This window comes from Microtus oregoni, unplaced genomic scaffold, assembly GCF_018167655.1.
Source record: "Microtus oregoni isolate MIOR12 unplaced genomic scaffold, Mior012 000107F_000, whole genome shotgun sequence".
Taxonomy (NCBI): domain Eukaryota; kingdom Metazoa; phylum Chordata; class Mammalia; order Rodentia; family Cricetidae; genus Microtus; species Microtus oregoni.
In genome coordinates, this window is record NW_024544722.1 from 3254652 (window position 1) to 3398830 (window position 144179).

General features: G+C 39.4%; 2 protein-coding genes across 2 annotated transcripts; both read right to left on the reverse strand.

Moving 5' to 3' along the window:
• Positions 1-1659: 1659 nt before the first annotated feature.
• On the reverse strand, positions 1660-2682 carry LOC121443432 (TLR adapter interacting with SLC15A4 on the lysosome-like). The gene has a single exon (XM_041645189.1). The coding sequence runs from the start codon at positions 2680-2682 to the stop codon at positions 1765-1767; it is 918 nt and encodes a 305-aa protein (XP_041501123.1). The 3' UTR covers positions 1660-1764.
• Positions 2683-34389: 31707 nt separating this feature from the next.
• Positions 34390-117808, reverse strand: LOC121443446 (SH3 domain-binding glutamic acid-rich-like protein). Its single transcript, XM_041645201.1, has 4 exons — positions 117543-117808; positions 54834-55019; positions 43504-43584; positions 34390-36699 (listed from the first exon to the last, which is right to left on the reverse strand). The coding sequence occupies exons 1-4, from the start codon at positions 117585-117587 to the stop codon at positions 36667-36669; spliced, it is 345 nt and encodes a 114-aa protein (XP_041501135.1). The 5' UTR covers positions 117588-117808; the 3' UTR covers positions 34390-36666.
• Positions 117809-144179: the final 26371 nt, after the last annotated feature.

Sequence of the window (144179 nt, forward strand, 5' to 3'; positions counted from 1 at the left end):
AGATACACTGAACCTGATGGAAGAAAAAGTGGGGAATATCCTTGAATGCATTGGTATAGGAGAAAACTTCATGAATAAAACACTAATAGTACAGACACGTTGTCTTTATCTAAAAATTGCATTAATTTTATGCCATTTTAATTGTGTATCAGTATATAATAGGTATTTTGCTGAAATAGGAAAATAAGTGTAGTAAAGTGGAATTTTTAAATCTGAAGCTATAAATGCTAAACATTCCTGTTTTATATAGTACTATATAATCTCAACACTATGGATATATCTGCTATATAAATAAGATATTTCTACATGTTACTGTACCTAAGAAATTTATCCACAACATGAATGTTGTCTAAATACATTTTATTCAACTTTCAAAAGTACAGTCTTTAATATCAATATCTTTTCATGTGGATTATCTATATTAAAATATTGAAATCGAACAAATCAAAGGACAGTATATGCAATGTTTTCAGTCTCTACATGACAGTAAATTATATTCCCAAAATTTTTTGCTCGTTGTCTTTCAGAATCAAAGAGCTGAATGATTGAAATTGATTGAAAACTTTTGGCAGATGATGATAAAATAGGAGTGATGAAGAGAAAAGCAAGCTATCTTACATAGTTACTACCACATCATAAAACTTGAAGCTACAGAAATGAAGAAAATGTGATTAAAATAACAAGCTATGAAGACATTGAATTGGTTCATTCTATAGAATTAAGTAAAGAAGAAGTACTTATTCAGTGGGGATTATAAATACACAAAACAATATATAACATATTAAAAAGACATTTAAAACAGAAGTCCATAGAACTCTGTTTGACAAGCAATGGTATATAATGATCCTTTTATTACTCATAGGAGAAATGTGAACTGTTAGCGATGAGATCTTGTTTCCAATTTGGTAATAAAATACAACATTGAATAAGGTATATTGTGTTAGTGTAGTTTAAATTTCAAATTTTGCACATTTTTTCCCATTTTTAGTCAACATCATGAGTATAAAACATTGCCAAGAGAATCTCAGAAGCAGATGCTGGTTTGCTACACATGTCAGACACTTGCCCTGAGTGCCTTCCTTTTTCTTAGCCTTAAAAACAACCATACTAGAGCTGTGATATACCAGAGTTAATTCTTGTGCCAGTAGAGTTCACAGTATCATGTTTAATTCAGGACCAACAGATTCTCCATCTTCCTTAATCTTTCCTCTACCTGTCTTACAAATGCCAGCCAAATTTCTTCCTACAGAGTCTCTCAATCTACATATGATAATGGCATATATACATACAAAAAAGGTACCAAGGCTATTCTGGTTGTCAATGTAAACGATCTTGTATACCACAAATAAAAGGAAGGTTATTTAAACAGAGATTATATGCCTCTAATCATTTCTAATACAATTTCTATGATCTCTTCAGTAGCTTCATGGACTTCTTATAGCACTTTCATGGTAAACAAAACTTAGTGGCAATATGTACATCCAGAGCATACAAGCTTGACTGTGGCAACCACTGAAGGAGTCAAAACAGAAAGAAATCATAAACGTTCATAATTCGTGCTTGCTGTACATATCTCCTACAATCTTTAATAGCAATGTCTTTTCATGTGGATTACATGATAGAATTCAGATGTACAAAGATAGAATTTTTTCTCTGAAAAGTAACACCACCATGAAGGAAACTCAAAGAGACACAAGAAGCAAAAGAACACAATTGTTACAGTGATCTCTTATTTGATCCTGCCAGTCTTTACTTGATTTCCCATTACAGACGTCTCACAAGCTCCCGACTTGTTTGGTTTGATATTTGTAAATTAGGCGTGCTTAATTCAGTGCTATTTCTATTGGAAGAATTATGAAAATTACAGCGTGCTAAAGAGTGGAGTAGGACTTCTCGGGCTTTGGATGCCTCTATGTTCTGGTCTTGAGAGATCTGAAGGCTAATTTGATTAACATTATTCATCAGTATATTAGAAGCCAGGAGGTTGGTTATAGAGAGACACCTGGTAAGGTTTTCTTCCAAAAACTGTTTGTAGAGTTCATCCACCTTTTTTTCCATGTAACTATTAAGCATAGAATTAGAAAGGGGTTGCTTATGTAAGAGCATGCTCTTTTCTCGAATCTCATGCCCAGTTAATAATTTTGAAGCGCTAGTTTTCTCCAGAGGCCCTGTTTTAGGAGAGTGGCCCAATGGCATATCCACTGAAAGTAAAAGAGGACCATTACAGACATCATCATGGGCATGTTCCACAAAGCAGCCAGAATCATACATGTTTCTAACGTGGTCACCTCCTATCTGGAGGTCAGGATAATTCTGGCAAATACTTGTACAGGACCAAGACCGATATAAATCCAGTTGTGTTTCATCATGTCCCCTCTTTGGAATGGGCAATGCAATGGATACATTTCCTGGAAGAGGTGTACTTTTGAATTTTGCAACAGGTAACTCATCCACAGATTTCATTTGAGATGTATTATCTTCTTTAGTTAGACTTCCTTCTACAACTTTCTCTTGGCTTCCCATCTTAAGAGGGGGGGGTGAATTGTTCTGTATATCTAGAAGATTATTTTCCCAATTTTCCTTTTCATCATTTGGTGTCTTCTTACATCTTAGTGGTTTATGAAATTTTGCATGTTTATGTTCTTTGTAAAAGAATTCTGTTAGGAAGGCTTCTCCAAGCATTTTCTTAGGCAAATTCTTCTAACAATATGTGTGGATTATATTCCTACAATATAAAAGACCTAATTAAGGCAATTCACAGTAAAATTCCAATAAGAATTTTCTCCTGCACTAACCATGTTTTTGAGAAAAACTCTTGATCAAATAATAGAGAATAAGACTAGAAATATGTTGATTCCTTCTTACTAATGTTTACCAATCAGGAATTTACTTATTTCTGGCTCTCAGTTTTCTCAACAGTTAAAAGATAATATTATCCCCTACCTTTTTCATGGGTTTGTTGTGAGGATATTACATATCACCCATACAAGTGCTTAAAAAGCACAAACTCAGGGGTGTGGATAGGTCTCTATGTCAGCTGTCTTTTAGTATTTATTTAGAAATGGCTAAATTCCTGTCTAAATGTACACTTATAATACCTACACTCATGAAAATTCTTTGAACTAAACCATAAACATAGCTATCTATTTTTTTCAATAATGCAGATCTCTCGAATTTACTATTTTTTCTTTCCCTTTCTTCTTAAGATTTTTTTCCTTTGCACTCAAATCTTTATTCCTTATTCACTTATTTCATTCTTTTATACCACTCATTAATGTAATTTTAAAAATTTAAAATTTCCCTATAAACTACTATGTAAAAAGCCAAGCGTGTTAGTTCACACCTGTAATTCCAGCAAACAGCAGGCTGAGACAATAGTATCATAAACTCAAGGTCAGCCTGAGATAAGTGGCAAAACCTTTCTCTTAAATACCAAAATAAAAATAAACTATGTAAGAATGAAAAGCATCATTCACTTTTACTCAAAATGCCGCTTTCATCTCACAAGTCTATGGCATATATTACACGTTTCCAGGAAACCCATTTATGCTAAAGTTTGAAAAAAATTAAGAAGAAATTCAAACAACACAAATCAAACTAAATAAGAATTTAAACTTACGACGTTTTCCAAATATCAGGATACGTAAGAATTTGGTCTTCTGAGATGTCAACAGTCCAAACACAGAAAAGAGTCCTTTCTGTCTCGTTTGTGTCTCAGTGTCTGCTTACATCTTACAAAGGAGGAGAGCTTTAGTCACATAAATTGGTTCTGCTTTCCATTCACACCCAGGACTAAAACCCTAGTAGGAAAATGATGTGGGTTGGTCCCATGTGTGGTACGGTAATGACCATGTACCAAAAGAGGATCTGAAAGTGTTCAAGTTCCCAATGACAGAGAGTGGGAAAATGCTAACAGCGACAGAGTTATTCATGTACGTACGTCAAGACAGAGACAAAATTATTTTCACTTTTAAGTAGGACAAGAGTGGAACAGTCTCAGCATCATTTGTAAAAAAAAAATTAATTTGAAAGAAACCAAATGAGCATCAAAAAGAAAATGGATCAATAAATTGTGATACAACTATGACATGAAATACTAAATTAAGCATTTCTTTAAAAACTGAAACTATTTTATTAGTTCTTTCAAGGGTTACACCCTTGAAAAAAAACTGTCTCTCCCTCCCTCTTCCCCAGAAGCCACCAACTGTCAATAGATCTTCAGTTATGGTTGGGGGAGGGAGTCATTAGCCACTCTGCCCTTCAGTTAGAATGTTGACTAGCTTGATCTTGTACAGGTAAGTAACCACAGCTTCTGTGTGCTCATGAGTGCACTGGCCAGGTCCTGTCCAGAAGACACTATCTTCCTCGGCTCCCTCTTAATCTCTAGATGTTACAATCTTTCTATGCCTTCTTCCACGATGGTCTCTGAGGAAATGGAGCATTTCTAATGATTTTTTATACTTAATTGATTGTTTATTTTGTTGTTTGCAAGAGGTAGCACCAGTTGAGCTAGAATATGCTATGGAGACCAAACCAATCTTAGACTTGTAACAATCCTCTTGCCTTTGTCTCCTAAAAGCCAGGATTATAAAACATGTGTCCCTTTATTTTCATTAAATTCAAGGAAGACTTTAATTTCTTTCTTAATTTCTTCCTTGACCCAGGTGTGGTTCAGTAGTTGACTGTTCAGTTTCCATGAGTTTGTCAGCTTTTTGTGGGTAGCATTGTTGTTGCCTTCTAACTTTAATCCGTGGTGATCAGATAGGACACAGGTGGACACTGATATTTTTTTGTATCTGTGGAGGTTTCTGGCCTGGGTCTAAAAAAGCATGGGATAAAACCGGACTAGCTGAACATAGCAGACAATGAGGACTACTGAGAACTCAAGAACAATGGCACTGGGTTTTTGATCCTACTGCACGTACTGGCTTTGGGAGAGCCTAGGCAGTTTGGATGCTCACCTTACTAGACCTGGATGGAGGTGGGTGGTCCTTGGACTTCCCACAGGGCAGGGAACCCTGATTGCTCTTCGAGCTGATGAGGGAGGGGGACTTGATTGGGGGAGGGGGAGGGAAATGGGAAGCGGTGGCGGGGAGGAGGCAGAAATCCTTAAATAAATAAATAAATTTAAAAAAAAACATGTGTCACCACATGTGGCTACATGACAATCATTCTAAATTATCATATAGATTTTTAATTTAAGAAATATTATTTGTTTTACAGAGAAACAAAGGCAGAGAAAGGGGTTATGTATTTGTTGGCTGTCACAAGACTAGTAAGTGATAGAATCAGAATTTTCAGCAAACAGATTAAGAGCACCGCAGAATATGATGTGTATGTGTGTAAAGTAGGTGCACTGCACGGGAATATACACAGTTTGGCTCCACCGTGAATGTGTGTGCAAAGTGTCAAACACTATTCAGAATATTCCACACATACAAATTTACTCTTCATAAAATTCCAGGGAACAAATATCATTTTTCCTTATAGAAAAATGAATCACAGGAACATGTTCAATCTCAGAGACGTATAAGGAGTGGTTTGAGTTTGAATTCAAGAAGCTTCGAATCAGAACTTTCATGCTCAATTTCCTTGCTGAACTAAGTTTTGCTTTTCATTGCCTTAATATATGTCAACATGCTGGTAGAAAAAAATGATACAAATCAAATTGTTTATAGTAGTTTCCTTTGTAAAGAATGTGTCAAGAAATATGCAAAAGGATAATTTAACAACTTACTTTTCATATCTCTATATGAGTTGAATGCTTGTATAATTACTGTGTATCTATGTTTTACTGGGATGACTGAAAGACAAAATAATTCACATACATACAAAGTCAAGAAAAAGACTTCTATCATCTTTAGAATATGTCTTACCAACCTTACAAAGGTCTCATCCATTTTTGAATGCTTTTTTAATAACACATAAAAACTGCCAAAGAAGATTGACAAGCACAGTTTTAATATCCATTATATTTTGGGCTTGAATTAGTATTTCTTTTTTATTCTATTTAATGACATTAAATAAATCAAAAACAACCTATAGTTAGTTCTCATTTTGTATGTTGCTCCAATCAACTCTTTTCAGGATGTCAATTATCCTCCTGTGAGAAGTACTGCATTATGAGAGCACCCAGTGACATGAGGAGATATGGCAATATCTTACTCTAGGAGAGAATGGAAAAACTTAGAAGATATATTCTGGATAACACCACAAACGACCATTAAAAGAAAATAGAACTTTCAAATCCCTCTTAATTCAGATTTCATCATTTTGGTTATATTCCATCTAGTTCATTTGCTTCAACCCTACCTACATCTCACAGGTCCAAGTTATATCAATGTCCTGTCCTTAAGATGTCTACCTTTTAAAACTAACACTACCTTTCCATACTTCGGTTACAATAGCTGATTCTAATCTTGTCCCCCATAACATTTGCCATACTAGTTGATCTAACTTTTATATAAACCTAAACTCTTCAAAGCCTTCTGTTTACACATAGATTAATAAGAATATATGTAGTTTATAATTGTGTAAAATATTCTTAGTCTTTTTTCATTTAACCATCACAGCAAATCTTCAAGCTAAAATTATCTGAAATTTTATATAATAGTAAAAAGTCTCAAAATATTAAAAATCAAAACTCAAAATGAAACCAGACTCTGTGACCTTTGTTCAATCCAGTTTCCATTTTTTAATTTCTCTATGTGTTCTTAAATATCAAGTAACTTAATTGCAAAGACTAAAACCAGAAATTATCACATTCAACAGCCCTGCCATCTACTTGAAGCCTGACATCATGGATTTTTTTGTAAACATTTGGATCCTAACTTTTTACTGACCAGTGGTAACTGAACCAAAATGTCCAGCTTCAAAAAAGATAAGCCATTCTGCAAACATTGCTACTAAAAAGACAAAAAGCCACTTATGGATGTATTGTACCAGTGACACTTGAGACAAGACCAAGAACTTCCCTCTCAACTGCTGTGAGACTCCTACATACTTTTCAGCCTTGTGATCGCTTTGCTGTAAAATCATCGCAGCATCTTTTCAATGTATTTCAATAAATCCTTAATTTTACTGTCTGTTTTCATCTCTGGTAAATATCTTTGGTAAACACATTTACAGCCTGCACATTACTGGTTATTCCAGATGCCATCACAAGTGCAGCATTCATGAATGTTTCTTCTACCTTAAAATGCTTTATTCTCATATTTTTTCCAGCACTATACATGCTTCAAGTTTGTTAAGTTCTGTTATTCCAGGATGCTTGCCTTGACCCATGTAGTATAGTTTGATTTTATCTGCATTGTATTTATCTCATTTTATGAATTTTCACTCAGTTCCTTGAAAATAAATCCTTTATCTTATCCACTGAAGTGATCTCTAGCAGTATGCCAAGTCTAACACCCATATTAATAATACTTGTTTTCTGTACAACCTCTAATGAAACCACCTACTTTCACATAGTCAATTCATTTAATTTTCAAAATTATATAGTTAGATAGGTGTAAATGTACCACATTTTCTCCATCCATTCTTCTGTTGAGGGGCATCTAGATTGTTTCCAGGTTCTGGCTATTACAGATAATGCTGCTATGAAAATAGCTGAGCAAATGCCCTTGTGGTATGATTGAGCATCCTTTATATAGGTATCCAAGAGTGGTATTGTTGTGCCCTGAGGTAGATAGATTCCCAATTTTCTGAGAAACCACCATACTGATTTCCAAAGTGGCTGTAGAAGCTTGCACTCCCACTAGCAGCAGAGGAGTGTTTCACTTACTCCACATTCTTTCCAGGATAAGCTACCATTAGTGTTTTTGATTTTAGCCATTCTGACTGGTATCTCATAGTTGTTTTGATTTGCATTTCCCTGATGGCTAAGGATGTTGAGCAACTCCTTATGGGGAGGAGGGAGGAGAACATGAGGAAACAGGATGGTCGAGTTTGGGGAAGGACAGAGAGGGAGGACAAGAGATATCTTGATAGAGGGAGATTTTATGGGGTTAGAAAGAAACCAGGCACTAGGGAATCCCAGGAATCCAGAAGGATGACCACAGCTAAGACCCTAAAGAATAGTGGAAAGGGTGCCTGAACTGGCCTTTCCCTATAATCAGATTGATGGCTACCTTAACTGTCATCATAGAAATTCATCCAGTACCTGATGGAAGCAGATGCAGAGATCCACAATTAAGAACTGAGACAAGCTCTCAGGGTCCAGTTGAAGAGAGGGTGGAGCAATAATATGATCAACGAGGTCAAGACCATGATGAGGATACCCATAGAAACAGCTCAAGTGGGCTAGTGGGAGCTCACTGACTCCAGACTGACAGCTGGGGAACCTGCATAGGACCCAACTAGATCCTCTGAATGTGGGTCACAGTTGTGTGAGGCCACTGGCAATGAGACCAGGATTTATCTCTAGTGCATGAAGTAACTGGCTTTTTGGAGCCCATTCCCTCCTACCTTGCTGGGCCTAGATACAGAAGTGAGGGTCTTGACTTGCCTCAAGTGATATGACAGACCTTCTTGACTCCCCATGGAAGGCCTTACCCTCTCTGAGGAGTGGATGGGGAGATGGGGTGGGGAGAAAGGGGGGAAGCAGGAGGAGGGGAGTGAGGGGGAACTAAGATTGGTATGTAAAATGAGAAAAGATTCCTTTAAAATAAAAATAAATTGTTAGGTACCATCATCCTCACTGCAACAAAAATGAAAATTTAAAACTCATTTGCACCTTTCTCCTTGAAGACTAGGTTCTAACTCTCTATGCACGTAAGCATGACCTCAAACTTCTGCTCTTCCTGCTTCCATCTCCTTCTGTGTGCTGGCATTGCAGATATGTGCCACAGCACTGCTCCATGTGGTGCTAGGCACGAGTCCAGGATCTTAAAAGCACTCTACCATGTGAGCTACCTGCCCAGCCACAAAGCCATTCCGCTTCGTGGATAGAGTCATCTAATACAATATTGTCTTAAAGAAAATATAGGATACTTAAGACCTTAACTCTCATTATATATCCACTTTTGACAAACTCCTTAAGGTACAAATGTTATCAGTACCTTCCACAATTAAAATGACAAAACCAGGGGCTGGAGAGATGGCCGTTTATAAACGTGTACTGAGACCACAGTTCGATTCCCAACATCAGTGTCCCGTGGCTCCCAAGTGACTACCTGTAACTGCAGGTCTCTAGGGTCTGCACTCCCATGCACACGACTTTACACAGGCGCAGATATATAATTAAAGATAATTGTTATAAATCTAAAAATTGTTGTAGCTAGACAACAACATACACTGATAAAATGAACTATGGGTATTTCGAAGAGGAAGCAGAATTTTACATGGGGAGCAAAGGGGGCGGTGGAGAAGAGGAAGTACTGAGAAGGGCACGGACTATTGCACAAATTGAAGAGTTGGTTGGCCTCAAGAGGGAACAGGCAAGCCTGCAAAGCACATTTCAACAAGGGAGCTTAGTGGGAGAAAAGAAGAGAGAATTCTCCTGTGTTTAAGAGTGGGGGAAATGCTGTGTCAGTAATGTCTTGCCTGGATCTGTTTGTACTGTCCCTACAAATTAAAGCAACACGAGTTTATTAGTCTCTTTTCGACACATGCCACACTGTATTTTAATGGTTTTCCTGTCGCAGAGGAGGCCTTGGTGGCCAGCAAGGAAGCAACTGGCCTCCCTTCCTAAACAGAGGAGAGGAAAGACCTAGCAGCGCTGTAGGCTGAATTTGTTTGCCCTGTTCCACCCCAGCACTTGGCAGATGGGCTGAGAGGTGTTAGCCAGTGTGTGTCACTCTAGGGAGCACAGCCTCCTCTCCCCTCCCTTCAGGGCAGGTGGGCGGAGCTTTCTGCCCTCTGGTCACTAGGCACCAGCTTTCCTCAGAATGGGCACCTGCCTGCACCACAAAGGGCATTTGCTCCTTAGCTAATCCTGAGTGCAGGCCCTTAGCAACCTTCACAAAGAAAGCAAAGCTCAGCCGGGCTCCGTGTTCAGTCTCCAGGAAGCCAGTCCCCAGTAAAGTGTTAGACCTGTTACTTTTGAAGAGTGACAGCAGACTGGGAACCATGAGTAACATTAAAATTTATTATGCCAGCGTGTCAGGATCTAGGGAGGTGAGTGGGAAGGGCCTCAGCTGGAGGGAGGAAACTGGAGGGGATTAGAGCGAAACTGTGTAGTCGGACTTCCAGATTTTGCTTAGACAATCATAGCCTTTCTGCCTTTTGAAGCTTGATTTTATTTTACTGTGTTGCATGAATGTGTGCCATGTAAGGACTTACCAGAAGGGTGCTTAGTTCTCTTTTTCAGGTTATCGCTAAGAATTGACGGATGTTGCAGGTTTCTGGTATCTTGAACTCAACTACCTTAAAGAATCCAATCATTTTGTCAATACTTCAAATGTACAAGAATTAGTAAACTCCATTTAGGATGGAAAAGAAAAAAGATGGCAGTTAGTGTAGAGCCAAACTTCCCAGAGAAAACCAAGCAACCCATAAAGAGGCCGATTGTTTATTTCTAAGAAGTCAATGTATTTGTATAGGTCACAAATTAAAGTTTAGATGAATTATTTTATAGAACAGCACTTCCCAATAGAAACATAATGAAAGCCACTTATGAAACTTGAAATTCATTAGTAGTCACCTAAAAAAGAAAAGAGTGAGATGAATTTTAGTATATTTAACACAGAATATTCAAAATGTCATTGCCAAATGCAATCTTTCTGAATGTTGGCATGTTACATGTTCTTTTATCGCATTGTCTTCAAATTCAGCAGGCACTGTGCTCAAATAAAAACTGAAGAATTAGAATTTTTGCCCTTAAATTTATCACTTTTCCAACAACAAATAAATAGTTGCCAAGCATTCATTATGCCCTTGCTGCATGCCATACCCTCTATCTGAAGGGAGGAATAAGATTTTATCTCAGCCTAGGAAAAGTAGACTGCTGTTATATAAAGCCTGGTCAAGAGTGATAGCATTTTTACACAAAAATGAAAAGTTTAAAAACTTTTAAAGAAAGTTGAGATATTTCACTAGTTTTCAAAGAACAACAAACAGCATGTGTCTTATATGCTATTGGGTATCCCAGTCTGTAAAAGTCGATGATTTCAAGTAAGAAACACAAAGAATGCAATACACTAAACTGCTGATCTCCGACACTCAAACTGTTGCATAACCATCATCCGGCAGGGATGCTAGAACGGATTGTTCCTGGTACTACCCTCAGCATTGCTAATACTGTAGATTTGAGGTGGAAGTGATGCTGATGCTGCCAGACTGTGAGTCATGCACAGGATATCACTGTTCTATGCAACCATTCTCTTAATGGGTTCATCTGGGAAGTCTGAGAAAAATACTATAAGACAATGGCTTAAGTCTCATACAGCAGATTTTGCAATTATAAAGAAGTAATAAGAAAGTGAAAACACTGAATTTAGGAGTTTTAGAAATTTTTCTGCTGTATTTTGGATACAAACAAGCGTTTTTGAAGTGTGACGGAGTTACACCTTTGAACATCAAACAAAAACCTTACTGACATTCACTTTTACAGAAATCCCACTTCAATAAGTTGGGGTTGGGGCTTGTCCAATAGTTATCACATTCTAGTATCAGAAATAGTATTTGACAAAATTACTCAAGATATCACATGAAAACACAAAAATCTCAACTTTGCCTAATATTTATGTTGTGGTTATTCAGTTTTTGGTTATAGAGTAAGTTTAGGAAAACAACTAGCAGCTGCAGTTTTACTTTAGCCAGAAAGGAAACAGAAAGAAAAATCTGACAAACATTGTTAGTATAGGGTACAAATTTTGGCAATTCAATCACACAGCACAAATTAGCCATTTTTGTCCTTTCACTTTTTTTAGAGGTTAGCTTCATGAGGGAGGTAATTTTTCACTCAATTTTCTGATTTAATTCCTGATTATTGTTTTCCCTATTTGATATATAGACATGTAAACACACAGGTTGTTGGTTTTCAAAACAAGATCTCAAGAAGTGATCCAAGCTGGCCTAGAAATTGATCACTGTTATCATCTTTTTAATTTTTAGTATGTATTGATTGTACAAATATTTATATATATATGTGAGTTTTCTTATATTGCCACACATCTTTTTTAAAAAAAATCTGTGGTTCTGTTCAGTTTCACATTGTGCAATATGTGTGTGTGGTGTAACCTAATAGATATGACCAATATGTTAAATATATTTATACATTATATATATATATATATATAAACATGATCTAACAACAAAATTGACTAATTGTTTTTGTACCCAAACTTGCCACCAAGAATGGCTGTAACTCTTTCATAACATAATGGATAAGCAAGACAACAAAACATAAAAGGTATTAGAGCAAATCAATGAAGAACTTTCTATCTCTTTTTTACTGTTTAGGTAAAACAGAAGCAAAATGAAGTTATGAGGATTTTTGATTCTTACAACATTAAGTATGAGTTAATTGATATAACTGTCAGTCCCCAAGCACTGGTAGAAATGCGGACTAAGGCTGACTCTCCTAATGCTGTACCACCTCAGATATTCAATGGCCAAGAATATTGTGGAGTAAGAATGAATACTTGTTTATTTGGTTATATTTCATAACTTAAAGTCATATATGTGGGTAAATGTCAATGTATGAGGTATGAAAGTCAGGTTTACTTATCTACAGAATAACTTAATTGTGTTTCTAACAACAAGACAATATTTAATAATAAAAAGATTGTCACTTTTTGGCAAGGGATAATTAGGTATGTTTTTATCATTCTTTATGGTGTCCAGTAACTGATATTCTGGGGAAATGATCTATCTTTCTTAGCAGAAGTTTGCGAAAGTCTGGGCATAATAATTAGCAGGCAACACTTGAATTTAATTTGTAATTAAGAATGATCACAACTGATTAACTACAATTTCATTTCCAGGATTTTGATACTTTCCACTATGCCAAGGAGAACAAGGAGATTCTGAAGTTCCTGAAGATGGAAAAAACGGAGAGTAATGGCAAATGTTGATGCCACTGCTCCTCTTAACTGTAAAACAACTGCTCCATTAAAACAGCCACGGAAACTAATGGGCTCCTACTCTTTCAATGTGTCATTAATATGATTTTTAAACTGCACATTTTAAAGATTTGCTTGTATTGCCCCTACCTCTCAGTGTGTGTATGGGGTGTACCCAAACACACACACACACACACACACACACACACACACAGAGAGAGAGAGAGAGAGAGAGAGAGAGAGAGAGAGAGAGAGAGAGAGAGAGAGGTCTATAGAAACCAGAGGTGTCAGATTTCCTATTGGTTACAGGCAGCTGGGAACTGGCCTAGCAACCATTCTTAACTGCTAAGCCATCTCTTCAGCTACAGCTGAGAACACTTTACAGAGAAGGAAATGGACTAGCATCCATAAACATGAAACTTTATTTTTTAAATGTTTGTCACTATATTTAATATAGGTTTGCATACCAAATAATGGTCATGTTTCATAAAATTAAAGACAAAGGTACTGTGTCTCATCCTATATTCTCATGCAAAAGAAACACAGGAGGAAGAGTAACTGCCTTTCTCAATATTCTCAGGTAATTTTTCCTACATGAAAATCAGGACCCAATACTTGAAAATAATTTCAGATCACCTCTTACCTGCTACATAATACAAAATAGCGGACTTCCTCCAATCTGTTTCTCTACTCATTTCTTTTTGTTGACAGGCAAATTTATCCAGCTCAATTGTATTTCAGAAACCATGGAGTCAGCTCCATATGAAATGAACTACCAAGCCCGAGATGAGTTGGTCTTAACATCTCAGTTATCCTCTGCTCCTTCAGCTGCTGCCTGTCTCCAGAGCTTCGTTGTTTTAATGCGCACCCTTGGGACTATATCTCAACTTCTTTTTTTTTTTAACTTTAAGTATTTCTTTTTTTATTTTTTTATTAAAGATTTCTGTCTCTTCCCCACCACCGCTTCCCCTTTCCCTCCCCCTCCCCCAATCAATTCCCCCTCCCTCATCAGGCCAAAGAGCAATCAGGGTTCCCTGCCCTGTGGGAAGTCCAAGGACCACCCACCTCCGTCCAGGTCTAGTAAGGTGAGCATCCAAACAGCCTAGGCTCCCACAAAGCCAGTACGTGCAGTAGGATCAAAAACCCATTGCCATTGATCTTGGGTTCTCAGTAGTCCTCATTGTCTGCTATGTTCAGCAAGTCCGGTTTTATACCATGCTTTTTCAGACCCAGGCCAGCTGGCCTTGGTGAGTTCCCGATAGAACATCCCCATGTTCTCAGTTGTGTGGGTGCACCCCTCACGGTCCTGAGTTCTTTGCTCGTGCTCTCTCTCCTTCTGCTCCTGATTTGGACCTTGAGATTTCAGTCTGGTGCTCCAATATGGGTCTCTGTCTCTGTCTCCTTTCATCGCCTGATGAAGGTTAATATCCAGGAGGATGCCTATATGTTTTTCTTTGGGTTCTCCTTATTTAGTTTCTCTAGAATCACTAATTAAGGCTCAGTGTCCTTTGTTTATGGCTAGAAACCAAATATGAGTCAGTACATCCCATGTTCCTCTTTTTGGGTCTGGCTTACCTCACTCAGGATAGTGTTTTCTTTTTCCATCCATTTGCATGCAAAATTCTCAAAGTCCTTGTTTTTTACTGCTGAGTAGTACTCTAATATGTATATATTCCATACTTTCTTCATCCATTCTTCCATTGAAGGGCATCTAGGTTGTTTCCAGGTTCTGGCTATTACAAACAATGCTGCTATGAACATAGTAGAGCATATACTTTTGTTGTATGATAAGGCCTGTCTTGGGTATATTCCCAAGAGTGGTATTGCTGGGTCCAGGGGTAGGTTGATCCCGAATTTCCTGAGAAACCGAAACACTGCTTTCCAAAGTGGTTGGACAAGTTTGCATTCCCACCAGCAATGGATGAGGGTACCCCTTTCTCCACAACCTCTCCAACAAAGGCTATCATTGGTGTTTTTTTTTTATTTTAGCCAATCTGACAGGTGTAAGATGATATCTCAAAGTTGTCTTGATTTGCATTTCCCTGATCACTAAAGAAGTTGAGCATGACCTTAAGTGTCTTTTGGCCACTTGAACTTCTTCTGTTGAGAATTCTCTGTTCAACTCAGTGCCCATTTTATAATTGGGTTGATTAGCCTTTTACAGTCTAGTTTCTTGAGTTCTCTATATATTTTGGAGATCAGACCTTTGTCAGTTGCGGGGTTGGTGAAGTTCTTGACCACTTCTACCATTATAGCATTTGCCGCTCTCAATATTGCTAGGTTAGTGTTGTCAATTCTGAGTGAGTATTGAAATTTTTTAAATGATGATGTCACAGTCCAAATAGTAACATTCTAAATGCACAGCTAAGACTGACAATGAATTTAGAAATATTTTTATTAAAGGTAAGTTTCTTTGTCCAACAATCTACAACAGCGTTTGAAATCACATAATGTGGAGTTGCTGAGGAATCCCATCTGGACAGGTGAGTGTGTGCTATCCAGGGGCGGTTTGTCCCAGAAGAGAGCACAAACCCCCCTCCCCCAGCTCCTTCTGCAGGGCTGTCTTTCTTTTGCACGACCCAGCCCCCCAGCACCTCTCCCCAACCCTGCCCTGCTGTATGCTAGGACCAGTGCTCAAGAACAGTTATAAGCTCCTACACTAAGGCTACCCACCCAGAGCAGTGAGTGCCTGCCTACCGGGCAGGCCTCAGGGTCCCCTGTAAGGGAGCTCAGGCACCTTCAGCTCGTGCACCAGGCTCTCCTGTGCTCTTCTGGGTACCGTCCCCCCTTGCTCTGTTCATCCTTTTTGTCCCCGGATCACTGGGCTACCAGGCGACCCTGTTTAGGTGCTGAGGAATTGCATCTGGAGGGGTGAGTGTGTGCTATCCAGGGGCGGATTGTCCCGGAAGAGAGCACAAACCCCCTGCCCCAGCTCCTTCTGCAGGGCTGTCTTTCTTACACACGACCCCCCCCCCCCAAAGTCTTCGTTTTCTGCAAGGTCCTTTGCTCAGGAACAGTTTTCTGCTCCTACACTAAGGCTACCCACCCAGAGCGCTGAGAGCCTACCTACGGGGCAGGCCTCAAGGACCCCCGGTAAGGGAGCACATGCATCTTCAGCCTGTGCGGCAGGGTGTCCTGTGTTCTACTCATCCCCACCCTGCCCCCCAAGTTCCCCCTTTTGTCCCCGGGTCATTGGACTACCAGGCGTCCATGTTTTGGTGCTGAGGAGTTCATCTGGATGGGAATGGTTCCTGCTTCTACACTGAAGAGATAAACCCAGAGAGTCAATCACAGCAAAGACTGGACCAAGAAACCAGGCCTCTCCTGGCTCCATTTGAAGGAAGAGATGGGAAGGCACCAATGCAAGAATTCCTCCAACAACCTGAAAGGCAACATGACATCACCAGAATCCAGGGATTCCGAAATAAGAAGAATTGTACACCCTACTCCAGAAGAATTAGAAAAAATCGACTCAAAAGTGAATTATAAGAAAATAATAGAAGACCTTAAACAGGAGGTGAAAAACTGCCATAAACAATTAGAGATTACAAACAAAAAGGTAGAGGAAATGAATAAATCGCTCAAAGACAAGCAAGAAAAACAAGAAAAAGCAATCAAACAGGTTAGGGAAGCGGTTCAAGACTTGAAGAATGAAATGGAAACAATGAAGAAAACACAAACCGAGGGAAGGATGGAGATGGAAAATCTGGGTAAATGAAAAGGAACTACAGAGACAAGTACTAACAACAGATTACAAGAGATAGAAGAAAGAATGTCAGACATTGAAGATACCATAGAGAAAATAAACACACTGATCAAAGAAAACAGCAAAACCAACAAATTCTCATCACAAAACATTCAGGAAATCTGGGACACAATAAAAAGACCAAACCTAAGAATAACTGGGATAGAAGAAGGAGAAGAAGTACAGCTCAACGGTCCAGAAAATATATTTAATAAAATTATAGAAGAAAACTTTCCCAACCTAAAGAAAGATATTCCTTTGAAGGTTCAAGAAGCATACAGAACACCGAATAGACTGGACCAAAAAAAAAAAAAAAAACCATCTCCTCGCCATATAATAATCAAAACACAAAACATACAGAATAAAGAAAGAATATTAAGAGCTGCAAAGGAAAAGGGTGAAGTTACTTATAAGAGTAAACCTACCAGACTTACACCTGACTTCTCTATGGAAACCATGAAAGCCAGAAGGTCCTGGATAGATGTACTTCAGAAACAAAGAGACCATGGATGCAAGCCCAGACTACTATACCCAGCCAAGCTTTTGTTCACTATAAATGGAGAAAACAAAATTTTCCAGGATAAAAACAAATTTAAACAATACCTAGCCACAAATCTAGCCTTACAGAAAGTAATAGAAGGAAAATCACTAACCAAGGAGTCCAACAATGACCACAATAACTCAAACATCTAGAGACCCTTCACCAGCACAACTCAAAGAAGGGAAACACACAAACTCTACTACTAAAAAAGTGACCGGAGTTAACAACCACTGGTCATTAATATCACTTAATGTCAATGGACTCAACTCACCTATAAAATGGCACAGGCTAAAAGATTGGATACGAAAACAGGATCCAACATTCTGCTGTTTACAAGAAACACACCTCAACCACAAAGACAGGCACCTACTCAGAGTAAAGGGCTGGGAAAAGGCTTTTCAAGCAAATGGACCCAAGAAACAAGCAGGTGTGGCCATACTAATTTCTAACAAACTGGACTTCAAACTTAAATCAATCAGAAAACATAGAGAGGGACATTTTATACTCATAACAGGAACAGTTCATCAGGATGAAGTCTCAATCCTGAATATCTATGCCCCTAATATAAAAACACCCACGTACATAAAAGAAACATTGCTAAAACTCAAGGCAGCCATCAAACCGCACACACTAATAGTAGGAGACTTCAACACTCCTCTCTCACCAATGGACAGGTCAATCAGACAGAAACCTAACAGAGAAATGAGAGAATTAATGGAGGTAATGAATCAAATGGACTTAACAAACATCTATAGAACATTCCACCCAAATAGGAAAGAATATACCTTCTTCTCTGCAGCTCATGGAACCTTCTCGAAAATTGACCACATACTTGGTAACAAAGCAAACTTCCACAGTTACAAAAAAATATTCGTAACCACCTGTGTCTTATCAGACCACCGTGGATTAAAGTTAGAATTCAAAAACAATGCTACCCCCAGAAAGCCTACAAACTCATGGAAACTGAACAGTCAACTTCTTAACCACACCTGGATCAAAGAAGAAATAAAGAAAGAAATCAAAGTCTTCCTTGAATTCAATGAAAATAAAGAAACAACCTACTCAAACTTATGGGACACTATGAAAGCAGTCCTAAGAGGAAAGTTCATAGCACTAAGTGCCCACTTAAAGAAAACAGAGAAACCACACATTGGAGACTTAACAGCCCACCTGAAAGCTCTAGAAAAAAAGAAGCAGACTCACCTAGGAGGAGTAGAAGACTGGAAATAATCAAACTGAGGGCGGAAATCAACAAAATAGAAACACAGAAAACAATCCAAAGAATCAATGAAACAAAAAGCTGGTTCCTGGAGAAAATCAACAAGATTGACAAACCCCTATCCAAACTAATCAAATGGCAGAGAGAGAATATGCAAATTAATAAGATCAGAAATGAAAAGGGGGACATAACCACAGACATAGAGGAAATTCAAAGAATCATTAGATCTTACTACAAAAGCCTGTATGCCACAAAACTGGAAAATGTAAAAGAAATGGACACTTTTTTAGATAAATACCATATACCAAAATTAAATCAGGAACAGGTGAACAATTTAAACAGACCTGTCAGTCGCGAAGAATTAGAAGCTGTTATCAAAAACCTCCCTACCAAAAAAAGCCCAGGACCAGATGGTTTCAATGCGGAATTCTACCAGAACTTCCAAGAAGACCTAATACCTATACTCCTTAATGTATTCCACAATATAGAAACAGAAGGGTCATTACCAAATTCCTTTTATGAAGCTACAGTTACTCTGATACCAAAACCACACAAAGACTCAACCAAGAAAGAGAATTACAGGCCAATCTCGCTCATGAACGTTGATGCCAAAATCCTCAACAAAATACTGGCAAACCGAATCCAAGAACACATTAGAAAAATTATCCATTATGATCAAGTAGGCTTCATCCCAGAGATGCAGGGCTGGTTCAACATACGAAAATCTATCAATGTAATCCATCATATAAATAAACTGAAAGAAAAAAATCATATGATCATTTCATTAGATGCTGAAAAATCTTTTGACCAAATTCAACATCACTTTATGATAAAAGTCTTGGAGAGATTAGGGATACAATGGTCATACCTAAATATAATAAAAGCTATATACAGCAAGCCGACAGCTAACATCAAATTAAATGGAGAGAAACTCAAAGCCATCCCACTAAAATCAGGAACACAGCAGGGCTGTCCACTCTCTCCATACCTCTTCAATATAGTGCTTGAAGTTTTAGCAATAGCAGTAAGACAACATAAGGGGATCAAGGGGATTCGAATTGGGAAGGAAGAGGTTAAACTTTCATTATTTGCAGATGATATGATAGTGTACATAAGCGACACCAAAAACTCCACCAAAGAACTCCTAAAGCTGATAAACACCTTTAGTATTGTGGCAGGATACAAGATCAACTCCAAAAAATCAGTCGCCCTCCTATACACAAAGGATATGGAAGCAGAGAGGGAAATCAGAGAAGCATCACCTTTCACAATAGCCACAAATAGCATAAAATATCTTGGGGTAACTCTAACCAAGGAAGTGAAAGATCCATTTGACAAGAACTTTAAGGAATTGAAGAAAGAAATTGAAGAGGATACCAGAAAGTGGAAGGATCTCCCTTGCTCTTGGATTGGGAGGATCAACATAGTAAAAATGGCAATTCTACCAAAGGCAATTTATAGATTCAATGCAATCCCCATCAAGGTCCCATCAAAATTCTTCACAGATCTTGAGAGGACAATAATCAACTTTATATGGAAAAACAAAAAACCCAGGATAGCCAAAACAGTCTTATATAATAAAGGAACTTCTGGAGGCATTACCATCCCTGACTTCTAACTCTATTACAGAGCTACAGTATTGAAAACAGCTTAGTATTGGTATAAAAACAGAGAAGTCGACCAATGGATCGTATAGAAGACCCAGACTTTAACCCACAAACCTATGAACACCTCATTTTCGATAAAGGAGCTAAAAGTATACAATGGAAGAAAGAAAGCATCTTTAACAAATGGTGCTGGCACAACTTGATGTCAACCTGTAGAAGAATGAAAATAGACCCATATCTATCACCGTGCACAAAACTCAAGTCCAAATAGATCAAAGACCTCAATATCAGTCCGAACACACTGAACCTGATAGGAGAGAAATTGGGAGGTACCCTACAACAGATGGGCACAGGCGATCGCTTCCTAGGTATAACCCGAGCAGCACAGACATTAAGGACAACATTGAATAAATGGGACCTCCTGAAACTGAGAAGCTTCTGTAAAGCAAAGGACACTGTCACTAAGACAAAAAGGCAACCCACTGACTGGGAGAAGATCTTCACCAACCCCGCAACAGACAAAGGTCTGATCTCCAAAATATATAAAGATCTAAAGAAACTAGACTTTAAAATGCTAATTAACCCAATTAAAAAATGGGGCACTGATCTGAACAGAGATTCTCAACAGAAGAAGTTCAAATGGCCAAAAGACACTTAAGGTCATGCTCAACCTCCTTAGCGATCAGGGAAATGCAAATCAAAACAACTTTGAGATATCATCTTACACCTGTCAGATTGGCTAAAATAAAAAACACCAATGATAGCCTCTGCTGGAGAGGTTGTGGATGAAGGGGTACCCTCATCCATTGCTGGTGGGAATGCAAACTTGTGCAACCACTTTGGAAAGCAGTGTTTCGGTTTCTCAGGAAATTCGGGATCAACCTACCCCTGGACCCAGCAATACCACTCCTGGGAATATACCCAAGAGATGCCTGATCATATGACTAGGGCACTTGTTCAATAGCAGCATTATTTGCAATAGCCAGAACCTGGAAACAACCTAGATGTCCTTCAATGGAAGAATGGATGAAGAAAGTGTGGAATATATACACATTAGAGTACTACTCAGCGGTAAAAAACAATGACTTCTCAAATTTTGCATGCAAATGGATGGAAATAGAAAATAGTATCCTGAGTGAGGTAACCCAGACCCAAAAAGATGAACAAGGGATATACTCACTCATAATTGGGTTCTAGCCATAAATAAAGGTCAGTGATTCTATAATTTGTTATCCTAAAGAAGCTAAATAAGAAGGTGAACCCAAAGAAAAACATATAGCTATCCTCCTGGGTATGGGAAGTAGACAAGATTGCCAGGCAAAAATCGGGATCTTAAGGGTGGGGTGGGAGGGCAGTAGGGGATATGGGGAGAGAAAAGTGAGAAGGGTAGGATGGGGAGAACTTGCGGCAACGGGATGATTGGGATAAAGGAAGTTTGGATGGGGGAGCAGGGAAGCACATAACTTAAGTAAGGGAGCCATCTTAGGGTTGGCAAGAGACTTGAACCTAGAGGGGCTTCCAGGTGCCCAAGGTGAGGTCTCCAGTTAGTTCCTGGGGCAGCTGAATATAGGGAACCTGAAATGATCCTATCCTATAGCCATACTGATGAATATTTTGCATATCACCATAGAACCTTCATCTGGCGATGGATGGAGATAGAGACAGAGACCCACACTGTAGCAATGGACTGAGCTCCCAAAGTCCCAATGAGGAACAGAAGGAGGGAGAACATGAGCAAAGAAGTCAAGACCACAAGGGGTGCACCCACCCACGGAGACAGGGGGGTTGATCTATTGGAGCTCACCAAGGCCAGCTGGACTGTGATTGAAAAAGCATGGGATAAAACCGGACTCTCTGAATATGGCGGACAATGAGGGCTGCTGAGAAGCCAAGGACAATGGCACTGGGTTTTGATCCTACTTCATGTTCTTTCTTTGTGGGAGCCTAGCCAGTTTGGATGTTCTCCTTCCTAGACCAGGATGGAGGGGGGAGGACTTTGGACTTTCCACAGGGCAGGGAACCCTGACTGCTCTTCAGACTGGAGAGGGAGGGGGAGAGGAGTGGGGGGAGGGGGAGAGGAGTGGGGGGAGGGGGGAAGGAGTGGGAGGCTGGGAGAAGGCGGAAATTTTTTTTTCTCAATAAAAAAAAAGAAATCACATGATGTGGAAAAAAATCAAATTCCTCATAATTGTCTCAAGTATTACTAAATATTCATATTCCGAAATCCTTTATAACATTTTAAAAGCTGGAGTAAAGCTATAGGAATTTACTGAGACACTCTTGATGAATCTAAAATACACTAATATCTGAGAACTATAAGTCCTAATGCCAATTCCACACGCATTCTCAGAAACTGGCGCTTTGCTCTCACTCTTTAATTACAGCTACTCTTTCCCTCCAGGCCTCTACTGTGCTCTCTGTGGCTTCCTCAAGGCATCAGCTTTGCATTTCCTAGCCTTTTCCATCTGTACATTGTCCCGTCGTCTGTTGACAATGCGTCATTGATCTCTCAGTCTTGGTGATGTCTCCCTACCCGAACAGAATGTAGTTTAGTTTTCCTTTAAGATTCAGGTATAACCTAATATCTACTTCTCTCATAACACTAATAACAGGTTATAATGGTAGGCTTCCTTTAAAATAGTAGCAGCCAACACTTTTTCGTGTCTTTCTACAATGTCAAATTCTGTTGAATAATAATAACAAATTCACAAGGCACTGTGGTTTTGCTGACAGTAATTGCCAAGCAGTGTGGCTTGTCTTGATAGCTTTCCCTAGGAAAGTTCTTTTTAAAATATCATTATTTTTATTGCCTGTATCCATACATATAAATACAGCCTGCTTGAGTCCATTTAGTGTTGCTTGTGTGCATATGCTTTTAGGGTGGACTACTTCGTATTGGATAGCCATTTAGGGAGCTCATCCCTGGGAGAGACTGATTCTTCATCTCTCAGCAGTCATTACTTGCCTCAAGTTCTTCATCTTGGGGTGGGACCTTGTGAAAACCAGTAATTACTAACAATTCTAAATATTATCCTTATACCCACAGATAAATGTAGCTCTCACTCATCATCAAAGAAGATTCTTTTCTCGACAGATGGAGGTCATTATAGAAAGCCATAATAACTTGTCAAAGCACAGAAAACAGTTGACCATGGCATGCCCAGCCCCAGGTAATAAACCTCCAATATAACTTATACACCCAAGGCTCAGGGAACATTGTGGGAAAAGGAAAGAATAGAAAGATTGCAACAGTCAAAAGCCAGATTGTCTGCTATGAGGTTGTGTCTTTTATCTAGGACAAGGAAGTTAGATCTGAACAAAGACAACATCAGTTGATAGTCTACATTTCTTAAACACTATGTGCTGGGCCTTAAAGTACTATGCATGACAACTTCATTTACCCCTCTCAATTTCATGACCTATGTATGAGGAAAATGAGTTGCAAAATAGAAATTTGCGAAAGACTACACAGCTAATGAAGGATCAGGATTTGCAATTTTTCCCTAAGCAAAGAAGGTAAGAAGATGAGAAAGCAGCAAGAGGAATCAGAAGTATGGGTCCATAAAAAGAAGTTCTATGGTTTAAGACGTTTACAAAGATTTTATTTTACATGTGTATGGGCACTTTGCCTACATGTGCATCTGTGCATCATGCATGTGTCGTGCCCTGGAAGCCAGAAGAAGGCACTGGATATCCTGGAATTTGATTGAAAGGTGGTGGTGAGCTGTCATATGAGTGGTAGGATCTGAACTACGGTCATCTGGAAGAGGAGCAAGTGTTCTTAAATGCTGAACCATATCTCCATTCTAGATTCTGCCTTATTTTAGTCAAAATTCTCGGGAAGAGAGAGGAATACCAATCTTGGAAACTAGCTACTTTTGATGGTAATAGGATCAGAAATGAAGGCTTCATCTTATGTCAAGTCTTTCTAGAGAAGCCCAACACACTGTTGTTGCACCATTATTGCATAGCCACGGTGTCTAAGTGAGTCTCAGATGATGTAACTGAAAGTAGCCTCACAGAGCCAGGGCTCCAGAGAAAATAAATGGAGACCATCCATGAGAACAACTAAAGTCTGATTATTCAGAACTTGCTAGGAGCTGGGTATTCCACTTGTATTTTACAAAGACTTTCAAAGGCAGGCAAAAGAATGGGAAATTTTGTTAGCTAAAAGAAAGACCGGGTATGTGCCAATTGACATCTATTGCCTTTGAGATGCTGGATGCATAACTAGAAGTAGGCAACCCTATGTTATGACTGATTTTCTCCAAGTAAGACCAACAGTTAGGAAAGTCAGCAGTTACTGATGAAGCCTTGAATGTCTGGGACTGATTGCTACAGAGACTGTGGTTCAGACTCACAAATGATTTGCCAAAGAGACCGTGGTGTGGGTGTGCTGATCATTACAAGTTACAGGCCAGTGTTCTAGGTTTTGTTGTTGTTGTTGTTTTTAATCTAAGACCTGGCCACTCCTGGAGAGGCTCTAAACTGACTGTGACCATGAAGATATGGAAGCCTTCCTGAAGTTCAAGAAATGAATGGTGGCTGGAGGGATGGCTCAGCCATTAAAGGCTAGGCTCACAACCAAAAATATAAGAAACGAATGGTGAGAAACAACTGCTAACCTAAGTAACCAGTAAGTAGAGAGAAAGAACAGCCACAGTTGAAAAAAAAAAAAGGGTGGGAGACAGTTTCTTCCTTAGGCAAATATGCATACGTGTATACATCTATTAAAAAAAAGACCCTGGGTACCTCCCCTCCCCTCATATTTAGTCTAGATGAGGCAACCCAGTAGGAGGAAATAGTTCACAAAAGCAGGTAAGAGTCAGAGGCAGCCCCCTTTCCTGCTTTCCTGTTAGGAGTTCCACATGAAAACCAAGCTACACAAACATAACATATATGCAGAGGGCCTAGGTCAGTCCCATGCAGACACCCTGAATGTCACAATAGTCTCAGTGAGACCCTAGGAGCCCAGATTAGTTGACGCTGTGGGTTTTCTCCTGGTGCACTTTACCCTTTGGCTCCTTCCCCCACTCCTCCACAGGATTCTCCAAGCTCTGCCTAACGTTTGATTGTTGGTCTCTGAATCTGTTTCCATCAGTTACTGACTGGATGAAGCCTCTCTGATGACAATTGAGCTAGTCTCCAATCTATGAGTATCATTTGGAATCATTTCACTGACATTTGTGCCAGTCTGTTTGGGTCTCTCCTAGTAGTCTGGGCTAGCCAGCCTCTGGTGCTGGCCCTCCAGGCAGTGTCAGGGTGGGCTTCCTCTCCCAGTTAGGGTTTCAAACTGGACCACTCATTGGTTGGCCACTCCCACAATTTCTGCACCACCTTTACCCCAGCACATTTTGTAGGCAGGGCAGATTGTAGGTCAAAATAAATTGGTTTTTGGTTTTCTGAGACAGGGTTTCTCTGTATAACAGCCCTGGCTGGAATTCACATTTTAGACCAAGCTGGCCTTGAACTCACAGAGACCTGCCTGCCTCTGCCTCCTGAGCGCTGGGATTAAAGGCGTGGGCCATCACCTCGTGCAAAGTAAAATTTTAAACTTCTGATGATTCCAATACATGCAAACAGAGTAGCTGACAGAAATCAACATCCTACCATGATAAAAGCTGAAGTATGGAAGGAACATAACAAAGGCCATTTATAGCAAGTCCCCACAGTTAACATTTTGCTGGGTGGGAAAAGCTGAAATCTCTCTTTGTAAGACCTGGAATGAGGAAAAGATAGATGCCTGCCTGCTCTCACGACTTTTATTCAACACAGTGCTAGATGTCTAGCAAGAAAAATTAATGTAGTGAAAGAAATGAAGTGCATCTTAATTGGAAAATAAGTTCACTTGTCATGCCATAAATACAATTGCATATCCGGAGAACCTTGACATTTTCAGAAAAGCTATTGTGTTAGTTAGCCTTCAAGTTGCCTTGGCCATGCTACTTTATCATAGCAACAGAAAAGCAAAAAATGGGAGGGAGGGAGGAAGAGAGGAAGGGAGGGAGGGATTCAAACAAGGGAAAGGGGGGTGTAAAACAGAGGGGGACAAATATGGTCAAATGTGATGGCTTGAGTTAAATCCCCAGGACCCACATGATAGAAAGAACCCTTTAGGTTGTTCTGTGACCTCTGCACATGAAGGGCAGCATGACTGCATGTTCTCTCTCTCTCACACACACACACACGTATGTAATAACAAAAATTTTAAAAGATTTGGTCTGGAAAGATGGCTCAGTGTTTAAATGTATATACCGCTCCTGCTGAGGGCATGATTTCAATTTCCAGTACACACATCGGGTGGCTCACAGTGGCCTATAACGTCAGCATCTGGGAGATTAATGCCTCTGGCCCGCATAGACACCTTGCAGAAGCCACCACACACAGAGACACTGAAAATGAAATCTTAAAAATAATAAAATTTAGCGTATTTAGAATGTAGTTAGAGACTATTCTGGGTTAGTAAACTGGGGTTGTACATCCTCCTTCATGAACAATGATTTCACTACCCCTGCGTAATTGCCTAGATTTCCAGTACTATGAATGATTTCCCTTTTGTTGAGTGGGTCATAAATGCAATTAAAGAGCTGTTGATTACACAAACTTACGCAGTAATACTTAATGGAAAAAGAGGCAATGAATTTGAAACAGAGAAAGGAGGGGTATATGGGAAATGTTCTAGGGAGATGAGAAAGAGGGAAATAATGCTATTATATTATAATCTCACAAAATAGTTTCCAAAAGATACAATGGTTAAAAAAAAGCTAGTACACCTGGAATTAAGAGAACAGAACTAGAGACTGGGAAGAAGAATACAATGGGGAGAATTTGTATAATATAGTTTGGCAGAATTAATATGTCATGGTGTGTACTACACAGTACAATGTCTTCTGATATAGATACTGTATTTAAATTATTTTTCAAGAATTTGCTATAAAGAAATAAGGTGATGTATATGTATGTTTAAGCATTATATGTGTGTGTGTGTGCGCGCACACATGCTCTGTGGGTACTGTATTCAAAGGCACATACACACATATGTATAATTTAAAAATAAAATATAAAAATCTCTTCCTACAATGAAGAAAATCCAAAGTCAATCCACCACAGAGACATTGCATGTCTGTGTTTACTTGCAACACTGTTCACAATAGCAGTTAGTCATATGTCCATCAACAGATGAGTGCACATAGAAAATGTCAGTGGTAAATAAGGAAACAATGTCATCTTCAAGAATATGGGTACAATTGAAGACGATCACACACAGAAAACTAAGTGAGACTCATAAAGGCAAATAATACAAATTAGTTTTCTTTCATCGGATTTTGTGTAGACAAAATTATTTAGGGAATATGCATTATGAAAGTAAAAAAGTAGAAGTGAAACTGGGGGAAGGAAGGAACTATCGGGAAGGGGGAGATGGTAAAGGGGAAGGGTTGGAGAGAGCAAGTATGATCAGATGCATAATATATTGATGGAGGAAGGTCATTGGCTAATAAAGGAACTGCCTTGGCCCATTTAATTGGTTAGAAGATAGGTGGGAGGAGTGAACAGAACGCTGGGAGGAAGAGGAAGTGAGCTCAGTCTCGACAGCTCTCCTCTCGGGAGCAGACGCCTCAGAGAGACGCCATGCTCCTGGCTCCTGGGCAGACGCACGCTATGAAGCTCCGACCCAGGATGGACATAGGCTAGAATCTCCCCAGTAAGCGCACCTTGGGGTGCTACACACAGATGATTAGAAATGGGCTAAATTAATATGTGAGAATTAGCCTAGAAGAGAATGGGCCAAGCAGTGTTTAAAAGAATACAGTGTCCGTGTAATTATTTCAGGGCATAAGCTAGCCGAGCAGGCAGCTGGGGTGCTGGGGACGCAGCCCCGCCGCCCCTATTTACAACAATATATGAAACCCATTACATATGCCAATAAAAATACATTAGAAATTAAACAATTACAAACCAAATACATATAGGCAATTATTTATATAAATGCATATATATATATATCAGTTGATGGATTCACAAATTCTATTCATTTAGACATATATTTAAGGCCATGATAGATAAAATGGACTCCTTACTGGAGACTGTAACAAGTAAGTTTGGGTTTCTCAAATGGGTTATAAAAAATAATTCATATTTAAATTAGCTTCTTTATATCCTTAGAGATTGTAGGTGGGAGTAACTAGCAATATACTTGCTCTGTTTTCTTTCAATAAAGGAGATAACATTCTAAAGTTAGACTACATTGTAAAAACAGTTCTAGAAAATGACAGTACTGTAACACATCAGTATAAAGCAAATTTACTATAATAGGAGAAAATTAATAGATCTGGTGTATTCAATAATCATACCTTATTTGCACACGTCTATGTTTCAGTAACTTACACCTTAAATAATGATACAGTATTAAGGCTAACAATTAAATTGATCAGAAATAAATCAATAACAAATGTCTATGTATATTGCATCATTTAGCTAGCTAGCTCTACCTACCTACCCACCTATCTAATTTAACTATCTAACCATGCATCTCTAGTCAATCGGTTTAATTTGATGGTGTGAATCAAACATAAAACTATCAGCCTTTAAATTAGAAGAAAGCAGTGATATCTGAGAGGGGAAAATGTTTAAAATACTGAATATCAGGGTTTCAGAGATGGCTGAAAAGTTAAGAACACTTGTTGCATTTGCAAAGGATCTGAAATTGGTTCTCAGCAACACATAACTTCCTGTAACTTCAGGTCCAGGACACAGGACTTGCTCTTCCATCCTCCTCTGGCACACCCATGTTATGTGCACACACATACACAAACATAGGAAAATATGTAGCATGTCTTTCTTTGGATCACCCGAATAATGACACAGAGACTTTTTATTAACTTTGAAAGCTTGGCCTTAGCTTAGGTTTGCTTTAAAATAGCTCTTAAAACTTAAATTAACCCATTTATATTAATCTGTTTTCTGCCATGTGACTCTTTGCCTCTCCTCAGTACCATATGTCTGAACATCTCAGTGTCTGGCTGATGGATCCCCCGCCTTAGAGTCTTTCCCAGAGTTCCTGTCTCTGCCTGGAAATCTCACCTATCCTCTTCCTGCCTAGCTATTAGGCATTCAGCTCTTTATATAAATCAATCAGAAGGCCTCTTAGTCCCAACCATTCCATTTCCCCAAGTGCCCCCCCCATCCTCCCCTTCTCACTTTTCTCTCCCCATCTCCTCTTACCACCATCCCACCCCACCTCCAAGATCCCAATTTTTTGCCCGGCAATTGTGTCTACTTCCCATATGCAGGAGGAAAACTATATGTTTTTCTTGGGTTCACCTTCTTATTTAGCTTCTTTAGGATAACAAATTATAGATTCAATGTCCTTTATTTATGGCTAGAAACCAATTATGAGTGAGTACATCCCATGTTCATCTTTTTGGGTCTGGCTTACCTCACTCAGGATAGTGTTTTCTATTTCCATCGATTTGCATGCAAAATTCAAGATGTCATTGTTTTTTACCGCTGAGTAGTACTCTAATGTGTATATATTCCACACTTTCTTCATCCATTCTTCCATTGAAGGGCATCTAGGTTGTTTCCAGGTTCTTTCTATTACAAATAATGCTGCTATGAACATAGTTGAACAAATGCTTTTGTAATATGACAGGGCATCTCTTGGGTATATTCCCAAGAGTGGTATTGCTGGGTCCTGGGGTAGGTTGATCCCGAATTTCCTGAGAAACCGCCACACTGATTTCCAAAGTGGTTGGACAAGTTTGCATTCCTGATGGAGGAAGGTCATTGGTTAATTAATAAAGAAACTGCTTGTCCTCATAGGTTAGAACATAGGTGGGTGGAGTAAACAGAATAGAATGCTGGGAGGAAGAGGAAGTGAGCTCAGACTCGATAGCTCTCCTCTCTGGGGCAGATGCGATGAAGCTCCGACCCCGGATGGATGTAGGCTAGAATCTTCCCGGTAAGCGCACCTTGGGGTGCTACACACATTAATAGAAATGGGTAATCAAGATGTAAGAATTAGCCAGTAAGAAGCTAGAGCTAATGGGCCAAGCAGTGCTTAAATGAATACAATTTATGTGTCGTCATTTTGGGGCATAAGTTAGCCCAGCGGCCTGGAGCTGGGTGGCAGGAACACAGCCCGCAGCTCCTTCAACACATTCCCACCAGCAATGGATAAGGGTACCCCTTCCTACACAACCTCTCCAGCAAAGGCTATCATTGGCGATGTCCTCACTTAGTTCCTTGAGCAGCTGAGGATAGGGAACCTGAAATGGCCCTATCCTATAGCCATACTGATGAATATCTTGCATATCACCATAGAACCTTCATCTGGCGATGGATGGAGATAGAGACAGAGACCCACATTGGAGCACCGGAATGAGCTCCCAAGGTTCCAATGAGGAGCAGAAAGAGGGAGAACATGAGCAAGGAAGTCAGGACCGTGAGGGGTCACCCACCCACTGAGACAGTGGAGCTGATCTATTGGGAGCTCACCAAGGCCAGTTGGACTGGGACTGAAAAAGCATGGGATAAAACTGGACTCTCTGAACATGGCAGACAATGAGGGCTGATGAGAAGCCAAGGACAATGGCACTGGGTTTTGATCCTACTTCATGTTCTGGCTTTGTGGGAGCCTAGCCTGTTTAGATGCTCACCTTCCTAGACCTAGATGGAGGGTGGAGGACCTTGGACTTTCCACAGGGCAGGGAACCCTGACTGCTCTTCGGACTGGAGAGGGAGGGGGAGAGGAGTGGAGGAAGGGGGGTAGGAGAAGGAGGAGGGGGAGGGAAATGGGATGCTGGGAGGAGGCGGAATTTTTTTTTCAATAAAAAAAAGAAGGCGTCTTAGGCAAATGAGATAAAACAGAGATATCTTCACAGTGTACAAAAATATTTTGCCAACAAAAACAAGTATTTTTAAAACTACCTAATATGTGAAATTACCAGATTCTTGGCTAATCTTTTGTTACTCAAATACAGTATCTCAGGAGACACTTGCATGGTGTTTTGAAGCAAAACAAACTCCACTATATGTCTTCAACACTAACCTTACCCATCATATTTTTTGAAAAGTTTTTAATGGATCAGGTTTTGAAACCATGACCTACTGATTGCTTCAGAGCTAGTGGTATGGAAACAAACAAACAAAAAAAAAAAAAAACCTGAGGCATGGGAAACTCCCAGGAATCTACAAAAACGACCCCAGCTAAGCCTTCTAGCAATAGCAGATACATAGCCATCTCCTGTGACCAGGCAAGACATCCAGTGGAGGAATTAGGACACCAACCCAGCTGCATAATCATCAACCTACAGTCTTTCCTACCTATGGAATGTGCTGGGGTGAGAGTGGCTCAGAGTGGGGGTGGCCAACAAATGATTGGCCCAGCCTGAGACCAGTGCCAGGACCCAGAGACCTAGGATAGAACCAAACAGGATTGGAGAAAAATGTAAATGTAATGATGCCTAACAATATTCTGCTGTACTCATCGATTGGAACCTATCCCATCAGAGAGGCTTCATCCAGTAACTGATGGAAACAGATGCAGAAACTCACAGCCAAACATTAGGCCAAGCGTGGAGAATCCTGCTGAAGAGGGTGGAAGGATTGTAGGAGCCAGAGGTGTCAAAGACATCACACGAAAACCCACAGAATCAAATAATCTGGGATCATAGGAGCTCACTGAAACTGAACCAACAGCAGGGAGCCTTCATGGGACCAACCTAGGCCCCCTACATATATGTGAAAGCTGGGCAGTTTGTTCTGCCTTGTGGGACTCCTAACAGTGGAAGCAGAAATTGTCCCTAATACTTTGGCTGGCTTTTGGCAACCCACTCCTCATACTGGGTTGCCTTGCTCAGCCTTAATACAAAGGGAGGTACATAGTATGTAGAGGAAGGAGGCAGAGGGGAGGTGGGGGAGGAATTGAAAGGAAAGGAAGAAGGGGAAATTGTGGTTGTGATATTAAATTAAAAATGTAATTAATAATAAAATAAAAACCAGGTTGCAATTTGAAATATTTTTCCAATTACTTCACAAAAAAAATCTTTTAAAAAAATAACTGAAAAAGTTAAACTGAGAAAGAAACACCAAAAATCAAAACAGTGTGGAAGTGTCATATGTACACAAGCAGTACACAGACAGTGAAGAAAGATTAATTGTTCAGAAACATACTATAACATGTAGCATTACTCACAGTAGCCAAGTAATGGGACTGATCTATGCATCCATCTGAGAATAAACAGATTAAGAAAACGTGTTGTGTACACGCAATGAAACACTACTCAGTCTTTAAATAGGAGGAAATTCTGTCATTTTCATTAGCACGGATGAACTAAGGGAAATAGGTATGGCATGTTTTCTATTATGTGTGTGATCTAAAACAATCAAATGCATAGACATGCGGGAGAATGGCTATTACCAGAGGCTAAGAGGTGGTGCTGGAGGGCATGGGAAGAAAGATACTGGAAAAGAGTAAAGTTACATTTATGCCAGAAGAAAGAATATTTAAGGGAATAGTTATATTAATTAGCCTAATAATTCCACACTATAAAGCGTTCTATTTCCTGAACACCATAATAAATCACAATGCTACATAATTATATAATTTGTAGAAATAACTTTTAAAAACATACACTTATTTTATCTCAGTTTTAACAAAAGTCAGGAAAATTCTATAGGGATAAAACGTTTGTGGTTCTTTTAGCAAATGGTACTTGGACAAACTGAAAGTTCACACGCAAAATTAAATGACATTGAATCCTTAACCTAAATAATACACAAAAAGTAATTCAAAGCATATCACACGCATACAAAGCACAACATGAAATTATTCAATTAAAGAATAGGAGTAATGTCAACATAACTTTGGTTTAAGATTGCCTCCCCCTTTAGTTATGATAGCAAAAGTAAAAGAAATAACAGATCAACACGTGTAAGCTGACTTTGTCAAAATGAAAAACTTGAACTTCAAATACCCACCTTCTAGAAAACAAAAATTGAAAACTCATGGAATGGAAAATAACATTTTAGATCATGTCTACAATAATAGACAAGTGATCCTATTATAAAAGAAATTATAATCCAAAAACAAAGACATCAAAACTAAACAGAGAACTGGAAAAGAGTTTTTTCCAAAAATAGATTCACAAATGGTCATAACAGCATAAAAATATGCTCCACATATTTAGACACCAAAGAAATGTGAGCCACAGCTCTAATGAGGTGCCATGTAATAGCACCTACAATGCTTATAAATTTTAAAAAAAGATAAAAATAACAAAATTTCCCCAGCACTAGAGAATTTACAAAATGCATACCCTGGTAGTGGGGAAGTAAAATAGTGAAGACAATTTTAAAATATTTGGTAGTTACTCGAATTGTTAAACAGAAGTACCAATGAACCACATCTGCACAGATATGCAAGAGAATTGAAAACAGATGTTCAAACAAAACAGTACATTGGCATTCATAGTAGCACTATGCATAATAAACAAAGGTGCATACATGTAAAAGTTATACCAAATGACTAATGAAGCAAAAATGGTATTCTTTATATACAATAAATATTATTTGACAATATGAAAATGGATGCTGTATTCACCAGCGACCTACTACAAGATGTGGCACAGATGAAATTCAAAAGCATGGTAACCAAGAGTAAAATGCTTTATAATTCTATTCATGTGACACGTGCAGAACTGTTAAGTTCATAAAGGTCAAAATTAAATCACTGGTCGGATATAACTGAGGGAATAAGAACTAATAGGTAAGAATGTTAATGTTAGATCCTGAAGTGTTGATGACTGTGCAAATCCCATGGAATTTCACATGTTTAAATGGATAAATTTGAAGGTGTATAAAATACCTCAATGAATCTGTTAAAAAAACACTCATAGCAAAATAATAATTACATTAAGAGGAGGGTTACTCTTTCAAAAATAGCCTTATTTTGTGTGTATAAATGTTTGTTGGTATACTATGTGCATGTCTGGTACCAGCAGAGACCAAGAGAGTTCATCAGATCCCCTGGAACCGTAGTTACTGACAGTTATAAGCTGCCATGTGTGTTGGAAACAGAACATGATTCTTCTGGGAGAGCCCTAAGTACTCTAAAACACTGAGTCACCTCCCGAATCCCAAGAATGATTACTTTTTATGTAGAAATTCAAAACTCATTTACAATGGGATTGACTAGTAGTATTCAGAAACAGGAATTGTGGAAGGAAGCAGAAGACCAGAAGATTCAAATGAATCAAACATAAATCACTTAATTGATTTTATTGGAATTCATCACAAGAAAAGAAGTGTCTGTGTTACATAGAAAAGAATTAATGACGAACTTTGTATATTTTAAAGACCAATAAGTGGTTAACAAAATACATTTGAATTCTACCTTTTTACATAATGAATGAGATCTGATTTCACTCAAACTCCCTGTATTTACTTAGTCTTTCCCAATCAAAGCAATCTTTGCTTCAAAATTCTCTATTCACCTAGGCTCGAATTCCCAAAGAGGTGTTTACATTTAACAATACAATTAACAATTTATAGTGTTTTGTGAAAATGGAACTTTCTGAGGATCAAAAATTCTAAAAGGCAAATGAGCTCCAAAATATGAAATTACCAAATTACATGGTCTGATTTATAAATGCAAATATTCCAAACATAATGTAAAAAGCATCAAGGATGTTATTTCCCAGGCACATACTGTGGAGTTCCATTCAAAACTCATCTTAATCCTCAGAATTTCATTTGCTTTTCTTTCATCTCTCATCTATCTGGCAAGTTTCTCAGTTAACAGAAATAAAATGCTTCAACTGGAGAAAACTCAATTCAAACTTTTCCATTAAATCGACAGATTTAAGTTGATTTCAGGGTACTAACCACGGATATAAATATCACCCAAAGCATCTGTTTCTTTAAGGTCTGTCCAAAACAGTATTATTTAATACAAAAGTTCAATTGTCCACCTAGAATATTGCCAAGTATTACCTGCTGCATTTAGCAATGTTAAGGAAAAAATAATAACTAAAATTATTTTGCTCACTCCACAATCCATTAAAAAGCACTCTGTTTTCCAGAGTTCTCTGAGAAATATTTTTTTTTGCAAAATGAAGAAACATAAATAAATAAAAATGGAATACTTTTGACTCCAATACATAGTCCAAAATTTAGGTCACTAAAAAAAAATTGAGAAACTGCCTTCAAGTCGTTTTTTTGTTTGCCTGATGTTTTGTTTTTCTCCTTTCTCACCAACTATAAAAGACAATTACTCATCAAAATTACTGTATATTATTTAGAATCCAGTAACAATGTCTAAAACCACTTATTTTAAAAGCATCAAATCAAGTTTGAATTTCAGTAAACACAGCTATGGCTTCATTATATGTTGGAGTTTTGGAGAGTACCGTCTTGCAAACAGAAGATATGATACAGCAATTTTAAGTAAAAGGTGATTGTTTTAAAAAATAAAGTAATAAAAGACAAAGGTACAAAATCAGTACCTTCTGGTTGAGTAACGTGGGTCATGCTTATCTTCAAAATATTTCAAAAGTTGTTCCTTTTCTTTGATACTTGTGCTTTCTGACAAAATCAAAGCTTTGTGATTCATTCTACTTGGACGGAGGTGTTGACACAATCTGCCCAAACTGAAGCAAAGCGTTCAGCTATCAAGACACAGTGGCATTCATGATCACCAGCTATATTAAAGCAGGAGAAGGGAGCCACTAAGATTTTTTTTAGCAAACACCAAAGAAAAATAATATTTAACAATTAGGGGCAAGATATTGTGTAATGGTTAATTAAAAGCCTGAGCTTTTTGCAAGAAGGGCCAAATTAAAATTAATTGCCATCATCATTCTGTGACTTACACATCCATATTTTTTACTGAGGCAAGCCACTTAGAAGCACGATTACATTGTAACTATATATGTAAACAAGCAACAGTGGAATGCATTTGATACTTTTCTTGTGGGAAGTCAAATATCTTGATCACTGAATGTGCAATGAAATGTTACATCAAGAAGCCGGGAAAACTTGAGGTTCAGGGCACACAAGTTGCTCCTATGGGAGAATAAGAATGTCACAATAACCATCACATCGTAAACATAACCTGCAAATACATTTCAGCAACAGTAACATCACACCAAAATATTCATGTTCACTAAAGTTAATGAGGCAATTTTGGAATAAGAGTTTTGCTCTCTCTCTCTCGCTCCTCTTTTAATTCCTTGAAGTTGAAATGAAGATATCCTTAAGCAACAGTAATATCAAAAAAGAAGCATATGGTTTTTTTTGTAAAATCCTTGCAGAACATAAAGTATCTTGGCAGATAAGAATACTATTCTATGATATCTACTTAAAGTTTTAACTTCGTCTCTCATTTTTCTCACCATCATGTTCACATTTTAATTATGCTTGTTTGCATGCGAGAACATCAACTAATCTATTATTGCAACATTTAAGCCTATTTCTTTGAAGCGAAGATTTTTATAAAAGCAATGGAGATTCATTATTTTCCAAGATGTTGAAGGAAGAACGCGTAATATTCAAGCTTGCTGCTTTGCCTGGGCTTCTGCTTCCTGGAATCAAAAACAAACAAAACATACGTTTAAATATCACAAGACAGATACGTCTATGCATCTTTGTTAAAATAAGTTAGCTCAAATTCCTAAGATTATTCAATAGAACAGTAATTATTTCCAGAGGAAAAAAGGCTTTAAAATAATTAGCAGAAGCTTCCATTGTGCCAGAAAGTGCTGTACAGGCTGCTGGCAGAGAGTAGGTATCAACTTCTTCTTACTCAGATGTGCACTCTGCATACCACACAGCCAAACAGGAGGCAAGATGCTGGTAAAATGATGGTAGGACTTTTACGAGGCTTGGATTTGAAGCCTTCTCCCCAAGAGAAAATTTACGTCTGGTTCTGTGATCCTGGTAAAGAGCCCATGGGCTGGGAGGTCACAGGTATTAGAAGAAAGGAGCTTTCTATTGTTCTGCTAAATGGTTATATTGTGCTCATCATACTGCCTTCTAAATGTTTGCGTTTATGAGCAAAGATTAGAGTCGCTTGCAAACTTGGTCAGAGAAGTTTCTTTTAGCAGTGAGCAGCAAGTAATAACTGGCAAATGTACTAGGGAAAGTAACTGTTGAATGCTCAGTCATAAAGGAGACTTCTGTACCACCCTCTCCAAGAATGAAAGGACAATTCGGAAAAGAGAGTGGGAAAAAAGGGGCAAGAGGACGGGAATGTTATAGTACATCTGGTAGGCACAACATGACCTTTGCACTCAGCTCATGAACTCACAGGGTGGTTACCTAGTGGAGACGGGACCCTGACAACATTCCCTCGTGGAATTTAGGGAGAGACTTGTCAGGCCCCACTCATCCTTGAGAAGATATTGGCTATTAAAGGTGGCAGTTAACAGTTGCTGGGGGTGGGGGAAGGTAATTTCCTTAAATGGTGCATATGCTCTGGTAAGAGCCTCCCCATCTATGCTCGCACCAGCAGGCGTTTTTGAAATTCAACGGGTCATGCACAAAGGCACAGAATAGTGGAACTGTATGGAAAGAAGCAGTTCAGGGAGAGGGAGACAAGGTATAGGCTAAATATGATCAAAATACATTATATACATGTATGAAGTTACCAAAATACTTAAAAAATAAACAAAACTGTGAATAGCAACTAGCAGATGCAGTTGGGGAAGCAGTTATGTAGTAATGTGTATGTCCTGGTCATGTGTTTCTTCACATAACTGCACATCACTTGCAAGTGAGCAGTACTGGGAAAGAGCCTAGCTTCCCTTAGTCATACTCTGGATTTCATAATTAAAGAAATCACTGAGATGGGCATGTAAGCCAAAAGGGTATTCTACATTCTAGGTCACTGTCCATTAGACTGTGTCTTTTTACCAGGCTTGATAGCACGCGCCTTCAATCCTAGCATGCGGGAGAGGCAGAGGAAGGCAGAGCTCTCTGAGTTCAAGGCCAGTCTGGTCTCTAGAGCAAGTTTGTATTTAATTTTAGGAATAAAATATAATGTAGGACAGTGAGAAAGCTCGGCAGGTAGAACTGTCCATGATTCAAGCCTGATGATCTGAGTTCAAATCCTGGAACTCACTCCTCTTCCCTACACATACGCACTGTAGCACTAGTGGTCCCCCCCCCACACACACACCCTTTGCACACACATCGTTGTGCACACACACTGAAAAGTGAAAGAAAGAAAACAAGATCCATAAAATATATTCATTTGTGTAGCAATAGTTGTCCTCTGGTCTCCATAACACATGGGTGCCTGTGCACACACACACACACACAGTAAAAAAAATTTAACTTTAAGAAGGATAAAATATGAACTTCACCCTGTACCTGCACAGGTTTTGACTTAATTCAGGATTCAAATTCCATCTGTTGCACTCAATTATGCATTCTTGAGCAAAATTATTTAAGTATTAGTTTCTTCTGTAAAATTATTTACAGATACTTAACTCATAAAGATGATCTAAAGATATATACAAAGTGTGTGGCTCAGTGCATGATCCATTATGGGCACCAATTCTTTCTTTTCCTCCTCTCCTCTTTTTTGACTAGAACCAAGTACACAGTTAGATGCTATTAATCTTGGTTAGTAATCTCTTGGGTAGACTATTTTCTATGAAAATAGGATTGTTTCACATACCACAGCTTAGGCAGATTCCATGGCCACTTTCCACCACATAATGATTCACACAAAATTAATGGAAACATTTCTCTAACCATAACTCTCAACTATGTTAAAAGGCTACTGCAAGAGCCTTTTCTAGGCAAACCATTTTCTCCTTAAAGACAAGCATCACTGGATCTATTTTTCCATCACAGTACAAACTAGTTTATTATTTCCTATCTTAAAATCATCACTTTCACTACAAAGTAAGAACTGCCTGTGCTAAGAACTACTTCTGAATTGATTAAAAAAAGAAACTAACAATATTCTTTCCTTCTTAACTCCACCAGGTATGCAGAATTGTCTTCTACAAGAACATGCTTAATGGAAACATTTTCTGGTGTGAGAGGTCCTTCTGTCTACGTGTTTCTTTTATTGGTTAATGAATAAAGAAACTGGCTTGGTCTATAGAAGCTATATCTTAGGTGGGAAAAACAAAACTGAATGCTGGGAGAAGGAAGGTAGCGTTTAGGAGAAGCCATAGAGTGGCCGCCAGAGACAGATGCTGAAACTTGCCAGTAACGCACAACTACGTGACGATACACAGGTTAATGGAAATGGGTTAAATTAAGATGTAAGAGTTAGCCAGTAAGAGTCTAGAGCTAATGGGCGAAGCAGTTATTTAATTAATATAGTTTCTTTGTGGTTGTTTTGTGTCTGAGCTGCCCGGTAGCCGAAACAACCAAGTAGCCTTCCTACAACAATTTTCAGTACAGTTCTTTTAGGTAGCAAGCTCTCTATTGAATTAGTTTTCAATAATTTTTGTTTCTTTGTTTTTGAGACAGGGTTTCTCTTTAACACCCCTAGTTGTCCTGGAACTAGCTCTTGTAGACTCAAACTCACAGAAATCTGCCTGCCTCTGTTTCCTAAGTGCTGGGATTAAAGGTGTGTGGCACCACTACTTGGGTAGTTTTTAATTTTAAAGGGTATGAACTATTAGTTATTTGGAAAATAAGGAATGAGAGAAAGTCATTGCTATTGGCTAGTATTCCTTCTAGGCTCTTTTTATCCTATTCTGAAAAGAATTAGAGAATTATCCAGTAAAAAATAAATCTATAGCACAGTTTCATATATTTTTGCCACAAGCTACAATAGTTCCCTTTTTTCAATACAGGAGATATTCCAACTTGCAGTGGACACCTGAAACCATAGACATCCTAGTAGATGTGAATTTTTTTCTTATAAAAAAGTTTAGCTCATAAAATAAGCATAGTTAGAAACTACTAAAAATATCTAATAATGATACATTATAACAATAAACTCTAATAAAGGCTATGTGAATGTGTTTGCTTCTTTCTCCACTGCCATTGAGCAGGAGATGAATAGAGACTGGATGAGCTTGGCAAAAGGGCAATTCAGATCCTGTATGGAATAGAGTAGGAAAGTGAGGGATTTCATCACACTATTAAGACTGACAAAAACATACATATACACTGTTTGTTCTAGAATTTTCCATTAGTATTTCCAGACCAGAGTGGACAGACCTATAGAAAGTGAAACTGTAAAAGATGAAGTCATGATGAAATTTTTTAAATGTCAACATGAGCTCACTAAATGGACTAATATTTTTGTTGGATCTTTTGTTGGACATTTTTTCCAACATTATTGATAACAGACATATGCATAAATGAATCTTTAAATTATATTTGACTCTCATACTTTATCCAGAAAGTTTGTTGATGAATTAATTTAGTTAACACTCTTTTGAAACATTTAATTTTCTCCAAAGATTTGAGATCTTGAGTTATATTTGGATTTATGCTTTTACCCATAATGTTTCTATATCTAGGATTACTTCATCAGGCTATGTAATACTCAGTGTGAAATTTCTGGGTGAAGGTGCAGAGTAATATTCTTGAGTTTCTTAACAAATATTTGCTCTTCTCATTTTCAAAGGAAAGTAAGAGCTTCCTCTGCCTAAAGCTCTGTCTGTTTCAAAATACTTTCCCAGCACAGAGCCTTAGCATTTTGTCTTACTTTTACTAATTTCACTTATGAAAATTGCATCTCATTTTACCATATTTCATTTACTATCAGTATACTTTTCCAGTATGGATTAACTACTTGAATCTATTTTTTGGCAATATCTATTTTTATTTCTTTTAATTCTAAGTTTAGGGTGTGTGTGGGTGTGGGTGTGTATGTGCGTGCGCGCATGTGTGTGCATGTATGTGTACCCAAGTGCCACTGCTCTCAGAGGCCAAAGGTGTGGTACTAGAGTACCATCTGCTTGAGAGCCACCTGACAGTGGGTGCTGGGAACCAAACTCAGGTCCTCTGGAAGAGCAGTCAGTATTCTTAACTGTTCAGGCATCTCTCCAGCCATTATGTGTGAATTTCTTATCTGGTGGACTTTCTGTTCAGCCAAAGTCTAATGCCATAGTGACTGTCACTAAATAAAAGTGACCAGAATAGAAAAATGTTCTTCAGACATCAAATTGATCACTTTTGGTCTTGGCAAAGACGTGTCAACATTCAAAAATCTTTCTTTAATTAATTCACTCCAGATGACTTTTTGTTAACCCAATATATTAATTCCTTTTGCCCAACCCTTCATAACATCCAGTGCTACTGTATTCTACTTTCGGATTTAAATCAGGACAGAAAAAAGACATTAGAGGTTTATATAACGTATTTCTGCTAATTTGCCTTCTAAATCGATTGTTCTCTTTGTTAAAGCTATTTCACCTTGAGGTCCTCTCAATTGTTTTCATGGGCCCTTAAGACATCCTGAAGTAGAAATATGGCTAGAAAGTATCATCCCTCTAATGTTCATTGTGCAGAGCACACTCCTATTAAATTTACTTTTTTAAGACAAATTTTTGTACCAAAGTGGACAAGTAATCCCATCATTGGGAAAGCCAGGTGCTAGGATCAAGGCAGAATGAGATAAGATCCTGTCTCAAAGTAAGAATAAAAAATTATGAAGATTAAATTAAACTAAACCATGTCTTAAAATACTGAAACAATCATACCAGTATCTGGGTGTGGTGAGCACAGAAGATCAACGTGAGTTTGAGACCAGCCTGATCTACATAGTGAGTTCCAGACCAGCTAGGGGCAAAGTGAAACAGTGACAAACAAACAACGAAACAAAAATCTCACCACTGCTTCCCCAGATTTTCCATAGTAACTTTTGGGTGCCTAGTGGGTAAAGGTGAAGCTACCAGATAGAGCAATCATCACTTGGTCTTAACCTACCTAGCGGATCTTAAAGCTCCTAACACAGTCCTCTGTTTCACAGTCCCTATGCCGAAGTCATACTGTACTACATTCTCTTCCCTCAAAGGAAACTCAGCATGCGCAACGGTATGCCCATGCTTTTCATTGCTGGCCCTGTAAAAAATGACTATCACCTCAATAGTTTGACATTTCCAGCAGTTTAAATAAGACCCTTCTGTTAAAAACTTCTCTAATATCCTCAATAAAAAAATCATGATTATTTTCCTAAATCCCTATAGCACTTTATTTATAATTACACTATAGTTTCATAGAATTTACGATAGTATGTCTTCAATTATAATTACTTTAATACATACATTTATTATATAATCTTTTCCACATCTACACTCATTAGGTTTTAAAAAGAATGTAAGGATTATGTCATACTTTGTTTTTCCGCCATTAATTTCAGTGCTTGACAATTGATAAATATTTGGTGAGCAAATGAATTCTAATTTTAATTGCAGGGGCACAGTCATCAGCCACAGGAAATGGTCTGTCCTTTCTTCTGCCCTCCCTCTGATCTGCATTAATGGCTTAACTTGATCTCACCAATTATTTAAACAAAAAAGGCCACTTTACTTTTTACTTGAGTCAGGTTTTAAAAAGCCTAAAATACAATGTTTATCCAAGGGAAAGGAATGTTTGGCAAGGAAATAGAACGTCATAGTGGGACAAACGTATTTATAAATACTGTTTGGTGAAAACGTAGATGGCATTATGGGTTCTCAAGAGTGAAGAAGGAACTAGAGTTTAAATAAATTACTCAACATAAAATCTATTGTTAAGAGTGGAACACAGATTAGTGCCACGGGGGAAACATATTTTTATTAAATGAGCTGGTATGAAAAGCCCAAATGGAAAAGAAAAAGGTCTACTTAAAGTCCATAGCTTTGGGGCATTTCACTGGACAGGCAATTTCGCTTTTGCTTTCCTGCTTTATTTGGGCTCTCCAGGGAACACTGTCACTTGAAAAATTAATTTATCTTGGCAAGGAACAAAATACCAAATTTAGCTGGCAATTTAGTGACCAGTTTTGTAACTCAAATGTTCCTGTTATACTTGAATAGCTGACTCTATCATTTAATCATTTATTCTCACACAGCTAATAAATGCTATTAAGAAGATTATCATAAACTAAGATGCTTGATGTCCACGTAGAACTGTGCATGAGAGTTGGCATGATGGAGGCCTACTGCTGACAATCTCTTATTTGAGAATGAATAATTCTATGTCTACTGCCTCAGGCAGTTTGACAGAGAAGTTCCACTTAATACTCTACTTCCTGCGTACACACTTTGTGTTCTATGCACATTAGTCTAACCTACTGAGGATTAAACGTACTTAGAACAAACACGGCTCTGGATTTATTATGAATAGTTAACCGGGAGAACTTTAACTGGTTAAACAACTCAGTAGCAACAAGATAGTCAACAACAAAGTAAATAGAGGAATCATACCTTTGAACCAGGTGGTGCTGTCAAGCCTAAAAAGGCATACACTGCATTATTTTCTCGGGCTTCAAAGAAGGCATCATAGTCCTTTGTGAAAAGAAGACAAGAAGAATTAACAGTCTGCAACGGAACAAAGGAAAGAGATGTGCTCTCAATGACTGGACTGGTTGACAAGATCAGCTGTCTTCTCGGGGGCTAAACTCCATAATGCTGAAATTCTGCAAGGAATAATAAAGAGACAGGCAGGCTTCTGAGACTACAAGTGTGTAATACCAACTTCAGAAGCTGAGGCAAAAGGATCACTAGTTGAGGCCAGACTGAGCTACACAGGGAAACAATGTCTGAGAGAAAGAGAGAGAGAGAGAGAGAGAGAGAGAGAGAGAGAGAGAGAGAGAGAGAGAGAGAGAGAGAGAGAGAGAGAGAGAGAGAGAGATTAGGGGAACAAAAAGAAAGAAAAAAGAAAAAAAGCCCAGAGGAAGCATTATGAGAGAGGCAAAAAGAAAAAATTCCAAAAGTATCAATTAAGTTCTTTTGTGAGTCTGGCTTGACATCTTTAATGAGAGTTCTGAGTGTGAATGTGTATGTCTCTATAGTGATATTTTGTTGATGATCTAACAAACAAAGGTTGCCTGAAGATCAGAGAAGCAAAGCAGCCAACCACTAGAGAGCTCTTACCTCTATGAAAAGAGAACGAGTTCCTGTGTCATCCCGCATTATTTTTATGTTAGACAAAAAGGGGGAAATATAGTGAAATTTGTGTTTTAATGAATAAAGCTTGCCTGAAGATCAGGGTGCAAAGCAGCCACACTAGTTAGCCATAGAGGCCAGGTAGTGGTGGTACATGCCTTTAATCCCATTGGAGAGGACTATAAGGCTGGATGACACAGGAACCTACTCTCTTTTCAGTCCTCCTTAGTGATTGGCTGTTTTGCTTCCCTGATCTTCAGGAAAGCTTTATTTGTTAGATAAGAAACAAAATATCACCATGTCTCTGCATCTATAAGTGGGTTTTGTGCCTTTCCTTTGACTCTTTCTTGTCATTTGCTTATTTCTTTTAACTTATTCTGGTTTGTTTGCTTTTTATTTAATCATATTTTATTTTACGTTATTTTTTTAGATAACTGTTTGTTTCCTAACAATAGACAGCAAGAAAGGGTGTGGATTTGGGTGAGTAGGGGTGTGGAGATGACATGGGAGGACTCTGCAGGAGGGAAAATTGTAATCATATATTGTTTGAAAAAATACACTTCAATTCAAAACAACAAAATACAAAGGGAAGAGGATGAAGAAAGGGAGAGAGGGCTTCTAGATACCATTTAATGTGTTAGAAGGTACATAGGTCTTTGGGGCAGAAAATGAAGAATAGTTTATTGCATATCACATAGGATTTACACCTCTTTGCACCTTCCTCCTTCACCACCCAAAGCAAGCATTTCTCAGCAATAGATAGCTTTTTCCAGTGGGAGACTAATTCCAGTTCTCCATATTTCTCTTCTATTACTGAATTTAATACTGTTTTCCTCCGACTGAAATAAAAACAATATTAGGTATATACGCATAAGGCCAGAAGACCAGTGAGACTGTACTCTCTTTGCAAGGAGAATGAAGTGTTTTCAAAACATGAGCGAAAGAAACTTCAAACCTGAGACCACCAGAGAAGAATCTTGACAGGTCTCAATTTGCTTCAGCTTTACTTGCTGTCCCATAAGCCACTAAGCCTTCACCAAAAGTAGCAAGTAGACTTGGCTCCACTTGTAACTTGTAATCAACAGCAAACACAGTTAATTGTTCATTTTCTGTATGTTGCCTTGATTGGTGTGATTTCTAAACCTACACAGGAAGTCTGAGATTTTGGCTGATTTGTTAAACCTGAGATTTTCAAAATGTGCTGAATTCTCTAGAAAGTGCTGTGTTACACCTCTAAGGGGAAAGGTATCCTAACAGTAGGGAGCCAAGATCAACCACAAAGTCATACCACACAACAAACCTCACATGAGAGATTTATTGGGATGGAAAAATGCAGGAGGGTGGCTGCCTCTGCTCAGACAAGTAGCAGAGAACCAAGAAGAAAGCAGTGTTAATAAAGGATTTCTTTGGCGGCAAGGCTTTTCGGGGTGGAGATTTCTAGTGCTATGGAATAATCCTCTTGCACAATGTAAAGATTTGTCACTCAAATTGGTTTACTAAAACACTGGCTGGCCAGTAGTCAAGCAGGAAGTATAGGTGGGGTGACCAAGTTAAGGATGATGGGAAGAAGGGTGGAGTCAGGAGCTGTCAGCCAGATGCAGAGGGAGCAGGATATAAACGTGCCATGCTAATAAAGGTATGAACATGTGGTAGAGTGTTAATAAGAAATATGAGTTAACTTAAAATGTAAGGATCAACTTACCCCTGGACCCAGCAATACCACTCTTGGGAATATACCCAAGAGAGGCCTTATCATACAACAAAAGTATATGCTCTACGATGTTCATAGCAGCATTATTTGTAATAGCCAGAACCTGGAAACAACCTAGATGCCCTTCAATGGAAGAATGGATGAAGAAAGTGTGGAATATATACATATTAGAGTACTACTCAGCAGTAAAAAACAAGGACTTTGAGAATTTTGCATGCAAATGGATGGAAATAGAAAACACTATCCTGAGTGAGGTAAGCCAGACCCAAAAAGAGGAGTATGGGATGTACTCACTCATATTTGGTTTCTAGCCATAAACAAAGGACATTGAGCCTATAATTAGTGATTCTAGAGAAGCTAAATAAGGAGAACCCAAAGAAAAACATTTAGGCATCCTCCTGAATATTAACCTTCATCAGGCGATGAAAGGAGACAGAGACAGAGACCCAGATTGGAGCACCGGGCATAAATCTCAAGGTCTAAATCAAGAGCAGAAGGAGAGAGAGCACAAGCAAGGAACTCAGGACTGCAAGGGGTGCACCCACACACTGAGAACATGGGGATGTTCTATTGGGAACTCACCAAGGCCAGCTGGCCTGGGTCTGAAAAAGCCTGGGATAAAACCGGACTAGCTGAACATAGCAGACAATGAGGACTACTGAGAACTCTAGAACAATGGCAATGGGTTTTTGATCCTACTGCACGTATTGGCTTTGTGGGAGCCTAGGCAGTTTGGATGCTCACCTTACTAGACCTGGATGGAGGTGGGGGTTCCTTGGACTTCCCACAGGTCAGGGAACCCTGATTGCTCTTCGGGCTGAGGAGGGGGGGGACTTAATTGGAGGAGGGGGAGGGAAATGGGAGGCGGTGGCGGGGAAGAGACAGAAATCTTTAACAAATAAATAAATTAAAAAAAATAGTTTGAACTGGAAGGACTTATATAATGTACAGTTATATAATTTTTATTTAAGAATGTTTAGCTTTATGCAATAATTGATGTAATCATTGATGGAAATACAAACATAAAAAGCTAAAAAAATGTAAGAGCATATTAATAACAAGCCTGAGCTATGGGCCAAGCATTGATAATTAATATAAGCCTCTGTGTGGCAATTTGAGAAATGGCTGCCTGGTATTTGGGAACAGATGGTTGGGACAAGAAACTTTTTTTTACATTCTAGGGTGGAGAATTGGTGGGGTTTCAAGTCCTGAGTTTGGCTGCCTCCACTTGGAGAGGCTGGGTTCAGCTGTTATGTCAGTTGGAGTGTCTTGTGGGTGGAACCTGGCAGTTGGAGATCCTCAGGGGAGGGAGCAGGCCACTCATATACCTCCAGTGTCTTACAAATGCCTCACCAACAGATTGTCTTTACAAGGTTGCTTTCAAGCACATTACCTTTCCACACTTGGATCTGGACCTAGAAGACACTGATGACACTAACAATTGGATCTAACCTCAAGAAATACAAGACTACATAGAGCCAGGCATGGTGTCACAATCGGTAATCTACATTTGGAAGGTACAGGAGACAAGAGGATCAAAAGTTCATGGTCATCAGCTACATAGTAATGTTTTGTTTTGTTTTCCTTTGTTTCTTTTGGGGTTTCTGGGGGGGTTGTTTTTGTTTTTGCCAACCCAGACTATGTGAAATTCTGTTTTTAAAACATATACTCTTTTCTTTCCCTCATATTCCGCATAGTCTCAAAAGAAATTTTGCTTTGTGAAGGATAATGCTAAGAGAATAAAAAGATGAATTACAACATATAGCAGGCTTTCTTGGACCACCAGCCCCCAAATCATGACATGGAGAGGTATTATTGATTATGAATGTTCAGCCTTATCTTACGCTGTCCCACTAGATCTTAAAACTTATTGTAACCTGTTTCTCTTCATCTACATTTTCCCTTGGGGCTTTTTTTAAACCTTTCTTTCATTCTGAATGTCCTACTTTTGTGTTTTCTCCATGTCTGGCTGCCTGGCAGCTGCATGGCTAACTAGCAGCTGGCTGGATGGCTGGCCCTTGGAGTCTTCCTTTTTTCCCTCATTCTCTCTTCTTATTAAGCCTAAATTCCTCCTCCTACTTGTTCTCTCTGATGGTCAGCCCCACCTATCCCTTTACTGCCTAGCTATTGGCTGTTCATCTTTTTATTAGACCAATCAGGTGCCTTAGGCAGGCAAGGTGAAATAAATGTAATACGTCTTTACTAGTTAAAGTAATATTCCTTAGCAACAACATGGAAGAAAATAATAGAAAACTGTGTATGTGGCAAAATTTCCCATATAAAATATATAAAAATCATAAGGTATAATACTAATAAAACAAAATTAAATATGAGAAAATAACTAAACAAACTCTTAAAGAGGATAAAAGGATGACAAAATGTGCACAAAATGTGTGTTGGTATCATAATTTTGATCATTACATAAATACAAATTAAAATGACCAGAAGGTATCAAAACACAAAGCTACTTTGGATTGATTTAAAAGTCTGACAATAGGGCTATGAAGTAATTCAGGGCTTCAGCATTTGCCTAGCATGTGTGCAATACTGGCTGAAATATGCAGTAACATTGAAAAAGAACAGACACAAAACTTCTGACAATACCAAGAGCTAAAGAGAAAGGCTGAATATCAGGAACCTTTAAGCAAGAACATGAACAATCAATCCAGAAACACTCCAAATTCTGTATAAATAAAAAATATAATCACTGGGTTAGGCAGTAAACCCAATCCTGGCATTCATCCCTGAGAAATGAAAATTAGTATTCATACAAAAATCAAAAAATAAATGCTCTAAATACGTATAATTACAATGGCTCAGATTTGAAAATGATGAAACTGTCTACCAATGTACAGTGGTTAAATGAAGTACCTGTATAATAATATACCACTACTCAGCTATATGAAGGAGCAGATGTTGGTGTAGACAACAACCTGGATCTCAAATACATCCAAGTCACTGAAAGAAGCCAGCATTGAAAGACTACATGTGATATGAAGCCATTTACATGAACTTATCAAAAAACAAAACTATAGCGATGATGATAGTGTTTGCCAGGCATTAGGGGTAGGCATAGCATATACCTATAAAGGAGTATCTTGAGAGATTGAGAAATGGTTCTTTATTTTAATTATAGTACTAGTTACAGAAAGCAATGCATGTGTTAAAATTCAAAGGAAACCACACACCAAAAAAGTCACTACAATAGTATAAAATTTCAAACATTAAACTTATAAAAAGACAAGTAATATAAATACATTTTAAGGAAAATGACAAAAATTAAAATCCATAAATGAAACAAAAGTAAGTACTGGAGATGTATGTGTCGGGGGAGGGTAGATGCATGTATTTTCACCAAGCCGATTGTGAGAATTGAAGCTGACAAAGCTAAAAATACAAATAAATGTAAATTCAAGTTAACTCAATTAAAAATGAACTGAAATACCTGACTAAGACATGACTCAAATGAGTATCTACAAAAGGCCATTAGGCTTATGAAAAAAAAGTCCATCAAAATGAATTATTGAGGAAGTCTAAATTAAAACCACAGTGAGATGCTATCTTTAATCATGCAAGAATGAGGTTTTTCCAAAGAACAAAAATATAACAAGGGTTGAGAAAGTTGTATAGTAAGTAAAACCTTCCACACTATTGCATGTGAATGCAAATTAGTATGGCAATTATGGAAATTTATATATATATATATATATATATATATATATATATATATATATATATATCTTCCTCAGAACATTAAAAATAGAACTACCCTAGTCCAGTCTGGCCTACATAGCAAGTTCTGAGACAGCAAGGATTAAATAGAGATGCCATGTCTCAAAAAAAATAACTATCCCATGATCCACCAGTCACCATTGAGGCATACATGCTATTTTTGACATTTACATTAATTAATTTTCATATAAGGTTAGCATTTTTTATGAGCATGCAAAGTAAAAGATTTCATTATGGGATTTGTGGGTGTGTTGTATGTATGTGTTTTGTGTGTATGCATACACTTCTGTACATGTGTGTAGAGGCAAGAGGTCATTCATTGCCAGAACGGGGTCTCCCCCTGAACCTGAACATTAAAGGCACCATGCTCTGTTTAGCCCCCATTTTAACATGGAAACTGGGGAGCTGGACTCAGGTTCACATGCCTGTGCAGTAAAAACTTAACTGAGTCATTTCCCCAACCTCACATTATGGGATTTTTCAGAGGGAATTTTTGTTGCTTTGCTTCCTCTACTCCCTTCCCCAACCTGCTTGCCCCCTTCCTCCTCCTGCTATTACTCTTCTGCTTTTATGTCACGTGCATACCATTACCTTTTTTTTTTTTTTGCTTTTCTTCTTACCTCCACACATGCCCTTTAAAATGCCTCCTCCCCCTATTGTCTTTTATCTAGTTTATGACCTGTATCTACACACACACACACATTAAAAAACAGGATCCATATGAGAAACATGAGTATTCAACTTTCTTTTCTGGATTATTGGTTCAGATAAAAATGTCCATTCCTAACATAGAGACACACAACTGTACAAATGTGCAGAGAGTGAGACCTTGGAACGCTCAGTCCTAAGTGAGATGTCTCCATCAAATCCCTCCCCTCAGACCTCAAGGAGCTATAATGAAGAGGAGACAGAAGGGAAGAGAAAGAGGGGATTGAGGACACCAAGAATACAAAGCCCTCTAAATGAACATGAGAAAAGCTCATATGACTTCAGAGAGACTGGCACAAGCCGGCCTGCACAGGTCTAAGCCAGTTTGGGTCCCAGTGCTGAGAGGGGAAGTGGGCACAGCCCCCATCCCTAAGCCAGAAGCTATCTCCAGCTGACAACAGCTTGCAAAGGAAATATTAGGTCTCCCCAGCATAGTCTCACCGGGTAGATAGACCCCATTTCTGGGCAGGCTTCATGGCCAGTTGTAGAGAGCTAAAACAAATGAACTTGATGGTATTTTTGGAGAGTTTTCTGTGTGTGTCGTAATACTTTGGACATTTTTTTCTTAGTGGTCTTTTGCTTGTATATTGTGGTTCTGGTTTTGTATTTTTATGGTGTGTGTGTGTCTGTCTGTTTGTCTGTCTGTTTTTCTGCCTGACTGCCTGTGTGTTTCTAGTGCTTAGTCTCCTATTTGTCTGTTTATTTTCTAAAAGCCAGAAAAAGAAGGTGAAGTCAGATGGAAGGGAAGATGAGCATAATCTGGAAGGAGTTGCAGGAGGAGATCAGAAATATGATTGGAATATACTGCATAAAATTATTATTATTACTATAACTGTTACTATGAATTGGTTTTGAGACAGTTTCTCTGCGCAGCAGTCATGGCTGTCTTGGAACTCATTCTGGAGACCAGGGTGCCCTCAGATTCACAGAGATCCACCTGCCTTTGCCTCCCAAATGCTGGGTTAAAGGCATGCGCCACCCAACCCAGCTGAAAAAATTATTATTTTTTTTAATGGTGTTTTTTTTAAATATATATTTATTTATTAAGCCTGCAGGCCAGAAGAGGGCACCAGATCTCATTACAGATGGTTGTGAGCCACCATGTGGTTGCTGGGAATTGAACTCAGGACCTTCGGAAGAGCAGGCAATGCTCTTAACCACTGAGCCATCTCTCCAACCCCCAAAAATTATTTTCAATAGAAAATAATAGTTATTACTAATTCCATCTAGTTTTTTGCAAATGTCATGAATTTGTTTTTCATTATGGCTGGATAAAATTCCATTTTATCCCATTTTTGGTCATTTATCTGTTGATATACATCAACATATATGTTCTCACTCAGATGTGAAATTTGAGCCAATGAAGTTTACAAAAGCAGAGAATAGCACCAATGGTACCAATGTATTTTTCTTACCTCTTAGATAAAATTTTGAGTTCCTTCCTCAAAAGTAAAACTATCAGGATTCTAACACCAATTCTATGCTGAGACTGGTAAGTAACTCAAGGTTTTAAAAAACATATCCAATATCTACACTTAACCAGTTGTAAATAAGCAAAATATAATTTAAAGGAAGCCAGTGTACCAGGCATTGTGTACATCATATAATCCCAGCACTTGACTGACAGAAGCCTAATCATGAATTCTAGGCCTGCCTGGGGCATAGAGCATCTTCTAGTCACCCTGCACTTCAAAGCGAGATCGTGGAGACCCTGTCTCAAAAGAAAAAAATATAGGAGCCACACAGGAAAGTATTCTTATTATCAAAAATTAATAAAAACAACTCATATAAGCCTTTAGATTCATGTGAAATTAAGAAGTTCTTTAATTTGTATAAATAAAATCTGGTAATATGATGCTATGTAGAGGATCTAATTGCCTATTTCAAGTATTTCAGGGTCAAGTTATATTATCATTTGTTGGTTCCAGACACACACAAAAAAAAATGCTTGTGAATCTAAAAAGAAAAAGGATATTTTCTTTCCTAATGAAACCAGAGCCATTCAATTGTTCCACAAATATTTATTAAGTATAGAATTATATAAACTAACAGGGGTCTTTTTGTTTGTTTTATTTGGAGAAATGGTCTCACTATGTATTCCAGGGTGCATTCAAAGTCCTTATCTTCCAGACTTTATCTCCCAAATGAACTGGGATTACAGGTATATGCCCCCATGCTTAGCATAAGCAGTGTTCTTGGTGTTAAATATACAACATTAAGCAAGGTAGTTTGCATTCTGGAACAAGTCTCTTAAGGGAGAAAGTGTAAAGAAACATTAACATTAAACAAGATTGTATGACACCATATTTTGCTACATGTTAATTCTCATTTCATTCTTCTGTACAAGACATTCAGAACAAGGATTCTCCTTACAAATTTCCTATCTACCATAGCAGAGTTTCACACATAAAGGTTGGATATTGGCCTCTGTCACCGTCTAGTCAGATAATAAGATCCTGTGCTACAGTCCAGTGGCATTCAGGAGCAGGTAATTTCCACACAGGGGCTGACAATGCCTAGAATCATTTTTTGTTACTCAGCAACCGAGTGCCACTGTCATTACAGGGGTTGAAGCCAAGGTTCTTATGAAAGAGCCTACAATGCACAGGGAATCTACACAACAAAAGGTGTCGGCAGTACCAAGCTTGGGAAAGCCTCAGATAAGTAAAAGCAAATTAGCCTGGAAAGCTAATTACTCTATCTCCTAGTTAAAAAAGGCAAACAGGAGATAGAGTGGATCCAGAGATTAGCAACTACAAGATGTTACTAGTAAGAGAAACCCTGTTTCAAAAAACCAAAAAAAAAAAAAGCTGTTACTAGCAAAGCTGCCTGGCACTCTAAATTGGTATGGGAATTACTGTAGCACACAAAGCACAGAGCAGAATCACTAGCGGATACGTTTTTTTGTGAATGACTGCTACAAGCTCTTCTCTCTGAGGCTTTATAAAATCAAAATCTTAATTCTCATTGTCATGAAACCCCTGTCTATTAGGCACAGAGCAGCACTAAATAGAAAATGGATTCCTTTTCCACTAACAGATATGTATTTGGTTTACTGAGTCTCACCTTCTGAAGCTTCACTTAAATTCTTAGTGATACTTGTCTTTTTATCCTATAAGATACTTCATTCCCCTGAAATGTAGCTTCCAAGGAAGAGGCAAACCAGACAGATGTGGCTTCTCTCTGTACTCTTGTGATCCATGCGGTTTTGTTTTCAAAATCAAACAAAAGACATTTCAAAAAGGAGATAGCAATAACATTTTATATTTTCTAAAAACTAGGGGGATTTTGAAAGTGTTCAACACATACAAAAAAAGACAAATGGTTGGAGATAGAAGATGTGCTCATCTTTTTGTGGCTGAACACAATGCACACTTGGATCAAAACATCACATGGTAAAATAAGACTATGAACCAACTTCTATGCCACTAAAAAAATAATAGTTCTAAAATGAGCAATCAAAATCACATAATGGATTATACAGGACCAACTAACCATTTTTATTGTTTTATTTTTTAAATTAAAACATTAATTACATTGTCTTTCCCCTTTCCATGCACCCCCTTGAATTCATGACCTCTATTTTAATTGATAAATAAATAAATGTGTGTGCATGAGTGTGGTGTGTGTGTGTGTTTATGTGTGTGGTGTGTCTGTGTCCTACATATACAAATACAACATGGGCATGGGCTGGCTGATGTTTGCAGCCCCTTCTAGCTGCTGAGAGTCAATGATTTGCAGAATTTCAAAAGAATAGCCTAAGTACCTTCACCTATCTTCGGATCTAATTTACATATTGGCCCTGTGCTTGATAGCATATGAAACCTGCAACAGCACTGACAGAACTTTCCCATTTTGGTCTATACCCTTGCCCTAGACAGCACTAATTAGCAATAAGAGGTTCTTCAAAAAAAGATACCTTTTTCAGTCTTACATAAACCAGGGATGTAGAGGATTTTTACTGGTGCCTCTGAAAACGTTTACTCGAGCCTAGGTACCGTGGAAAGCCCCTGTAATCCCAGCAATGAGAGATGAAGGCAGAAGGCTCAGAAGTACAAATTCACCCTTAGCAACAAAGGAATCTGAGACCAGTCTCAGCTGTCTCAAAAATAATAGATCTAGAAAGGAAGCCTCAGAGAAGAGAATAGGACTGTTCATAAAAGAGGAAGTCCCATAATGGAGGAACTTCCGGTGGAGAATGTACACCCCAGAAACCAGGAAAGGAGCCCAAGAGAGTCCAGATTCCAGCCAACAAGCAGACCATGGTCTGGTTAGAACCAAACTGAAAACATACATCCCGTGTCTGTCCTTATACATTTATATGTTTTGTTTCTTCCTTTGATTTTTGTTCCCAGAAAGCAAAATACTATGTAATACTACAAACTGCTTAGGGTGGCTGCAGAGAGCGAATGACCGTGTGCTGGGAGGTAACGTTGAAAGGTCTAAGTTTATGTGAGACAATATATTTCAAGAAACAAGATTTAAATTGCTTCCTTACCCCACGGTACTGGCTTTCATTGAAAATCTGAGGTGGCAGGGGGTACCCTGTGGCTGGTCTACTGTTCTCAGGCACGTTTTCTCTCATCCACTTCCGATTCTCTTCATTAGCTGCAATATCTTTTTCTTCAAATCCTATTTTGTTGGCTTCTAAGAAACCAAGCACATCTTGCTGTTTCTTCTTAATCTAGAGCCAAAGGGGAGGGGGAAATTGACACTGTTTAGCAAGTAACATTTATTCTTTTTCTTTTTTTTTGGACTCAACAGTTTTTTTAAGAATGTATATGTATATTCAAATCATATAAGCATGCAATAACAATTAATGAACAGAGAGGCCGTGAATTGGAAGGAGAGTGGAGGGAATTTGTGAGCTTGTTTGGCGGGAGGGAAGGGAAGGAAGCAATGTAAAACAAAAATGACAATGTCTTAAGAAAAAGCAATGATATCATACTAAGAGGCAAAAAAAAAAGTCTACCTTTCAATTCTAGTGAGAGACATTTCAACAAAGTCAATGCTTCTGAGCCCACAGACATGAATTTAGACAGAGATCAAACGTGCAGTGCAGAAGATACACTTGCCATCAACACTGACTTGTTGATGCTGTCTCACAAGTGAAGATCCTGCAGGTCCTCTTATCCGTCTAACTGGCTCCTTTTTGCATGGAAACTTTCCATGTCAAATAACACTGATCTAACTCTCGCTCTGCATATCACTAACTGCACCTTCATCAGCAGAAATGACTCCATGTGCCTCAGAATCACTCAAGCCTCGCTTTTATGGTTCAGACCAAAATCTATAACACAGAAGACCTAAGCCTGCCTGTATACTAAGTTTATAGCATAACCTGTACTACTCATTAGTTCATAGTCTGTGCTACCTCATTAAATGATTACGTAGAGATTACGTGTTTGTTTTATCGCCTTATCACACCAAGGTAATACTTCCTAGGTTTCCCCTATGAAATGCATTTGAGAGCCTGACTTCATATACCTATGCTCATACAACTATGTTTAAAGCCACTTCTCAACATACTTGGACTATATAAAGAATATGTAAGAAAAAGATTTTATGGAATAATACTCAAAGGACACACGAGGCAGAAGCATTTCAAAAACCTCAAATCAATATCTATTATAAAGTAGTCGTCCACGCAATGGAAACGACAATGTGGAAGAAAAAAATCTCACATGCAAAGCCCTTCTCAATTCACATCTCACTCCTGGATGTGTGTGGACATGCAGGGGTTATATTTTGGTCCAAAGTATTTGTGATTATGGCTACATAATTCATTTCAAATAACAAAACCCAAGAAAAGTTTCTCAATTTACTCCAGTAGAAATTAGAATTTCCGGTCCCTATTTAGGTGGATACTAAAAGTCCTTTTAAAAAGACCAATTCTTTCCCAATAAAATGTACCACACAGTTAATTTTTCTAATAGTACTATTTCTTCACTGATATACAAAATTAAACTTTCATTTCTACATGGAACACTTGAAGAAAAACTATGACTGACAGTCAATAAGTACAAGCATCTAGTGCACTAATATACTCGCAGGAAGGCTCAATGCAGTGGCTTCCAACCGTTGCCACATAACTGGGGAGTTCGGGCAACATGAAATGTATCAAGTAATTTGTGAACTCTTAGCCTATTTCTAGATGTCAGTAGATATAAAATGTGGTACTTTCAGGAACCTAGAATGTCAACAATAAGAATTAGCCAGCCCTGGCAGATTATCATCTGAAACTATTCCTAGCAATTACTGAATAGTATGTATTCCTTAGATCCATCTTTAGTGATGAACAAAGCACTTTACCAGAGTCTCTATGTCTAAAGAAAAGCAGCAAAGATAACCCCTGCATATTACAATCTACTGGGAGAGCTAAGACATAGACATAAGCTCAACTGTAACACACTGAGCTGCTAAGAGAACAGTGCAGGATGGTTAAGTGAGAAGTGGCCAGGGAATGACAAAGCTATGAGAAACCGAGAGCAAACACTAGGAGCTATTATTGGTGCCTTTAGGCAAAATGTAATAACCGCAGCACCAATGAAAGAGTCTCTACCTGGCTTCACGTTTTTAGTCAAAGAAGGTGAACTTAGTAAAGATGAATAGAACTGGGGTTTGGAAGAGCAATTGCCTTGCAAGCACTGGCTTCTAAATTTTTACCGAGAAACGGAGTCTTTTTTAAAAAGCTGAGCTTGAAAGAGTTGGCTTTTTGGATGGAGCCTATTCCCTATGGTGGGATGCCTTGCTCAGCCTTGATACAGGGGGGAGGGCCTTGGTCCTGCCTCAACTCTGGATGCCAGACTTTGTTGACTCCCAAAGGGAGGTTTTACCCTTTCCGAGGAGTGGATGGGAGGTTGGGTGGGGGAAGGTGGAGGGAACAGGAGTGGGGGAGGGAGGGGGAACTGTAGTTGATTTGTAAAAAAAAAAAAATGCTGAGCATGATGGCACTCACATGTGATCCCTGGGGCTCACTCGTCTATTTGTGAAATATGAGACAGTGTGGGACCGCTCTTAAAAACAAGGCTGACAGGGAAAACACACACACACTGGACAGCTATGAAAATTTAGCCCCAAAGTGACAACACACTGCACTTAAACCAAAGGTAATGTGCTCCATTTGTGTTACTACATTTCTTAAAAATGACTCAAATCTACAAATGAATAACAATGAATAGTTAATAAACAATTGAATAAATAATAAACAAACAATTGTGTGGTTAAATATTTGGTCTTTCTCAAACAAATTCAAATTTGTAACAGTCAACTCCCTCATCTACAAATTCAGATATAAAATTTTCTCTAGTTGGTTTTGTTTGTTCTCAGGAAGGGCAACCCAACAACAAAATGTCTGTCTTTGCCTACCTGTGCTAAGGGTTTAAGGGTGCATGGAAATGAAAGAACGGAAGTAAGAGCTCCCTTTCCTCGCTTGGTTCACTGCATTTTCAAAGTACTCAGGTCACAATCAGCCATGTAAATAAAACCCACAATGCATACTGGTTTACAACAATGCAACAATTCTGAGGGAAGGTGAGTAGTAAGAATTCCCCTATGCCAAGAGCAAGCCAATTAGCAAGCTAAGGGTTTCACTGAGCGACTCTGCCTCAGTGACGAGGGTAGAGGAGAACAGATGAGGATGAGTCCCAACAGCCACATCAGGCCTCTACATGCATGCACACACATGTGCATGTGTGCCTACACTCGGCCAAAAATATGCGAAAACACATATGCACCCCACACATAAACAAACACACAAAATAGATGAATATGAGAGCTAGGGAGGGAGGGAGGGAGGGAGGAAGGGAGGGAGGGAAGGAGGGAGGGAAGGAGGGAGGGAGGGGGAGGGAGGGAGGGAAAGAAAGAAAGAAAGAACTCATGTGTTCAGGCAGAGTGGTCCATACCTATAATTCCATCACTTAAGGATGCTGAGCCAAAGGATCACTGGATTCTGAGGCTAGCCTGGGTTAGCAGTTGGGATTTTTGCCTAGAATTCTCACTGTATAAATTCTAAATGCCATGTGGTAAAGGTACAGAAAATGCTTTGCTATGTAATTCCAAGAAGTAATTCCTAAGTCTTTCTTTATTATTATTCTTTATTGATGGTCATTTAAGACGGGAGACTACTACTTTACTGTGGAACAATCATTGTACACTGTAAATATGTAATTGTTCTCCTTGTTAATAAAAAGCTGATTGGTTGATAGCTAGGCAGGATTTTGGGGGCACAGAGAATGCTAGGAAGATGGAGGGCAGAGTCACAGAAGTTGCCAGGCAGACGAAAAGAAAGGAGGACATGCAGAAGAGGTAAAAGCCATGAACTTTGGGGCAGCACATGGATTAATAGAAATGGGCTAATTTAAATTGTAAGAGCTAGTTCGTAATAAGTCTGAGCTATTGGTTGAGCATTTATAATTAATATCAAGTCTCCCTGTCTGTTATTTGGGAACTGGTGGGTGGGAAAGAAAAGTCCGCCTACATTGCTTGCCCCCACTAATGCCATTCTAACATATTCATCCAACTTCATTCCCTGTGTGAAGATCTCTCTCAGTAGGATCTCTACAGACTCCTTCTAACTTCAAGAAGTCTACTTTACCTAACATGGAGCAGTCCCACCATATCCACATAGCATTAGGCTCCTGCTCATCACTGAGACTGTAGATAAGATTGAGTTTTCATATACTCTATTTTTTTCTGGAATGTGCATAACCATAATAAAGTGTAGGTTATACATTAGGCACAGTAGAGAGTAATAAGAATTAATTATAAAATATAACCATTACAACAATATAATAAAAGTTATATAAATGTGCTCTCTTTCACCTAGCACACCCAAAGGGTAGTGCATAGAGCATGGGTGTGCTGGACAGAGATTGCTCACACCCTGGCTGAGCAAACAGGATGGCATGAGATCTCATTACATTACCCTGGATAGCAATTTAAATTTTATGAGATATTATTTCTGGATCCATCAATATTTTGGACTGTGGCTTGTCACAAATAGCTAGAAAATAAAATCATAGAAAGTAGGGGGGCTATTGGTGACGGTGTTTGCCAATCATTTCATACATTGATGTTATAGTCCTTTGGTGAGCTGATAAGGCACCTGGGCATAGGTAACATGCCTTTAACTTCTCTCTTCCAATGTACTTAGTGCATGGGTTTGGTAATAACAAAGTTAATGGGGTTTTTTTTGTTTTGTTTTTTTGTTTTGTTTTGTTTTGTTGGGTTTTTTTTTTTTTTTGATTTTTCGAGACATGGTTTCTCTGTAGCTTTTTGGTTCCTGTCCTGGAACTAGATCTTGTAGACCAGGCTGGCCTCGAACTCACAGAGATCCACCTGCCTCTGCCTCCTGAGTACTGGGATTAAAGGCATGTGCCTCCACCGCCCGGCACAAAGTTAATGTTAAGTACTTAATTATCTACTATAATTTTACTCTAGGTTCAAGCACAACCAAACAGCATGCTTTTATTTTTTTAATTTAAATCAAATTTAATTTGCAAATTATCTTCAATTCACAGAAATAGAGTTCCCATTCATCTGATACTCAGTTTCCACTATTACTGACATCTCACCTTGAAGAAGTACATCGGTCATTAAGTAAAGACTAGTCAGATTAGACATCACCACTTTTTCCTATAATGCCATGTTTCTGCTCCCTTTCAGGACAACATATTATATTCAGTCACCATGTCTCCTTAGTTTCCTTTGTGACAGCTTCTCAGACAATTTTCCCCACTATTGTGGCAATTGTGCAGCACACTGGTCAGATATAAAGGATGAACAGCTTTCTCATTCAACCACTCCACAGCACACCTGCTAAGAACAGAACTTACTAGGGAGGTACTGACTTTGATTGCTTGGTAAGTCGAATTTTGTGGAGGCCCAAAAATGTGAGTTTATTTCCACCTTGTTTAAAGGTCAGAGAGTTTGAGGTTGCTCAAAGTTGTTGACAAGTGTGGCTACGCACCCTGACCTAGGGTGTAGTTACTTGGTGTTTTGGACATTAAGATGGCCCATACTGGTAGATCCACTCCACCCTGATCAGAGATCAGAGAAGGCAAGCATAATTCTAATCCTCCTTTTGAAGAATCAGAGGAGGTTTGACCTAGGGAGTGGCTGCCTTCAGAATACTTGGTCTAGGATGGGTTCACTGCCGAAACAACAGAATACTTTTCTCAAGAATAAATGACTTGATGTCTCACGTTTGAAGCAATTAACTGTTCTAGTTGCATTTTGTATCATGTTAAAGCAGCCTTTTGTCTTCTCTCCCTGTTGTACTGGGGTATAAAAGTGTATGAAATATTAAGTGGGGGGCACATTTCAGTGTTCACTGGAGCTCCCCTCGTACTATCGCATCTGTTTCATTATTTTCACTCACGTGCTCATTCTCCTATTTTTCTAATCCCCATGGCCTTACCCTGGTAAGTGGTATGCTTGTTGAAGTTGACTCCCCACAGGGTTCTTCCTGACTTTTTCCTTTTCCATATTGTGTACTTTCACCCTTTCCACACTATGTATTTGGAAGTTAGTAAGAACAGCCTACACTCGAATAAAGAATTCTAAAACTCCAACTTCATAGTGAAAATCTGACAGTACTTCTCAGTCAGAGAGCCTGGGAAATTCGAGAAATATCTGCTGGCTATAATTAGCAACATATAAAAGATTACTGTAAAGTGATATACATCCATCTTTGAGGATAAATATGGTGGCTTTCTCATAATTCAGTTTTTATTTGAAAATGTGTCTTCAGCTGGGTGATGGTAGTGCACACCTTTAATCCCAGCACGTGAGATACAGAGGCAGGTGGATTTAAAGTAAGTTGGAGGCCAGCCTGGTCTACAAAGTGAGTTCCAGGACACCTAGGACTATTACACAGAAAAACCCTGTCTCAATTTTGCATACAAATGGATGGAAATAGAAAACACTATCCTGAGTGAGGTAAGCCAGACCCAAAAAGAGGAACATGGGATGTACTCACTCATATTTGGTTTCTAGCCATAAATAAAGGACATTGAGCTTATAATTCATGTTCCTAGAGAAGCTAAATAAGAAGGTGAATCCAAAGACAAACACATAGGCATCCTCATGAATATTAACCTTCATCAGGCGATGAAAGGAGACAGAGACAGAGACCCACATGGGAGCACCGGACAGAAATCTCAAGGTCCAAATCAGGAGCAGAAGGAGACGGAGCACGAGCAAGGAACTCAGGACCATGAGGGGTGCACCCACACACTAAGACAATGGGGATGTTCTATTGGGATCTCACCAAGGCCATCTGGCCTAGGTCTGAAAAAGCATGGGATAAATCCGGACTAGCTGAATATAGCGGAAAATGAGGAATACTGAGAATTCAAGAACAATTGCAGTGGGTTTTTGATCCTACTGCACGTACTGGCTTTGTGGGAGCCTAGGCAGTTTGGATGCTCACCTTACGAGACCTGGATGGAGGTGGGCAGTCCTTGGGCTTCCCACAGGTCAGGGAACCCTGATTGCTCTTCGAGCAGATGAGGGAGGGGGACTTGATCGGGGGAGGGGGGGGGAAATGGGAAGCGGTTGTGGGGACGAGGCAGAAATCCTTAATAAATAAATAAATTTAAATAAATAAATAAATAAATAAAAATAAAAAAAAACAAAAACAAAAAAAATGTGTGTTCAAAAAAATCCTTGGATTAAACACCTCAGATATCGTATTAATCAAATTAGAGTGACTGGTCTAATTAGAAACATTCGTTTATATTAGCAGAGTTTAGTTATGCCTCAGTCACCTTTTTCAGTATAAGCTACTCCACCTATTCTTGAAGTAGTGCTGCCTGTGAAATGCAAAATATGCCAACCTACATTCCTTTTAAGCCAACATACATTCCTTCTAGCAAGACTTCTTGTACACAGAGAGATACTGGTAATGATCACTGTTTGCATACAGATTTTCCTCCATTCTTATATTTCCCAAAATAACACTTGCAAGTCCTAGAACAAAACTGATGAAAAGTGTGCACCTTCCCACATCCCCAGAGTTCTATAAAGTCCCTAAATTCTAACACAGTCCACATCAAGGAGATTGAAGCTGTTCTAAGCAAAAATACAGAAAGCATAAAGTCCAAAAGCTTTACAAGATTTAGAGCTTCTTGTCTTAAAAGCGATGATTTCACTTGACTAGAGAGAAACTTTGGACTATCAGAAAGTGTTCCCTGCTATTATTTCCAAACTGACCAGATTTCAAGTTGCAGCTATTCAAAAAAGCCTTGGAGAAATGAAAGAAATGGCTCCGTAGTTAGTACTACTGGCTCCTCTTGCAGAGGTCCTGAGTTCATGCCCCAGCACCCATATGGTGGCTCAAAACCACAAGTAACTCAAGTTCCAGGTGGAGATCCAACACCTTCTTCTGGACTCCAAAGATGCCAGGCAGTCATGTAGTGCACAGACACACATGCATGCAAAAGACCCATACACATAAAATAAACCAAAATAAAAAGTAAATTGTTTGGAATCGGATTTGGCTTCTTATTCCGATCAATACTAGTCATCATTGTAAATAGCAATTAAGTGAAAGTTAACATAGCTAGTGCTTCATATGTATTTTTTTGCTAGATCTTCACACTACCCTGTAGTGTAGATATCCTGATTTTCACATTATGGATTAGATTAGTGAGGTTCAAAGAGGTTAAGGAAATTTACCAAAATTCATAAAACGAGTACATGACAGAACTAAAACTCAAATTTAGGTATCCTTTAACAACAAATCTTACACTATTTCACTACATTTGCCAGTCTGTTGAAGGAGCTGCAGGCTGCATTCCTGCAGCCCAGCTCCCAGCCACCAGCTAGCTTTACCTGAAATAACAACACACAAACTGTATTCATTTAAACTGCTTGGCCCACTAGCTCTAACCTCTAACTGGCTAATTCTCATATTTTGATTAACCCATCTCTAATAATCTGTGTGGCTTACCAGGAAAGATTCAGCATGTCTGACCTGGCGGCTGGCTACATCGCGTCTGCTCTGGAGAGCAGAAGCATGGCGTCTTTTTGAGGCGTCTTACCTCACTTCCTCTTCCTCCCAGCATTCTGTTCTGTTTACTCCACCCACCTATGTTCTAACCTATCAGGGCCAAGCAGTTTCTTTATTAATTAACCAATGACCTTCCTCCATCATCAGTCTTCTCTCATTTTACCTTCTACATTTATTTTCTTAAGAAATTCTTAGGCCAGCAATATGACTTATTAGGTAGATACTTGCAACCACGCCAGACAGACTGAGTTTGATTCTCAGGTCCCACATGGTGGAGAGAATCAATCTCCACACGCTGTTCTCTGATATTTACAGATGCATGATAGGTGGATAGATAGATAGATAGATAGATAGATAGATAGATAGATAGATAGATAGATGATAGATTACACTCAGAGGGCAAAGGCAAGTAGATCTCTATGAGTTCAAGGCCAGCCTGGTCTATGAGAGCTACTTTTAGGGCAGGCTTCAAAACTACAGAGGAAACCCTGCCCCAGACAAAAACAAACAAACAAACAAAAAGAAAAAAAATCTTATAAAGAGTAATACTCCCTGACATAGCGGCATGCAAGTGATAGTCCCAGGTACTTGAGAAACTGAAGGATGACAACCGCATGAGCCTAGGACTTGAGACCAGCCTGGCAGCATAGTGGGAGACACTATCCCAAAGGTAATAGTTTTTTATGTGTTCTTTTTATATGTTAATTGCAAATTCAATATATAGAGTTTAATTTTATTGTTCAAATGACGATGTGCCAAATGAACAAATTTTCATAGCATTCAAATTTTTTTTAAAAAAAATCTGAAATACGCACTTCCAACTCAGGATCCTCTAATGGTAGAAAGGGTTCAATATTTGACCTGTCTGGTAATGTTATAGGATTACCAGTTAATTGAAAATGTTACTTTTAAGTACAATTTAGGCCTCAAAGTCACTTACTGCTTTTATACAATAAAAAATAGCATAGCGTCTGCAGTAGTGGCACAAACCTTTAATCCCAGCACCCGGGAGGCAGAAGCAGGCAGATCTCTGTGATTTGGAAGCCAGCCTGGTTTACAGAGTGAGTTCCAGGACAGCAGGGCTGTTACACAGAGAACCCTTGTCTCAAAAAATCAAAACCAAAAAAATAAATAAATAGAATCAAATAATAATAACAATTTTAGAACCTGAGGGAAATTATAATTATAAAATACAAATCCTAAACTAATCCATGATTTTAAATGATTAAGGGCTCTAACCAGCCCTTAATCCAAGTCTGGCATGACGCTGCTTCAGGGAAGTAGATGAACTAAGACTAGAATGATAAGGGAAAAGCCCAGCTACGCTGAATGAGCTAGCACTAGGCTGTGCGCATCGGGTCCCTTTTGGCACTGCACCACATGTAAGCTCGCTATAAAGTATAATGTGATAATTACTATTTATCAAGCATTTCCTATGAACCAGGCACTGTGATAAGCTCTTTCCATGTTTATTTTATTTTATTCTCACCATAATCTTCTGAAGCAGCTGGTATTATTTTCATTCCAGACAGTCTGACAAAGAAACTAATGCTAAGATGGATTAAGGAACTTGTTCCAAATCACATACTTGTCCAATCTCTGCCAGAGTAAAAATCACCACTTAGAAACTAAGTATACAGAATAACAAATAATGTACTGCCATGCTTGGTGCCTCCCGCTAATTAGATCATCTGTTGACTTACTGAAGTTGTCTTGAGCACAGATGTGGCTCATAATAATGTTTGTATCATTCTTCATTTCAAAGCCTGGTCTAAAGTAACAGCAAGAAAACCTGGAGATCATTCGTAGTGTCATTTCTGTTTATTTTTGAGATTGGAATTTAATTACAACATTTTTCTCTTTAAGATTTTTGTTGTTGCTGCTCTCGTTTTGCAGTGCTGAGGATCCAACTCGGGGTCTCATGGACCATATGCAAGTATTCTATCACTGAAGCACGTCACTATCCCTTACTGCATTTTTTTTTGAGACAGGCTATCAATACATGGTCCACACTGACCTCCAACGTATGAACTTCATGCCTCAGTCTCCTGAGTCCTGGCATTAGAGACATGTACCACCATTCCCCAGCTCCCCAAGACATTTGTGCACAGTGTTAGTGGCTTGTGCCTATCGGTTTCTGCAGGAAATGGATGTCCTATGAATCATATTGCCTGCATATAAAGCCATCTCTTTTGAAATCTTTTTCATGGGCAAGGACAAATGCAAGTGTAAAATGAAGAGCATTGTGACATGCTTCCATAAAAGTGTCACTGACTTATGACTACACCAGACGACAGGAAATGACTAGGCAGAGGAAATAGGGTTAACAGGTGCCCTAGGCTATTCTTGCAACTCTGGGAATATTCTTAAAGAAAAACCCTTCCTTCAAATGAATCACACTGTTAGCAGCAACTATGAAAGCTCAATAATTGGAGCCACTGCTATTCTAACATTACAGATCTTCCCATTCAAAAATTCTGGACTAGTGCTGCACAAAGATTTTTAAAATAAACCTGCTCATCTCAGCTCCCACTCTCCTGCCTTAATCACTATTATTAAGAACTCAGCAGAATGGTTTTCTGTGTAGATTTCAATCCTCTTTAGGAGAATAGCATCATGATAATAGAAGAAAGGGAATTTGAATGGTTATAGGAGCACTAAGAACAACAAAATAATGATCTTCTTTAAAAAAAAAAAAGGCTTTTCATCTTATCCCTTTCTCTATGTAACAGATTCCAGCAGCAAGGAAACTGTGTCCTAAGGTCACTTCCTGCTAATGCTGCAGGGCGTCTAACTCCGGTCAGACAAAGTCACCAGGCAGCCTTCCCATATAAGGATAAGCAAAAACACAAATCCTTAACAGCTGATGTGAAGTCACAGGGCAGGCATATGAGAACCAAATATGGTAGCTAAAATCTGCAGCTCACAAGATGCCTTTTTAAAAGAGAAGGCTGGAACCATCAACCCTATCAGCTCTTGAATCACAAGAAAAGCAATATTGTTAACAAGATAACAACTATTACCCAGTCTACAGTGTGTCATATTAGCTGGCCACCTTTGCTTTTTCCTTTTCTACTGGCAGGCTATTGTGAAATGTGTGGCCAAGGGGTATGCATATAACATCAGAATGCTGGATCTGAGTGAGTAATTCATTCAATCTACCTCCTCCGAAAGAAGCAAATAAGATTTCTCAAGTGTCTCAGGAAACTAGCTCTGTCCCACTACAGGAAAAGCTCACTGTGACCAGGGGGAAAAAATCCCCAGATATAGCATAATTCGATAAGACTAAGTCCTGAGGGGATGCATGTTCTCTTCACCTACAGGTAAAGCCAGACTGAGAGAGCTGCTGCATGGCCCTGAAGAGGGCGTAACACCCACATTCCTCTCCAGCAAAGCACGAGGCTGAAAGCGCACACAGACATCATCCTGATTTTCAGTGATCTTAGTGTTCCAATTTGTATGAGCAAACGTGCTGCTGGTGCTGAAGGTGGTTAATTCAGAAAAAGTCTAGTGAAATCAAAAGTTTTCTCCCGGTGTGTGGTAAACAGCCATGGAAACATTCATAATTCTTAATCTTGTGATTTTGTGTTCAGATTTCTTGTTTAAGTAAATAAAAGAGGGCAACAGTATGTGCCTGAAGAAACTGGGTGTGATATTCTGGTGAATTTTGGTATGTGTTTCTTTTCAACAGTAAAGGTTTGAAAGGCTTCTGCACATATAGCCATTCAGACTTAAGTAAATGGTTGTGATGTGGTTACTTGAAAGAATACTGTATGCACACTGCAATACACTGCACACAAGCACGTGCTGTATGATTGTGTAGAAACATGGGAAAATATCTACAGCATCAAGAGGAAACTCTAAAAAATTATATATCTTGCAATTTCAATTGTGAGAAGCAAAAAAAAAGGAAAGAAAAAGAAAAGATTGGTTGGTTGGTTGGTTGGTTGGTTGGTTGGTTGGTTGGTTGGTTGGTTGGTTGCTTGTTTTGAGACAGGGTTTCTCTGTAGCTTTGGGGCCTGTCCTGAAACTAACTCTTGTAGACCAAGCTGGCCTCAAACTCACAAAGATATACCTGCCTCTGCCTCCCAAGTGCTGGGATTAAAGGCGTGCACCACCACCAACCAGCCAAAGGTATATTCTTAAAAGACAAGCAAGATTTGAAAGAGTATTATGTGTTTATTCCCCCAGAAATCGTACAGAGATACGCTTCTGTGTTGAATCCCCTCCCTCTGAGGGAGGGAGAACTTCTTGTTTATCATCCAGAGAATATGACAAAGGTGACAGGATGTCACTGTAATGTTTTGCTCGACAAGGTTTTCTTTACAAGACTCACACTGGAGTCTCCTTTGTTTACAACGAAGGAAACAAGTTCCAGAGTCTCAAGAAAATGAATTCTATCAACAAGCACGTGAACATGGAAGTGGATTCAGCCTTAGTGCAGCCTCCCAGTCAGAAGGCAGGACTAGCTCTCACCTTGACTGCAGAGAATTCAACTCAATACTTCAGCCCCACAGGCACCGTCATATAAATGAATAGATGTTGATTTAAGATGAAAATGACAATAATCCACTCTATGGCACAAAAAAACAATACAGGACCAAACTAACTTGGCTTTGAATCTCTCAGAGAATGTCTACCTATTGTGTATGTCTGAGCAAGTCGATTAACCCTCCGAGTCTCAAATTCATCATGTTTGTTGATGAGGATGATAATAAGAATACCTCTCAGAAATGTTGCAAAAAATCATACATAAGAAAAGCTATGAGCCTATTTCATTACCTACTAGCTAGGTTGTAAATTACAAGTTGTCACTTAGCTGAGACCTTGTCTATTTTGCTCAGCGTATTTTCAAGAGCTACTTATTTGACTCGGATTATTTTATAAATATGTGATAAGGAATTAATAAATGAATGAAAGTAAGCTCAAATGTGTGTGTGTGAGGGGGGGGAGTGAGGGAAAGAGATAGAGAATATCTCATCATGTAGCTCTGGCTGTCGTGTGTGTGTGTGTGTGTGTGTGAGAGAGAGAGAGAGAGAGAGAGAGAATGAATGAGAGAATGAGAGACAATCACTGCCCTTAAGGTTTTAAACATAATGAATGACTCCATGGTGAAAAGGCCACAATACAGGAAAAATCGCATCTAGGGTTTTATATGTGTTGATGAGGAATCAGACTTTGGAACCAAACATAATACGATTTATATGTAGAACTCAATAAAACCTTTCCAAAGATGCTGTCAGTACCAACACAAAAAAACTACTCATGAGGATGTAAGCTGTTAAAAGGGAGCAACGGGGTTGCTAGGAAGCCACTTACTGTAAGGCAAATGATATGTGCCCTGCTGGGTAAATGCCTGAGCTATATCACAAGGCTCTGAGAAGCAAACGCCCAGGAAAAGTCTGACGGATCACTGTGCAACCAAATTCTCCTTCTGAAGCTTTGAAAAATTACAATGGAACTCCTGAAGTACAAGGGTCAGAAGTTGTATCATTTAAAGAACCATCCACAAGGTAGTTGGAACAAGACTCTATCAGAAAGCTGACTAGAATTTAAATGTTGTCAAACATTACTGTTGATAAACAAAACAATTCTTAAACTTCAAAGTCAATCATCACATAAAAATTATCTAGCCATGTTATAAAATTGCTACATTTTCTTAAATTGGCTGTTTTGTGGCAATTTACTCCAAAAGGAAAAGAACTGCCATTCCCAGCTTGAAGGTAAATAAGCAGCGGTAGAGAGTTCCTAAGTCAATCTGAATCTCCATCCTCAAAGACCACCAGTCAATTTTTCACTGGTAAAATTCCACGAACATTTATGTCTGAGAAGAGGTAACAGAAAATATTGTGAAATAACAAGGAGTTCGAAAGTCATTGCCTTAACCTCAAAAAGTTCCCTAAACCGTTCTGTGAATAATAGAACTAATACCAATAATAGCCACAAAGCCATATACAAATTCTCAGAAATGCAGTTCTGAATGATTGTCCCCTGAAAGGAAATTAGCCACTGTCCCTTTGTCCGGAGGGAAAGGAAGGCACCTTCATAGTTGTCGCACTGCGCTTTATGCCATGTAAAATACTTTCCTATACATGAAATCTGTCCCAATATAATAACCATAGTTTAAGATTATTAACTTTTTCAAACTCAAAAGCAGTATTATGGTAGAAAGAAAATCAGAGGCAAAACAGAATAAGATTGAAGGACATTTGAACAATTGATAATTGAACAATCAAACCAGGACAGACAGCATCTCAGTCAACTCACTCCGGAAAACCATCAAATGTAGGAACAAATTACAGTCTTTTGCCATCATGATTAAATCCCTACAAATGGATCATAATTCCAAATCCATTTTTTTGTTATTGTTTGGGTTTTTGCTTGTTTGCAAGGCAAGATTTTGGTATCCTTCCCTCGCTGGCCTAGTGACTGCAATGTAAAGCGGGTCGTCTTAAACTCACTAAGATGCTACCTTAGCCTCAGGGAGGAAAAAAATGCTAGGATTAAAGTTATCCATAAGCAGGCCTGTCTGACTTTCAGTTCAACATTTATAATTCAATTTATTTATCCTTGATCATTACTATTTAAATGCCCAATAGGGAGGGACCTCAAATCTCTTTATACATTTTATAATTCGATAATATCTGCAAGTACTTCTTTCTGATTTTGTATATTACGTGTTCAACATTGCCAATAATGAAAACCTTGTCTAGCTAAAAAGCAAGTCATTTTTCATTATTTATTTTTGGTTTTTAATCACAGAATTTTTTTGTACAAGGAAAGATTTAGAAGCTGCTGCCCAAGTCAAAAGTCCTCCTCGGGTGTAGTTGGTTTAAGGTAAAGGAGGTCACGTGGCTCTATGCAAACATTTGACAGTGTAATTTGTTTTCCTCTTAAAAGAAACTTGTTAGAAATCTCCACAGGGATATATATATTGATAAATATTTAACAATCTAATTTTTTATTTCAGTGCTTCTTCAAGACTACACAAGCTGAGTTGGGAACAACTATAGGTCTAGTTGCACACACACACATGCGCGCGCACACACACACACATGCACCGAGGTATGCACAAACAAAAAAAAAAAACGGACTGGAGCTCTTATTCAGTTGGCAGAGTGTTTGCCTAGCACTGGAAGGTAAAGGCAAGAGAAGGGGGGCGGGGTTAAGGTCATGCTGAACCACACAACCAATCAGGAGCCAGTTTGGGATACGTGGGATCCTGTCTCAGAGAAGAAAAAAAAAAAAGCCCTCAGTATGTCCAAAGTCATTCTCCTTAGGCTTTTCTCCGGAAATAATTGCTAAATACGTACAAACTGGTGCTGAATCTCTGTCATATTTCTCATACTTCAAAGGCTACTCATTTGCGCAGAAAGCACTTTTAAACAAACATAAAATACCAAGTACTCTTTTTCATGACTATCATAGCTACAGTATTGGTGAACTATGTCAACAACTGGTGAGGGACTATCATTTCAAAGCGAATAAAAAGACTTTACTTCCACAGACCAGAAAATACTGTTCTTATGACGGCCCATTCATTTGCTGTAGGAAAAAGGGCAAGTCTGAAGCCTGAGCTGAACAGAGTGCCCCGGATGACATTCCAGAGAGCACCACAAATGTTCTCCCACACTCAGGCCAATAAAACATGTTCCAAGCTGTCCAGCTGAGAAGAGCTGCCATATAGCGCCTAGTTAGTTAAGCAAGACCAGAAGCAAATGGTCCAGAAAGTGAGTAAGCTAGTAGATAAAGAGGGCTAAGACCAAAGAAGTCCGGGCACTATACCTGTAAACTTTGTGCAGTGTAGTGGCTGGCATAGTTATGTGGCCTATGACTATCAAAAATGACATCATGGCCAGCAATAAGTACTACTGGCGAAAGTACTGAAGGGTCTGAAACTTTATCCTATTTATTACCAAGTAAGCCTGTCATAATTTTTAAGGTGCTGTAAGAAAATATAGAATGCCCAAGACTACAGTAGTTAGAACACCAGTATTTCCTTGTACCTTTTTCCCGTTCTACAAGTGACAAACACGGTCCAATGAAGAGACCTGTATCGTTTAGAATGAGCAGTAAGCAAACATGCCCTTTGCTCTGGAGGGAATCACAGTATGTTTTCATGGCGTCTGGATGTATAAGAAGAGAATGCTAAAACCAGTGGCTCTGCCCACAAGCTGTGCACCAAAGCAAGAGATCAACAAAGGCTACTGTTGCCAACAACTACCACTTACAATATACTTTGGCTATAAAATAGCTTCTCATTCTTGTCTTACAGGTTTTCCAAGGTGAAGCTAATCTGGGAATCAAATGCTCTGTTGGGTGATGAAAGCCTATAATTTTACCACCTGGTTAAGCAAAAACACTGTGGGAGTTAATTTGTACAACAATTAAATTAAAAAATATAAATCATGAATGCTTCAAACATTCATGGAGAAGACTTACCTTTTTACCTCCAGACATAACGCATTCACTCAACAGACCCTTGTAAGGTGTTTATTCGTGAAATCAGTTCTTGTGAGATATGTTACACCTTAAGTTTTTCTTACTCCTAAACCAAATCTCTGTAGGAGCCAAAAGACGAAAGTGAATCATGACCTCACTGAAAGTCTAGACAAGCTGAAAAAGCATTTATTCTCTCTATAAGCACTTCCGTCTTAGGCACTCTGATCCTGGGTCACTGTGGAGTTGCTGAAACAAGTCTAATTTGATTCAAGTTTTTAAATAACTGGCAATTACTAAAAGAAAACCCTTATTAAAAGTAAAGTGCATGGGGTTAGCAGTGTAGTTCAGTGGTCAGCGCTTGCATATCCCAGCACTAGAAAGAATAATAATAATAAAGGTTAGGGAAGACAGACTCCAATGACTGGAGTAAGAACTGAAATGTTAACAAATAAACCTTTTTTTGCTTTGTTTAGTTGTTATTTTATCAATAATAAGAATATGCATAATTTAGAGGGAATAAAATTACAGTAATTAAAATATTCATTTTATATTATGTCTTTTAAAGGTGCTCAACTGATTGCCATAAATGTACCTCAAATCTTTTAAGGTTGCAATAAGAATCCATATATCCCAAAGTCAGAGAGAGGCTGGTTTTATGACAAGACAGTAAGATATATATTAGCTCTCTTCACTAAGAACTACACTAAGGGAGTGGCTTAGAAGGCATCACCCCGTGATCTGATGAGAACAGATTTGCTGAAATGTATCTAATTGCCCAGTCCAATCACCTGTCTTCCAAATCATCATACGTATAATTAACCACAGACAGGTACAGAGTCCCTGACAATCACGGCATTCTAAAAATTATGTTGCTTTGTTTCTTGGCAAGTATACAGTTTACTTAAACATATATGGCTCTTTGAAAAGACCTATATAACAAATGTTTGTCAATGATTCAGTAGAGAATACAGTAAGCCTTTAAAACTCTTTGGTGACTTTGTAGGAAAACAGCAAAAGTAACACTCTTCTAGAATGAAGGAAACCCCTAATAAATAACTGCATTTTTGTCGTGATATAAAAACACAGAAAGTATTGAAAGAAAAACTTATTTAATGCTTCCTGTTTTACTGTTCTTACCTAAATTAGGGCTTGAAAAATAACTAGCAATTTTCATGGTTTTTCCTCAGTCCATGTTTATATGCAACACCCAGCAATGTGACCACCACCCCCATATTCTGTAAGGAGAATATGAAATGCGAATGCTATTTCTGTTTCATAAACATTTAAAATTTCAATTTGCCATCCTTCAGTAAGACACTTCTAAATACTGCCATGCCTGTTATTACACTAAGCACTTTGCCTGTCTTGTGCGAGTTAATGAGAAAGCAGTTTCCACAGTAGTTAACTCTCTTGCCAAAACAACACAGTCAGAAAATGGTAGAGAAGAGAATTCTAACCAAACAGACCAACATTTAAACACATAATTAAAACAAAGTGTCGTATTTACTTGAAAACCACACAGGAAATAGTTAATCTCACATAATATTCATGTTGTCATATCCATTTTCCAGGATTCGTTTATTTGTAAGTACAAATCTGAAACTAAAGCTAGACTTGAAGTGCATAAAGTCGTGCACCAAACTCCTCTTCTGATAATTAGAAGAGCATTAGGTGCTTCTTGCTTCAGGAAAGTCTTAGGCAATTGCTTTAATTATTTGGTGCTCATTATACCCAATAAGATTTTAAGATCTACATCAGAAACTCCAGACTGGAGCTTGCTATAATGAAATAGTATGTTTTTTTCTCTTACCTAATGGTACGCTATTAAATACATTTTTCCCCCTCGGGGCTACAGTAAATCCATCCATTTTCCAAATAAAGACACACATTCCACGCACTCAGAAAATGTTTGCTGAAATAAATCAAATTCTACTGGACAGTTTCTACTCAAAGAAGTAGCCATTTGCACTACAAAGTCCTTAGGGAAAGTTAAAGCATATGACATAAGGATGCGATATTCGGTTAGGACTAAAACACAGGCAGAACTTTTTTGCTTTGATTAGTTTTGATTTCATAAGTACTCAGCTCATCTCTAACGGGCACACTCGGTTGAGATGAATAATGCAGATTATTCTGTCACTGTAACCCTATGGCATTCATTTACATGAAGGTGGAATTCCTGAGGACCTTCTTCCAGCACCCTAGGCAGCCAATTTTTACCAAAAGCTAAGGCACAAATATTTGCTGTAACTGCTACAAGTGTAGGCGTTAATTGGTAATGTTACAATTTTTTCCATGCACAGGACATCTGCAATCATTTTCCTTTTTTTTCTACCAAGACACCTTGTGTACTGCAGTTAATTTTCCAATTTGGCTTTGCACAGAGGGGAGAGCCACACCTCCCTCAGGACTAAAAATGTATTTCCTTGGAATGGTTGACTCTAGAAAGCAATGTCTCTGGTTTTATCAACATATCCAGTCCCACACACACACAAAAAAAAAAAAAGCTCTCATGTCCTTTCATCCAACCAAGAGAACGGAAAATTTTGGATATATACACTACATGCTTAATGCCAATAAATCTGGTACCATTGGGAAGAACATGTTTCCCACCCACTTATGAACACTACTTACCACAGAAAAAGAAAATGTAAGGACATTCTGCCTCCTTATAAAGAACCAACATTTAGTCCTAAAATTTTGTATCCAGAAAGAAAACAATTTAAATTTTGTAGCCTTTACATAAATCAGGCTTATACATATAAATGAATGATGCTATAATTAATAATTTATTATTAAAGAGGAAGAGAAACTGGGAACCACAGCACATGTCAGTAATCCTAACACGCAGGAAGTTAAAGCAGGAGGATCAACACAAGCTCAAGGACAGACTGGTCTACATAGGGAGACTATCTAAAAACTAAAGTGGAAACCAAGGGCTAGGGACATAGCTCACTGGTAAATCATTTATCTAGCAACTATGTGGCCCTGCATTCAATTCCCAACTATAAAAAAAAATTGGGCGGGGGGGACACCAAACTTGAGTTATTTTGTCTGAATCGAGAAGTGAATTTTTTGTCAATTTCTTTTGGCAGGAGGTGAGAGAGGGTTTCTCTCTGTAACAGCCCTGGCTATCCTGGAACTCGCTCTGTTGACCAGACTGGCCTCGAACTCACAGAGCCCCCCCCCCCCCCCGCCTCTGCTCCTGAGTGCTGGGATTAAAGGCATGAGCCACCACCACCCGGATTTTCTGTCATTTTCATCCCCTCTCTGCTGCCCCCTCCTTCTCTTGCTGGAATCCTTCTCAGGATATTATAAATGCTCTCCCATGACCCTCTTCTCCTTTTCTGTCTTTTGTGTTTGTGTGTGATCCACTGAGTTTAATTAGAGCTGCTTCTTGAGCTTGGGTGTGAGGTTATCTGCTGGCAACTTATCAGTGTTCATGTCACTGAAGAAATGATAGCCCGTGCCCCAGTAAACATTAACTGCCAGTATACCCTCAGAAAGAATTGAGTCTTATGAGGTCCCCAGCCTATCCACAATGAAATGTTGATAGGCCTGATACTGTGAAAGTCTTGCCCAAGAAACCACAGCTACAGTAACTTCGTGAGTGCAACAGCCACGTCATGGCCAGAAGATGTCTTTTTGCTCCACATCACCCCGTCCTTCTGCTGCCTTTTGTAAGATGTTCCCTGAGCATTTGCAAACTTAGCATGCTTCTCTGCACTGTGATTCTAACTTCTTTGTCTCTGTTGGTTACATATACTGCTACCAGCACTACCATCACCACCACCACAGAGCTTACTGGAGTTTATTTAGAAGAATGTCTTTGCTTTTGTCTTACAGGCCTATTTACTCTAGCTCAACTTGTTCCCCCAAGCAACACCAGTTCCAAATACGGACCCTTCTTTCTAAAAGCCACTACTAATTCTCAAAATGATACTGCTTTCAGCCTGTAAGACCTGGCCTAGTTTTCCCAAGTCCTCAGCGCTCTCGCTCTCTCTCTCTCTCTCTCTCTCTCTCTCTCTCTCTCTCTCTCTGTTCCTCCCTCCCTCCCTCTCTCCCTCCCTTTGTGTGTCTGTGTGTGTGACTAATTTAACTAATATATACTTTTCATGGTGTACCTGTTGTTTAAAATACAACATAGATCCTAATCTATTAAGTCTACACCACTCATGAATAAAATTTTGAATATGGTCCTCCAAGATTTCACAAGCAGATGGCCCTCATATTGCACAGTAAGAGACAATGGAATGTTTACAGGACACTCAACATTGCTCTTCCTGTTACTGCTCTCAGCAATGTCCACTCCCTCCACCTAATAATGAAGGTCTTGCTCAATTTCTTTGCTCCAATTCCAAGACAGCCTCCTGAGCCATTTCTCCCACACCCGGCACATGTGCTCTTTCACAGGAAACAAGATGGAGGCCACTGTCCACATGGGGCACAAAGAAGTAAATACAGGATGATTATAAATACTATAACCTTGTATAAAGACTGTGATCTTGAGTTGACTATTAATGTTTTAAATCAGATACACTAAACTAATACTGGCCAGATGACTGGTCCGGGTAGAAACCCAGACCACAACAAAAGCAGAAATGACCAGAAGCCAGAAGACCGAGGACAAGAAGATGAAGATGACAGATTATGCAAAGTAAAGAAATGAAAAAGAAGTATCAGCCCGAAAACTAGATCCCTTCAGTAAGGCAGAGTCATGGATAAGCCTTCAATGAGCTAGAGACAAGCAACGGCTGGCCGCACAACTACATAACTCAGACTTTACTGTTAGTACAGTTTGTATTAAAACAATGAAAAGGTGAGGACAAGTAGGTAGGAGCAAAGTAGGCCGTGACATAGCAGAAGGACAGAGGCCACAGGCCAGATAAGTGGCCAAATGAATGTTCGGGCCGAGATCAGCATGCTTTCATTACACCAACATATTTCCAAGCCTTAATATGACCAGGAAGTATCAAGCTAGCACTAGGACCTTTTATTTTTTTAAAGAAGTCTTCTAGCCGGGCAGTGGTGGTGCACGTCTTTAATCCCAGCATTCGGGTGGCAGAGACAGGAGGATCTCTGTGAGTTTGAGGCCAGCCTGGTCTACAAGAGCTAGTTCCAGGACAGGCTCCAAAGCTACAGAGAAAGCCTGTCTCAAAAAACCAAGGAGGAGGAGGAGGAGGAGGAGGGGGAGGGGGAGGGGGAGGGGGAGGGGGAGGGGGAGGGGGAGGGGGAGGGGGAGGGGGAGGGGGAGGGGGAGGGGGAGGGGGAGGGGGAGGAGGAGGAGGGGGAGGAGGAGGAGGAGGGGGAGGAGGAGGAGGAGGAGGAGGAGGAGGAGGAGGAGGAGGAGGAGGAGGAGGAGGAGGAGGAGGAGGAGGAGGAGGAGGAGGAGAAGCAACATCAGCCTTCTAGGTGGTGACAAACAGACAGACAGGCAGTGAATCACATGGAAAATAATGACGACTGTAGCTCATTGCTCACTTAAGACACCAGTCTGCTCCTCATTTCTTCCTAACCTCTGTCAACTAAGGCGAGTTCCAATGCCAGCCCTTCAGACACACTCAGCCCCCTACAAAGCACAAAACACCAGTCTGCTCCTCATTTCTTCCTAACCTCTGTCAACTAAGGCGAGTGAGTTCCAATGCCAGCCCTTCAGTCACACTCAGCCCCCTACAAAGCACAAGCACTAAATAGGCGCCTTTCCTTTTGTGCCACCTGAGCTCTGATTTCCGATGCCTGAAAACTCTCACGACTTTGTCAACGAGTAAGTGCTTTCTGAGACAGATCAGGAATTAGCAGTCTGTGCCCCAAATTACAAGAATGTAAACTGTGCTGAATTTAAACACTATCACCACCATAATGAAGCTAGTCTTGCATTTATCAAGTAGCTACTATATACTACTCACAGTGTGAAATGTATCACATTACCCTTTAAACTTTAAAAAGAGCTCCTTAAGGTTGGTATTAGTGTATCCATTTGATAAAGAAATAGTATCTAAACCTGGCCTGATGGTGTACGTCTGTAATCCTAACACTCAGGAGGAAGAAGTTTTGGATCAGAAGTTCAAGGCTAGCCTGAGCTATGAGTTTGAGGCTTGTGTGGACATTATATAAAATTCTGTATAAGGAGACAGTCTCTAGGATGAAACAAATTAACCACCAGTAAAGAGTAGTTTGAACTACCAAAAGGATCTGAATCCATGTAGCCAAAAACTATGCTCTGAATTTCGCAAGTCTACTGTGTGGAAATCTAAATGTCTCGTGACTACTCATCGGCTAAGAAATATCAGCAATAACTACTGGAGTGAACTTAAGGTACTACCACCTAACTATGGCGCATCCATACTCATTTCTGCAGTTTTCATAATAACTAAGAGATATGACCAGTCTAGAGGTTCACCAGTGTATTAGCAGATTAAAAAAATATGGTAGATACACATAATGGAATTATTCATTCATTAAGAAAAACAAATGATAGTCTCAGAAACATGGGTGGAGCTAAGAACATGTTAAGTGAAATACAAAAACCAGAAAGGCAAGTGCTGCACATTTTCTCTCACATGTGGAGTAGACATTTAAATTTGTGTGTATGTGCATATGGAGATCAGTTAACTAGAATGGGGACCCTGGGGAGGGAAGATGAGGTAGTAAGAGGGAAAAAGTGGGGGAGAAACGAGGATAGATGTGGCATTAGAGCTAAAGACTGGACTGGACTAGCAAGAAGACTACAGGCAGAATGGGATAAGGCAATGAGAAAGAGGGGTGAATATATATTCATATATTATGCATGGAAACATCATAAAGACTAATTATACTGTGTGCTAACTTTAAAGATTAATTTAAAATTTTAACAAAAATATCTGAAAGGCAAGAAAAAGGGACATGGTCCAAAGCCCCAAATTACAATCCTTCATGATATTTGAACATGTCCAGGAAATTAGTATAACTCGGTACTTATGGTCTTGGTCAAACTGTTATTTATATGCCTTAAGTCCAAAAGTGCGTTAATGATTTCAAAGGGAAATAGATTTTTTTTCTCAAAATGAAGGGATTAAAAGCTCTACCAGAGCCCCGCTTAAGAACTTTGACATTGCTGTAAAGCCAGCTTTTATGCAATATCATACACCCTCTTGCAGTAAATGAAGTTCATCCATGTGATAGGATTAAAACGTCCATTAAGAACATTTTGCTGCTAACATAAATGGTAAAGCAGTATCATTAACAATTACTTCTGCCGGCCATATTTACTACAGGATAATCAAAATAACACTGGAAGAAGAGAATTATTAAAATCTTAAAAATAGCCAGGTATGGTGGTACATGCCTTTATTTCTACCAGACAGTAGCAGACAGATCTCTGATTTTGAGGGCAACTTGGTCTACACAGTGAGTCCTAGGACAACCAGGGCTACACAGAAAAACCTTGTCTCAAAAAACAAACAAAAAAATCTTTAAAAAAATTACACTTAAATGTTCATAAATGTATTGTGAAAGTCATGAAAGAAAAAGATGGACCAGTGACCTTGCCCTGTAGTCAGATTGATGGCTATCTTAAATGTCACCATGGAACCTTCATCCAGCAACTGATGGAGACAGGGGCAGAAACCCACAGAGGAGCCCTTGGGTGAGCTCCCAAAGTCCAGTCAGAGAGTAGGGGGAGTGAGAATATGAGCAAAGAGGTCAAGACCAAGATGAGGATACCCACTGACAGTTTACCTGAGCTAATGGGAGCTCACCAACTCCAGACAGACAGGAAAGGAACCAGTTTAGGACCAAACTAGACCCTCTAAATCATAGGTGACAGTTATATGACTGGAACAAATTGTGGGGCCACTGGCAGTGACATCAGGATTTATCCCCACTGCTTGTACTGGCTTTTTGGGAACCCATTCTCATTGGATGGATACCTTGCTCAGCCTAGATATAGTAGGGAGGGCCTTGAACATTCCCCAAAGCAATGTGCCTGACCCTCTCTGGGAAGTGGATGGGGAGTGGGGTTGGGAGGAATGTGGAGAGGATGGGAGGAGAAGGAGTGGGAACTGGGATTGGTATGTATAATGAAAAAAGATTTCTTTTTAAAAAAAATAAAATAAAATAAAGTGAGGAAAAAAGATGAAAAATACAGGAAAAAAAGGATGGACCAGTGAGATGGCTTAGCAAATAAATAAATAAAGACAATTGGCACAAAACATAATCATCTCAGTTCAATTTTGAACCCACACAGTAGAAAGAGAATTGGTTCCTGCAACTTATCCTCTGACCTCTACACATGTGCTGTGATACATACATACACACACACACACACACACACACACACACACACACTACACACTCCATAGACATGCTATCTTAAATGTCACCATTCACATAAATATGAAAATATGTATTTTCATATTTATTCACATTGAATATAAAAACATTTTCTTAAAGATTTAAAAGAATCTGGGCATAGAGGTGACATCTTTAACCCCAGCACTCGGGAGACAGAGGCAGGCAGATCTCTATTCTATCTTATTAGTACATAACACAAAATTGATTTTACATTCTTTCTCAGTTTGTTTAAGTGAGAATATTAAAGCATTTTTAAGTGGCTCAACTATTTGCAATGGGAACCTGCTCTTTCAAATGTAATTTGAATACAGAGAAAGGCCTATCGAGGAACCACCTACATTATTATGACCTGCTTGATACAGCCTGTGAAAAAAAAAGCAGACTGTTCTGGACCGACCACATCAAATCCTAAAAGAGAGATAGACATGATGATGCAGCACTCCAGATGGAGACATATGGTTGAGTCTACTGTCTTTAAAACCCCACAAGAATTTAAAAGGGAAGGAGAAGGGTTGCCACGGGTGGTGGCACATGCCTGTAATACCAGCAGTGATTAAAAAGCTGAGGCAGGAGAAATGGGAGTTTAATAAAACTGGCCAAACAGAGTGAGACTACAGAGGGGGCAGGCGGTTGGGGGACACAGCTCAGCAACAGATCACTTGTCCAGCAAAGCCTGGTATCTTGTATTCAACCCTCGCTAGAGATGTAGAAAGGAGCCTAGGGAGCAGTTAAACATCAACACTGAAGTGGATGGAAGATGAAACAATTCGTCAAGTGACGGCATAGGAAAAGCAGATGTCTCAACAAGATATTCAAAAAAACACGGAGGCAGTAAGATGTGCCTGCCAAGTGGGGAAATATAAAAGCAAACAATTGCTGCACATTCCAGGCATATCAGTTCAAAGTAATACTCTATTTACCATTATTAACTATAGCTAACTTCAGCCAAGTGCTAACTTCAACCATGCCAAATCCTAGATATGGATCCTGGCCCTGCTATTGCTGTCTTTAAGACTTTAGGCAACCTAAATGCACTTGAGTTGGTTTTCTTCCGTATAAAATCCATACGGATGTGTGTAAATGAAGGGAAGAATGGGAAACTTCGGGCTTTGTGCCTAGAACTCAAAAGGAACTGAGTAAGGAGGAAGTCTTGCGGCAGTCATTGCTCTTTTCTTCTACCTGAGCTTCAAGCTTTTGCCAAAGTCCTATTATGCAGAGACACATTTTTCCTTCTGCTGGATTCTTTTTTAAAATATGCTTTTTGACAGCATAATACTATTACATTATTTTCTCCTTTCCTCTCCTCCTTCCAAATCCTCCCATAAACCCCTTACTTATTATCTTTCAAATTGATGGCCTCTTTTTCGTTAATTTTTGGTGTGTGTATGTGTGTGTGTGCATGTGCGCGTGCATGTGTGTGTGTTGTGGCTATTACAGTAGTGGTTTCTAATCTATAATACCAGCATTCTGGAGGCTCTGGCAGGAGAATTAAGAGATTTATCGATAGTAGTCAGGAGCAGGAATGGGGGGGAGACAGTAGGGAAACAGAAGTAAGTGATTAAAAGGAGTTTGTGAAGGTTTATAGACACACAAAGTGTATGTTTTTCATTTAAATATACAACTGTTATTTCTAATTTATATATATATACACACACGTTATTATATTAATTAAACTCTGAATTCATTAAGAAGCGTTACAAACTTAATGACTGCTTTAATTACTATTTATTCTTTAAATTAATGGATTGTAAAAATTCAATGACTGTGGCAGACTTCCTAAAATAAGAAAAACTGGATCTCAGTATACAGCTGTAGAGATCCTAAGAGGCCTGTGAGAGTTACCTTGAACACAAAATTTAAGAGGGCATCAAATTCAATATTCAGATAAAAATCTCTTAAAGACAGCATCTTGGTTTAGTTTGTGCTGCTATAACATATCACAGGACAGTTTATGAACAACAAATCTATTTCCCTGAAGTTCTGAAGGCTCAAAGATCCACTTTCAAGGCACTAGCATTTGTTAAAGGCCTTTCTGTTGCTTCTGCAAAAAGTATCATAAGGAAGAGAAGAGAGAGGGAGGGAAATGGAATAAGGGAGGAGGAGAAACAAGAAGTCACACAAAAGAGGGCTGAATGTATCCTTTTCTGGAGAACTCACCACTGTAACAGCATCGACCCATGACAAAAAAGCAGAGACCACATAAGCTCTTGAAAGTCCCCTTCTTAATATGACCATGATAACAAATTTCTACAGGAATTTGGAAACTAGCAACAACGGAAGCCACAGAAGGGATAGCCAACGTAAATTTTTAAAGCAAAAATATATATGGAGCAGAGTTACAAAATCTCAAAGACCTCGTGTGGCAGCGCCAGCAGAGGGATGAGGCTAGAGAGGTGAGCCGTACAATAGAAGGGATCTATTGAGGATGTGACCTCAAATGCCTAGAACAGGATGAAAGGCCGGGTCACATTTCACAATACAAAAACTGTTAAGTAGAATGTCCAGCTGGACCTCCAAAAAGGTAAGCCGATCCACAGCACAGGTGCTTTCACAGAGAAAGGCTTCCCTTGGCAAGAAAGTAAGAACACAAGACAAGAGGTGGCAGGAGGGAGGGCGGGGGAGGAGGGGGGAGAGCCTGACTTTCCGAAGAGCAAGAGCTCAGGGAGAGTGGCAGTTAAGTAGCAAACTCTTGTGATTCAGAAAGCCCGCCACGTTGCCTACATTTCTTTTTCTGAACATCGTTTTCTCTATCATCACCACCGCCACCCATGGCTAAGAATTGTTAGTGCTGACTGTGTGCAACAGACTACATAGCAAGCTTAACCTTATTTAATCACTGTATTTTCCTGTATTACCTATATTTTCCTTACTGAGTTTTAGAGGGAATAAAATAACATATAAGATCCCATATCTGAACAAAGATTTTAGGAATAGTACGAATTTTTCAGATAGGCCCATAATAATAACGTAAACAATATCCAGTAACACCATTGAACAGTTATTGCTATGCTAGGCATGTTGTCTGACTTTACTTCCTAACAGTAAGCTATTATATCCTCATTTTTACTAAGGTTTAGAGTGTAATTCATGCATACAGACAGAAATAAACACATATGAGAATGAATATGAACATTCAGCATTTCTGTATAACAAAGATTAAACACAGTATTGTATACATAGTCGTGTTTAAGTTTACTCGACAGCACCTAGAGAATGCTGCCGCCATATCCCTTCTAGTGTGGTTTCTATTGCTGTGATAAACACCACGATCAAAAGCAACTTGGGGAGAAAAGACTCCATTTCCGTTTACAGCTTATAACACACCATTCAGGGGAGACAGAGCAGGACCTTAAGCAGGAACTGAAGCAGAAACCATAGACAGATTCTGCTTAACGTTAGCTTTCTTATACATCCCAGGTCCTCCTGCCTAGTGGAGGCACTACCCACAATGGGCTGGCCCTTCTTTCATCACTGAAATCAAAGAAATGCCACACAGAAACACTCATGGGCCAATCAAATAAAAGGAATCCTCCAATTGAGACTCCCTCTGTTCAATCTAAGCTGTGCCATCAGGTTCACAGCTGAAGTTAGTTCGGAGATATTTTTTATTCCACATCACTACTTTTACGAGGGCCTTCTAGCAGACCTCTAGTAATCACTCCCGCCTTCACTTATCTTTAGAGACGCGGACTATAACCTATGGAAGCCAATAAAGGCAAAGCAACCAGGACTGAACAAGACCTTTGGAATTGAAATGCAAAACATTCTTTGGTGGTGCTGGCAGCTCAGGCCCGAAGCAGAAGTATCCAAACTCAAGGACTGCTTATGCTACCAAATGCGAAAATGAGTCCCAGGGCAATTTAGCAAAACCGAAGGCAGGGAAGGAGGGAGGGAGGGAGGGAGGGAGGGAGGGAGGGAGGGAGGGAGGGAGGGAGGGAGGGAGGGAGGGAGGGAGGGAAAGAGGGGTGTAGCTCAGCAATCCAACCCTTGTTTAACATGTGTGAGTCATTCACCAGTACAGGATGGAAAACCCAATCTCTCCAATTCCAAATTAAAGAATCATAAAGACTGTATGGTTCTTTTCCTAACTCTAAATATGTATTATTTTGCTATATTAGTAAACTCATTTTCTTTTCTTTGCCACCAATTGTGCATCCACTAATCAAATTACACTATTTGAGGTTGATATCTGATTCCAGAAATAGAAAGGCTCAGTCAGGAAAGACTGACTCCGTGGAGGTACACACCAGCCCAAAGTGTGATCAGATAAACTGTATTTCAGCCTCACAATTACAGATTCAAGGGTTTCCACAGCCTCCATGGCGACATAAATGAGAATGCCCCCTCCTCATAGACTCTGGCATGAATACTAGGTCCCTAGTTGATAGTGCTGCCTTGGGAGGCTTAGGAAGTGTGGCCCTGCTGGAAGAAGGGGTTTGAAGTTTTAAAAGCCAGTATTTCCAGTTTGCTTTCTGCTTCCTATTTATAGGAAGTTCAAGATGTGAGCCCTCAGCATCCTGCTCCAGCCTGTTGCTATGCTCCCTTGCCATGATAGCAATGGACTTTTTTTTTGAGACAGGGTTTTAATGTGTAACAGTTCTGACTGTCCTGCAACTCGCTTTGTAAACCAGGCTGGCCTTGAACTCACAGAGATCAACCTACCTCAGCCTCTCAAGAGCTGGGATTAAAGGCGTGTGTATAGTCACCGCCCAGTCACTAATAGACTCTTATCTCTCTGGAACCATAAGTCCACACAAATACTTCCTTTTATAAACTGCTTTGGTTATGGTGTTTTAGCATAGAAACAGAAAAGTAACTAATACAGCCTCCATTTGGGATCAATAATCCACTATGGCAGCTCACAAAGCTGAGAAAAATGTTCTACTTGCCATTACAATTTGCTATAAGAAACAGGACTGAGCAGCCAGGTGGCTCAGGACAGGAGGCTACCTGTAGAGTCAGTGTACTTTGTCCTCCAAGTATGGGACCCAGTCCTTGTCTGGAGGCCAGCCCCACCTTGAAGCCACACAGCTACAACTCCACCATTTCCTTATTAGCATAAAGTCATAACAATTCAAAGGAAAAACAGTCTAAAGTCTTGCTACTGAGAAATTTTCAAGGATTGTAAGAGCTTTATGTCAGACACCAGGAATGAACACAGACACACACACATTGGTAGTCTGAAGTATAAATAAGTAATTTTGAAACGTGTTAATACACATTAATTTTGCACAAAATAGACACTTTTTTGATTCTTTGAGACAAGGTTTCTCTGTGTAACAGCCCTGGAATTCACTCTGTAGACCAGGCTGGCTTCGAACTCAGAGAATCACCTACCTCTGCCTCCCGAGTACAGATATTAAAGGTGTGTGTCCCATGTCTGGTGACACTTTATTTTTAATGCAATAGAAGACTGTCAGAAAAACCTTGGCCGGTTCTTCAAGCAATCGATCTTCAAGCAATCATCTAACACTGCTGTCCAGCCATCTCAAACAGTAAGTTACGTTAGGACCTGCATCTATTTCTTGACTCCAAATTTACAAACAGCTCTGCAATTTAAGTCCATCTTTTAGATAGTAGCCTAGTGAAATGCCAGACTCTTTACTAGAAAATAATTTTTCCTGAGCGACGGAGCTCCCAAAGATTCTGTTGATCGGCTTCTACTCAAAGTTAGAATGTATTTATACATGACAAATTTCCAAGACAACCCAATGTGACTTTCCTAACTTCTCCCTGAAGAAACACAGAACAGCAACTAGCGAGAGACTTAGTTCATCATATTAGCATATTGTTCTAAACAGCAATAACTCAGTAAACTAGTCAGAAATTCCCAAGTGACAAAATTCGTATGGGGGAGGAGTACAGAGTAAATACAGGATACTTTAGAATTTATACCAGTGAGGGAAATTCAGTTTTTCCCTAGTTTGGCTCAGAGTCAAAGTACAAAGGCAGGCGCCCAGTGGATTACCTTCTGTGTCAAGAGCCAGTTGGAGTCACTCACTACAGATGGGAGAGAACACGGCTTTCTGTCAACAGCACTAAAGTCAGTAGTACTAACAATGCTAGAAATGTGCAGATTTTAGAGCTCACAATGTCCGCCACTATGTCCGCAAGGCTCTACAGAGCTCTCCTCTGGCTTCCACACCAGTTTCATTCTGTATTTTCAAGCTGTTACAGCCACAGGAGATATTGCTGGTATTCCTCAAATAGGCCAACCTCATTTCTTTCCCTAGCTCTGCCAGTGGCGATTCCTTGTACCGAAATTTTACCTTTACTGAATACTGTTTTTTACATCTTTCCTTACTAAGCTTAAGGATCTTCACAGTATAACTTTCCCGGACCCCACTTTTTAAAACAAGCCTCTTGTTATGGCCCTCCTACTAAGCATTCTCCTATTATTTTGTGACACTAATCACAAGTTGAAATCATAAAGCTGAAATCACATTCTTTCGTTTATGCATTTGCTTCTTCGATGTCTGTGACCGTCTTTGGATGCATACCTAATTTAAGGACTATATCTATGTTGTTCCCTGAAAAAACCCGGGGTCTCTAACACAAAAGCAAGTACTTTGAAAATACTTAAAATATATTCGTTGTTATGACAACAGTTACATGGAATAAGTGTGGAAGTGCTTATATTCTCATTTTAAAGTTGAAGTCATGGGGGTTAGCAGAAACTAGGGAACTTATGAATCATGGAATTGAAACTCAACCACTAAACTTCCTACTCCCCGTCCATAGTCCTTCCCGCCGTGACAGGACGAAAATCTCCCTAACTGCTAGCAACTTCACACCGTATAATCCCTGACAACTTTCCCAGCCTATGGATATTAGTTCCAGGAAGCAGATATGAAATCAAATTACACAGTTATGTTTCTAGAGATGTGTTTTGATGTTTATGTGTGTGCTTGCAGGTAATTGTCGAGGTTAGAAGCAGGCATCAGACAACTGGCCCGCGAATTACAAGCCTCCCAATGCAGATGCTGGGAATCAAACTCCAGTCCTCTGCCAGAGCAGGAGGTACTGTTAACTGCAGAGCCATTTCTCCAGTCTCACAACTCTTTTTTAAAAAGTTATTAGTTTTTTATTTTCTTTTCAAAAGAGGGCTGCAGTTCTAGCCAGACCACCACATAAGATTCCTAATCTAGCCAGGCCTGATGGTATACACCTACAATCCCAGTTTTTGGAAGGCTGTAAGAGAACCATCCCTAGTTGAGACCATCTTGGACTACATGGCAAGATCCTGGAGTACAAAATAAAGTTACCAAACTTCAATAATAATAATAATAATAATAATAATAATAATATGACCTCTGGCTTATATATGTAAATCTTCCAAGATAGATATCATGCAGTTGTAGCCATAAGGCATGTGTGCAATGATTTTGGATGTAATTTTTTTAAGAAATGGAGCTCAGAGTATATACCTAAAACAGATGAATAAAGCAATATAGATTAATTATAAATTATGACTTAAAATGGGCTATTTATTCTCAAAAATTTATTAGTAACAAATACCACCAGCAAAGAAATATAAAAATTTAGAAGCAGCTATGATAATCCTACTTCTGAAATTATAGTTATTTTAAACTGTCTATATGCTGAAATGTATGACAAAATAAGAAGCAACAGAATCGCAGACTAATTTGGAATACTGCATAACCTTGTTAGAAGGTACAAAGGTGTAAGAAACAGATTCCTTCACCATTTGAGTTAATACTCCAAGCATGAGGTCACCATTCATTGTATTTATTATGCTTTTGGTTTAGCCTCTTTAACAAAGAGCAAGGAAGGTTACTCTCAACATTGCCCGCATCACAGATTTCAAGCCCACTGGGGAGGAAGTTATAAACGTGTAGATGGACTAAATACTTTGGGTTTCTCAAAAAGAATATTGTGAAAAATAAAATGACATCGGCCAAACATTAACTAATCCAGGCTGGTAGACCCCCACACCAGTTAAAAACATGCTACATATTATTCAGTTAGTTTAAATAGTTAGAACTGCTACATTTGGGACTAGGGAAATAGCTCAGTGGGGAAAATACTCGCCTCTCAAACATGGGGACCTGAGTTTACTCCCACCACCTAAGTAAAAAGCCAGGTAAGGAGGTGCACTTAGAATCCCAGTGCTGGGAGCATGGAGAAAGATGGGTCCCTGGGGCTTCTCTGGCCCAACCAGCCTGGCCTACCTAGTTAGCTTCAGATCAGTGAAAGAGCTGTCTCAAAAAAAGGTAGGTGGTTCTGTAGGAACAACATCCAAGATTCTCCTCTGGTTACCAAACACAATTGCACACACACACACACACACACACACAAATACCACTCCAATTTTTTATATTTAGAAGGGCATTAGAGACACTTAGAGTTCTATTTTGTTTTCTACTTTAAATCCACTGAAATGGATTTAAAGTCTCTCCTTCACCCTCCAATCACATGTGCCCGTCCCCCATCACTCTACTTCAGGACAGACAGTGCAGCTTGCAAGAAGTGAAAAACAGCAAAATATAGATAAAATTCCACAATTTGAAAACTAGTTTAACATTTACAGATTATTAGTTACATCTTTAAAAAATTAAATAAAAACATTATGTCTTTTAGAGACTTATCTAAAAGAAAAGTAAAATTGTAGGCCTGGTTTCCTTTAGGCTATGAAGCTGGTAACAGTCTTAGCTGAGAGGTTGTTCAAATTTCATTTTTCAGTCTTCGCAAAGTCTTTAAGCCCAAGGGTTTGCAAGCAAGGGGACAGACTCCTGTGTTCTAAAATAGGTCCCTACAAAGTACGGGTGGATGGGGTGGTAAGTATACAGAAGAAAGCATCTTGGTGGACTTAAAGTAGAAAAATAAAATAGAACTCTTAAGAGACTGATGGCTTTAGTGATGGCTCATGTGCTCCCCTTCATATCAGAATAAAATATAGGACTTTTAAACCCATGGAGAAACTGAAAAATTCACATCATGTTTTTCACTGGTGCAGAGGTCTAATAACACAGATTAGCTAATATTCGTCCTTTGTTCCTCCACTTTACAAAAGAGCATTCTTTGCAAAAGGCAAAAGAATTTCTCCCCAACAGGCTTGGAATCTATACTAGACTTTACTTGAGAGAACGAAAGGAGTGGCAGAGCTCGGTGAAATGTTCAAGAATAGATGAGCTATAACAAATATATAGATACGGCAACTAGCTACAGATCTGGCAATAGTATAGATATGGGAAATCTATGGTGGTTCCTGGAAGATGCATAGCAAACTTCCACCAGCCGCGGGACTGGAACCCATGAGGATTTTTGTCCCCTTACAGCCCTGGAGTTCAGTTTGGAATTAGACTAACAGGGCTAAAACCGAAGCGGTGGCCCAGCTGTTGACTTCTACCAGCTGGTGGCAATTCCATTTTCTTTGGCGTTCCTAGTTTCTGGAGCTTGCCTACATTCCTCACCCTGTGACCCCTATATTGCATCACTCCATCCTCGGACCCCCAGAGTAATATCATCTACTTCCCCTCTGCCAATACATTTCCCTGTGCCCTCTTATGAGAATACTTCTGATTACGTTTATGGCTCATGTAGACAACCCAGGAAATTTATCCTATCTGAAAATCTCCAATAAAACATTCAACATTCCCTTTGCTCTATAAGACACACAGACAGGTTCCATAACGTAGGAGCTGGCTATCTCTGGCAGGCATTTTTAAAGCAAGCTACAGAAGACTGAAGCGATGCACACTTCAGATGCAGCCACTAAGGCACGAGGATCTTTCCCACAGCCATATGTCTGTGGCAGGTTGTTACTTGTTTCCTATGTGACTGGGATTCTCAGAAAACAGAGTCGTCATCCGTCCCCTCTCTCCCACACACTGTCTGAAGAGAAATTACTGATAAAAAATCTTCAAATATTCTTTTGAAAAACACAATAATAAAAATACGGACAAATATGCAACTGAGCAAAACACTTTCATGGCAGAAAAAATAAATTCCTTTATAGCTTCGAAATAGTTGGCAATAGTCCAGATTACATTATGTAAGCTAAAGTCAGGCTTATATGCCCAAAAGTAAAGAATTAATTATCTAATGAATTCAGATATGGCAACTTCAAAACACTGAGATGAACTGGAAAATTCTTCATCCCTACTCTACCCAATCCCCCAGATAGCTTTACTTATCTCTATATATTAAAAAATGGTAAACATTCCCTCCGAGTACTGAAGATGGAATGAAGTTTTACCATCAGCAGCATATGTAAGAATTAGGAAATTTGTGGGAAAATGTATAAATCTGGAAAATTACTAAGTAGGAATAACCCAGTCTAGAAAGAAAAACACCACATTTTCTCTCATATGTAGCTCTTACCTTTGAACTTTTAGATTTAGTTTGTAATATGGCATCTAAGTACCTAGAGGTCAGGAAACTAGAAAGGGCATGTGAAAGGAGCAGAGGCTGTAAAACATATGTAGGGTGGGGTCCTCGGAGTTAAACTTCATGGGTAGGAGAAGGTAAGGAGCCCACTAACTAACACTGAGGCAATAAGGAAAGCCGATGATTTGCAAGCTATTTACAAAATATGTATTTTTAAAAAGTCAGAAATTTCTCTGGGCAGCAGTGGTGCACACCTTTAATCGCAGCACTCGGGAGGCAGAGGCAGGCGGATCTCTGTGAGTTGGAAGCCTGGTCTACAAGAGCTAGTTCCAGGACTGGCTCCAAAGCTACAGGCAAACCCTGTCTCCCACCCCCCCCCCCAAAAAAAATCAGGAATTTAAGTAAAGATACCCTTACATGGGTAGACAGTGCAGTCTCAGAAGACATGGGTTAATAAATGAAAATCTCATTGCCCGATGTGGGATTACAACCCCCCATAAATCTTTGACACAAAGAAGTGCTAGAGGCTATCCAAACAACTCAGCTATTGCCACTGCTCTTAGTTAGCCACTACAATAGATAACAAACTCCTGTTGAAGATACCATGCACTTCGGTTGCAGGACATGGAGACATCAAGTTGGAACTTCCCTGGAACCTTCCTACCTGCTAACTGGCTTTCATGGTGCCAAAAGGTACTGTGCAGGTCACTGTGGTGCAAAAGATATCGACAGTCTTACCCAGTGCTGTCATCTGCATGCTACAACATGAACCTACTAAATAAAACGTGGCTACAAACTGGTGCAATCTTGGCATAAGTATTACTGGGTAGCTGACTGCTTTTGAGGTCTATTCCAAAGGAAAGAACTCACACCTCTGCAAACCTAGTCCGAAGCCCATGTCTGGGGAAGGCATAGGCCCTGAGGGAAACCAACTATTGTTATTTTTGCTTAAAGGTCATGTTACCAAACTGCCTTTTTAATATTTTATATTCATACCCTACTCTCAATCTCTTCCTTTTGCAGTGGGCAGTAGCCACTGCAAAGATGTATAACTGGCCAAAGTGCCAAGAATAGAGTACTACTGAGAGAATCATCCCTAAATGACTTCTTTCTCTTACCTCCCCAGCCCTGCTAAAGCAGCTCAGGAGACATCATCTAAGAAGGACTTGCAGTATAAGAACTGGAGGATGGGGGCATTTGATGAAGTGCTGTCTTCGGGACACTACAGGACCATAGTGCTCATGAAGTCACAGCAAGTGTGATGACCTGCAGAGGACTTACAGCAGATCAAGGCAACAGACAATTGACCATGAATGATACAGGAGCTTGAGGTTTCAACCCCATGTTGAAGAGCTATTGGTAACTGATGACTGCTTGGTGTGGGAGCTCAGGGTTTTTGAGGAGTGTGTCTGTTGGTATATAGCCCATAGTCTGGATGATAGAGCCATGCTCATGCCAATGTGGGCAGCACCAACTCAACTCAGTGGCTTATTTAAAAAAAAAAGTGCAAGGGAGACATATTTGGGGATCCAATGAGAGAAAGAAGAATAATTTAGGTTGGATATGATCAAAATACAGTGTGTACATATATGATGTTGTCAAATAAAAATATTCTAAAAGAAAAAATGAGAAATATGAAAATAATTTTCCACTTAACTGAACACAGTGTATAACTCTTAACTGAAACACAATGTCTTACAATCGATTTTAATGATGTTTTCCCTTCCCCTGACTCCTCACAGAGCTTTCCCATCTCCCTGCCCACCCAACCTTATGCTTTTCCCGAACAAAAACCAAAAAAGACACCAAACCCCCACAAAAATGCAAAAATTAAAATCTAAATAAACAGGCAAAAGACCAACAAGATGAAAAAAACCCCACCAAAACAAAATAAAAGCCCATGAAAATATGTTGAGCTTGTTTTGAGTTGTCTAAACTACTCCTCAGCCTGGAGCCTGCCTTAGAGTGAGGCCGATAAACGCTGTGCCACTCCAATGGGGAGAACTTAGTTCCACTTTTCCAGCAGGTATCACCTGCAGAGAGCTTCTTGGCTGGAGGTGGGATCCCCACGTCACTCCCCCCTCTCAGTACTGGGATCCCATCTGACTTAAACCTGTGCAGGTCTTGCACAAACACAACACTTAACTGTAATATAACATTGTGTGTGTGTGTGAGAGAGAGAGAGACAGAGAAAGAGAGATAGAGAGACAGAGAGAGACAGAGACAGAGAGAGAGATTAAATCACCCATAGGTGATTAAAGCCTTTTAAGAGAGTGACAGAGACACATTTAAGAGTTCTATTCGGGAATGAAAATTCTGACTGTGAAGGCAATCTGTCCACAACATCTGTCACCGCAATCACTGTCAGGTTTAATCTGGTTGCACTGGCTGGCTAAGGTAGCCCCGTCTTCCTTCAGGACTCCTGCACATCCCTCCAGAATGTGGGGACTTGTTGAAAAGGACACCCTTCTGCCGGAAAAAAGAACGGTCCTCTGGTCATGAGTACCCAAGCAACTGCAGTTCCCTGGTAGGAATCTCCAAATAAGTTCTGAAGGAATAGCAAATTTGAAAATCATTCGTGAGACTCAAATTCTAACAAGGCAGCTGCAATAGTGGATATAAAACATATGCACCATATCTGTAAGCAAATAATCAAACACCACTTCCAGAAAACTAAGTGTTGGGGATATAGCTCAGCTGGTAAAGGGTTTTTACCACACAAGCATGAGGAATAGGTTTCCATCCCCACATAAAACACCAAACACAATGATTTGGAAGGCTGGTGCTGACTTAGGAGAAGACAAGAAGAACCCTGGGGATCACTGGCCCAGCCTTCCTAACGTAGCCAATGAACCCCTGTGTCCCAATGAGAGACTCTGTCTCAAAAATAAAGGAACATCTGAGCCTGACATCCAGCCTCCGCATGCGTGCACATATACATACGCATGCCACACTTAGCATGCAAACATGTGTACGCACACGCACACACATGCACAAGAAGAAAACTTGAGGGAGACATGACAGGCTCTTATGTTAAGTGAAGGGTTCTAATGTCATTTTGGACCTCAGAATATAAAAATCCAGAGCACTGGGTAGAGGTCAGAAAGAACAGACATTTGGCTTAGTTTAATCCACTAATAACTGGGGTTATCTAACAGTGGGAAAACTTTCCTTTCTGAATAATTATTTCAAATATGAATAGAGCAAGTAAATATTTAAATAGCAGTGAATTGTCAGATGAGGTGCTAGTTCATGCTTGTAGTCCTTGCACTTGGGAGGCTAGTGCAGGCTTCTTGCGATTGGCCATCCTGGGATACACAGTGAGTTCCAGGACAGCCTAGACTCAATGAAACAGTATCCCAAAAGCAAAACAAAACACGACTATAAGTTGATATTCACATTAAACAAGATGTTTAATGGGGTGCACTAAAGGTCCATTTCACCTCCAAGAGTCTTTTGATCTAGAATCAGACTTAAATTATTTCCACCAAACGATGACATCAACATTCCTCTATATGTTAATGCAACAGGGCCATCATGAAAGTTAAATAATTCATCAACAAATATTAGAGAATATATTTTCCATGCTTGGGACTGATGATACATGACACAGTCCGCTTTTACAGTTTACTATTTATTAGCCATGAGATTAACCGACAATAGGATTAGTCTCCCTTTTGAAATTCAGAGACCAGAAACACCAGTTCAGTCTGCTTCAAATGTCTGCTCTATCCCCTGCGGGGCCTCAGTTTCCTGGGAGGTTTGAGCTTCTTTCTGCACTTTTCCGCAGACTCATGCGTTCACCATTCAGGGCTCAGCTTTTCTTCTGCCAAAGCCTTCTGTTGTCCTTAGCAGCCAATACCAAAGGTCTGAGCCATGGCCTTGGAAGAGATTACCACCACCAGAAAATGGAAGATTCCTTCAGCCCACATCAACATGAGGGCAGTTTCTATGGAAACCACAGTGATGCAAACTGATGGTGGAGTACGAGGGTAAGGTCAGGAATTGGAAGCAAGGAAACCACTGCCACCTAGATAACATTATACAAAAACACTCGAATCATCACCAGCCTGAGTCGTGGAGGCCACAGCCAGGAAATGAGGTCTGGGGGAGGCTACAAGGATTCATACAGCCAGCCAGGCAACCATGAGATCCACAGCCAGATGGTCCTCTGGGACACCAACAAGGAGATCCTGACCAGGGGACCCTGACCCCCTTGTCAGCCTCCAGGTCACATTGGTCCGTAATCATTTTAAGCACAGCACTTGCTGTGGGAAAGTAATGAAGACACCAACAGGCAGATTGAGGTGGGAGGTGATGCCAGCTGTGACCTGTGCAGAAAGTGGAAGCAGAAGTGCCAACTGACAGACCCAAGAGAAAGACTTCTCTGTCCTTGTGCTATCCTCAAGCAATAACGGAGATGAGATAGGGCGGCCAAGAACAGACTCAAAACTCACCTCCTGATTAGTCCTGGTACCAGTTAAGGAAGAAACTCCCTCCTGAAGTTTACTTAACCTTGATGGGTCCAACAGTTAGCAGAGTGCTCTATTGGTGAATCTAGTGCATAAATAATAATTGAATAGCTGACATATACATCCTGTATTACAGAAAAAATAGCCAATCAAATAAAGGGAAAAGGATATAGACAAAAAGTGGTAAAGGAGTTGGGCAGTAAATAGAATTGCACCAAGAAAGACTTTGTTAGTGAAGAGAGCATAACGATGGATAAGAGAAAGAACTGTGGGATAGAGGGAGGAAAATTCACTTGCAAAAACACAGAAGAGAAAACAAAACTTAGTTATGCAAAAAGTAAAATGCCCAGATGTTTGGATCAAACGGTGCTGTTAATGCAGTGTTTCCACTGACAGCACCTGGGAGGATTCTTAGCTTTGAATGAGCAGGTTTATTCAATTGAACATATTTATGCTAATAGGTAATAGCTGAGCATTAGCACATCAAATCCATTTCACCTATATTATTGTTTAGAATAAATCAGTTTGTTCATGCATGCGCTCATTCATGCATTCCAATTCCATAAATGAATATTCATTCTATACTTGCCAATGACCGAGCACGATGTGGTAGTCTGAAAACACAACAGAGATCACCGTCAACAACTTTACCAACTTATGAGGAAGAAACATATGAGAAAAGCTGAAGAACGAAGAAAACAGTGGGCAAGATGCAACCGGAGTGTAAAATATAAATCTATGGAGACTGTTAAAGTGCTTTTGGTTAGTAAGTGAATTCGTGGGAGGATGGTTTGCACAGGGAAACAACTGAGAAAATGCTTCGCTTAGTGATCAACTCAGCTGCAATTCAGTCTGTAATTCTCAGCGACAGAAGCAGTTATCAAATGGAGGCGAACATTCATAAGCCCTGTCCTCCCCCTTACATGGAGCACTATCAATATAATTTCACACATCACCTTAAAAACAAACCATTACAGGGGCAAAGGCCATGCTAATTTTTACAAACCTACTCGCTCCCCCCAAGGAATATCCAAAGGAAGCTGGAGCTGAATGTAGATCTCTAAATCTCTGATTGAGGTTTAATATTAAAAAGAAACTCCTGGGCCAAGGAAATGGCCCCAGTGTGTAAAGACCCATGCTGCTGGGCCTGACGACCTCAGTTTGAGGCTCACGTGGTGGAAAGGATGAGAACCGACTCCTTCAAGTCCTTCTCTGACCTCTATATGTACATCATGCACACACATACACTGAGAAAGAGAGAAAGAGAATAAATAAACAAAAATGGTACAATTTTTTAAAAGAAACTCTTCCTGACAGATGAAAATTAATTTACTTCTCATGCTGAGGCCGAGCTCTGGCATTCTTCTTTCTGAGGCCTTTACCTGACTTAAACCAAATTGATAATGCAAAATGAAATAGCTTCTAATTTTGGTTAAAATTTCAACTATAATTATTATGATGCTCTTAGTCTTGGTTATAAAAAATTACTAGAATTGGTAGCGGATATGGCCTGAATGACAGCCTACTGAGTAAAATACTGTACACATGCACTCACATCACACATGTGCACACACACACACACACACACACACATGGTTGGGAAAGGAGCTAGATGGACTAAACATTCTATATAATCCATCTGGTCATTATTTCATCCACTTCCTTTGGAAAGACTGAAGCTCAGTCAGTTTTGGCCCCCCACTTGGCAGCGACCTTCCTGCTTCATTATCCCCAACTTCGGGATCACAGACATGAACTACCAGGCCTGACACTTGCATCACCTTTAAATTAGAAAGATTCCAGAAGAAACTGTAATAGCCCTTCATGGTTTCTCTTAAGCACGCTTTTCTTTAAAAGTGTTCCCAATTCCAGAGGTGAAGGCAAGGAAGGAAATAGAATGTGGACAGAAACGTGTGAAGGAAGGCTGAACCACAGTTCGTTTATGATACTATATGATACTAAGTCAAAAATGGAGTTTAGGCAAAACATAATGGAACTGTGAAAGGGGCTCAAAGGAAATGTTTTATATAAGATGAAATTAGTAAATATCAATTCTTATTCTCAATTTAATTTTGACTAGAAAAATAATATGTGGCATGATTAATTAAAAACCCAGAGACAGAAACTGGGGTTCAACAAATTGGGGGTCAGAAAAGCAAAACAGCCAGCCATTGGCTCTTACCTCGACCTCACTCTGAAATGGCGATCCTGCCTCCAGGAATCTCAGAATGAGTCTGTGTGAGAGCTGTCTCCTCCCGTCTAATTTTCGTCTTTAGGGCTGGGATTAACGATGTGCACCACTACTGCCCGGTTTCTATGGCAAACTAGTGTGGCTACTGAGATAAGTGTGTGCCACCACTGCCTAGTCTGTAAGGCTAGCCAGTGAGAATGTTTTACTCTCTGATCTTCAGGCAAGTTTTATTTATTAAAATACAAATGAAATATCACTACAATAATGATGCTATTTAATTAATATCTCTTCACGATTCATCCTTCACCTTCTCTCCAACTATGTGGTTTGGGGGTAAGTACATGATCTGTCCCTCAGCTTATCTTCTTGACTTTTAAAGTAGCCATGGGTTGGGAATGTAGCTCAACGGTGGACTATTTCTCTAGCACCCCGGTTCTTAAGCTGTGGATAACAACCCCATGTTCGACTGCTTTATAACCAGGTTTGAGACTACTGCACATTAAAAATGTATTTTCACTGTGTAAAACTCTCTGTTCTTATAGAAACATAATGATTTAATCATAGAGAGGAAAACAGTATTTTCATGTTGTCATTCTAGAGCATAAGTACCAAAGTAGTGTATCATTAGGTTGGATTATATTAGAATGTTTGACTTTTAAGATTGCTTTTTGAGTTGAAAACCTGAGTTTCAAGAACAAACTGTTAATTAAATTTTGGCTTGGGATTAAGCCAGAATTTCAAACCATTTCTGAAATGGCCTTGAACATATTTTTGCCATTATATAACACATGTAGGTGAAGTTGCATATTCAGTATTAATTTATTAAACCAAACTTTTGATCAGATCTGAAAACATGGGAGATGCTCTGCATTCTGTAGCATCAAATATTTAAACAGTATTTAAATCCTTATGTAAAAATAAGCACATCTTTCCTTATATGAAAACTTGCTTTCATCTTTAAAAAATGGTAACATTATACATATATGTCAAAAATTGTTTTAAGATAAATTTATGACTTATTATCAGTTAATATTTGACTTTTTAAGACAGAAAACAATTCTACTGAGGATACTGTGGAAGGCGCTGGACTAGGGTGTAATGAGTGAGGACCGTAGAGTAAATGCTTGATTTATATACCTGGGGTCATGTTAAAATTCCTCAGGAAGGAAAGAATGGTAATTGGAAAAGTTTAGAAAGCTGAGGTTTATAATATCAGTATTCTGATAAGTGCACATAGCAATATACTGCTGCCTTAGTTGTCAACTTTATGCCCATAAATTAGTATAACTCTCAACCCTCATCAAAGAAACTTCTTTTTACAGTGGATGGCAATTAATATAGAGACCCAAAATAAATCTATGTGCAAAGAATAAGAGACCGTGGAGTACTCAGCTCTAACAAAGACATACTCCCTTCCCTAAAGCCTCGGGATCATTGCAGAAAAGGGAGCTGAGAGGCAGTAAGAAGCAGAGGTAGTGGACATCTACGGCAACATAGTATTTGCTGAACACAGCAACAGGTCCATGGTACACATAAACCCACCAGAGGCTGTGACAAGATCTGTACAAGATCAAACCAGCCAAATACCAACATGACTATGGAAAGGGCTCATTAAGTTCTCCCCTTAGGTAAGAATCTATTTACAATCCCTGGGGGACAGTCACTTCTCCTCAGGGATGTGGCCTCTGAGAGGCTACTCGTGCTCCCACGGATGGTCTTACACCCATGCACAGGCAACATTAAGTGGATTCAGTCAGTTAAAAAATAAAGCATGAGAAGTTAGGGGACAATGGCAGGGGAAGATAGGGGAGGAATTGCCGAGAAAAGAATGGGGTGCATATTTGATCAAAAATGCTATATTTGTGTATGGAACTCTCAAACAATTAAAAATTAGTATTAATCTCAGTGGAACGAGATACTGACATTACCTACTCTAAAAGTTTATAAACCCAAGATTTACGAGCCCCTCTTTATCAACAAAGACTCTACTTGCATTTCTATCAGGCTGCTTCTGAAACCTCTTGAAGTCTACTTGGGATTTTCAACTTGTAGTCACTCTGTAAAACACACATATATGCAGATAGACAAATACATATACACATACATACATGCGTACAGAGACAGATGGATAGACTGATTTACTGTGTGCTGTGAGATACGGGAATGAATATCAACAAGTAAGATTCAAATAATAGAACTTGTGTTTGCCTCAGCCAGATTGCTGAGGTAGGTAGATTATCTGACAAATTTAAACTAGTGTTATTAAACTGCTGAACCTCATAATTAGTTGTTAGTCAACAAATTCTGTATTGTGAGAAGACAGAGAAGGCTTAGTCTAGCATATGTTCACCAACTCAAGATACCTTACTTGTATGTGAACATGCACATACATACCCATCCACAGCTTGGAAATCTTAGGTTGCCATATTGGGGAAATGTATGGGAGACACTCACACTTTTAGAGATAATTTAAAGATAGTCTAGAGAGTGAAACCTACTGCAGATGTGACTGAAAGAGCTGTAAAATACTCTTCAAGAAAGATGTTTAATATTGTAGCGATTAAATATTAGCTAACATACTCAGGAGAAATAGAGGATATGAAAGAAAACAGGCAAAAACTTAGCTAGAACACCAGTGAAAACCAAATAGCAAATTTCCAGTAGCACAAGATTCCTTCTCAAAAGACAAAGATTTGGAAACGAAACTGTCAGATGCAGTACAATGTCTTGTTTTCTGGGGTTGCCGTTCTGTATAAGCACCTTGGGGCCATTTGCCTTGCCTGAATGAAGTACAATTTCTTTAGGACACAGACTTTGTATCAAATGTCACATTCGACTGACCACAAGTCATTGTGCACTCTTTTCTTACTTTTCCTTCGAGCACTGAGGGGACTGAATTTGGAGCTTCCCCAAAAGTACTCTGGAACATGTCCAGTCCTCTTTTAACGTTTGAAAACTTGTTTGTTTTTGAGATAGTCTCACTATGTAGTTCCAGCTGTACTGGAATTCAGTTATGTAAACCAGGCTGGCTTCAAACTTCCTGTGATTCTCCTCCCTCTGCCCCTGTCCCTAGGAGTGCCACTGGACCCTCTTACACTGTGCGTTCTTTCATGACCATAGGGCTAAAAACAGAGCAAGAGTCAGAAAAGGGACGAGGGCAGGAAATAAAGGAAGGGGAAAATAGAGAGGGAGGGAGAGAAGGAAGGACAGAGGGAAAAAGGGAGGGAGGGAGGGAGGGAGGGAGGGAGGGAGGGAGGGAGGGAGGGAGGGAGGGAGGGAGGGAGGGAGAAGACTGAGATTATTTCTTCCCTCAAGAGACTAGCTCACTTACAATGGAAAAGGAATAACAGGCCTCTCTTCTGTGCTAATATTAGTATTTCCAAACAAAACAAAAAACTGACATTCTCATGAACCATATCTAGAATATCTAGAAACATAGGCGGAACTACAATTTCTATCTAGAAAGAGGGAAGACATTTTATTCAGCTAACAATTTGAACCAATTTATTGGGGCGGTGGTGAAAATTTTTCTTCTTTCAACCAAATTCAAAGTAGTTACTATTACTCCTGTTTTTTTTTTTTAATCCAGCATTCCCCAGGATGCAAGTTTGAGGTCTTTTCTTTTCACAAGGAACGTGCATTCCAGGGCCTAAGGCACTTCTCTAAACTCCTTTCTTTCCCAGTGTCAATCCGGGCTCCCGAGTTGAGTAGGAGCTGATGATAAGAAAGACTGCTAAGAAATTATCATTTAACTACCTTAAAAACTCGCCACCTGGAGTTCCAAGTCCTAAGGCAGGTATTTTTCTCTACAACAGAAGCAGTTTAGTTCAAAGATTTGCAGCAGTTCTTTTTCTAGCAACTGAACCTTTTAAAGGCATGGCACTGGGGCTTAAATTAGTCTTCTCCTATAATTTTCTTCATTAGTAACGCCATTCAACTATGCCCAGTACTTGCGCATTAGGGACCTACAAATTTAAAATGTTTAAAATATCTATCTTAAAATTTATATAAATCCAGTAAATCCCAAGCCTCATGAAAGGACCACCACGTGGTAGTGGCAGTTGACAGGCATGGGCAAGATACAGAACGCTTCCCGGAAAAAGAAGAACAGAAGGGAAGAAATCAAAATTATGGGGCTTATTTTAACTTTCTCAAAATACAAGTTCCGGGCTCTTCCCAAAAATTTAAAAAAAAAAAAGGCTCTGCATATTATTTTAGTGGCTACTTGGGAACTATTTGTTCAGCTGTTACCAGGTGAGTGTGCATGTAGCACAGTCCTTTACTTCCAGCGCATTTGCTTTCAAGAATCTGAGCTCTCTCACACAAGAGAATGGGCACACTATCTTTCACTGTCACCCAGATTTCTGTGTTGTACCCCTAGAGTCCAGAGAAAGAAGGGACATAGAGTAGGATCCCAGTGTATTACCATGGGGGAGAAAAGGTTTCTTTCCTGGGAGAGTTTTCTTTTTTTTTTTTTTTTATAATTGTGTAAGCTCCTGGTAGGAGAACCTTTCTGTTTTGTTTTTTTTTTAATTTATTTATTTATTAAAGATTTCTGTCTCTTCCCAGCCACCGCCTCCCATTTCCCTCCCCCTCCCCTAATTAAGTCCCCCCCCCCCTCAGCCCGAAAAGCAATCAGGGTTCCCTGTCCTGTGGGAAGTCCAAGGAACCCCCCACCTCCATCCAGGTCTAGTAAGTTGAGCATCCAAACTGCCTAGGCTCCCACAAAGTCAGTACGTGCAGTAGGATCAGAAACCCAGTGCCATTGTTCTTGAGTTCTCAGTAGTCCTCATTGTCCGTTATGTTCAGAGAGTCCGGTTTTATCCCAGGCTTTTCCAGACCCAGGCCAGCTGGTCTTGGTGAGTTCCCAGTAGAACATCCCCATTGTCTCAGTGTGTGGGTGCACCCCTCATGGTCCTGAGTTCCTTGCTCGTGCTCTCTCTCCTTCTGCTCCTGATTTGGACCTTGAGAATTCAGTCCTGTGCTCCAATGTGGGTCTCTGTCTCTGTCTCCTTTCATCGCTTGCTGGGAGAGTTTTCTAAGAGAAAAATGGATCAGAATCTTTCTGGGCCAGCTCCCAAGCAGTCCGTATGTGGATGGGTTGGACGACCTCCTATGACCTCACCTAGAAAGATGATTTTAATAGCTTGCTTTCAATTTGATGGTCCTAAAAACAGAAGTGAGTAAAAGCTGATTTTTATCCAGTAGACACAAAACATCGTGTGGCATAATCAAGGAGTCTTAATAACAAAGGAGTGAGTAAGAAAGACAAACTGATTCCACCGGGATGCTTCTACCTGGGCGACACTGGTGATGCTTCTACCTGGGCGACATTGGCAATGATTCCACCTGGGCAACACTGGCGATGCTTCTACCTAGGCGACACTGTTTCAGTCCACAAGTGCGGTACAATTACAAAAAGAAATCTTATATTTGAGATACTATGTTAAAAGGAGCAACCCTGGTTCGAAAAGAAAAACCTATCCACGAGAATAACTGGCTTCAGATGCTACTGACTCCCAGGGAGAATGCAAGAACACTTTCTGAGTGGAACCACTGTATTGAGCTGAGCTACAACTATGTTGAAAAGACAGAAATTGTCTACTTATCGAATTATTTAGTGGAAACTTAAGAAAAATACTATTTCAGCACAAAGATTACTTTTTTTTTTTTTGGTCATATAGTTGGCCAAAGACCAACATACTGAACAACCCGCCCCTATTTGGAAATTCTAGCACAAAATATAACTCTTATCCAATTTAGCTGGAATATAAATAATGAGGCAAACAGTTGTGCGAAACCTGAATTAAACCTCAACCAAATATTTGGGAATCCTATAAGCTTTAGAAAAGCAAAGGAAAGAGCCAGGGAGAGCAGGAAGGATGAGACTAACCTATGATAGCTAGGCTTTCATAAGTAGTTAAGGGAGCCAGCTCAAGTTTCTGTAAGGAATAAGTATATATACCCCAGCCAGGTTGATCGCAAGGTGAAGGGAATCGAAATAAGCCTGAATAGGATTTGTCCAATAATAAAAGAATGTCTTAGTGTTTTTCCCTGAAATTCCAAAACACTGACAGAAATAGTAGGGCAGAAAACCCACAAATCTTTCAGCTTGTCATCACAGCTACATTTTCCCTTAATCAGAACTGACCTTAATCATGCCTCTGCTGCATGTTCAAGTACAGAAAGAAACCGAAATAGAACATTGTACTTAGAGTCTAATTCCCACACCTTTCCAAGGAAATGACAAGAAAACAGGGTAAAAGTTCAGCTGAAATAATAAATTATCGTTTTAAAATAACTATTCACAAAGACATAAATGGAAAGTAGACCAAAAAAGGTATCTGAACATCTGTTAAAGACACGGACTTCTGTGAGAGTTTGTCAACATACTGGCAGAGACGCCCCAAATGGATGTTGGACTCTAAACACTTCATATATTCTCATTCCCAAAGCACATAACTTCGTCCTCTCAAAGGACATCCCCATAGTTTCCCATTCTTAGTCACTCTAGGTTCTGAGAGACACTATTCCAGGTTCTGTCTTGTCCTTGAGAACTAAGGCACATAACCTACTCCAGCGACTGGTATAAATGCTTCTTAATGAATGTGTGAATTAGAGCGTGGAAGGAAAACAGTTCACAGAGCAAATCATAGACTGAGAATTGCCAGAACATGGCCTAGCTAATCTATTCAAAATGTCCAGTCTTTAACAAGGATCTTTATTCAGGTCTCTCAACTGTTTCTATGACTTTGCTGTCATCCACAGGCTGTCAGGTAAGTTCCATGTACAAGTAGAGAGCCAAGGCTCTACAAGCGCTCAGATCTAGACTCTTAACAGTTTTGTTTATAAGGAATCTCAAAGAATTGCATTTATCTCTTTATCTTCTTTGAATTCCGTGCACAAGATTCCAAGTCAGCTCGCAAATCTGAAGGTTACAGAAACATCTGCTTACTGATCACCAACCTGCAGCCTTGGGGAGCTTCCATTGACATTGGGAATGAAACTAAGTATAAACAATTCAAGTTTCTGAAAGAAACATTGCATGAGCTGCACTCTTAGAACTCCCAAGTCATTTCCAGTGCAAAACACAAACATCCACAAGGATTTATTTATTTATTTATTTATTTATTTTTATTTTCAGGGCTTGGGATGAAATCCAGGCCCTTGCACATACTAGGCAAGCACTGCAAGCAAACTATTATTTTCTAAAGAGCCAATTTTGTTAATTGGTTTGGCAAGTAAGGGCAGTGGAAATTGTCCAGCCATTCATACTTATGTAAGAGCCGTGACTTTCCTGCTTATTCTCTTACAAGAGCAATTTAAAACTGGCCAGTAAAAATAAAATCACTCTCTTCATGGTCAATACACACTTTACAGGGAACTTAAATTAGTAAGGATAATGGTTCGTTGTTGTTATTACTTGAGAAAGGGTCTCATTGGACATCCATCTCTATAGCTTTGTCCCTAGCTGACATGTTCCTCACTTAGCGAGAGCCTTTCTTTTTATCACACCAGTGAAAAACTGGACAATACCTGTCTCTCCTTCTTTGTGGATTCTAGTCCTTAGTCCTTGCAAGCAGGTCATTGCTTTCAGCATGCCACTGAAACTACTATGCCCAAAATCACTAATAATTTCCTGCTTTTGAATTCAATGGCATTTTATGAATTTTCACAATTCTTGTATGGCACTACCGAACAATGCCTAAGCTCCCTGAACACTGACTGGCCTCTGTCCTAGCTTCCAATCCAGACCTCTCTCCTCTTCTTAATGAATCTCTCTCTTTTCTGTGCCTTTCACCACTTCCTGTGTGTACATTTTCAGCAAGACTGTATCCTCATCTCATTTTGCAATCCCTTTCTCTTAGTTTCTTTCTTCACATAGTTTCAGAGAACACTCTGTCAATGACTCCTGCGCTATTAACTTTCTAGCCGCCATCTTTGCCCCACTCCAGTCTTACGTTTCTGAACACCAACCACAAATTTCCAACTGGTAGCCTCCCGCATTTGAATTGCAACATGCCGTCTGTTGATGCATCAGCAAATATGTAGAATCCTACTCCATTCTAACTATATTCTGGGTAGTAAGAAGTAGAAAAAGTAAATAAATTATTATTCAAGCCTCTGTTGCATTTTATAATAGTTCTCAAGTAGGGCCCTACAAACTACTTCTAACACTCAACAGACATCAACTCAAAGTTAAGAAATGAAAACACTTGACCTAGCCTCAAAATCTATTCTACTCTTCCTTCTGGGGTTTAAAATTGTTATTAAGACAGAAGGAATTCCTATAGCTTGAGAAAATTTTTAGAAAAACACATTTAAAGTTATCATATAGAATATCCCTATCCCAACTGCTGGAGAGATCGCTCAGCGGTTAAGAGCACTGGCTGCGCTTTTTGGGGTCCTAGCAACCACATAGTGGCTCCCAAACATCTGTAAGGAGATTTAGTGCTCTCTTTTGGCCTGCAGGCACACATGCAGGCAAAACACTGTATACATAATAAATAAATAAATCTTTAAAAAAGAATATCCCAACTGTCTTTGTATCATATACTTTCACACAAATGACTCACACATACATGCCATTCATGATTGTGCATATATTGTAATCTCAACCTCAGTTACCTAGAAAAGCCAGCCTGGGGGCTGCAGGAAACTCTGTCATAAAACAAAAACAACAAAAAAAGCTTAACATTCTTACTTCAAATATTTCAAAGAAACCTTGTGATGCCAAATGGTAGTCCTTGTGGATGAAGAGATGGCTCACTGGTTAAGAGTGCTTTTTGCTCTTACAGACGACCCATTTTGGTTTCCAGCACCCAGCAATTTACATACATGTGTGACCCCCAGTTCCAAAGGATCCACTGTCCTCTTCTGATCTCTTTGGACACTGCGTGTACATGCTACACACAGACATACATGCAGGTAAAACACACACATATGCAGAAAATAAAAAGAAATAAAATGGTGATTTTTTTTCTTAAGTGCAGGTCAGTAGCAGTACTTTCTTTACAAGTTAAGAGATCATCTAAGAAATTTTACTCCTAATTATTTTCAGATCCATCCATTTTTGAAGAACCCAAGGAGGCCAATTGTGCTTATTTTTCATGGATCTCTTAGGTTGTGCTTTTATATGATATAGTATCTCATTTTTTCAATAGCTGCTCTTTATATGTTTTCTCTGTACTGTAAAGTAATATAGCATGAAGCATCATGCTTAAATTAATCTTAAAGCAAAACTCTTAAGACATCATGCCTAACCATGGGGAACATCTATCTCTGTAAGTTAATGATTTTCAAAAGTTATTATATATTGATGTATACTAAATCTACTTGAACATCTATGCATAAATTATTATTTAGACAAGCTTGTGTTATTTTTGTTTTTCACAAAATGTAGACACACTGACTTTAAAGTAGATACATGCTATGTGGCTGGCAGGGTAGGCCTTTCTCGTGGAGACTCTGGCATTTGGGTAAGGCTAGGATCCCTTGGCATATGAAGTTTGGTGTTCACAGTTTTCTAGTTGTATCAGATTAAGTTCTCAATGTAATACACATCCTTCTCTTAAACTCCTCATACAGTATAAACAGTATAATATAATACATAACAGTAAAATAAACTCCCCAAATAATATAAACGTAACAGTATAATACAATATAAAACAGTAAAATATAAATATAAACAGTATTTGCAAAACATACTAAATAAAATCCATTCTTCAATTTCAACTTCAAAATTAAATCAAATCCCTTATCTGCGTAAATAACAACTAGATATTTTATCACAGTTTCATCATACATGTCTTTCAACATCCTCTTAAAAATAATGTCCCAGAAATTCAAAAGTGTTTGACCTTATTTTGGGTCTTGTCACACTGCTTACTTACTCCCTTAAAAATTAAGCAAGGATTGCTGGTGGGAGTGCAAGCTGGTACAGCCCCTTTGGATGTCAGTGTGGCAATTTCTCAGAAAATTAGGAAACAACCTTCCTCAAGACCCAGTAATACCACTTTTTGAGTATATGTTCAAAGGATACCCAATCGTGCTACAAGGACATGTGCTCAGCTATGTTCATAGCAGCATTGTTCATCATAGCCAGAACCTGGAAACAACCTAAATGCCCCTTGACCAAAGAATGGATAAGGAAAATGTGGTATATTTACACAAATGGAGTACTATACAGCAGAAAAAAATAATGACCGCTTGAATTTTGCAGGAAAATGGATAGATCTAGAAAACATCATTTTGAGTGAGGTAACCCAGACACAGAAAGATAAATATCATATGTACTCACTCAAAAGTGGTTTTTAAACATAAATCACAGAAAACCAGACCACAAATAACAATCCCAGAGAACCTAGACAACAACGCAGACCCTAAGAGAAACATACATGAATCTAATCTACATGGGAAGTAGAAAAAGACAAGATCTCCTGAGTAAATTGGGAGCATGGGGACCTTGGGAGACGATTGAAGGGGAAGGGAGAGGAGGGAGGAGAGCACAGAAAAATTTAGAGCTCAATAAAATCAACAAAAAAAGAAGAGTTGACAAAGAAAAAAAAACTTAGCAAGAGTTTGTCTTATGATGTGGTAAACTCACACCTGCGACAACTTTCCTCCCCCAGCCTTCAGAAACTTTGTTCCCTTGAATTCACTTAGAAATTTTAATTTTAATCTCTTTATTCTTCATTTTGAAGTAGAAACTCACTAGAAAAGCTACATCTCAAATATCTGTCTTAAGAAATTCAAAATTCTTGGCCGGGCGGTGGTGGCGCACGCCTTTAATCCCAGCACTCGGGAGGCAGAGGCAGGCGGATCTCTGTGAGTTCGAGACCAGCCTGGTCTACAAGAGCTAGTTCCAGGACAGGCTCCAAAACCACAGAGAAACCCTGTCTCGAAAAACCAAAAAAAAAAAAAAAAAAAAAGAAATTCTTAGCTAACACCACAAGGCCACCTATATGTAAGTTTCTGCAATAATGAGATCAGTTTCAATAATTTTCAGTAATGATTCCTTCTAACACTTATAGCAGCTTTCTTCCATGGCTCCCTTCATTTCACATTACCCATATTCAGGGTGTGAGGATAACAGTCAAAGAAACATGCAGTGGCCCACTCATGCCAAATAAATAATATAGCTCACCTTCAAAATCCGTTCTCAGACCAATTTGATTCATCTTATTGTTGTTAGGATAGCTTATACAGGGTGATTTTATTTTACTGACCTAAATTACGCATTTTATTTTCTACCTGATCAATATCAGTCTTGAGAGATCATGGCGTTTTCTGCTCAGAAGAATTCTAAGTTCCCTTCCATATTATACCGATAAGAATGGCCAAGATCAAAAACACTGATGACAACTTATGCTGGAGAGGATGGGAGGTAAAGGGAACACTTCTGCATTGCTGGTGGGAGTACAAACTGGTACAACCTTTTTGGATATCAGTGTGGTGATTTCTCAGAAAATTAGGAAACAACCTTCCTCATGACCCAGCAATACCACTTTTGGGTATATACCCAAAGGATGCTCAATCATACCACAAGGACATGTGCTCAACTATGTTCATAGCAGCATTGTTTGTCATAGCCAGAACATGGAAACAACCTAAATGCCCCTCGACCGAAGAATGGATAAGGAAAATTTGGTACATTTACACAATGGAGTACTACACAACAGAAAAACAACATCTTGAATTTTGCAAGAAAATGGATAGATCTAGAAAACATCATTTTGAGTGAGGTAACCCAGACCCAGAAAGACAAATATCATATGAACTTACTCATAAGTGGCTTCTAGACATAAACCAAAGAAAAACCAGCCTACAATTCACAATCCCAGAGAACCTAGACAACAATGAGGACTCCAATAGAGACATACATGGATCTAATCTACATGGAAAGTAGAAAAAGACAAGATCTCCTGAGTAAATTGGAAGCATGGGGACCATGGCAGAAGGTAGAAGGGGAGGGTAAAGGAAGGGAGGGGAGCAAAGAAAATATATAGCTCAATAAAAACTATTTTTAAAAAGCCAAAAAAAGAATTAGAAAAGAAAAAAATCCTAAATTCCCTACTTGACATAATAGATACCCTTAGAATTAATTGTTCCTGATACTACTGTATGCCAATTAGTTATGAGATATTTTCATGATTCTTCCAAGATCACCAAAAGGAAATAGCATAGTGACATATTCAAAAACACAGTGATATTAAATATCAAATCTGTAGGGAGATTAGCATACAGATTAACGCCAATGGTTTCAGATCAGACAAATCTAGGAGGTGGTTTCCTAGTTCTGTGGCCTTGTTAACTTTTTTAGCCTGTTTTGCTTCTTAAGGTTGGGGGCCAGGCACCATGGTGCATGTTTTTAATCCTAGCATGTGAAAAACAGAGACAGAGAGACCTTTGTAAATTCAAGACCAGTTTCATCTTATAGTGAACACCAGGGCAATTAGGGCAAGACCGTGACCTCAAATAAAAATGGGGACACTAGACCCTGGCATCAGACCGGACTGTCATCTCTGCAATAAGGGTGCTAAAGATAGAAAAAGACAAATTATGGGCCCACACTAGGCCACATTGTGAAACTTTATCTCAAAAAAATAGATTTGAATACTGATTTCACTTAGTTGTTAGAGAATTAAATGACAAACTTCATTGTGTGAGGTATGTTTAAGTGCTCCATGACAGACAGCAAGACAGCTCTTAAAATTATTTTCGTGACTTTTTTATAGAGTGCTAGGGATATATAGCCCAATACTCCACCCATCTAGGACAGCGTTCCCCCACCGAGCTGGACCATGAGTCTCTTTCCATAGTACTCTCAACTACAGCTGACTAATTACCTGCACTAGAAATTAAGTCAATGTAGTTCATCATTTTTTAACAATAAGTAATTATCTACCCAAGTTTTCCTTCTAAATCAACTTTCAAATGTTATACCAGAGATAACGGTTTCCAAAACCATACGGCTTGATTAACTCCATACGGTTACAATTTTAATAATAAGAACTCTGCCACTGCCGGGCGGTGGTGGCGCACGCCTTTAATCCCAGCACTTGGGAGGCAGAGGCAGGCGGATCTTTGTGAGTTCGAGACCAGCCTGGTCTACAAGAGCTAGTTCCAGGACAGGCTCCAAAACCACAGAGAAACCCTGTCTCGAAAAACCAAAAAAAAAAAAAAAAAAAAAAAAAAAAGAACTCTGCCACACTTAGGACGAAGCAGCTGCATGAAAGGCAATGGTGAAATACACAGACCAACGTGTCTCATGCAATAGCTGTTACCTGAGATGAATACTGTCTGGCGCTTAAAAAGTGAAGTTTAATTAGTCTTGACTCATTGTTGGAAATCTCCCAAGCATAAATGTTTGGCTCCAACCCAACTCTGCGATAGATTTTTATTTCCAGAAGAGCGAAACCAAAGAATATAATTCAAAGATGAGAATCCAAAGCCAAAGTTTATAAATCATAACAGCACTGCTTTCAAATATAGTCACAGACTCATAAAAACCTACATCTTTTTTTCCCATGCTAGTTTATATTCATAAAATACATGTTTTGTGGTTGTTCCTGTACTTGGGGGTTGGGCGGGTATGTTTTGTTTCCTTCATTTTTCTTTTATCCTTTTTTTCGTTTTTGACACAGGGTCTGAACATGGAGCCTAGTCTGGCCTGGCGCTCACTATTCTTGTACATCAAACTTCCAGAGTTGCTATGATTATCAGTTTGCACAGCCATGCTAAGCAAAGGGGATAGTTTTAAAAATGAGAATCAAAGTACTAGAAGTTCAATATGCAGCACAAGCCCCTACAAAAAGGGGTAAAGACTACTTAAACTACACCCCTGGTGGAGCCTATGTGTGTATGATACACCCCTGGTGGAGCCTATGTGTGTATGATACACCCCTGGTGGAGCCTATGTGTGTATGCACGCATGCGTACAATGTTGTAAAAGAAAATCCAAGTGCTGGCCTCTCTCTTAGTTGCCTGTCTCCCTCCCATCTCATTCTCAAGCAAGGGTCACAGATGAGAACACATTTACCTAGTAAGAGGATCTCCCGAGTATTTTTCTATTGTACGTGCACATGTGCATGTATATGATATGTATGTATGAATGCAGGTACCTCACAGTGAGTGGTAGAAGGGCAACTTTCAGAAGTTGGGTGTCTCCTTCCATCTCTCTGGGAATTCTACAAATCAAAGTCAGGTCATCAACATAGACAGCATTACAACTTTGACCCACTGAGATATCCCACTCTCCCTACTTAAATGGTTACTTGTTTTTTGAGACCGGATTTCTCTGAATAGCCCTTGAATTCACTCTGTAGACCAATCTGGACTTAAAATTAATTGTATTTCTAATCATAAATCAAATTTCTATGTACTATCTACACATGGAGGCTATGTAAATAACAATTCTGGGGGTTCTGAAGGCAACATCCTGTATTCGTTGTAATCCCAGCTCTGCCATTTCTAGCTCTTTGGTCTTGATCAATATATAGCTAATATCTTTCTTGAATCTCAGTGAAAGTCACATAAACCAGTCTAATAATAACACCTCACAGTTACTTTAAGAGTTAAATTAAATGCAAGAATGTATGAAAAGCAGTAGGCACAGTGCCTGGCGTGCACCACGCAGAAAGAACCCATGCCAGTTTTTAGCACTCCTGCAGCCAAATCTTGAACAGCCATGCTAACAAAAAGGTAGCCCAAGGAAAACAAAACTCCAACAGTGCTAACCACTTTAAATCTGCAGCGTCTGAATTTGCTGTGGTATTTTTAACCTTTTATTTGAATTTTTTATTTCGCTCTACAAGTCTACAACCTTTCAAAAAAAACATATATCAAAAGGTAAAGCATCAGGCTAGAAAACAATTCCTTTGTTTTCAACTTTTCTGGCCCAGTCAAGTGTTAAATGTCACCTTTGTCTCCCATGCTAACAAAAGCAGTCGCCATAAAAGAGTTGCCCTTTCGGTCCCAAAGTATGTTTGTTTCATCTTGGTCTAGATTGAAGGAAGTAATTAAGTTGTAATTTTCAAAGGTCTCTAGGTAGGTCGCAAGGTAGAATTGAAGGCCAGCATTTCGACAGACACTCACTTACAGATCCCCTCTAATCTATTTAATTTTGCCAATAAAACACAATATGATATTAATCCTTGGTAATTCCGTTAAGACAAAATGTATTCCATAAAGACACAGAGTTGTCAGGAACTGCGGCTGCCTGAACAAGTTCAAGCCAATCAATATTCTAACATGGATGGCAGAGGAGCTCGTGCGCCCCTCCCCCCACCTGAGTTGTTCCTGACAGTTGGCTGTTGGCAGAGAATTTCCTTTAAAGGCATGGTGCCCAGTAGGTTTACCAGAGTCCAGTGGACGGTCCACACCTATTTACACAAGAGCAATGCAAGCTGCACTTGATAGGCAATATAAAAAGGATGACAAGAAGTTGGGAGGAGTTGGGCGTGAGAACTAGAAGGAGCTGAGTGGGAGGAAACGAATATGATCAAAATACATTGCATGCATATATGAACTTCTCGAAGGATAAATATATATTTTAAAGATACATAGTTTATTGGGCAATACATGTTTTAGAAAAAGACACTTGAGAATAGCCACAAAGAAGTACAACATTCAGCCTGACCGTGTCTAGTCTTTAACACAGGCCATTTTAAGAGAAGGGTTGATCTTAAGGTTATTATTCTTCCTCAACTGAATAAACCTTTATGCTAAAGATAAATTCCCATTATTGTTTTCATCTACAAAGTTATGAGTCGTACTTAACTTTCATAACACATTGTGCCATAGACTGTTAGACTTTCAAACATTTTCAATTGCACAAGAGCCACCACCATTGAGATAGGTTTCCTGTCTAAGGCCACACAACCCTGAACACGTCCAATTTCATCTGATCTCGGAAGCTAAGCAGGATGGGGCCTGGTTAGTACTTGGATGGGAAATATGTTTGCTAAGCTATTTTAATTTGGACCAAGTTATTCCAACGGCTTTACTATGGTTTTAGAGAAATTGGCTTTCAAGTATTAGGTACCAAATTGAAGGTACTGATCTTCATTCAGTCTTTGAATTTGACACTTGAAAGTCACCCTTCTTCGTTGTTTGGGGTTTCCAAAAAGCATGCCTATTCATTTGATGGGTTCTGATTTTGACCTTCTAATTAGTTTATGAATAGTTTTAAATAAACACCACTTCAACAAAGCTTGACAGCTATGGCATGCACCAAAACATATTTCAAGTCAGTGCTCAATTTATTTATACAAAGATAAAACAGCAAAAAAAATCTGTGACCTAAGATAAAGATTACTTAAGAACCACATGACAAAGAACAGTGGCTTGCTGCTCTACATGCCTAATACAAGTGAAGAAAATACTATGACTAGTGAGCTGTGATTTGGTGACCAAGAGTACTCGGTCTATTCATGTCTCTTTATTACTTGAGAGTTAGCACCGCCATAGAATCCACCCTAAAACTAGCTCCATTTCAGTAGTTATAAGAGAAACGAGAGAGAGAGAGAGAGAGAGAGAGAGAGAGAGAGAGAGAGAGAGAGAGAGAGAGAGAGAGAATTATTGCCTACGCTATCCCCTAAATGAGATTCTCAGCAACCACCTAGATACCATAACCATCAAGTGTCTGCGCCAACACACACAAAATGCATAGAGGACATAAAACGGAACTCAAATAAGAATCTTGGAGAAAGAGTTAAGTGGAAAATTCTCTTAAGTCAACAAAACCTTGTCTCATCATTCTAACAATTCCAACCAAAGGTCAGTGTTGGTTTTAGTTAAAAGCTACTGCAACTTATAAAGTTATTTAGACATGGAGTTTAATATTTCATTTTCTTCTAGATATGTAGTATACATATGCTGCTACATGACATCATACCAATAACAGGCACAAACAATTCTAAACAAAGGAGGGTGTAGAAAGCCAGATGTTGTGGCACAAACCTACAGTAGTCCTGGCACTTGGGTGGCTGAGGTAGGAGGATCATGAGTTTGAGTCTCACCTGGCCTAGGCGATGAGTCTCTGTCTCAAAACTAATATTAAGAACAGATGTTAAGTTCAACTAGGAAGTGACAAGAAATAAAACGTGAACATGCAGAATTCACTTGCTGTTGACAACTGGAAGCTACATTCTTGCTAGATGCTTCCACCAAGAGAAATAGAATTGTCTGTCAGAGCTTCACCTAAAAAATATTAGGATTCCCAAAATGTGCCTATGTCTTCTCCACTTTCGTAGCCTTGAATGAAGAAGCCACATACCCCACTTACTTACATTCACTTACAGACACAGCATCCCTCCCCTACCCTAGCTCCCCATTTTGCTATTCCCACATATGGGCATGCCCAGGCACTTCTTCTCAACCTGCCGGACTTATTCATTCTCCTAACATCTAAGGTCATGTTCAAATTTTTGTCCTCATGCCTACTAACTGTGTTCTATCATTGTCAGCATGCATTTCTTTATAGTTACACACAAGCTTAAATTTAAGCAGCTTTCCCTGCGTTAAAACTCTATGGCTTTAGTAGCTATGTGACACTAGGGAAGTTGTTTAACCTCTCCATGTCTGCATTTCCTTTCCTGAAGAAACATAATCATGAGATTATTATCAAGAAAATGTAAGGTAGTGCCTAAAACAACTTAAGCATTCCTATCAGCTGTCCTTACTGTAGTTACTACCAAGAATCCACTGCAGCCGGGTAGTGCTGGCATATGTCTTTAATTCCAGCACTTGGGAGGGAAAGGAAGACTGGCTGCTGAGCTCAAGGCCAGCCTGACCTACCCAGTGAGTTCTAGGACAGCTAGGGCTACACTGAGAAACCCTGTTCTGAAAACAAACAAACCAGCCAAAGAATCCACTGCAAAGTCTAACACATTTCATTTTATTTCTAACCTTGAGAAGCAAGTGCTACTCCTGTGTATTGGAGCAGAGACAAGGAAACATTTTTTAAGTTGTTTTTTCAGCTAGGATGAGAAATACAGGAAGTTTTGGGCTATAACATTTGTTTATTATTGTTGTTCTAGATTAGTAGCAGAACAATTAGCCACATAATGTGGCTGATTTTTATAGTATTCAGGAAAAATACGAAAATAGCTTTGGGGCTGGAGAGATGACTCATCAGTCAAGAGAACATGTATTGCTCTTGCAGAGGACTTGAGTTCAGTTCCCAGCATCCACATTTTGGCTCAAAAACATCTGTAACTCCAATTCCATGAGATCCAACACGCTCTTCTGGTCTCCATGAGCATCAGGCATGCATATAGTATGTGCATATGCAGGCAAAACATTCAATACAGATCATTAAGCCAAAGCCAAGAAACTTCAAACACTCATCAGTCACATAATAACTCACAGAAATATATCTTTTCAATATTTTTAGATTCCATCAGAACATCTGCCTTCAAATTTCTAAATAATTTGTTTAAATGACAATGTTTTTGCTATGTTAAAGGAAAGTTTTGCTATCATAAAAGAAATTTCCTTTCTCCAATAAATAACCAGCACCCCACTCACATAAAGAAGGCCTCCTCAAAGACACTCTCTTCATACTCTTTTAGGGTTTTTTTTAAATAAATGCAAGATTATAATGAAGAAATCATTTATTTTGGCACTATGAAATAGAAAATGGGCATTTTCATAAAAATGGAAATTGTGAAAGAATGGACAAGTCCTTAAAATCCATGAAAAAAAATAGAAACTAAACACAAATACCATGAATATCCATCACGTAAATAATGTAATAAAAGTCTTAATCTCTTCTTGGGCACTTAGAAATTGAAGTCTTAAGAAAGAAAGAGGGTGTAACTCTAGTAGTTGATGAAATTCTTAAAGCAGCTTTTCCTTGAGTTTACTTCTGGAAGACAAATAAAAGAGAAAGAAAGCAAAGAACAAACAGCAGTGTTGAAACTGCAAGCCACCACATTAAAAAAAAAAAAACCTACATGCTTGAGAGGTTCAACCTAATAAGGATTAACCAAAGGCATTAAAGTGGTTCTTGAAAATGCAGTTATTGTAGTAGATTAATATTTAGTCACGCATGCTTTACTTTGAAACATCAGAATGTTATCTATGGAGGCCAAGAGGCTTCTAAAATGGGGTCCCAAGGAAATAACAAACACTTCTATTTTTTCAAACAAAATGTTCAATAACACTCGGGGTAAGTTTTCTTACATGCTAACATACAGTCTATGCGCACCCACACATATTGGCAAGAGACAAAGTTCAAGGTTCAAGGTTCTGCTGATTTCATGTAACCGTCAGTTCTATTCCAAATCCTCTTAAATGTAAAGATAAACAACCCAACAACCTGGGATCTCCACCACTCTAAAGCTAGAGAAGGTTTCTACATTCCAATTCCAAAGCCCACACATCTGCTCTGGCCACTGCTGGCCCCTTTTTTTTTATCCCTGGGATTGCAAGAACAGAACAGAGGCTCTTTCATTTACCAGGAGTATGTATTCAGCTTTCACCTCAGTTTACCCAATCCTCCTCAAATATGCTAAAAACTGGTATTCTAAGTTAACAGTTGGCAGATGAAGAAAATCATATCCTAGGAAGAGGCAGCAACTCAGTTGCCACGTGTTCTTTACCCAGTCTCTTCAAGTAGTGTTTTTTAAAAATTTTTTGAAGGAAAAGAAAAAGTCAAAATAAGAGCCAATATGGGCGACATGTCTTACACTACATTAAATAAAAACACCCACCCACACCAAAAGAAAGAAGAAGAAGAAGAAGAAGAAGAAGAAGAAGAAGAAGAAGAAGAAGAAGAAGAAGAAGAAGAAGAAGAAGAAGAAGAAGAAGAAACCATTTATATCACTGTTCCTGACTTTCTGTTTTCTTTTTTTCTTTTAGTGTTATATGCCCTGTCTACATGCTCTCAAAATAATGTCATTACAGTGATTTCACAATAATCTGAGTGCCTCAGGAGTCTTTCAGTCCCTTCCCATCAGTGGCTCCATCCTTTACAGAAACAGCACTTCCCCTGAACTCGGTACTTAGGGCATATTTGTTAAATGCCTCACTCTTGAAAGCCTGAAAGGCATTGTTTTTTATTTCACTTGACTTCACCTAACCTTGAAATCCATAAAGCAGTTATCTCCTCCCATCTACCTAAACTCAGTAGTTTTCTTCCTTTCTTTTTTTCTTTATTTTTCTTTTAGAAACGAAATATGGTACTAATGTCTCAAGGCGAACAAAGCTAACTCCACGGGAAAAAAAAATGAAATCGACACAACAAAGGAAGAAAGGAAAGACGAGGAGGAGGGTGTAGTAGGCGATGCTTGCGTCTTCGAAGGAGAAGCTTCCGGTGTAACTTCTGCAATTTAACGGTTCTGGGGCAGAGGAGGACTAGTGTGTTGGAAAACAACAAAGGTGGGCTCCCACTCTCCTTACCGCCGTAGAGCCAGAAGAAGATGCAATATATACACGGATCACCATCCTGGAAACAAGAGCTTGAGGTCGGTCGCTGGAGTCTTGAAGAGGGTTGAGAAACAGCTGCAGCAACGACTGGAACAGCAAGGGGCCAAACAGAGGTTGGAAGAGGAGGGTGGGGGTAGGTCGAAGGGGAACTGGCCAGAGCCCCGCCTCCACCAGTGGCTGCTTTCAATGAGCTTCCAGCACTGCAGTCCCAGCCCCAAACCCCGGAAGGCTCAGGCTCATTTGCATCATTTCTAAATTGTTTTTTTAAAACACAGGATCTCGAACAGCACCGCGAGATCTGTTGAAACAATTCTTTTTGACTATTCCCTCTCCTGGAAGGGGGCGAGGGAGGGGGAAGAAAAATAAGGGGGAGGGGGGCAAAGGATCCTGAATTGCACTTGGTTAGAATAAAGGACCTTTTCCCTTGGACACCAGAAGTTTTGCGTGTTACTTCCTGCTGAGAAATGTATGCAAATAACACAGCTGAAAGCTAGCTTTGTGTTCAATCGGACACTAGTTTAAATTTTTTAAACCCACGTTATCAAAGCTTTGTGTATTTTAAGACACCTAAATGAAGTAAGTGATTTTTTTTTTAACCTTAGTCGCAAGAATTCAGTGTGTTCTGAAAGGCTGCGCGATGTGGAGGAGGGCTGGAGAGAAGTTTCAAGTTTCCCTAAACCGGAAATGGCAGAATAGGGTTTCTTTTTGTTTGGAGTTTTGTTAAAATAGGAAGCAGTTCTTTAGTGAGAATTTGCAGGAGATATAATCAACAACTCTAGGATGAAGGAGGAAATTGCAGAGAGAAAAAAAATCATCTGAAAATACTTTGAAAGAACTTTCTTCCCTTGGTGCCTCACACCTGTAATCTCTGCACTGGGAGGGTGCAACGATTGCCAGGAGTTAGAAACTAGACTACGCTACCAAAACAAAACCAAACAAACTTTCTAGAAAATATCAGGTACAGTAAATTAGAGTAATCTAGCTACCATCCTCAATATCGACATAGCGGCTACTACTTATTTTATTTCCCAGATCACATGACAAGGAAAATTTTCATAACTATAAATCAAAATCATAACCATGATTTTGGAAAAATCTATATAGTTTCATTTACATTATCATTAAACAGCTTCTCTCCTTTTTGGAGCTCTATATTAATTTTTGGGGCACTTAAAATAATGGGGAAAGGAACAGAAAGTACAAACTATTTCTATTTGGTCTATAAACTATTGAATATGATTAATTATTCCCATAAAACTGAATAGTGGCATTATCAGAGAATCTGGTAGGACTTATCTATGGCTTAGAGACACAAAGACCCAAGGTTGGATCTCTGGTACTACAGACACAGACATGCACACAGAGAAAGACACATACAGACACACACACACACTCTCTCTCTCTCTCTCTCTCTCTCTCTCTCTCTCTCTCTCTCTCTCACACACACACACACACACACACACACACGGACACCCTTGTTAATAGATGATATATTTGTCTTAGTGAAAATGAACCAATAAATTGTTCTATAAATAAAATCTGCTGATTACTAATGATAACACTTCTGGTAAATTTTTAAGGAAGACTGTTTCCATTATTTCAATTTTTTCCCTATACAAATTTTTATTGATTTTTATTGAGCTCTACATTTTTCTCTGCTCCACTCTCTGCCTCTCCTCTCCCCTTCAACCCTCTCCCAAGGTCCCCATGCTCCCTATTTACTCAGGAGATCTTGTCTTTTTCTACTACCCATGTAGATTAGATCTATGTATGTCTCTCTTAGGGTCTTCATTGTTGTCTAGGTTCTCTGGGATTGTGTTTTGTGGGCTGGTTTTCTTTGATTTACGTTAAAAAAACCACTTATGAGTGAGTAAATATGACAATTGTTTTTCTGTGTCTGGGTTACCTCACTCAAAATGATGTTTTCTAGATCTATCCATTTTCCTACAAAATTCAGGATGTCGTTATTTTTTTTCTCCTGTGTAGTACTCCGTTGCGTAAATGTACTACATTTACCTTATCCATTCCTCATTCGAGGGGCATTTAGGTTGTTTCCATGTTCTGGCTATGACAAACAATGCTGCTATGAACATAGTTGAGCACATATCCTTCTGGCACAATTGAGCATCCTTTGGATATATACCCAAGCGTGGTATTACTGGGTCTTGATGAAGGTTGTTTCCTAATTTTCTGAGAAATCACCACACTGACGTCCAAAGAAGTTGTACTAGCTTGCATTCCCACCAGCAATGAAGAAGTGTTCCCTTTACTCCAAAACCTCTGCAGCATAAGTTGTCATCAGTGTTTTTGATCTTGGCAATTTTTACAGGTGAAAGATGGAATCTCAGAGTTGTTTTGATTTACATTTCTCTGATGACTAAGGATGTTGAACATTTTCTTAAGTGTCTTTCAGCCATTATAGATTCCTCTGTTGAGAGTTCTCTGTTTAGGTCTGTATTCCATCTTTTTAATTGGATTATTTGTTCTTTTGACGACCAATTTCTTAAGTTCTTTGTATATTTTGGAGATCAGACCTCTGTCTGATGTGGGGTTAGTGAAGATCTTTTCCCATTCTGTAGGCTGTCATTTGTCATGTTGACCATGTCCTTTGCTTTACAGAAGCTTCTCAGTTTCAGGAGGTCCCATTTATTAATTGTTTCTCTCAGTGTCTGTGCTGCTGGGGTTATATTTAGGAAGTGGTCTCCTGTGCCAATACGTTCAAGTGTCCTTCCCACTTTCTCTTCTATAAGGTTCAATGTGGCTGGCTTTATGTTGAGGTCTTTGATTTGTTTGGACTTGAGTTTTGTGCATGGTGACAGATATGGATCTATTTTCATACTTCTACATGTTGATATCCAGTTATGCCAGCACCATTTGTTATATATTCTTTCTTTTTCCCATTTGATGTATTTTGCTTCTTTGTCAAAAATCGGGTGTTTGAAGGTGTGTGGATTAATATCTTGATTTTCGATTTGGTCCATTGGTCCTCCTGTTGTTTTTATGCCAATACCAGGCTGTTTTCAGTACTGTAGCTCTGTAGTAGAGCTTGAAATCTGGGATTGTGATGCCTCCAGAAGTTCTTTTATTGTACAGGATTGTTTTGGCTATCCTGGGTTTTTTGCTTTTTTATATGAAGTTGAGAACCATTCTTTAGAGGTCTGTGAAGAATTTTGCTAGAATTTTGATGGGCATTGCATTGAATCTGTAGATTACTTTTGGTAAGACTGCCATTTTTACTATGCTAATTCTACCTACCCAAGAGCATAGGAGATCTTTCCACTTTATGGTGTCTTCTTCAATTTCTTTCTTCAAAGATTTAAAGTTCTTGTCATATAAGTCTTTCACTTGTTTTGTTAGTTACTCTGAGATATTTTATGCTATTTGTGGCTATTGTGAAGGATGATGTTTCTCTGATTTCTTTCTCAGCCCATTTATCATCTGTGTACAGGAGGGCTACTGATTTTTTTTTTTGAGTTAATCTTGTATCCTGCTACATTACTAAAAGTGTTTATGAGTTGTAGAAGTTCTTTTGTAGAATTTTTGGGGCCGCTTATGTAAACTATCATATCATCAGCAAATAGTGAGTGTTTGACTTCTTCTTTTCTGATTTGTATCCCCTTGATGTCCTTTTGGTGTCTTATTGCTCTAGCTAGGGCCTCAAGAACTATATTGAATAGATATGGAGAGAGTGAACAACCTTGTCTTGTTTCTGATTTCAGTTGGATCGCTGGGAGTTTCTCTCCGTTTAGTTTGATGTTGGCTGTTGGCTTGCTGTATATCACCTTTATTATATTTAGGTATGTTCCTTGTATCCCTGCTTTCTCCAAGACCTTTATCATGAAAGTTATTGAAAGCTTTTTCAGGATCTAATGAGATCATCATGTGGTTTTCATTTTTTAGTTTATTTATATGGTGGATTACTTTTACAGATTTTCATATGTCGAACCATCCCTGCATTCATGGAATGAAGCGACTTGATCATGGTGGATCAAGTTCAGATGTGTTCTTGGATTTGATTTGCCAGTATTTTATTTAATATTTTTGCATCAATGTTCATGAGTGAGATTGGTCTGTAATTCTCTTTCTTAGTAATATCTTTCTGTGGTTTGGGTATTAGGGCAATTGTAGCCTCCTAAAAAGAGATTGGCAATGTTCCTTCTGATTCTATTGTGTGGGATAATTTGAGGAGTATTGGTATTAGTTCTTTGAAAATCTTGTAGAATTCTGAGCTGAAACCATCTGGTCTTGTGCTTTTTTTTGGTTGGGAGACTTTTAAAGACTGTTTCTATTTTTCAGCAGTTATAAGTCTGTTTAATTTGCTTATCTGGTCTTGATTTAATTTTGGTAAGTGATATTTATCCAGAAAGTTGTCCATTTCCTTTAAGTTTTCCAAATTTGTGGAGTACAGGTTTTTGAAATATGACCTGATGATTCTCTGTATTTCTTCCATGTCTGTTGTTATGTCTCTCTTTTCATTTCTGATTTTGGTAATTTGGATATTCTCTCTCTGTCTTTTGGTTAGTTTGGATAAAGGTTTGTCTATTTTGTTGATTTTCTCAAAGAACCAACTTTTTGTCTCATTGATTCTTTGTATTGTTTTCTTTGTTTCTATTTTGTTGATTTCAGTTCTCAATTTGATTATTTCTTGCTGTCTAGTTCTCTTGGGTGAGTTTGCTTCTTTTTGTTCTAAAGTTTTCAAATGTTCTGTTAATCCACTAGTGTGAGATTTTTCCAACTTCTTTATGTAGGCATTTAGTGCTATAAACTTTCCTCTTAACACTGCATTCATTGTGTCCCATAAATTTGCGTATGTTGTGCATTCATTTTCATTGACTTTTAGGAGGTCTTAAATTTCTCCCTTTATTTATTCTTGACCCATTGATGATTCAGGTGAGCATTGCTTAATTTCCATGTGTTTGTGGACTTTCTGGAATTAGTATTGCTGTTGAATTATAGTTTTAAACCATGGTGATCTAATAAGATACATGGGGTTATTCCAATTTTTTTTTAATTTGGTGAGGTTTGTTTTGTTACCGAGTATGTGGTCAATTTTTGAGAAGGTTCCATGAGGTGCTGAGAAGAAGGTATATTCTTTTCTGTTTGAATGGAATATTCTATAGATGTCTGTTAAGTCCATTTGAGTCATCACATCTGTTAGTTCCTTTATTTCTCTGTTCATTTTTTTGTCTGACTGACCTGTCCAGTGGTGAGAGTGGAGTGTTGAAGTCTCCCACTATTACTATGTGGGGTTTAATGTATGATTTAAGCTTTAGAAGTGTTTCTTTTATATATGAGGGTGCCCTTGCATTTGGGGCATAGATGTTCAGTATTGAGATTTCTATTTGACAAATTTTTCCTGTGACTAATATGAAATGTCCTTCTTTGTCTCTTTTGATTGATTTTAGTTTGAAGTCTATTCTGTTAGATATTAGGATAGCTACACCCGCTTGTTTCTTAGGTCCATTTGATTGGAATATTTTTTCCCAAACCTTTACTCTGAGACAATGTCTGTCTTTGAGGTTAAGGTGTGTTTCTTGTATGTAGAAGAAGGATGGATTCTGTTTTCATATCCATAGCCTGTGCCTTTTTAAAGGTGAGTTGAGTCCATTTATAGTAAGAGATATTAATGACCAGTGATTGCTATCTCCTGTTAATTTAGTTTTCATTGATGGTGATGTTAATTTATACACTTTTCCCTTCTTCGAGATTTGCTGCTATGAGACCATCAATTGTCTGTGTCTTTGTTGATGTACCCAACTTCCTTGGGTTGTAGTTTTCCTTCTAATATTTTGTGTAGGGCTGGGTGTGTGGCTAGACATTGGTTAAACATGGTTTTGTCTTGAAATATCTTGTTTTGTCCTTCTATGGTGATTGAAAATTTTGCTGGGTATAGTAGTCTGGGCTGGCATCTACGGTCTTTTAGTGTCTGTATAATGCTTGACCACGACCTTCTGGCTTTCATTGTCTCCAATGAGAAGCCAGGTGTAATTTTGATAGGTGTCCCTTTATATGTTACTTGGACTTTTTCCTTTGCAGGTCTTAATATTCTTTCTTTACTCTGTGTGTTTAGTGTTTTGTTTATTATTTGGCTAGGGGACTTTTTTTTTATCCAGTCTGTTTGGTGTTCTTTAAGCTTCTTGTATCTTCATAGGCATATTTTTCTTTAGGTTGGGAAAGTTTTCTTCTATGATTTTGTTAAATACATTTTCTGTGCTTTTGAGTTGAACTTCTTCGACTTCTTCTATACTTATTATTCTTAAGTTTGGCCTTTTCATAATGTCCCATATTTCCTGGATATTTTGGGTTAAGTTTTTGTTAGACTTAATGTTTTCTTTGACTGATAAGTCTATTTCCTGTGTCGTATCTTCAGTGCTTGAGATTCTCTCTTCTATCTCTTGTATTCTGCTGTTAATGTTGCGTTTGTAGTTCCTATTGGCTTTCTCATGATTTCTGTTTCTATAATTCCCTCGACTTGTGTTTTCTCCATTGTCTCTATTTCAGTTTTCAAGTCTTGAATAGTTTCATTCATATGTTTGATTGTTTTATCTTGGTTTTCTTTAAGGGATTTGCTGATGTCTTCCAATTTTGTGTTTGTCTTTTCCTCCATTTCTTTGAGAGAATATCTCATTTCCTCTTTAAGAGTTTCAAACATTCTCTTGATTTTTTTAGGTCATTTTCTTCTACTTCATCTGTATTTGGTTGTTCAAGTCTTGCTGTTGTAGGTTCTTTAGGTTTTAGTGGTGTCATGTTGCTCTTTGTGGTGTTGTGTGTGTTCTTACCTTTTCTATTCATCTTTTCCTCTAATATAAGTGTGTTTGGGCTGTCTGGGATTCTGTTGATTAATCTTCTAGGTGCCAGTGAATCCAAGGCTCAAATGGTTGTTCCTCATAGTACAGTCAGTGCCATGGTTCTAGTTACCACGTTGGTTACTCTGTGTTCCTGGAGGCCACTCAGCACTCCCAGGCTTTGCTGCACTCCTTTGGAGTTTGCTGTCTCAGGTCTACTCTAGCCTAGGTTTTCTGCTCAAACCTATTTCTGTAAATGCCCCTGGTCTGGATCCATTCCTGAAGAAGTCCTTGGCTTGGGGTAGGTCCTTTAAAAAACTCTGGCTCAGCTGAGGAGTTCCATCTGCACGGACAGGAACAGTTCCTGCTTCTACAATGAGGAGATCCACCCAGAGAGTCAGTCACAGCAAAAACTGGACCAAGACACCAGGCCTCTCCTGGCTCCATTTGAAGGAAAGATGGGCGGGAGCCAATGCAAGAATTCCTCCAACAACCTGAAAGGCAACATGACATCACCAGAATTCAGGGAACCTGAAACAAGAAGAATTGAACACGCTACTCCAGAGGAAATAGAAGAAATCTGCTTTAAACAGAACTATATGAAAATAATAGAGGACCTTAAACAGGAGGTAAAAAAACTGCCATAAAGAAATAGAGATGACAAACAAAAAGGTAGAGGAAATGAATAAATCTCTCAAAGATACCCAAGAAAACCAAGAGAAACAAGAAAAAGCAATCAAACAGGTAAGGGAAACGGATCAAGACTAGAAAAATGAAATGGAGGTAATGAAGAAAACATAAACCGAGGGAAGGCTGGAGATGGAAAATCTGGGTAAACAGGAACTGCAGAGACAAGTATTGCCAACAGAATACAAGAGATAAAAGAAAGAATCTCAGACAATGAAGATACCATAGAGAAAATAAACGCACTGATCAAAGAAAACAGCAAATCCAACAAATTCTCATCACAAAACATTCAGGAAATCTGGGACACAAGAAAAAGACCAAACCTAAGAATAATAGGAGTAGAAGAAGGAGAAGAAGTACAGTTCAACGGTCCAGAAAATGTATTTAATAAAATTATAGAAGAAAACTTCACCAACCTAAAGAAAGATATTCCTATGAAGGTTCAAGAAGCATACAGAACACCGAATAGACTGGATCAAAAAAAATCTCCTCACCATATAATAATCAAAACACAATACATACAGAATAAAGAAAGAATATTAAGAGCCGCAAAGGAAAAAGGTCAAGTTACTTCTAAAGGTAAACCTATCAGACTTACACCTGACTTCTCTATGGAAACAATTAAAGCCAGAAGGTCCTGGATAGATGTACTGCAGAAACTAAGAAACCATGGATGCAAGCCCAGACTACTATAGCTAGCCAAGCTTTCGTTCACTATAAGTGGAGAAAACAAAATTTTCCAGGATAAAAACAAATTTAAACAATACCTAGCCACAAATCTAGCCTTACAGAAAGTAATAGAAGGAAAATCACAACCCAAGGAGTCCAACAATACCCACAATAACTCAGACATCTAATGACTCTTCACCAGCACAACTCAAAGAAGGGAAACACACAAACTCTACTACCAAAAAAAGAAAAAAATGACCGGAGTTAACAACCACTGGTCATTAATATCACTTAATGTCAATGGACTCAACTCACCTATAAAAAGGCACAGGCTAAGAGATTGGATACGAAAACAGGATCCAACATTCTGCTGTTTACAAGAAACACACCTCAACCACAAAGACAGGCACCTACTCAGAGTAAAGGGCTGGGAAAAGGCTTTTCAAGCAAATGGACCTAAGAAACAAGCAGGTGTGGCCATACTAATCTCTAACAAAGTTGACTTCAAACTTAAATCAATCAGAAGAGATGGAGAGGGGCATTTTATACTCATAAAAGGAACAGTTCATCAGGATGAAGTCTCAATCCTGAACATATATGCCCCTAATATAAAAGCACCCACTTATGTAAAAGAAACATTACTAAAGATTAGGCAGTCATCAAACCACACACACTAATAGTAGGAGACTTCAACACTCCTCTCTCATCAATGGACAGGTCAATCAGACAGAAACCTAACAGAGAAATAAGAGGATTAATGGAGGTAATGAATCAAATGGACTTAACAGACATCTGTAGAACATTCCACCCAAATAGGAAAGATTATACCTTCTTCTCTGCAGCTCATGGAACCTTCTCGAAAATTGACCACATAGTCGGTAACAACGCAAACTTCCACAGTTACAAAAAATACTAGTAACCAGCTGTGTCTTATCAGATCACCAAGAATTAAAGTTAGAATTCAACAACAATGCTACCCCCAGAAAGCCTAAAAACTCATGAAAACTGGACAGTCAACTACTGAACCACACCTGGATCAAGGAAGAAATAAAGAAAGAAATTAAAGTCTTTCTCGAATTCAATGAAAATAAAGACTCAACATACACAAACCTATGGGACACTATGAAAACAGTGCTAAGAGGAAAGTTTATAGCACTAAGTGCCCACTTAAAGAAAACAGGGAAAGCACACATTGGAGACTTAACAGCCCACCTGAAAGCTCTAGAAAAAAAAAGAAGCAGACTCACCAAGGAGGAGTAGAAGACTGGAAATAATCAAACTGAGGGCTGAAATCAACAAAATAGAAACACAGAAAACAATCCAAAGAATCAATGAAACAAAAAGCTGGTTCTTGGAGAAAATCAACAAGATTGATAAAACCCTATCCAAACTAATCAAACGGCAGAGAGAGAATATGCAAATTAACAAGATCAGAAATGAAAAAGGGGACATAACCAGAGAAACAGAGGAAATTCAGAGAAACATTTGATTTTACTACAAAAGCCTGGATGCCACAAAATTGGAAAATGTAAAAGAAATGGACACTTTTTTAGATAAGTACCATATACAAAAGTTAAACCAGGACCAGGGGAACAATCTAAATAGACCTGTTAGTCACGAAGAATTAGAAGTTGTTATCAAAAACCTCCCTACCAAAAAAAGCCCAGGCCCAGATGGTTTCAATGCAGAATTCTACCAGAACTTCCAAGAAGAGCTAATACCTATACTCCTTAATGCATTCACAATATAGAAACAGAAGAGTAATTGTCAAACTCTTTTCCTGAAGCTACAGTTACCCTGACACCAAAACCACACAAAGACTTAATATCTATATTCCTTAATGTATTTTACAATATAGAATCAGAAGAGTCATTGCCAAATTCCTTTTATGAAGCTACAGTTACCCTGATACCAAAACCACATAAAAACTCAATCAAGAAAGAGAATCACGGACCAATCTCACTCATGAACATCGATGCGAAAATCCTCAATAAAATACTGGCAAACCGATTCCAAGAACACATTAGAAAAATTATCCATTATGATCAAATAGGCTTCATCCCAGGGATGCAGGGCTAGTTCAACATACGAAAATCTATCAATGTAATCCATCATATAAATAAACTGAAAGAAAAAAACCATATGATCATTTCATTAGATGTTGAAAAAGCTTTTGACAAAATTCAACATCCCTTTATGATAAAAGTCTTGGAGAGATTAGGGATACAAGGGTCATACCTAAATATAATAAAAGCTATATACAGGAAGCCGACTGCTAACATCAAATTAAACGGAGAGAAACTCAAAGCCATCCCACTAAAATCAGGAACACGACTAGGTTGTCCACTCTCTCCATACCTCTTCAATATAGTGCTTGAAGTTTTAGCAATAGCAATAAGACAACATAAGGGGATCAAGGGGATTCGAATTGGAAAGGAAGAAGTTAAACTTTCGTTATTTGCAGATGATATGATAGTGTACATAAGTGACCCCAAAAACTCCACCAAAGAACTCCTACAGCTGATAAACACCTTTAGTAGCATGGCAGGTTACAAGATCAACTCCGAAAAATCAGTTGCCCTCCTAAACCAAAGGATAAGGAAGCAGAGAGGGAAATCAGAGAAGCATCACTTTTCACGATAGCAACAAATAGCATAAAATATCATGTGGCAACTCTAACCAAGGAAGTGAAGGATCTATTTGACAAGAACTTTAAGTCTTTGAAAAAAGAAATTGAGGAGGATACCAGAAAATGGAAGGATCTCCCATTGGATTGGGAGGATCAACGTAGTAAAAATGGCAATTCTACTAAGGGCAATTTATAGATTCAATGCAATCCCCATCAAGGTCCCATCAAAATTCTTCACAGATCTTGGGAGGACAATAATCAACCCAGGATAGCCAAAACAATCTTATACAATAAAGGAACTTCTGGAGGCATTACAATTCCTGACTTCAAACTCTATTATAGAGCTACAGTATTGAAAACAGCTTGGTATTGTCATAAAAACAGAGAACTCAACCAATGGAATCGAATAGAAGACCCAGATTTTAACCCTCAATCCTATGAACACCTGATTTTTGATAAAGGAGCTAAAAGTTTACAATGGAAGAAAGAAAGCATCTTCAACAAATGGTGCTGGCATAACTGGATGTCAACCTTTAGAAAAGTGAAGATAGATCCATATCTATCACCATGCACAAAACTCAAGTCCAAATGGATCAAAGACCTCAATATCAATCTGAACACATTGAACCTGATAGAAGAGAAAGTGGGAAATACTCTACAACATATGGGCACAGGAGATCACTTCCTATGTATAACCCCAGCAGCACAGACATTAAGGGCAACATTGAATAAATGGGACCTCCTGAAACTGAGAAGCTTCTGTAAAGCAAAGGACACTGTCACTAAGACAAAAAGGCAACCCACTGACTGGGAGAAGATCTTCACCCTGCAACATACAAAGGTCTGATCTCCAAAATATATAAAGAACTCAAGAAACTAGACTTTAAAATGCTAATTAATCCAGTTAAAAAATGGGGCACTGAACTGAACAGAGAATTCTCAACAGGAGAAATTCAAAAGGCCAAAAGACACTTAAGGTCATGCTCAACCTCCTTAGCGATCAGGGAAATGCAAATTTAAATAGCTTTGAGATACCATCTTATACCTGTCAGAATGGCTAAAATCAAAAACACCAATGATAGCTTTTGCTGGAGAGGTTGTGGAGTAAGGGGTACACTCATCCATTGCTGGTGGGAATGCAAACTTGTGCAACCACTTTTTAAATCAGTGTGGTGATTTCTTAGGACATTCGGGATCAACCTACCACAAGACCCAGAAATACCACTCTTGGGAATATACCCAAGAGATGCCCTATCATATGACAAAAGCATTTGTTCAACTATGTTCATAGCAGCATTATTTGAACCCAAAGAAAAACATATAGTCATCCTCCTGTATATGGGAAGTTCACAAGATTGCCGGGCAAAAACTGGGAACTTGGGCGTGGTGTGGGATGGAGGTAAGAGGAAATGGGGAGAGAAAAGTGAGAAGGGGAGGATGGGAGGGAGCTTGGGGGCATGGGATGGTTAAGATAAAGGAAGGGTGGATATGGGAATAGGGAAGTATATATCCTAACTAAGGGAGCCATCTTAGGGTTGGCAAGAGACTTGACTCTAGGGGGGCTCACAGGTGTCCAGGGAGATGTCCCCAGCTTGTTCCTTGGGCAACTGAGGAGAGGGAACCTGAAATGACCCTATCCTATAGCCATACTGATGAATATCTTGCATATCACCATAGAACCTTCATCTGGCGATGGATGGAGATAGAGACAGAGACCCACATTGGAGCACCGGAATGAGCTCCCAAGGTTCCAATGAGGAGCAGAAGGAGGGAGAACATGAGCAAGGAAGTCAGGACCGCGAGGGGTGCACCCACCCTCTGTGACAGTGGGGCTGATCTATTGGGAGCTCACCAAGGCCAGCAGGACTGGGACTGAAAAAGCATGGGATAAAACCAGACTCTCTGAACATGGCGGGCAATGAGGGCTGATGAGAAGCCAAGGACAATGGTACTGGGTTTTGATTCTACTGCATGAACTGGCTTTGTGGGAGCCTAGCCTGTTTGGATGCTCACCTTCCTGGACCTGGATGGAGGGGGGAGAACCTTGGACTTCCCACAGGGCAGGGAATCTGGACTGCTCTTCAGACTGGAGAGGGAGGGGGAATGGAGTGGGGGAAGGGGGAGAAGAGTGGGGAGAGGGGGAGAGGAGTAGGGGGAGGGGAGAGGAGTGGGGGGAGGGGGAAGAGTGGAAGGAGGAGGAGGGAAATGGGAGGCGTTGAGGAGGTGGAAATTTTTTCAATAAAAAAATAAAAAATAAATAAATAAAAAATAAAAAAACTCTGGCTCCAGTCTACTCCGTCAGAGTTCCCAGGCTTGGGTGCACCCAGATCCACAGAGGATCTGGCTCAGGCTTACTCCCTCAGAGGTCCCAGAGTCATGTTTGGACCCACAGAGGTTTCTGGTTCCTTCCTATTCCCTTTGATGTCCCAGACCAATGCCCAGACCCACAGAGGTCCTGGCTCAGTCCTACTCCCTCTGAGGTCCCAGACTCACACCTGGACCTGCAGAGATCTCTGGTTCCTGCCTATTCCCTCGGAGGTCCCAGGTTCACTCATGCCCAGACTGGCAGAGGTCCTGGCTCAAGCCTAGTTCCTTGGAGGTCCTAGACTCAAGCTCCAACCCATAGGGATCCTGGCTTAGGTCTACTCCTTTGAAGGTCCCAGATTTACGTCCGGACCCACAGCGGTCTTTGTCTCTGGCTCACTCACTCAGCAGTTGCTCCCCTGTACCTGTTCCTGTGAAGTTTGTTGTCTCAGGTCTGCTCTGGCCCAGGTTTCTGGCTCACTCCTGGTCTGCAAATGTCCCTGGACTGGATCTGCTCCCGCTCTGTGGAGCTTGCTTTCTCAGGCCGACTCCAACCTAGGTAGCTGGTTCAGTCTCACTCCTATGGAAGTCACCACCTCAGGCCTGCTCTGGCCTAGGTCACTAGCCCAGTCTTGCTTCCACAAATAACCCTGGTCTGGATCTGATCCTGCTCTCATGGAGTTTGCTGTCCAAGACCTGCACTGGCCCAGGTCACTGGTTCAGTCCCACTCCTGTGGAATTTGTTGCCTCAGGCCTTCTCCAGCCCAAGGTGTAGTTTGTTGCCTCTGTTTCCATTATTTCTAAGTTAAAGATAATGGATACTATTATTATATTATTAGACTTTTTCTTCACTATATTTACCTAACCTTAAGATGGGTATTCTGAAATGATCATTCTAGAATGGTCATTTCTGTTTAGTTTTTCCATTGAGAAATTGTCCTAGATCACTTGCTTTTATTATTTGGCTGGAAAAGCTATAGTCTGAATGAATTGGGGTGGACCAAAGCGTTTTCAGATAGCACATGTAATCTATTCCCATAGAAAACCAAGATAGTCAGTTGTCAATGCATTTCAAAAATTAAAAATAAACCCATACTATGTACAAAAAATTAGAAAACATTGAACAGCATGGCATGTACCCAGAGTCCCTGGTACTCAACTAAGAAGTTTACCATGCTCAGGAGTTCCAAGCCAGCACAGGAAACAATGAGTTCTTGTCTCGTAAATGAGCACAGCCACAGTACCTAAAGACAATCTCTACTATGTGACAACATATCAGTCTTTGCAGGCAGAGGGGATAGGGCAAGGCACAAGAAGATGAATATAATGGTGGGGATTTTAAATTTTTATTTATTATAAAATGCTATTTTGGAAAATTTTACCTGCAAAAATAAATTTATGTAATTTCTCCATGTTAGAAAATATGATTCTGAATGATTTTATGTGCTTCAAATTTATAAGTACATCAAAATTTATATAAATAATAGTCATGGCTAGTGATTTGACAGCTTGATCAAGCTAGATTTATCTGGGAAGAGGCACCTAAAGTGAGAAAATTCCTTCATCAGATTAGGAAAGCCTGTGGAGTATGTTCTTGATTAACAATTGCTATGGGAAGCCCCAGCTCATTGGGGGAAAGTGCCACCCCTGGACTGGTGATCCCAGTTGCTACAAGAAAGCAGGTTGAACAAGTCATGGTGAGCAAGCCAGTAAGCAGTACTCCTCCATGGCCTCCGCATCAGCTCCTGCCTTCTGGTTCCTGCCTTGACTTCCCTCAGTAATGGACTGTTACCTGACAATATAAAACAAAACAAACCCTTTCCTCCCTGAAGTCTTTTGGTTATAATTTTTATCACAAAAATAGAAACCTAAGACAACAGTTCTCTATTATTAAACATATTGCTTGTTTTAAATTATTCCATTATATAGTAATGTTATAGTATATATCAATAAATGGTTATCTACCTCTCTAATAATTTCTTAGGAATTTTATAGTGACATGGCTATGCCAGTAAAAAGCCTTCCTCTTAGTAAAAAGTTGGCTCCTGGAACCCATAAGGGAAGGAGAGAACTGATTCCTAAAAGTTCTTCTCTGATCTCCACATATACACCATGGCACATGCAAACATAAACAACTCACACACATACATCATACATCATGCACATCATTCACATACAATAATAATAATAATAACAATAACCACCACTGTAAAAATTAAATATTTAATGCAGAACTGCTGGCAAACTGAATAGACACTAGAGATTATAGTTACAATGTTATATAACATAAACCCAGTATCACCAGTGACTAGGATAGAAAAAGAATGCTAATTGAAAAACTAGTAAATATTACCCTAGTTATGATGATTGTATTGTGGAGATTTGAGCTAAGTCCTTACATTTAGTTGGAAAGAATAGTCTGAATACAATTTTTTTATATTTATTTATTTATTTGTATTTAGTGTGTGTGTGGAGTGTGTGTGAGAGTGTATGAGTGAGAGTGTGTGTATGTGAGTGTGTGTGAGTATGTGTGTGTGAATGTGTGAGTGTGTGTGTGAATGTGTGAGTGTGTGTGAGTGTGTGTATGTGAATGTGTGAGTGTGTGTGTGTGAATGTGTGAGTGTGTGTGTGAATGTGTGAGTGTGTGTGTGAATGTGTGAGTGTGTGTGTGAATGTGTGAGTGTGTGTGTGTGAATGTGTGTGTGAGTGTGTGTGTGTGAGTGTGTGTGTGAGTGTGTGTGTGTGAATGTGTGAGTGTGTGTGTGAATGTGTGTGTGTGTGAATGTGTGAGTGTGTGAGTATGTGTGTGAGTATGTGTGTGAGTGTGTGTGTGTGAGTGTGTGTGTGTGAATCTATGAGTGTGTGTGTGAATGTGTGTGTGAATGTGTGTGTGTGAGTGTGTGTGTGTGAGTGTGTGTGTGTGTGAATGTGTGTGTGAATGTGTGTGTGTGAGTGTGTGTGTGTGTGAATGTGTGAGTGTGTGTGTGAATGTGTGAGTGTGTGTGTGTGAATCTATGAGTGTGTGTGTGAATGTGTGAGTGTGTGTGTGTGAATCTATGAGTGTGTGTGTGAATGTGAGTGTGTGTGTGAGTGTGTGTGTGTGAATGTGTGAGTGTGTGTGTGAATCTATGAGTGTGTGTGTGAATGTGTGAGTGTGTGTGTGTGAGTGTGTGAGTGTGTGTGTGTGAATGTGTGAGTGTGTGTGTGAATGTGTGAGTGTGTGTGTGTGAGTGTGTGAGTGTGTGTGTGTGAATGTGTGAGTGTGTGTGTGAGTGTGTGAGTGTGTGTGTGTGAATGTGTGAGTGTGTGAGTGTGTGAGTGTGTGTGTGTGAATGTGTGAGTGTGTGAGTATGTGTGTGAGTGTGTGTGTGAATGTGTGAGTGTGTGTGTGAATGTGAGTGTGTGTGTGAGTGTGTGAGTGTGTGTGTGTGAATGTGTGAGTGTGTGAGTATGTGTGTGAGTGTGTGTGTGAGTGTGTGAGTGTGTGTGTGAATGTGTGAGTGTGTGTGTGTGAGTGTGTGTGTGAGTATGTGTGTGAGTGTGTGTGTGAGTGTGTGTGAATGTGTGAGTGTGTGTGTGTGAATGTGTGAGTGTGTGTGTGAATGTGTGTGTGTGTGAGTGTGTGAGTGTGTGTGTGAGTGTGTGTGTGTGAGTGTGTGTGTGTGAATGTGTGAGTGTGTGTGTGAATGTGTGAGTGTGTGTGAGTGTGTGTGTGAGTGTGTGTGTGAATGTGTGAGTGTGTGTGTGAATCTATGAGTGTGTGTATGAATGTGTGAGTGTGTGTGTGTGAGTGTGTGAGTATGTGTGTGAGTGTGTGTGTGTGAGTGTGTGTGTGTGAATGTGTGAGTGTGTGTGTGAATGTGTGAGTGTGTGTGAGTGTGTGTGTGAGTGTGTGTGTGTGAATGTGTGAGTGTGTGTGAATCTATGAGTGTGTGTGTGAATGTGTGAGTGTGTGTGTGAGTGTGTGTGTGTGAATGTGTGAGTGTGTGTGTGAATGTGTGAGTGTGTGTGAATGTGTGAGTGTGTGTGTGAATGTGTGAGTGTGTGTGAGAGAGAAAGAGTGTGTGTACATGTCTGTGTAAGTGTGTTTGTGAATTTTGGCTTGCAATCACAAGAGATCTTAGAAGAAACTGTGGGAGTTAGCTCTCTCCTGCCACACTGTGTCAGCCAGGAATCAAACTTAGGTCAGAAAGTCCACCTGCAAGGGTGGAAGCCAAAGACCTCCTGTGTGTGCAGGCCAGAAGGAGATCAGAGGTTATTTAGAGCTTCTTGTGCCAAGAAGTTCAACTGTTTGGACCAAGTAAGAAAAGCACATTTTCAGGACTAGCAAGATGGCTCAGTGGGTAAAGACTGGTGACCTGAGTTTAATACATGGGATTCACATGGCAGCTGGAAAGAAAAGACTCCCGACCTCCATTCCCATAGTATGCTTACATGCACAATATGCACACACACATACACAACCAGGGACAGAGATAGGGGAGAGAGACAAGATAGACAGACAAAGACAGGAAGAGAGATATTCAATAAGCAAAATACAACAAAGAGAAAAGGTTTTCTTTTTCTCAGGGTTTGTGTGTGTAAAGATGAATCTCCCTAAAATTTGTATTCCTGAGTAGGATATGAAAGTATATAAATGGTGTCTGCTTGAAAAGGAAGACGTGCTATCCTGAAGTGACAATCAGTTCAGACAATGGAATGGGAAGAACATTAAGGGGGAAAGATTGTATGCAGGCTATTACATGTAACCAAAACTCCCACCCAGAGTGTCCATCCTGATCATGCTCTAGATTCCATTTTATTACTCCTATTAAAAAGTGTTCTCTGTACTCACTTGCGAGTCCACTCCACAATTAAATGATTCTCCTTCTAATTTGATCTTTTCCCCCTGAATGTTCTTCCCTTTCCATTGTCTGAACTGATTCTCTCTTCAGGATATCATGCCTTCCTTTTCAAGTTGCTTAGGCCCAAAAATATGAGCCTATTTCCACCTTGTCTGAAGGTCAGAGAGTTTTAACTTGTTCACAGTTGTTGACAACAAGGCTACACACCTTGACCTAGGGTGTGGTAACTTGGTGTTTTGAACATTAAGATGACGTGTACAGGTAGATCCACTCCACCCTGAGCAAAGGTCAGAGAATTCTAGCATACTTCTTTTGAAATAGGTGGTTTGACCTAGGGAGTGGCTGTCTTCAGGATGTTTGGTCTGGGGTGGATTCACTGCCTAAACAACAGAATGCTTTTCTCATGAATTAATGGCTTGATGTCTCAGAGTGTTGAAGCACGTAACTGTTCTAGTTGTCCTTTGTATCATATTAAAACAGTCTTTTGCCTTCTCCCTCCCCAAGTGTATGGAAAATTGAATGTGGGTGGATTTCAATATTCCCTGGAACTCCCACCGACTACTATCCTATGTTTCTGTTTTATTATTTTTGCTCACATCTTTGTTCTCTATACTTATTTTTCTAATCCCCATGCCCCTACCCTGGTAAGTGGTATCCTTGTCGAAGCTGGTCTCTGACATCAAGCAGAGACCATTTATATACTTTCATTTCCTACTCAGGACTACAAATTCCAGGGAGATTCATTTTTATACACACAAACCCCAAGAAAAAAAAACCTTTTCTTTTCTCTGTTTTATATTGTTTGTTTATTGAGTCTCTCTCTCTCTCCCTGTCTTTCTCTGCTGCCTGTCTCTGTCTCTCTCTTTCTCTGTATGTGAGTGTGTGTGTGTGTGTGTGTGTGTGTGTGTGTGCGCGCGCGCGCGCGCGCATATTAGCACATACCAACAGCATGCTATGAGAGTGGAGGTCAGAAATCTTTTCTTTCCAGCTGCCATGTGAATTCCATGTATCAAACACAGGTCATCAGTCTTGGTAACAAACTCCTTTACCCACTGAGCCATCTTGCTAGTCCTAGAAAATGTTCTTTCTTACTTGGTCCAAACATTTGACCTCCTTGGCAGAAGAAGCTCTAAATAACCTTTGACCTCTGGTGTGAGAAGTCCTTCTGTATATGTGTTGCTTTTATTGGTTAATGAATAGAGAAGCTGTTTTCATCCAATGGCTTAACAGAATGTAGCCAGTCCTGAAAAGATAAAGAGAGTAGGCGGAGTCAGTGAGGTGCCACGTAGCTGACAGAAGGGAAAGACTCTAGCTGCCAGCTGGAACTTTGCCAGTAGGCCACGAAACTCATGGTAAAATATGAAATAATAGAAATAGGTTAACCAAAGATATAAGAGCTAGCTAGCAATACACTTAAGTGATAGGTCAAGCAGTGATTTAATTAATACAGTTTCTGTATGGTTATTTCGGGAATCTGCTTGGCCGGGGAACAAACAAGTGGAGTCCTTCAACAGACCTCCTTGTGACTGCAGTTATTTTCCTCCTTCTTTCCTTCCCCCCTTCCTTTTTCCCTCCCTCCCTCCCTCCTTTTTTTTTCTTCTTTTTTTTTTTTTTTATTTATTTATTTATTTATTTATTAAGGATTTCTGCCTCGTCCCCACAACCGCTTCCCATTTCCCTCCCCCTCCCCCGATCAATTCCCCCTCCCTCATCTGCTCGAAGAGCAATCAGGGTTCCCTGACCTGTGGGAAGCCCAAGGACTGCCCACCTCTATCCAGGTCTCGTAAGGTGAGCATCCAAACTGCCTAGGCTCCCACAAAGCCAGTACGTGCAGTAGGATCAAAAACCCACTGCAATTGTTCTTGAATTCTCAGTATTCCTCATTGTCCGCTATGTTCAGCTAGTCCGGATTTATCCCATGTTTTTCAGACCTAGGCCAGCTGGCCATGGTGAGATCCCAATAGAACATCCCCATTGTCTTAGTGTGTGGGTGCACCCCTCGTGGTCCTGAGTTCCTTGCTCGTGCTCCGTCTCCTTCTGCTCCTGATTTGGACCTTGAGATTTCTGTCCGGTGCTCCCGTGTGGGTCTCTGTCTCTGTCTCCTTTCATCGCCTGATGAAGGTTAATATTCCTGAGGATGCCTATGTGTTTGTCTTTGGATTCACCTTCTTATTTAGCTTCTCTAGGAACATGAATTATAAGCTCAATGTCCTTTATTTATGGCTAGAAACCAAATATGAGTGAGTACATCCCATGTTCCTCTTTTTGGGTCTGGCTTACCTCACTCAGGATAGTGTTTTCTATTTCCATCCATTTGTATGCAAAATTCAAGAAGTCCTTGTTTTTTACTGCTGAGTAATACTCTAATATGTATATATTCCATACTTTCTTCATCCATTCTTCCGTTGAAGGGCATCTAGGTTGTTTCCAGGTTCTGGCTATTACAAACAATGCTGCCATGAACATAGTTGAGCATATACTTTTGTTGTATGATAGGGCCTCTCTTGGGTATATTCCCAAGAGTGGTATTGCTGGATCCAGGGGTAGGTTGATCCCGAATTTCCTGAGAAACCGAAACACTGCTTTCCAGAGTGGTTGCACAAGTTTGCATTCCCACCAGCAATGGGTGAGTGTACCCCTTTCTCCACAACCTCTCCAGCAAAGGCTATCATTGGTGTTTTTTATTTTCGCCATTCTGACAGGTGTAAGGTGGTATCTTAAAGTTGTCTTGATTTGCATTTCCCTGATCGCTAAGGAAGTTGAGCATGACCTTAAGTGTCTTTTGGCCATTTGAAGTTCTTCTGTTGAGAATTCTCTGTTCAGATCAGTGCCCCACTTTATAATTGGGTTGATTAGCCTTTTACGGTCTAGTTTCTTGAGTTCTTTATATATTTTGGAGATCAAACCTTTGTCAGTAGCAGGGTTGGTGAAGATCTTCTCCCAGTCAGTGGGTTGTCTTTTTGTCTTAGTGACAGTGTCCTTTGCTTTACAGAAGCTTCTCAGCCTCAGGGAGTCCCATTTATTCAATGATGCCCTTAGTGTCTGTGCTGCTGGGGTTATACATAGGAAGTGGTCTCCTGTGCCCATGTGCTGTAGAGTACTTCCCACTTTCTCTTCTATCAGGTTCAGTGTGTTCGGACTGATATTGAGGTCTTTAATCCATTTGGATTTGAGTTTTGTGCATGGTGATAGATATGGATCTATTTTCATTCTTCTACAGATTGACATCCAGTTTTGCCAGCACCATTTGTTGAAGATGCTCTCTTTTTTCCATTGTATACTTTTAGCTCCTTTATCGAAGATCAGGTGTTCATAGGTTTGTGGGTTAATGTCAGGGTCTTCTATTCGATTCCATTGGTCGACTTCTCTGTTTCTATGCCAATACCAAGCTGTTTTCAATACTGTAGCTCTGTAATAGAGTTTGAAGTCAGGGATGGTAATGCCTCCAGACAATCCTTTATTGTATAAGATTGTTTGGCTATCCTGGGTTTTTTGTTTTTCCATATAAAGTTGATTATTGTCTTCTCCAGATCTGTGAAGAATTTTGATGGGATTTTGATGGGGATTGCATTGAATCTATAGATTGCTTTTGGTAGAATTGCCATTTTTACTATGTTGATCCTCCCAATCCAAGAGCAAGGGAGGTCTTTCCATTTTCTGGTGTCTTCTTCAATTTCTTTCTTCAAAGACTTATAGTTCTTGTCAAGTAGATCTTTCACTTCCTTGGTCAGGGTTACCCCAAGGTATTTTATGCTATTTGTGGCTATCGTGAAAGCTGATGCTTCTCTGATTTCCCTCTCTGCTTCCTTATCCTTAGTGTATAGGAAGGCAACTGATTTTTTGGAGTTGATCTTGTATCCTGCCACATTACTAAAGCTGTTTATCAGCTGTAGGAGTTCTTTGGTAGAATTTTTGGGGTCGCTTATGTACACTATCATATCATCTGCAAATAACGAAAGCTTAACTTCTTCCTTTCCAATACGAATCCCCTTGATCTCCTTATGTTGTCTTATTGCTATTGCTAGAATTTCAAGCACTATATTGAAGAGGTATGGAGAGAGTGGACATCCTTGTCGTGTTCCTGATTTAAGTGGGATGGCTTTGAGTTTTTCTCCGTTTAATTTAATGTTAGCTGTTGGCTTGCTGTAAATAGCTTTTATTATATTTAGGTAGGACCCTTGTATCCCTATTCTCTCCAAGACCTTTATCATAAAGGGGTGTTGAATTTTGTCGAATGCTTTTTCAGCATCTAGTGAAATGATCATATGGTTTTTTTCTTTCAGTTTATTTATATGGTGGATTACATTGATAGATTTGCGTATGTTGAACCAGCCCTGCATCTCTGGGATGAAGCCTACTTGATCATAATGGATAATTTTTCTTATGTGTTCTTGGATTCGGTTTGCCAGTATTTTATTGAAAATTTTTGCGTCGATGTTCATGAGTGAGATCGGTCTGTAATTCTCTTTCTTGGTTGGGTCTTTTTGTGGTTTTGGTATCAGGGTAACTGTAGCTTCATAAAAGGAATTTGGCAATGACTCTTCTGATTCTATATTGTGAAATACATTAAGGAGTATAGGTATTAGTTCTTCTTGGAAGTTCTGGTAGAATTCTGCATTGAAACCATCTGGTCCTGGGCTTTTTTTCGAAGGGAGATTTTTGATAACCATTTCTAATTCTTCGCGAGAAACCGGTCTATTTAGATCATTCACCTGGTCTTGGTTTAGCTTTGGTATGTGGTACTTATTTAAAAAAATGTCCATTTCTTTTGTATTTTCCAGTTTTGTGGCATACAGGCTTTTGTAGTAAGATCTAATGATTCTCTGAATTTCCTCTGTGTCTGTGGTTATGTCCCCCTTTTCATTTCTGATCTTATTTATTTGCGTGTTCTCTCTCTGTCGTTTAATTAGTTTGGATAGGGGTTTGTCGATCTTGTTGATTTTCTCCAAGAACCAGCTTTTTGTTTCATTGATTCTTTGGACTGTTTTCTGTGTTTCTATTTTGTTGATTTCAGCCCTCAGTTTTATTATTTCCAGTCTTCTACTTCTCCTGGGCGCGTCTGCTTCTTTTTTTTCTAGAGCTTTCAGGTGTGTTGTTAAGTCCCCAATGTATGCATTCTCCGTTTTCTTTAAGTGGGCACTTAGTGCTATGAACTTTCCTCTTAGCACTGCTTTCATTGTGTCCCATAGGTTTGAGTATGTTGTCCCTTTATTTTCATTAAATTCAAGGAAGACTTTAATTTCTTTCTTGATTTCTTCCTTGACCCAGGTGTGGTTCAGTAGTTGACTGTTCAGTTTCCATGAGTTTGTTGGTTTTTTGGGGGCAGCGTGGTTGTTGCCTTCTAATTTTAATCCATGATGATCTGATAAGACACAGGTGGACACTGATATTTTTTTGTATCTGTGGAGGTTTCCTTTGTTTCCGAGTATGTGGTCAATTTTTGAGAAGGTTCCATGAGCTGCAGAGAAGAAGGTATATTCTTTCCTATTTGGGTGGAATGTTCTATAGATGTCTGTTAAGTCCATTTGCTTCATTACCTCCAATAATTCTCTTAATTCTCTATTAGGTTTCTGTCTGATTGACCTGTCCCTTGGAGAGAGAGGTGTGTTGAAGTCTCCTACTACTAGTGTGTGTGGTTTGATGTCTGCCTTGAGTTCTAGTAATATTTCTTTTACATAAGTAGGTGCTTTTATATTGGGGGCGTATATATTCAGGATTGAGACCTCCTCCTGATGAATTGTTCCTGTTATGAGTATAAAGTGACCGTCTCGGTCTCTTCTGATTGATTTTAGTTTGAAGTCAGTTTTGTTAGAAATTAGTATGGCCACACCTGCTTTTTTCTTAGGACCATTTGCTTGAAACACCTTTTCCCAACCCTTTACTCTGAGTAGGTGCCTGTCTTTGTGGTTGAGATGTGTTTCTTGCAAACAGCAGAATGTTGGATCCTGTTTTCGTATCCAATCTTTTAGCCTGTGCCTTTTTATAGGTGAATTGAGCCCATTAATATTAAGTGATATTAATGACCAGTGGTTGTTTACTCCAGTTATTCTTATTGTTTTTGGTAGTAGAGATTGTCTCCCTTCTTTGAGATGTGCTCGTGAAGGGTCATTAGATGCCTGGGTTATTGTAGGCAGTGTTGGCAGTGTTGGATTCCTTGGGTTGCGATTTTCCTTCTATTACTTTCTGTAGGGCTGGATTTGTGGCTACGTATTGTTTAAATTTGTTCTTATCCTGGAATGTTTTGTTTTCTCCATTGATAATGAATGATAGCTTGGCTGGGTATAGTAGTTTGGGTTTGCATCCATGGTCTCTTAGCTTCTGCAGAACCTCTATCCAGGACCTTCTGGCTTTCATAGTTTCCATCGAGAAGTCAGGTGTAAGTCTGATCGGTTTACCTTTATAAGTTACTTGCCCTTTTTCTTTTGCAGCTCTTAATATTTTTTCTTTAACCTGTATATTTTGTGTTTTGATTATTATATGGCGAGGAGATGTTTTTCTTTGATCCAGTCTGTTTGGTGTTCTGTATGCTTCTTGAATATTTAAGTGAATATCTTTCTTTAAGTTGGGAAAGTTTTCTTCCATAATTTTGTTGAAAATATTTTCTGGGCCTTTGAGCTGTGACTCTTCTCCTTCTTCTATTCCTATTATTCTTAGGTTTGGTTTTTTTATTGTGTCCCATAGTTCCTGAATGTTTTGTGTTGAGAATTTGTTGGCTTTGCTGTTTTCTTTGATCTGTTCGTTTATTTTCTCTATGGTGTCCTCAGCATCTGAGAGTCTTTCTTCTAGCTCTTGTATTCTATTGATTATGCTTGTTTCTGTAGACTCTGCTCGTTGGCCTAGATTTTCCATATCCAGCTGGTCCTCAGTTTGTATTTTCTTCTTTGCCTTCATTTCAGTTTTCAATTCTTGAACTGTTTCCATTACCTGTTTGATGGTTTTTTCTTGGTTTCCCAGGGTATCATGTACGTATTTACTCATTTCTTCAAACTTTTTGTTATACTTCTCATCCATTTCTATAAGGGCATTTTTTACATGTTGTTTAAGGGACTCTATTATCTTCATAAAGTCGATTTTTTCCATTTCTTCTGTGTTAGGTTGTTCAAATACTTCTGTTGTAAGATCATTGGGTTCTGATGTTTTCATGTTGTTTTTCGGATTATTGGGAGAATTCTTGCCTTGGCGCTTGCCCATCTCCTCCTATTGATCCTAACCAATGGGTCCTTTAAAAACCGGATCAGGTTTCCCTGCTGGCCAAGGGCTCCGCTTACAAAATGCCCTCACTCTCTTTCGTGGTTCCTGCTGCAGGCCAAGAACCCTCTCACCCCTCTGAAGGATCTTCAGGACAGGACCAGGCTCCCCTTGTGCCAGTGACCTGGCCAACCAAAGGCCTACCTCTTTGATTCGATTGTAGTAGGGCGATCTGCTCTCCTTATTGCACGCCTGTTCCCGCCGCTTGGGTCTGCCTCTGCGCCGGTCCCCGAAAGCCTCTTCCTGTATGCGGTGTTGCTCCACCGCGTCTGGCCGCCGCCGCTCCGCCTCTGTGCGTCTGGCCGCCGCCGCTCCGCCTCTGTGCGTCTGGCCGCCGCCGCTCCGCCTCTGTGCGTCTGGCCGCCGCCGCTCCGCCTCTGTGCGTCTGGCCGCCGCCGCTCCGCCTCTGTGCGTCTGGCCGCCGCCGCTCCGCCTCTGTGCGTCTGGCCGCCGCCGCTCCGCCTCTGTGCGTCTGGCCGCCGCCGCTCCGCCTCTGTGCGTCTGGCCGCCGCCGCTCCGCCTCTGTGCGTCTGGCCGCCGCCGCTCCGCCTCTGTGCGTCTGGCCGCCGCCGCTCCGCCTCTGTGCGTCTGGCCGCCGCCGCTCCGCCTCTGTGCGTCTGGCCGCCGCCGCTCCGCCTCTGTGCGTCTGGCCGCCGCCGCTCCGCCTCTGTGCGTCTGGCCGCCGCCGCTCCGCCTCTGTGCGTCTGGCCGCCGCCGCTCCGCCTCTGTGCGTCTGGCCGCCGCCGCTCCGCCTCTGTGCGTCTGCTTTTTTCTTCTTTTTAACAATTACTTTGATAGAGCTGGAGAGATGGCTTGGCATTAAGAGCACTGGGTATTCTTCAAGAGGACACGGGTTAAATTCTCAGCTCACAACATTTTGTAATACCAGTTGCAGGGGGTCTGATGCCCTCTTCTGGATGCCATGAGTACTGCATGCACATGGTGCCCCCCCCCAAATAAAAGCAAAACACCCATACACATAAAATAATTACAATTTAAAAATCTCAAAAAATATTTTGAAAAACTTGCATGTATATTTTACCTAAGTTCACATTTTTCCCACTAGAAGTCAAAAACAAACACATATGGATTCTGAGCTTCAAAATGTGGAAGAGGTTTCTTTTGCTGGGGACCAATATCAAACATAAGCCTCCGCGAACTCTGGATACTTGAGCCAAGAACTCTACTCCAAATATGTTATCTTTAACCATAATAAAACAAACAAGAGCATTAAAAAATATTTTGAGGGCAACATGGACTACACAGGATAGGAATTTGTTTTAGAGTTTTTATTTTATATAAAATATTTTGTCTGCCTGCCTGTTTGCTTGTATGTTCACAACCAGTACATACAATGTCAGATGGCTTCAGAGTCCAGAAGAGAGGATCTGACACTCTGGAACTGGAGTCATAGACAGTTGTGAACCAAGCAAATGCTGGGAAT

Bases quoted from the DNA above. Each gene is read 5' to 3' on its own strand.
- LOC121443446 (XM_041645201.1), bottom strand. From the start codon at position 117,587: ATGGTGATCCGTGTATATATTGCATCTTCTTCTGGCTCTACGGCG. The intron at 43,585-54,833 runs GTAAGGAAGCAA...CTTTTCACAAAG, and splicing joins ATGAAAGCCAGTACCGTGGG to GACTATGATGCCTTCTTTGA. The intron at 36,700-43,503 runs GTATGATTCCTC...TTTTGATTCCAG, and splicing joins CAGCACCACCTGGTTCAAAG to GAAGCAGAAGCCCAGGCAAA.
- LOC121443432 (XM_041645189.1), bottom strand. From the start codon at position 2,682: ATGCTTGGAGAAGCCTTCCTAACAGAATTCTTTTACAAAGAACATAAA.